The sequence below is a fragment of the Gossypium arboreum genome, chromosome 11 (assembly GCF_025698485.1).
Source record: "Gossypium arboreum isolate Shixiya-1 chromosome 11, ASM2569848v2, whole genome shotgun sequence".
Classification (NCBI taxonomy): domain Eukaryota; kingdom Viridiplantae; phylum Streptophyta; class Magnoliopsida; order Malvales; family Malvaceae; genus Gossypium; species Gossypium arboreum.
The window spans coordinates 6,925,140-7,041,603 of NC_069080.1; the positions used below are offsets into that span (position 1 = coordinate 6,925,140).

The window sequence follows — 116,464 nt, forward strand, 5'->3', positions numbered from 1 at the left end:
CAAACTTTTCAAAAAAATTAAGCCCTACTTTTATTAGAAATTAAAAAATTAAAATCAATAAAAACTATAAATATTATTAAATTTTAATAAAAATTCAAATATTAAAATTTATTAAAATTAGAAATAATATAAAATTTGTAAAATTTTATAAAATACATAGAAATATAAAATTTTGTAAAATTTTATAAATTTGTAAGAAAATTATACAAAATGTAAAGAAATATAAATTTCAGTAAAAAAATTATAAAAATTATTGTACCAAAAGAATCATTTTATAATTTTTCTATAACTCTATTGAATTTTAGTTTTATCATTTTTCATATATGTCACAATCGTGTTGCGACACATGATGACTTTAATTGAAAAAACTAGGGTCCTTAATTTTTTATGATTTTTATAAAATTTTACAATTTTTATTTTTTACAATTTTTTAAAAATATAATTTTTAATAAATTTAAATTTTTAATAAAATTTAATAATTTTTCTAAATTTTAATTTTTTCTAATTTTTAATAAGAGCAGTGGCTTAATTGGTTTTTTGAAAATTTTGAGGGTCTTTTTTATACATTTTAAAAGTTTAAGTACCCAGTGAGTGAGAAAAAAATAGGGGCTTACTTGCTTTTTTTTGAATAAATTTGAGGGCCTTTTTGATGCATTTTAAAAGTTCAAGTCCTTAATTAAGTGCAAAAAAAAAAAAGAGGAGGGGCTTAAATTTTTTTTATTTTTAAGTTTGACGAATTTTTACATTCTTACACCTTTATATTTTATACAATATTTAATTATAATAATTCAGAAAATGTAAAATAACTCGAGACGCGAAAAATGATTTTATTTTTTAGATAGGTGTGCAAAGATATGATATAACATAATTAAAATATTACGCAACACAAAATAACATAAATAATATGTAAAAATCGATATAAAATCATGCGAATAGTTATAGGCATAATGATTTTTTCTCCTCTATTTTATAATTTCATTTAATTTCTCGTCTCTTTTAGTCATTAAATTTGTATTGTTTGTCAAATTACTTCAAAATAGATGAAAAATTAATGTTTATCAACTTTGTTGATGTGACATACATGTGGAGTGTCACGCGTATGCTACGTTAGCAACTGGTTAATTTTTTAAAAATATTTTAAATCATTTTAAATTTTTAATTTTTAAAATTTTAATAACAAACATTAATTTTTTCAGTCATTTTAGAATAATTTGACAAACAAGACAAGTTTAAGGGAGAAAAAGAAAAAAATTAAATAGAGGGCTAGAATAATATTTTTGTAAAGTTGGAGGCCAAATATGGTATTATGCATAACTTATATGATGATCCTCTTAATAACTTTAAATTTTAGGCACTAATAAAAATATTAATTTATTATTTTTGAAGATATAAAATTATTATTATACATTTATTCATATTTAATACTCCTTTAAAATCAACTTAAATTTAATTAAATCAATTAAAATAAATAATTAAAAATTTGAAAAAGAATACAAAAAATGATTTTTTCTAGAATTTATTGAAAAATAAAATCATATATGTTGTGATGCTTTCCCATCTAATTAGATCATGTGCTTTTGTACTCTTTCGCTAAATTTACATTTCCCATCTAATTAAAGTTTCTTAATCCTGTCTCGGAGTTCGTACATTATATTTATTAAATTATGATTGATTATTGACATGTTTGTTTATACGTAAATAATGCATCAAATATTATGTGTAGGGTGAGAATTTGATTGAGTCGAGACGAATTGAATTAAAAAATTTCAAATTAGTCGAATTGACAAATCATATTTTAATAACTAAATTCAATTTAAATTTTTTTCGAATCGAGTAAAAAAATTTTGAGTCAAGTTAACGAATCCTATTATTTATACTGAATGTTGCGTTTACATGAACCGATTATTTAACTAGTAAATGAAGTATAATATTATTTAACTACATAAACAATATAATGATTTTGACTTTTTAACTTAATGGTTTTAACTTTTAACTTTAGAAAAGGTAAATATTTATCAAAATGGCGTAGTTTTGTCTTTTCTTATTCGGATTTTTAGATAACTCAAATTGTGTAATTCATATTCGAGTTAAACCAAAAAAATTAATTTTTTATTCGAGTTGATTCAAATAACTTGATTAACTCAAATAAGTCGAATTGTTTAATTCAAAATTTGAATATTTTATAGAATTTTTCTAATCGAATTGGATTTTGCTCACTCCTACTTATGCAGATGTATATAATGTTTATTTTGCACTATAAAATTAAAATATATTTATTATCATAACTAAGGAGAATTTAGATTGAAACTTGAATATAATATTATTGAAAAAATAATTACAAATCTAACCATTTATAAATTGTGAAACGGAAATGAATTATACATTGGTTCTTAAAAAAAAAAGGTTTTTCTCAATATTGTGCAAAGACCATCAACCTATTTCAATTCATTCATGTCATATATTCAATATACAACGTAATTTTGTTAAACAAAAAGCATATACATCATCAAATTGATGGGTTTTGCTTTTATAATATCCTTAAACTATGATTTATATTTTAAATTAATTTTAAATTTTAATTAAATTTTTCGTTATTAAAACTGTTAATTTAATTGTTAATTGACACATTTGATTTTTGTGATTTTGAAAAAAAAAGTAAAAAGAAGACCCTTGAAAATTCATAAAAGTTGATTTTAAATTTAGTTTTACTGCTCTTTTATAAAAGCGTTATTTATCTCATAATATTTAAAGATTAAATATGTTGAATTATATTAAAATTTGTACAAATTAATAAAATACATAAGTTATTATATATTTGTTATGTTTAATACTTATTTAATGTTTAATTATTTTAAATACAATTAATCAACTCAAACTAGTCTATTTATTAGTGGTGGAGGAAAATTGTAAGGAAAGCTCTGTAGAATGAGATTTTCATAAGCTTAAATGTTAGATAATACATTACAAAAGTTATAATTATTTCTATAATTTATTATATATAGAACATCATGAGGTTGGTAATAATTTATGGGGTAAAAGCGCATATACTCACTGATTTTCGTGAAAAAATTAATTAAGTCTTTTCATGAATATTAAGATTGACCTAATTAAGCAACGAATAAGAAAAATAACAGAATAATTTGAGAAATTGAACACACAAATTTAATGTGGAAAACCTCTCTAAAGAAGATAAAAAACTACGGGCAAAGATAATTTTACTATAATTGTAAAAAAACGAAAAGTACAAAAGATAAAAATAAAGACTAAACCCCGAAAATTATAAAACAAAGAACTCTCAAAACGTAAACACAAAATTCTCTAAATGTGTTATGAGTTCTAATATCTCATGGGTGTATTTTCTAAGGTTGTAAAAGAGCCTATTTATAGGCTAAATTCATATGTCAAATAATAATAAAATAATCTAAACTAATCAGTATTTGATTGAAACAAATAATCAGAGTTTAATAGAAATTTATTTCTCAAATTTGACTAAAATAGGAGTCATACTTAAGAGTGAAAAACACATTTAATTAATTTTAAATTTTAAATTATATCAATTAAGTTTTCGACCAATATCTTTCGTCTTTTCTTGTTACAATCTTGACATGATCATTAACATGCGTTGTCATTGTGCTCATGTTAAATTGTTGACGTGGTAGTTCAATAAAAATTCAATTTTTAAAAATTAAAAGAAATATATATATTTTTATTTTTTATTAGAATGAACTGGGTAAATGAATTTAGGTTTTTCCATTTCAAAACTTAATATTATTAAATTTTATGAAAATATTAAATAAATTCAAAAGTTCAAAAAATCAAAAATTATAATAAAAACATTTAGAAGTTAAAGCCTATGTACAGATTCAATGTGAAGCTAGAAAATATTATGTCGAAAATATTATGTGTAGTTGATTGAAGATGATTTTTCTAAATTATATAAAATTTTAAAAATATTTTAAAAGATATGTATTAATGTTCTAATTTATTTGGTATTTTTAGAATATATAAAAATATTTTAATAAATATATAAATAAATAAAATTAAAATTTATTGTAGGACATTAGAAAATTAACTTTATAAAGGCATTGGAAAATTTTTAAGGGACCTCTATATGGGTCCTGATGATAATAAGTATAACAAAGTTACAATATTAAACCATAAGGGAGTTAATATAAATCTAAGAGATACAAAGTTTAAATTATATTTTAGGAAACTAAAAATGAACTTAATTTTGACGGCTTTTGTTTTTGTTTTACTACTATTTCCTTAATTTTTGGATGAGCAAGATTTACCAAACTAGATTAAACTTGGGCATAGAATTTAACTTTTAAATTATTTTTAATTTTTTTATAATTTTATAAAATTTAAAAATTAATTTTTATAGATATATATTATTTTAATTTTTAAAAAATTAAGTTTTGAAATGAATGAATTCAAGGTTCATTTCAATAAAATTTAATTTTATTGACGTAATAATTGTAGTTGAAAAATATAAAATGATTTATTAAAATAATAACTTTTGTGAATTCAATCATTGTACACTTAAGTTAAAAAAACAATTTTTTTTTTCAAATCATACTTTAAATCATACTTTTTCAAAAAGCAATTTTGAAACTCACACTTTTTATTCTAAAACATGCCTCAACTGTACAAATTGGAGCTCCTAATTCCAAAGTCGAAGCCATTTCTAACTTCATTGTTAAGATGGATGAAAATCTACTTAGGGCCCTTTAAATAGCCGTTTACTTCTAATGCGATATGTTTAAAATTTTTATTTCATATTATAATATTATTATAGTATTTAATTTTATTATTATCGCTATTTTTATATTAATAATATGTAAACACATTATTCATCCAAAGAGACCTTTAGAAGAAAAAATTTATTAAAAGGTGTAATGGTAAGAAAATACAAATAAACCACTGGATCGAAAAAATTATCAGGTAAAAATGTAATGAGTGTATAGTTGCTAGTCATCAATAGTTCAACTGGGAACACTAATGTAGATCAACCTTGGACTTTCTGCACTACAAAGATTATCATCAAAATCTTAATAGCGGGAGGGGACATAAGGAAAGGGAAATGGATGCAAGAAGACTTTTTTTTAAGTGTATTTATGTGTATTTATCAAACTTATATTTATATATATCAATTTTTTTGATAAATTACCTCATTAATCAATTTAACATTATAACATTTTTATTTTCGTCACTATAAAAAAATTATCAATTTAATCACTAATATTAATAAATTTGAGCAATTTAGTTTCTCCTCCGTTTAAGTATGTAATTATTTTAAATAAATCCTTTACACAAAACGGTCGTGTTTCAATACTCAACTGCCATCGCACATCATGGTGAACATTTCTTCAAGCAATAGCAATGTCTCATCCCTCTGTCATTGACTATTAAGCGTTTTGTTTAGGGAGAATGTAAATCGATCTAGGGTGACGATGACATTGGCGAGAGATCGTCGTTTACAATATTCTCCTAAAATAACATTTGCCAATCTTTAAAAAAAAAAAAACCATTTTCCACTCTTTTCTCTATTTCCTTCATTTTTTTTCTGACGATTTTTTACTGAAATCATACTAGCGATGGCCTTCTAAGAGTGGATTTTCCTTGAAATGTTGAATTTGAATGAAACCCAACATTTTTCATCAGTTTAGTTCATCAAAATAATGAATCTCAAAATATTCGCACTTGTAAAAAAACTAAATATAAGAGGAAGAAGAAAGAAAAATAATATATAAAGTAAAAATAAAATATATAGAGAGAGAAAAATACATTTTTTACCAAATCACAATTTTATTTTGTTATCTTTATTTTTAAATAAATATAATAATTTAAATGATGATGGAATTAATAGCCGTATAGTTTAAATATCACTACAAAAAATGTTTTGATATCAAAATGAAGAAAATAACAATTTATTTTGGCAAAAAAAACATAGTTTAGGTTCTGGTTAGTTTGTTAAACATTTTTTAAAAATAAATTTAACGGCTTTACTAACAAATGAATTAAGAAAGGTATCAAATTTTTAAGTTTATATTGTAATGAAGTGTAAATTTTACAAAGATTCTGATATCGGTAGAATATTTACTTAAAGGAAAATATTAGTCGTTTGGCTAATATCACTTAGTAGTATATTATTATATTTGTTATCACATTATGGTTTTGTGTACTAAAACAAAAAGCAAAGGTATCAAACTTAAAGTAATTTAAGTATAAATTATAAAGGGAAAAGGATATACTTTTAAGTTAAATTTATAGGTTAAATCTTAACCATTTATTTTAATTTATCTTTTTTATTTCTTTTTTATTTAGGTGTAAGGACGGCAAGCTTCTTCATTACCACAAATCTGAAAGAACCTGCCAACTGCAACAGTACATATGCAAAAACCTGAAATCATGACCTAGAGTGGAGTGGAGATTTAATAAGTCTACGTTGAACTATTCTTCTAATAAAAGCAAAAAGAACCTGAGGTGATCTTCCATGTAGCCTACTATTTCTTTCTTGCCGTAGCATATAGAAATATATGCATAATGCATTCCATGATATTCCAACAAATTGCAGGCTTGCACACTGCAGTTCCATATAGTTGGTATCGTGTGTTTTTATTATATTTGTGAGTACATTATATACTAAATTATGATAAGTTTGAGCAAAAAATTATATAATTCCACTACTCCATGTTGTATCTATTTAAGTTCCCGGAGTGACCAAAAAAATCCAACGGAGAAGAGAAAGTTTCCGCCATGGGATCTTCATGTACTGTGAAAATCCTTGAGATTGCTCAAATCAAACCATCCCTTGAATTACCGAACTGTACCATTGAATTCTCTTTGCCGCTCACTTTCTTCGACAGTTTCTGGTTCACATTCCCACCAGTTGAGGGACTCCTTTTTTACAACCTTAACGACTTAACCCCTGCAGATTTCAGCTCAGAAATCCTCACCAAACTCAAGCAATCTCTTTCTCTAACGCTGCGTCATTACCTCCCCGTCGCTGGAAGCCTCAAGTGGCCATCAGATGCCCCCAGACCCTTCATTTTGTACGCTCCGGATGATGGAGTTTCAGTCATAGTTGCCGAGTCTGATGCAGACTTTCACCGTCTCTCCAGCAATGGAATCTATGAAGCTGTTGAGTTACATCCTTTAATACCCCACCTGAGATCCTCAGATGATTCTGCATCAATTCTAGCTATTCAAATAACATTTTTTCCTAGTCAAGGTTTTTCCATTGGAATCACAGCTCATCATACAGTTCTTGAAGGAAAAACTACATCCATGTTTATGAAATCCTGGGCTTACCTATGCAGGCTAGGGAATAAAGAAAACCCTGGGTTGCCACTAGAACTAATCCCATATTTTGATAGGGAAATTATCAAAGATCCTACAGGGCATGACCTTGATATTCTATACTTGAACCAACGTTTAATATGTTCTAATGGTAATAAAAGCTTGAAGGTTCCAACAAACAAAAGAGCAACTCCTAATCTAGTTCGAGCCACAGTTACGCTTAGTCAGGAAGATTTCAAGAAAATGAGGGAAAAGGTCTTGTCTAAATCACCTGATAGCTCAAAAATTCCGCCTTTATCAGATTTTGCGCTTACTCTGGGTTATGTAGCTAGTTGCATTGTCAAAGCAAGAGGTGGAGCAGGTGATAGAAGCGTTTGTCTTGGATTCACAGCTGATTGCAGGCACCGTTTAGACCCACCTGTTGTTTCAATAGGGTCGGAAGCGTGTAAATTATTGTACTAAAAAATCACACAAAGTTCAATTCCCAGGGAAGAGATGTGGATCACAAGGATCTCTTAAATACCAAGTCTTTCCTTAGTCAGAATATCCCTTTTATAGTAATTTAATAGCACAATTAAATACTACTATTATACCCTCAAATATTGAAAGAAAAATAGGACAAGAAAGAACACAAGAGTTTTAACGAGGTTCGGTAAATTATACCTACGTCCTCGGGCACTAACACCAGATGATAACTTTACTATCTCCAAAATATTACGAACAAATAGAATTCTTTAAGAATTCTCAAATGGGAGAAGAGAGAAAACTAAGAGAGAAAGATTGGTTGGGATGGTTGAAATGAAAAATGAAAAGGCCTATTTATAGTTGAAGTTCAGGGACTAACTTGCAAATGGCCTAAAAAATTAGGGACCAAAATTGCAATTATCCCATTCAACTTTTCAACATTCGGTGCAACTTGCTTCACCTTTTTAACAAGTTGCTTCCTACCTTTGTTGACTTTTCAACAATCTCCACCTTGAAGATTTGATTAGGATAATCGCATCTTCACACACTTCTTTCAACTCCCCAAATTCGATAAAGTTATCTTTTGTAGTGCCTCCAAATGCGCTCTCGAGCGCCATACACCTGAAGGTGCTCAAATTCTCAGGATATTAATCAAGTTCAAACAATGATTAAACTTGATTGTTGTTACCACTTTGGTCATCATATCTGCAGGATTATCTGCTGTCGGAATCTTCTGAAGTAGAATTTTTCCTTTTTCAAAGACTTCCCGCACAAAGTGATATCTTACGTCGATATGCTTGGTTCTTGAATGATAGACTTGATTTTTCGCTAAATGAATAGCGCTCTGACTGTCACAATATAGACTAATGTGACTTTGAACAACTCCCAAGTCTTTCAACAATCCATTAAGCCAAATAGCCTCCTTAACAGCTTCTGTAACTGCCATATATTCTGCCTCTGTAGTAGACACAGCTACTGTAGACTGCAAGGTAGACTTCCAACTCACTGGGGCTTTAGCAAGAGTAAACAGATACCCCGTAGTTGAACGACGTTTATCTAAATCACCAGCAAAGTCGGAATCAACATATCCAACTACAAACTGACCAAGTGTTTCATCCTGCTCAAAAACTAAACCAACATCTACGGTTTTTGAAGATACCGCAGAATCCATTTCACAGCTTGCCAATGTCCCTTTCCAGGATCATGCATATACCTGCTCACAACTCCAACAGCTTGTGAAATGTCAGGCCGCGTACACACCATCGCATACATCAAACTCCCAACTGCATTAGCATATGGGACTTTTGCCATATATTCTCTTTCTTCTTCAGTTTTCGGAGATAATTGAGCACTAAGTTTCAAATGAGAAGCTAGTGGGGTACTTACATGTTTAGTGTTTTCATTTACACCAAAACATTGTAATACCTTTTTCAGATATTGCTTCTGATTCAAACAAAGCTTGCCTCTCTGTCTATCTCTACTTATCTCCATGCCGAGAATCTTCTTGGCCTCACCTAGATCTTTCATCTCGAACTCTTGATTCAACTGAGCCTTCAGCTTATCTATCTCTTTTGGCTCTTGAGCGATTAACATATCATCAACATACAAGAGTAGATAAATGAAAGATCCGTCATCACAACTTCGCAAATACACACAATTGTCATATTTGCTTCTTGTGTATACGCTTTTCATAAAGCTATCAAATCGCTTGTACCATCGCCTCGGGGATTGCTTCAATCCATATAGCGATTTGTTCAACTTACAAACCCAATTTCTACCACCAGCATCATGTATCCTTTGAATTTGAGTCATATAGATCTCCTCTTCTAACTCACCATGCAGAAAGCCGTCTTAACATCAAGTTGAGCTAGCTCCAAATTCAACTGTGCTACCAAGGCCAACAAAATTCTAATGGAGGAATGCTTCACAACAGGGAAAATACATCATTGTAGTCAATTCCTCCTTACGGCGTAGCCTTTAGCTACCAACCTTGCCTTGTAGCGAACATCTTTCTTACTAGGAGATCCATCTTTCTTTGCGAATACCCACTTGCATCCGATTGCCCTTTTACCTTTCGGTAATTGCGCCAACTCCCAAGTATTGTTCTTCAGGAGAGATTGCATTTCTTCATCCATGGCGCTTTTCCATTTATCACTTTCTAAGCTTTGCATTGCTTCTTGATAAGTGATAGGAATATCATCATCAACAACGGGAAGGGCGTAGGCCACCATATCAGTAAATCGAGCAGGTTTACGAATTTCTCTCCTTGGCCTTGCAACTGCAACTGGTTCTGGTGTACTTAATGGTTCTTGGGTCAGAACCTCTTCAACCTCTAATTCCTCCATTGTGGCTGGAGAATTAGACTTATTAACTGGGCAAATCCCCATCTGCTCAAACTCCACCTGTTTTGGAGTACACTCCACCTGCTGTGGAGTATCGCTTGTCTGAATATCTTCATCTGCTACCTTTTTCAATGTGGCAGATTCATCAAAGGTAACATCTCTGCTACAGATCATTTTCTTTGTGTCTAAGCACTAAAGACGAAATCCCTTCACTCCAGAAGTGATTCCCATAAAGAGAGCTTTCTTTGCCCTCGGATCTAACTTTGACTCCTTCACATGGTAATATGCAGTGGATCCAAACATATGTAAGGAATCATAATCATGGCGGTTTTCAGACCATACCTCCATAGGAGTTTTTCTTTCTAATGCAGATGATGGCAAGCGATTAACAAGATGGCGGTATGTCACAGCCTCAGCCCAAAATTGCTTGCCCAACCCAGCATTGGACAACATACATCGAACTTTCTCCAGCAATGTTCGATTCATACGCTCTGCCACTCCATTCTGCTGTGGTGTATCCCTAACTGTGAAGTGTCGAACAATACCATACTCTTGGCACACATCGAAGAACGGATCACTTCTATATTCCCCTCCATTGTCCGTCCTAAGCCGCTTGATTTTCTTGCCGGTCGGTTTTCGATCATAGTTTTCCATTTAAGAAAAACTCCAAGCACTTCATCTTTAGTTTTCATGGTATACACCCAAACTCTTCGGAAAAGTCATCAACAAAAGTAACAAAGTAGTGTTTTCCTCCCAACGAAAGTGTTTTGGAAGGCCCCACACATTTGAGTGAACATATTCCAAAATACCTTTTGTATTATGGATAGCAGTCTTCAATTTCACTCTCTTTTGCTTTCCCGAACACAATGCTCGCAAAATTTTAATTTGCAAGCCTTTGCACCTTTCAACAATCCTTGCTTTGCGAATTTGCAAGGATTTTCACGGCATGTCCCAACTTCATATGCCACAACTGCATTGAGTCCAATTCTTTGTTACCGGAAGCTGCAGCGACTGCTCCAATAACTGTACTACCTTGGTAGTAATACAAGTTATTTTTCCTGATGCCCTTCAATATCACAAGTCGCCGGATGTCACTTTCAAAACCCCATCTCTCATAGTAACAACTGAACCATTGGATTCCAAGGCTCCCAATGAGATGAGATTTTTCTTCAAACTGGGCACGTACCGAACATCAGTTAGAACTCTGGTTGATCCATCTTGATTCTTTAATTGGATTGAACCTATCCCAGCAGCTTTTCTGAGCATTGTCATTGCCCATATAAACAACTCCTCCATTTAGTTCTACTAAATCGAGAACCACTCCGGTTAGGGGACATATGATAGGTACAACCCAAATCCAATATCCACTCATCCGAATGGAGCACGATGATGATGCAACCAGTGATAATTGAGTCATTGGTATCATGCTTTGCAACACAAGCATCTCTGACTTTTCCCTTATTCTTGACTTTGGACAATTTTTCTTCCAGTGGCCTTTCTCATGACAAAAGGCACATTCATCTTTCCGAGTCCGGACTTTGACTTTGATCTCCTTTTGAGTTTTCTTCCGAGTGTATGAACGACCTCGGACTACTAAAGCTTCGTATCTCGATTGAGTTTTTTGTTTGTCCTTCTTTCTCTGTTCATAAGCGTATAAGGCCGCATGAGACTTCGCTCGAGAGATATATCACTCTGCCATGAAGTAGAGTAGTTTCTAGGAACTCAAACTCCTCGGAAGTGACCCCAACAACATCAAAGCCAAATCTTCATCTTTGAATGTCTCATCCATATTTAGCAAATCGGTGACTAAGCGATTAAATTTGGTGATGTGATCATTAATTGTGGTACTTGGGGCGTAAGTGAAGCGAAAGCAGTCTTTTCTTCAAGTGGAGCTTATTTTGACTGTTTTTCTTCAAAATTTTTCTTCAAGTGCCACCCACAACTTATTTGCGAAGTCTCCTTTGAAAAAGCATACCTGCTCTCGAGAAAGGCATGATCGAATTGTGCCACATGCCAACCGATTGATCGCCTTCCAATCTTTCTCCTGTACATCATCTGGTTTCTCTTCATCAATGGCAATGTCTAGACCCTGCTGAAAAAAGGGCATCTAGAACCTCACTTTGCCACATACTAAAATGGCCCGTGCCATCAAAGATATCTACGGCCAATCTTGCATTTGCAATTGTCGGTCTTGTCCACATGGACGATGTTGAAGCTCCTACACCGACCGTTTTCTCCATAATCTTTCAATATACCTAAGGAAATCTTTTACGATGTGGAAGATCGGTTTAAAGCGCAACCACAGAGCATACTACGATTAACCTTGGCTCGATACCACTTGTTGTTTCAATAGGGTTGAAGCGTGTAAATTATTGTACTAAAAATCACACAAAGTTCAATTCCGGGAAGAGATGTGGATCACAAGGATCTCTTAAATACCAAGTCTTTCCTTAGTCGAATATCCCTTTTATAGTAATTTAATAGCACAATTAAATACTACTATTATACCTCAAATATTGAAAGAAAAATAGGACAAGAAAGAACACAAGAGTTTTAACGAGGTTCGGTAAATTATACCTACGTCCTCGGGCACTAACACCGATGATAACTTTACTATCTCCAAAATATTACGAACAAATAGAATTCTTTAAGAATTCTCAAATGGGAGAGAGAGAAAACTAAGAGAAAGATTGGTTGGGATGGTTGAAATGAAAAATGAAAAGGCCTATTTATAGTTGAAGTTCAGGGACTAACTTGCAAATGGCCTAAAAAATTAGGGACCAAAATTGCAATTATCCCATTCAACTTTTCAACATTCGGTGCAACTTGCTTCACCTTTTTAACAAGTTGCTTCCTACCTTTGTTGACTTTTCAACACCACCTGTCCCAGAAACCTATTTTGGAAACTGTAATGTTATTCTAGCAGATATATCAGAGGCCGGAGGTTACATGGACTTCGAAAACGGGATTGCATTTGGTGCAGTAAAAGTAAGCAATATGGTGAAGGGATTAAAAGAGAAAGGGGTTTTCGAAGGAGCAAAAGATAGGCTGGCACCCCTTTTCAAAATAGCTAAGGAGCCACCAGGATCCGTGCAAAAACTTATAGTTGCTGGATCGCCACGATTTGATCTTTACAAAACCGATTTTGGATGGGGAAGGCCGTGGAAAGTGGTGCTTGTTTCCATTGATAAGAATGAAGCTATTTCCATGGCTGAAAGTAGAGATGGGAATAGAGGAATAGAAGTTGGCTTGGCCTTGAAGAAGCCTGAAATGGAGCGGTTTCTCTCCATGTTTCTCAAAGATGTTTAACAAGATATTAAGAGGTTTTTCTCTATGTTTCTCAATATGTTTCTCAAATCCGTCCATCTATACTCGACCACCATTATGTATGAAAAATGTTAACTTATGATATTTTCTATCGTTCGGCCCCCTTGGCTCAAATAATATATTCAGTAAATTTGAGTATAATTTATGATTATAATAACATGTTTGGATCGTATCCAATCGTATTACGGATAAGTTATTGGATCATCAAGTAATTCAACATCCTAAAACGAGGGTGGAGGCTTAGCAGGGACAAACAAAAGTTCAAAGAATTCCAAGCTCTAGAAAGAGCTTAATTACAGGGAGATATTAAAGATCATTTGTTGAAGATGGAAGCCACAAGGCGAAATTTTGGCACGTGATTTGCTAAATTGGCTTTCACTTGGAGCTGTTATTGTTAGTTGGCTTCATGATAGTGCAGAAATTTTGTGCTATATAATGTGTACATTAGTATTCAAGTTTATGTAGTTCTCAAATTGACTGGCTCTTGGTTCGCTTTGAACTGTTACTTTAGTTTAATTTTTACAGGTGCTAAAAGTAATATCATTTTTAATGCATTTTAAGTGATTATTTGATGTTAATGGTGAATTTTATATTCTTAATCTTTAAATTCATATTTTTATAATTAAGAGAATATTTGGGAACAAGAGGAGAGAAAAATGAGCAAAAATTAGAGCAAGTTTCAGGAAGCCACGCAGGTTGGACCATTCCACATGGGCTGGAATGCGAACGTGTGAGCTACACAGTCTGCCACGCAACCATGTGACAAGTCATGTGGAAATCGCGAATCGCACTCTAAACTGGTGGGAAAATGTATTTTTTAGGTTTTTCAGGCATTTTAACACCTATATATGACAAAAATAAGAAGATGAGAATGAGTCGTCATAAAATATTTAAGAAAACGACTCGAAAAATATCATTAAAGTCGATTTTGAAGAAGATATTCATCAAGATGGAAGATTCCCTCTTAATTTATTTGGAGATTATTATGAGTTTCTTTATTTCTTATGATTATACTGTATTTTAGATGTTTTTATTTTCCAACATAAACTAATTTTCCAAATAACTAGGGAGATGAACCCTAGATGGATTTTGCTATTTGATTTTTATTTTTACGCAATAAATATTTGGATCTTGTTCTCAATTATGTGTGCTTAATTCTTGGTTTAATATTTCTAAACTATTAATCCATATTTGATATACTTAAATCAGATGAGGAGTAGATCCTGTTTAAGAGTAGATCTAGCGTAATTGAGTGAAGTTGCATACGATAATAGGGGTTTTAATTAAAAAGAAATTTCAATTAATCAACTTAGAGTCAATTGCTCTTATTCTTGAAGAGAGATATTAGTATAATTTAGAGATTTCTATGGATCAAGATACTAAGTTAAGAAATTGCGTAATTTAGATTAATAAAGACAGATAAAGTCTAGGTGAATTTTTTCTTGAGTATTGTTTCGCTTCTTGGTTCTTAATTGTTTATTTTCTTGATTTTTTAGTCGTCGCATTTGTAGTTAATTAATTTAATTAATTTTAGTTTTGATTAATTTCTCGAATTTATCAGTTAAATAATAGAAAGATGGTAATTACTAATACTTTAAGTCATCCTGAGAACGATATATTTAATCACTGTAGCTATACTATTAATTAATAGATGCACTTACCTTAATTAGATTTTTAGTTGGTTTACAATTGCATCAAACTTAAAAAGGCAGGCAATTCAAAAAATTCGTATTGTTTAATGTGTATATATTATGATTCGAGTTTCTATAGTTTTTAAATTGTTAAATGTATTGCAATCTTAGATTCTATACTATTCCAATCAAGCTCGAACATGTATTACCTATTGTGGATTAAAGTTTGTGGTTATTATGCACAAAGCATTATCATGGAGATTAAATGGACAGATCGAGTTGGGCTCAGATTTTAGCCATTTTATCAGTATTGAATTTGGACAAAATTTTAAACCTATTTTCTAGATTGAATTTGAGCTTCTTAAATGGATCTAAAATTTTATTAGGGCTTAACCTAAACCATAAATACCTAACCATAATACTCATAAAATTATAGTTTGTGCGATTAAATTTTTTTAAATATCTAACCTAAATAAAATATATAATTTGAGTACTTATTATTCTATTAAGGTCTTCTTTTTCTTTTTTCTTTTTTTCGAGTGCTTAGATTCTAACAGTTGTAAAATAACAGATGGCGTGGCATTGGCAGATAACATAGAACTTGATGATCCTTTGGATAAGTCACAAAAAATGGAATGGACTAAATTTTAGAAAGGTAAATGGAAGGGTTTTGTTGTTTTATCATGAAAAGGAAAAAAAGTGAACATCCCTCCACTTTTATATGACCAAATATCCCGGAAGAAAGGTCGTCCATCAGAAAGCAATGGATACTGTGAGAGAGAGGGGTGGGGTGTAGGTCGAGGCTTGGAAGGAAAAGAAGAAAAAAAGAGCAGATAATTTGATGAATTGCCTACCTAGCTCTGTTCTCAACTTGGTAAAGCAGCATCAATTGTTCTTTTCTAAATAAAAAAACATAGGAAGGATGGAAAAGATGGAGGCAGCAGAAAAGGCAACGTGTCGATCAGTGGACAATTTTAACCCTTTGATCACAACCATCTTTCAGGTCTCCTGCATTCTTGTCATTTCTCATATGTTTCACATTCTATTGAAACCCCTGGGACAACCTGGACCCTTTGCACAACTCCTTGTGAGCATTAATCATCATTTCTATATTATGCATGGTATATATGATGTTAATAATGAATGTTGTTGGAGCAATGTGGATGAATGTCTTCTTGTTGTTATTGTGTACAAAGCAGGCTGGTGTTGTGGTAGGCCCTACATTGTTGTCCCGCATACGCAGAGTTGAGGATTTCTTCATCCAGGCATCTTCTGCAGAGTACTATATGTTTTTCTCATTCTTATGTCGAATGCTATTCATGTTCTCTATTGGCTTGGAAACAGATATTCCATATTTAAAGCGCAACATTCGTGTTGTAAGTATAGTGGCAGGAGGGGGTATAATCCTGGCCTCCATCTGTGCTGCACCTCTCTTGTGGTTGCTTATCAAGGTTTTCACAGTGACTAAGAGCCGCTTTCCATTCTACCTTCTTATCTTTACAGTCTTAGCAAATTCAGCGTCTCCTGTAGTCATTCGGATGATTGCAGAATCCAAGTTTGACAATGCTGATTTAGGCCGCTTGGCAATTTATTCTTCCCTCATCAGTGAAATGTCTTGCGTTGCATTTGTCGCTACACTTACCGCCTGCTCCTCCACCATAAGACTCGTGGGTGCAATCATTGCTACTCTTGTCACCGTGCTCCTTATCTTTCTCAACAATTATCTACCTTTCTTTTTCAACAAAAGGAACCGCCACAATAGATTCCTCACTAACAGCGAACTTTTCCTCATCATATTTATTCTCTTGGCTATCTCACTGCTTGTGGAATCCGCTGGCTACACAGCTATAACCTGTTGTTTCCTGGCAGGCCTCATGTTCCCTAGGGAAGGCAAAACATGTCGGACATTGCTACATAAACTCACTTACGCTGTAAATACATTCGTTCTTCCCGTATACTTTGGCTACACCGGATTCCAGTTTAATATAAGTAAGATCTTTAATAAACTAACTCTTATTCTCACTGTCCTCATCATCCTGCTCAGTGCTGGCACTAAAATTGTGGCCACCCTTGCCGCTTGTTATTACCTCAAGATCCCAAGGAATGAATCTCTAATCCTTTCTTTCTTACTCAACATGAAAGGCAACTACGACCTTATAATCATTAATTCTCCTCCAGTACCCAAAGTATAGTTCCTTATTTCTCTACTACCTACCACCTTACTATAATCATTAATACAAGTGTTGTTCATGCTATGCATTTAGTGGCATTCATTCATTCTGTGGTTAATTGTTGCAGATGCTGTGGGAAAATGATATTCATGATTTGTTTTTGAGTGTAGTAGTTCTCAAGACATTGATCCTAGCATCAGTGGTTGCCATTTGGTTGAACAGAGGAGAGTTTTGTGCTCATTACCCTACAACACTGGAAATACTTAATCCAGAGAGTGAGCTTCGAATGCTGGCTTGTGCATACATCCCACGCCATGTTTCAGGCTATCTTAGCCTGATCTCAGCATTGAGTGGTTGTCCTAATGCAACTCTCAATCCTTACGTCGCACATCTAGTGGAGCTTCCCAAGAAAAAGAAAAGCAAATTGATGTACCATCAACTGGAAGATGGTGATCAGTACAGCGACGACGAAGAGTATGGTGGAAATGATGTGGTACAGATCACGAACGCTCTCGACTCCTTCATTTCAGAGACCAAAATTCCGGCCCATGAAGCTAAGATTGTATCATCATTTTTAACCATAAACCAAGATGTGTGCAATGGTGCTGTGGACTTGCGTGTGTCTATTATAGTCCTTCCTTTCCACAAGCACCAAAGAGTTGACGGGAAAATGGAAAATAGCATGGAGGGCATACGGACTATAAACCAAAAAGTTATTCGGCATGCCCCATGTTCGGTCGGTATATTTTTGGATCGTGGACAAACCGGGTTCCAGCAACCACATGGCTCTCTCTCTGTGCAAAATATAGCAACCTTTTTCTTTGGTGGCCCTGATGATCGTGAGGCTTTAGCATGTAGCAAGAGAATTTTGATGCATAGTCAAGTTAGTTTGACGGTCTTCCGCTTCATACAATCCAATTCAAGTATACAGAATTCGTGGATTAGCGATGCATCCCACAAGGATGAGGAGGTGGTCATGGCAATATCGAGTATCGGAACGGAGAACGAGATGGACAATGTCTTTGTAGACACCTTTTGTAACAGGTATGTGGCACAGGGTAAAGCCAGTTTGATTGAGAAGTACGTGAGTGATGGGGCAGAGACATTAGTGGCTCTGAGAGGGATATTGGACAACATGTATTCACTGGTGATAGTAGGGAAGGGAGGGAGAGCGAATAGCTCCTTGACAATTGGTATGAGTGATTGGGAGGAGTGTCCAGAGCTTGGGTTGGTTGGGGATCTCTTGGCATCTTCAGAAATGAACTTCAATGGTTCCCTCTTGGTCATCCAACAACACCGGCACTCCGAGGAAGATGAGGCCCTCATCCCTCCATAGACAATAGTTACTATTACCACTACAAATGCTGCTGCTACTGGCAATTCAGGTACATACAAACATACATATAACAATCATGTAAATTATTTCTAGATTAGTTGCCCTGCAGATAGAATAGTCATAGCTGAACTGTTAGATATCAGAATAAGATAATCAAAGGCACTGTTTAAGATATCAGAATGATCCAAGTTTTATTTTAAGATACTAGTTGGTGAATGGTGACTGCGTTAGTCATTATCTTTTCTTATGAATGGGAAACAAGATGATTATTCACTTTTAGAAATCAGCAAACCTAACATTATCAACCATATATAATGGCCAAATTCTTTACGTTACATAAGTTGGTTTAAGCTGATAAGAAAACAGAACCAAGACACAAAAAAACCAAGTCCTCTAGTCGCTAATTATTCAACAAACGGCAGCAGCAAACGATCGTAAATATAAACTAGAAATAACATTTTCATGGAGCATTAAAATGAAGTAACAATTAATTCAAATGCTTAAGAATCCTTTCTCCTTCAAGCTTTCAACAGTTTCCTGGAGACTCCTTTCCCAAGGAGTGAAGCTGAGACCCAAACTTTTTGCTTTCTCCTGGGACACCTGGTATATACGCTTAAGAGGGTCGTCATGTTCTTCACATCTGTCATTAATTAAAGGAAAACATGACTCTTATCACCAATTCCATCATCAATCAAGCAATTGTTGGTATTAAATAAGCAAGATAGCACAATTGCTTACTTTCTTTCGAGTCCCAAAGTAGGATAAAGCTCATTCAAGGTCTTCAGAATCTCCGGAAACTCTACAACTCTTTCCACTAAGCAATATCTGCCAGTAGCTGAAGGAATCTCAAATGCTTGAATATGTGCATATGCAACATCTTGAACATCAACAAGCCAATAGATTGAACTCGGAAAAATGTTTTCTCCTGTATCCAAAAGATTTTTACTGCAAAAATGGCACAGATGAACAACTCTATAAAGGGTAAAAACAGTACCTCTTGTGTGGGCTAGAACCACCTCTGAAGTGCAGTTTAGAGATGGCTGTAAAAGAGGACCAACCACAAATCCTGGATTAAGTACAACCAAGTCCATCCTGTTCTCTTCTGCAAACCTCCAAGCAGCTTCCTCTGCTAAAGTTTTGGAGGCCATATACCAAAGCTGGAAAAACCATGTAAATAATTACTCATTTGCAAGACATCGTAAAGGGATAGAACAAGTGTGGACATCAATACCTTATTTTTCTCACAAAAACGTGAATCTGAAAACCAAGTCTCATCGACCACCACATCAGGAGTCAAAGGTTTTCCATTGTATACAACTGAGACGATAGAAGCTGTTATGACAACTCTCTTGATGGAAGGAACTTTGGCACATGATTTAAGAACATTCAGTGTACCCTTGATTGCTGGATCAATTAGTTCTGCCTGAAAATGGGAAAAGTTGGAATTGTTTGCAGTAAATCCAGTGATAGTAAGCTAAACAAAGTGGCCATCATTCTACAGTTCATAAATTCATTTTCCTTCCCTAGCGCATAAGTTTACTGTTGTTGTGATGGAATCCAAAGTTCTAGCCTGCCACTAAAACGTGCATGCTTTCCCCTAAAATTGTATATTGTAAGTGTCATTTAGGTACATTTTTTGTCATATAAATTGTTTTCCAAAAAATATTTCTCAAAATTATGAAGATTTTTATCAGGTTTTTATTAAAATAAAAAAATTAATTACCAAAATGATTTAAATTCATTTTATATCTTTTATATATTTTCATAATTAATTTACATCTTATATTATTTTCGTAATTAAATTTTTTATATTATTTTAATAAAAACTCTTTTTTCTGTTTAGGTTAATATTAAATAAAAATATAAAGCTAAATTACCTTACACCTATATGGGTGACCAAATCCTATAAATAAAAGTTCCTAAAAATTATCCATATTCCACCTAACCCTTAAATAAGAAAATAAATGTACTTAAACACGTTCGAATCTATGTCCTACTTCACTGGCAACAATTTCAATGTCAATCGAGTTAAGACTCAATCGGTTGTTTTATATATTTATTTATTGGGAATAAAATATTATTATACACTCATTTATATCTAATATCTTTTCCAACTTAATTTAACTCTTTAAATCAATTACTTAAAATAATCAATTTTTAAATTATAAACAAACCTATTTTCTTTTTTTTACAAATTTTAATCTTTTTTTCATAAGTTAATATTTTTTATTTGGGAATAAATTATATTAGGATTATCCTAAAAAGTATAATTTGTAGGCACCGATAAAATAGTGTCACGACATTAAATTTTAAAGATAACAAAGTATTATTATACACTCACCTATATCTAATATATTCTCCAACTTAATTTAACTTTAATTAAATTACTTAAAATAATTATTTTTAAAATTATAAAAAATGAATTTTCTTTTTTTTTTACAAATTTTAATCATTTTTCTATGAGTTAATATTTTTAAATTTGCACAACTAATTTTAAAAAAAAATTAATAATTTTGTGCAAATTTTTCCATGTCATTGACATATAATTTTGGTAATTATTTTACCTTGAACCCTGAGGTTTAGGGTTTGGGTTTGGGTTCGGGTTTGAGTTTGAGTTTGGATTTTAGGTTTAGAGTTCAAGATTCAAGGTTTAGGTTTAAGTTCAAGGGTTAAGGATTTGGGTTTATGGTTTAATGTTCAAGGGTTCAAGGTACGAGTTTAGGATTAGGGATCGGGTTCAAGGTTCAAAAGTTTAGGATTATGGGCTCATGATTTGGGTTTAGGGTTTGAGATTCTAAATTCAAGGTTTTGGATTTGGGGTTCAGGATAAAAATTATCAAAACTATGTGTTAATGACATGAAAAAGTTGTTGAAATGTAATTAAATAATTGAGAAGGACCATGAATTATATGGTTTAAAGGATTCATAAAATAATTTCTCTATGGATGAGTATATAATAATAATTTTATATCTTTAAAATTTTAAAATTTGATGATGTGGCAAATTTAAATTATTATTTTAAGTAAAGATAATAAAATCGAAACATGAATTATCTTTTAAATTAAGTATAAGGGTGTAAAATAATATGTACTTTTTAATGATTAATTGATTAAAATCAAACTATCGGTCACAACTAATCTAATAATATTTTAAATTTACAAGTCCGAGATAAGTAAAATTAAATATATTATTTTATAAGTGTTGAATTTACATTAAAATTTATTTATTATATTAATTAAAAATAAGCTTAAAATATAATTTGTTAATTAAAATATTATTTGTCGACTATATCATTTTTTCCCTTTGTTACTTATATTTGTTTTTGCTCAAATTGGTACTTAAAGTTATATTTTATTAACCGGTTCAGCCCACAATTTTTAAAAAATCAATTGAAATGTTGTCCAATTAGAAAGTGTCACGTGGGATTCATATGTATTAAAAATAAAAAAATGTAAAAGTAATTCCAAAATAATTTATGAAGTAAAAATATAATTGCAAATTTTAGAAAGCTACCATTTGCTTTTAACCAATTGTTGAGAGTTTTATATTAGAAAATTATTTCATCGATCAAATCCAGTGATTTTAGAATTAGATCAGACCAATCAATTTGACCAAGAATTGGTCCTGAGATAAGAGTTGAGCCAGTTAATTCATAATTCAATACAATAATTGAACCAAGTTAAAAATTAATTGAACCAGTTAAAACGATTTTTCTATTTTTAATGATATTTAAAATATTTTACACATAAAAATAATAATTATATTTGAAATAATAATTTTTAATAATTACTTATTTATTATTTTATTTTATTTATATAAATAAAATATTTATTAATTAAAAAATAAATTAAAAATAAAAAATTAAAAACAATATATTTATTATTAAAACATTGATTAAAAGTACTTGAAATAATATGAAATAAAAAGTACAAATATAGTTAAAAGAGAAATCAATCTTGAGACTATTTAACTGTGTGACTAGAAGAGTTGGCGCGTAAAAAAAAATTGTTTTTTAAAAAGCACTCTTCGCATAAGGCGTAGTTCTCTCTCCAATAACGATTTATAATTTGGCTTTTTTGGCCAAAGAAGCTACATGCGTGTTTACGTAAAATTATTATTGGTGTTTTGTTTCCCTTATCTAGGTTCCCGCATCCAACTAAGAGCTGAAAAGACAGAAAATAAAAACGGAAGGATGATAGACCTGTGGGTCGGTAGCTGAAAATATGACGGGGGAGGCTGTATGGAAAAACACCATGGCATCCATCCACTATAGAGTCAAAGCATCCTTCCTCCAACAAGTCTGCTTTCAACAAATGAAGCCTTTCCTTAGCCCCCTCAAGGGCAAGCAAATGCTGTGTCTTTTTTGGATCATCTGTTGCATGTTGAAACATACCATTTTTGATGTCAAACTGAAACGGTGGGGCAAGGAAATTTCTTTTCTTGTTAAAGAAAAAGAGAAAATTACAGACTTGGGTCACGAACAGTGGCTTTAACTGTGTAGCCGCGTTGTAGTAAGAGCTTAACAAGCCATGAAGCTACGTAACCAGAGGCTCCGGTTACACATACCACCTTCTCTGCAGCATTCATCTCTAATCAGCAGTTGCGTCGGCGTTAGCTAGGATCTGAATGAGCCGTCTCCAAAGCAGACCAACACCCTTAATTAGTTACGTTGTAGAGAAGCCTTTTGAGATATATGGGTGTGTGTGTATATATAAGAAAATAATTCAAGGTTTTTCAAATTTAAATTTTATTTTCTAATATTGTTAAGTTTACACATTTCAGTCACTTAATTTCAAAAAGTTACAAAATGATCACTGAACTATTTGAAAATTTTTATTTAAGTCATTGATTTGTTAAGTTTCTTTATAAAAAGTTTGGCTAGAGTGCTCCAAGTGGCAATTGAACGGTCGATATGGTAGATCAATACCCGTCGATGATTAAAAGAACTTACCTTAAATTTAAGTCAATCTAATAGTTAATGCTGAAGATCGAAGAAAAAATGGCTTAAACTTTGATTCGTAGATTCATGACTTTTAATGTTATTTCATAAATAAATAAAAATTAAATTATAGAAAGAAATGGAAATGTGAGCTTTCAATTGATGCAAGTGGTATAAGTAGAGAATATCATACAACAATAATTTTAATAACTTAGTGATTTAAATGAAAACTTTCATATTTTTTAGTGACTGTTTTATAAATTTTAAAATTAATTGACTAAAACATAAATTTACTAATAATATAGTAACATTTAGTGTAGCTCACGCAAAAAAATTTAAGACAAAAGATGTACGTTTTTTTTTATAAATAAATACAAAAAATTAATTACAAAAATTAGATATGTTACAGATTAATTACAAAAAATAGGTGTTTTCTACTGTAAAATTAGGTGCTGCCAGTGCCACGCGGAGCCACCCTAAAATCTACCACATCATTGTGAAATCATTCACAAAATACCATAGGATAAGGAATATAATTATCTTTTTAACATGGTGGCATAAATTTATGAGGCCACATCGATTTTAACTTCTTCCTTTTTTTTCAAAATGACTGTTATAAAGAAAAAACAAAAACAGTTGATTCTCCAACAAGATCACCAAAAAAAAAAATCATGTCACATCAATAGAAATGTTGGTTGTTTAATTAACTAATAGTGGCCATACATTTTCCATCCAAATTTGACAAAAAATGGAAATTACAAAACTGGCATTATTTCATAAATAAATAAAAGACAAATTTTATCAATATGAATCACTTGTAGCTCGACCCCATATGATATAAATCACATATGATTGTTAAAAAATCACATCTTTTGAATTGATTCTCCAACTACCAATCATATTTTAGAAGAAATCATTCATATATAAGAACTTTGGAGCAAATTCGGTAACAATCACTTCTATGGCAGTTCTTATAATATAATTTTCCACCACAATTCATCATATGGTAAACTCAAATTTCATAATTAACGGGAAATGTTTGCCTTTATTCCAAATGAATAATATTAACCTTTCCGAATCCTCATTTAAAGGTGTTTTTCAACGGCAATTAATTATTTTATTTATATCTTTATTTGTACATACATAAGTGTGAACATTTATTCAAATCACGCAACCTATAAAACTGAAATGACGAATAATAAATAAATTATCATAATTATTTAATATTGCATTATATATATTGCAAAGCCTTATCGTTGTCGAAATTATTTTTTTGTTTTTTAGGGAAAAGGGGATTGACTTTAAAAACGGAAATGGAGTTGTTACCAATCTTTTTTGTTTAAGTGTAATTGGATCACCTAATAAAATATTTTATTCCATTTAAATCAATTTTGGCCTACGTAAATATTAGAAAACAGGTTCGGGATTTGACTACGTGTGGGGAAGGATTAGCACCCTCACTACGCCCAAAATTGGTACCAAATCGATTAAATACTATCCTTATGTCTAAGATTTAAAAATATTTTTAAAAGGTGGTTCATTTTATAAACATTTGAATAGCCCAAGTTGGTCATCAAAATTCTCTTGTTTCAGAGGAATACAACATCACATCCAACACGATAGGACACGATCCTTTATACCCTCGAAAACATGATAAATTTCGAGTTCCAAAAGTTTATATGTTGAAAATTACAAAAGGATGCCCAATTATTTAGTCCAACAAAAAAACTGAAACCCAGCACAGTAGGACACGATTCCTCGAATTTCTAGACATTGAACATTACCTTGTTTTAGAATTTAGAAGACATGAGTGAAATTCTAAAGGAATATTCGATTATTTTGAACAAACAGGAAATTGCAACCCAGCACGATAGGGCACGATTCCCCGAATTTTCAAATATCAAACATTACCTTCATTTTAAAGAATTTTTAAAACATGAGTGAGATTCCAAAGGAATATTCGATTATTTTGAACAAACGGGAAATTGCAACCCAGCACGATAGGGCACGATTAACCGAATTCCTAAACATTGAACATTGCCTTCGATTTAAAGAATTTTTAAACGAATAATTATAAAACCAACCTAAAACATATTAATTTGACTAGAAATAAAATGGAGGAATTAATCTTAAAGATTTGGATCTTATAAAACAACATCCCGTAAACCAAGTGGAAAACAATGATATGGGATAATAAACACATAAAATATAATACTTGATGAATGAGGATAATGTATCTTATTTTATCAGCTAACAAAATAAATAATTAAATATAACTAACCTAAAAATATAACCCAATTTCAATCATGTATAGAGAATAATTGATATGATAATACAAGGACGAAAAAATATGCTACAATAATATTCATAGCCCAATATAACATAATCAATACAAGATATACAAAATAAAATGAAAATTAGAAAACAATGTGGTATACAACTAGTTTGAAATAATGATAAACACGTAATGTATAATATATGAATTGATGGATTTAAAAAACTAGAGATATATGTAATCTTTTAAATGAGTGTTATAGAATAAATATCTTAAATCAAATAATATACAAGGTGTTAAAAACATTTTAAAAATACATGCAATAAAGGTGAATTTAATAATATATAAACATGAAAGGATAGCCAAAATGCATGATAAAATAGAATTTTAGAAAATATACTATATACATAATGGATTGAAAGCATACACATACATATATATATATATATATATATATATAAATTTAAAAGCAATCACATGTAAAAATAACATAGAAATGATAATACATATAAGATTAAATTAATTTGGTTATATGTGTACAAATATATAAAACATTTAAATGAGATACTACATAATATATTAAAATAATATAATATAAAGAAGAATCTCAAAATAAAAATTTTATAAACACAAAAAACAAAGTTCTCAAATAACTTTACACACATAATTAAATGAATTTTAAAAACAATAAGTATTTTTAAATAAAAAAACCCATTAAAATATGTACAAATATACCTGGAAAAATTTAGACGAAACATTATAAAAATGCTAAAAATAATATAATAAAACCAACTTCAAAAAACCATACAAATAAAAACAAAGCAAATTTATTTTAAAAAACACATATATAAGAACATTAAATGAATTTTAAAATAATAAGTATTTCAAATAGCAAGCTCAATATGAATATTTAAATAAAATTTCACACATAATGTAAAATAAAATAAAGATTTCAAAATAATGATTTATTTAAACAAAAATAAAAATTATTAAAAGTTTTGACACATAAAAAAATATTAAATGAATCTCCTCAAAATAATGAATCATATAAACAAAAACCTAATTGAAATAAAATTAAAATGAAAAGGGATAATTTATAAATTTTGAAGTTAAACGGAGGGCTAACGCACAGTACCCGTAAATGCCAAGGGACTAAAGCTGGAAATATACCAGCTTCCAAAGCGCTGCGTTTAAACGCAAGTTAAGTTGCAATAACGCCAAATCCCAGGGATAAATTGAAAAAAGTAGAGAAAATGTAACGCCCCTTACCCGAGACCGTTGCCGGAGTCGAGCACAAGGCACTACTAAACTTATTTGAGCACTTAACCAAATTTAGATAATTTATATCATACTTTTCAGACAAGCTGTCCAACTGCGTCATAGTTGCTAAATAATTCATATCTCGAGTTATAAAACTCGAAATCCAAATCCGTAAATTTTCCCCGAATTCATACTCATATATCTACTTACCAATTTTTTTCTAGAATTTTTGGTCAAGCCAATTAGTACAGTTTATTAGTTAAAATCTCCCCTATTTCAGGGTTTGACTACTCTGACCTTTGTGTATTAAGAATCATATATCTCTCTGTACAGAGCTTCAATGACTATGCCGTTTGTCTCTAATAAAACTAGACTCAATAAGGAATCTGTACATATAAAGTATGACTTCTAATTATCTTTGTAAAATTTATGGTGAATTCCCAAAGTCAGAACAGGGGATCCAGAAATTGCTCTGGCCCTGTTTCACAAAAATTTAAACATCTCATAAAATATAGCTCATATACCTGTTTTGCTTCTTCCATATGAAAATAGACTCATCAAGATTCGATTCCATAACTTATTCATTATTTAATTCCATTTCTACTATTTTTAGTGATTTTTCAAAGTCAAACTACTGCTACTTACCAAAAACTGTTTTAGTACAAATATTGTTAACTAGTTTATAACATATTTACTTCAATTCATTCAAACTCTATACATGCCATATAAATCTTTAAACATAAAAAAAACTACGGAATTGATCTGAATAGTGTGCCCTGTTGTGTTGATCCGATCTACCCACTTCACTTCAAGTCAATCTACATAAAAATATTAAACACACACAAGTAAGCTTATTGAAGCTTAGTAAGCTCATAGGCATAAAAACACAAATCATATCAAATATCGTACACAATCATATATCTATTAGTTTAACTATTTCATCCTCCAAATCACAATTTCATTAATAACTCATTGGAATAATTTCCATATGGCTACTCACAATTTAACTCCCTTAGGCCCATTTCTCATTTACTTCATTGTCAAATTAGGGAACAATAAGGGAATTGAGTGCTTCATTATCACATTGCCATAGTAAACTATGGACTTTCACATTATTACGCATCACACACGAAGCCATAGCCTTGCCATGGTCTTACACGGTTCACATATCATACCGAAGCCATATCCGGACATGGTCTTATACGGAATCACATTATCACATTATACCGATGTCATAGCCCACTATGGTCTTATCTGAGTCACATTATCACATTGCACCGATGCCATAGCCCAGCTATGGTCTTAAACGGGCGCACTTATCACATATTTTTCGTCAATTCATCAGGGTCACAGAATAGAAGCACTCAAATCCATTGTTCCTACTAATTTGTACTTTTAGTTACACATTATTTATTAGTTAATGCAAATTGATAGTATTCATCAACAATAAAATACTTTAACAATCATAAGATTTTCATAACAAAACATTGAACTTTGCCATATGAACTTACCTGGACTAATTTGCAAAAGTCGTAGAAATTCAGGGACTATTCTTGAATTTTCTCCTTTTCACGATTCAGTTCGTTTTCTTGATCTATAATTATAAAATCATTCCTTCATTAGCATCCATTTCAATTCTATTTCACTTCACAATTTATGCTGTTCAAATTTCGAAATTGCACTTTTACCCCAAAATTTACAGTTTTCACAATTTAGTCCCTGCTCAATTCACCCATCAATTGAACTAATTTTTCTCAATTAACACTTTGTTTTATCATTATAAACTATTTCAAAACCTTTTATATTCTTAATTTCAACAGAAACCTTCAATTCACAACTTTTTCACAATTAGGTCCTAAATATCATTTCCTATCAAAATCACTTAATAAAACCACCTTAATATGAAATTAGAACTTAAATTTCATAATAATTCATCATAAAATTCCTTATACATCCAGGGTAACTTCCAATTTCACCCATAAAATCAAAAACTAATGAATTCTACAAGTGGACCTAATTGTAAAAGTCATAAAAACATAAAAATTATCAAGAAAAGTAAGAATTAAACTCACATGATGTAAAAATATGAAAAAAACAGCTTTCTCCAGACCTTCTATGGCGTTTTGGCTGAGAAAATATGAAGAAATGTCTAGATTTTTCAATTACATCATTATTTAACTATTAACTTTTATGCTATTTCCAATTTTGCCCCTTGTTCACATTGTTTTATTGCTTATTTCATACCCAAACCGTCCAGCCATTAACCTTTGGGTCTAATTGCTCTTTAAATCCATCTTTTTAAATACTTAAGCTATTTACTCACAATTTAACAAATTTTGCACTATTTTCAATTTAGTCCTTTTTAATTAATTAGCCATCCAAACGTTAAAATTTTCTAACGAAACTTTAATACTAACTCAATGATACTCCATAAATATTTATAAAAATATTTATAGCTCGATTTTCAACTTTGAGGTCTCGATACCTTATTTTTGACCCGTTTGACCTAATAAATTCTTTTAATTCACTAATTTCACCATTTCACAAATTCTTCTAAATTCTTACTTGACTCATAAATATTAAATTACTATCTTGTTCAATCTTATTTGTCGAATTTAGTGATCTCAAATCACCATTTCGACACCACTTGAAAATTAGTAATTCTGAGAAAATGTGGGATGGGGCCTAATTGGATGATAGCGCGAAAAGGGAGGGCCTTACCTGCAATTACCCCTCTCTGCAGAAAAGCGCGGATCCTAGGGAGTAGAGGATCGGATCGGGTTGGGTTTAACCAATACGACATCGTTTTGGAGCCACTGAATCAGGCTCAAAACAGCGTCGTTCTTAGTCCCTTATAAAGGCCAAAACCAAGCCATTCGATCGAACCAAACCCTAGCCTCATTCCCTCTTCACCAGCAAACCCTAGACCCTTTCCCTCAAACGTCAAGCAGCTACCACAAACGGCGACCGGCATCCTTAGGCTACAAACAACTACTTTGTAGCCTCGAAATTCCCCTTAAATCTCCGGTTTCGACGAAGCAAAGGACAACCGATGGCCTAAACGCAATGTATTATCACCCTTTTCTTTTCTTTTTGAATGTAAATGATGAAAAATCGAAGGAAATAAATAACAGAATTTTGAAAACGGAGATAACCTTCTCAAGAAATTGCCCTTTTTTTTTTCAATATGTTTATATTGCGTGTGTCAAAAAAATACATTCCTTCTGTCTTGGGCTTTATAGCCGATGAAAAATCAAGAAAAATACAATTTTTTTCTATTTTTTGTATTTGCTGTTGCGTTTGTCTCTTCTTGCAGTACGGGGTATGCGTGGCGCGTGTACGGGGTTGTGTACTAGCGTACGGGGCTGTGTACTGGCTGTGGCGCCAGGAGGCCGTACGGCGCTAGAGGTAGGGGCTTGGCTGCGGCGCAAGAAGCAGAAACCCTAGGGTTTCGGTTTAAAATATTTTGGGCCGATGTAATTTTGGGGCTAGGTTTATTTTATTTGGGCTTGTATTAGGTTTGGGTTTAATTAATGGGCTGAACTGTTAATGGACTGTTTTAATATCTGGAATTTTTTGTTTATTTATTATTTTTATTGTGAATAGGGCCAGGACATAATTGGCCTATTACAACCGCAATCAACTCATTATATTAAAAAGTCTTTATAATGGTTGTGTACTTTTCCTATATTAATTCTTACTTTTTTATTTAACAGTGCGAATTTGCAACTCTTTTTAGGTTGCGTTTAGTAGTGTATTTTGTAGATTAAATTGGTCATATTGAGTGGTGGTTTTATTGATAATAATTCCTAGGGACTAAAAGATTATAAATTTGAAATAACATAGCCTAAATTGTTAATTTGGTGAAGTATAGGGACTGTTTTAGTGGATTATTCTGTGTTGGAAAAATTGGGACTTATTTACTAAGTTCATTAAGTATATATAGATTATTTTGTGATATGAAATTGATTAGCAGTGACTAGAAATTAGTTAAATGCTGTAAATAAATTTAGCAAAGTATGATTTTATTAAATTTAGGATTTTGGGGTTCATAAAGAAATTATGAACTTTGGATAAGGAATGAATCAACTAGACATGAATTGTGGAAAAACGAAAGAAATGGAGTAGCTAGCGACCTCATTATTTCGACTGTTTTGTTAAGGTAAGTTCGTAGACTTGAACTTAATTTTATTTCTAATTATTATTTAATTTAAGTAATGCCAAATTACTCATGACACAATTTGTATACATATTATAGAATAAATGTAAGGAAAATAAATGATAAAATTGTAGAAGTAAACAATTATTATCGTCGGTATATCCGACTAGCACTGGGTGCAAATATTTTTGGTTTATCCAACTAGAGCTGGGCTCACAATTATTATCGTCAGTATATCAGAGTAGCACTGGGTGCAAATATTGTTGGTTTATCCAACTAGAGTTGGGCTCACAATTATTATCGTCGGTATATCCGACTAGTACTGGGTGCAAATATTGTTGGGTTTGAGAAAAAATAAAATAAAATAAAATAAAAATAAAGAACACACAAATTTTACGTGGAAACCCTTTCGGGAAAAAACCACGGGCAGAGGAGAAGAAAATTCACTATGTCGAAAAATTGAATCAATACAAGAGGAATAGACTATGTCTATTTATAGGCTTGTAAAGCCATATTCTAGTAGGATTGAAACACCTTATCCTAATCAATATAAAATAGATGGAGTTTAATAAGGTTTAAAAAACCTTATTCTAAAATAAAATAAAAGAAGTCTAGTTCTATATGGATTTTACTTTTATTTTATTTTCCATCGTATTTTATTTAAATAAGAATTTGGGTCACTTAATTCTAACAGGGTTATCCAACTAGAACTGGGCTCACAATTATTATCGTTGGTATATCCGACTAGCACTGGGTGCAAATATTGTTAGTTTATCTAACTAGAGCTGGGCTCGCCTTCATTTCTGTCGGTTAATCCAGCTACCACTAGGCGCAACTTTCTTTGCGGTTTACCATTAGGCACCGGTTGCCACATCGTTAACCGATATCACGATAAAGTTACTTGAATTATCGAGAGAATCGAAATCTTATTTGGCTAAGTTAGAAATCCATATTAATGGAGATTGAAATTGTGTTTAGCTAATAAATGGAACCTATTAATGATAAATTGATTTACATGTTGCTGGTTAGATAAATAGTATAATTGGACTCGGTATCCTGCAGGAATCTCGTACTCGATATTGGTGATGTTTTCTTTTTGTGTTTTGGAATGTACCTAGGATGCATATTTAATTATAGTGTCCCTTTTGTTTAGTGAACTCTAGAGTATTAGTTTGGTAAGTGTATATGATTGTAAATACTTGGTTGATATATTATACCATATTGAAAGTGATGTTGCTTAAATGAATTGGATATGAATGATATATGTAGGATATGCATTTAGCAAATTCAATGGTTTTATGTAATAATGTTACATGTTTTAAGCTTGATGTTGTGTTAGTTTGAATGCCTATTATATCTTGGTTATATGCATAATGTTGAGTTTAGGTTGGTGTCTTTTTGGGTGAGAAATATGGCTTGAAAAATATCCTATTTATGTCCATGCGGGCAGAGACACAAGTGTGTCTCTTAGCCCTATGTGACACATGGCCATGCGTACAGGTGTGTGGATTAGCCGTGTGTTACCTGTATCCTTAAAAATTGAGAAACAAAATGCTTAGGTAGTTTCATACTGGCAAAGACATGAATGCGTACGGGTGTGTGGATTGGCCGTGTGACCTCTACACCAAATTGTGAAAACTTAATTGTTCACACGGCCTAGCACACAGGCGTATGGTTGGCCGTGTGACTCAATTCAGAGAGTTACAAGGGTATGGACACAAGCTGGGACATGGTCGTGTGCCTCACATCAAATGCCCACACGGCCTAGCCACACGGGCGTGTAACCGCTGCACCTAAGAAAAATTTTGTAATTTTGTGAAAAAATTCTTGAGTACTCAGTTTAGCCCCGAACTATTTTTAATGATTATTTTGAGCCTCGAGGGCTCGTATTAAGGATTATATGAATGTCTATAAATGGTTTTTTATTTGAATGAGAAATGTACATGAAATGTTGATTAATTGAGTTATAAGTCCAGTAATACTCCGTAACCCTGTCTCGACGATGGATACGGGTTTAAGGTATTACATTCCTAGAGCATTTATAGATAGGAGATTGTCTGTGTACAGTTTTGACATCGATCTCAACATTGGATGTTCAGACCAATACAGTGGTGGAGTCACATCAACATGGGTCGAAAATCCATACCATGTTCTTTTATAGATACATCCAGTTGTTATTGAAACCAATGTGCATGGTGAAGATAAACTCAATAATAATGGTCGTTCTGATCACGAATGTGAAGAGTTTAGTGACCACGACGTAGATGATATCCTGGATGATATCGACGATGAAAGTGCGGATGTAAATGATTCCCCTTTCGTTAAAAACCTGAGTTATGAAATCATCATACGTAATAATCTTGGGGCCCGCATGTTGATCGTCGATCCCGATACGGTGCATGCTTCCAAATTCCCTGAGTACCTGGACATAATACCTACTCACCTGATATTGGTGGATCTCGAATTGAAAGATTTATTAATGAGTCAAAGATTCACAAGCAAAGACGACTGCGTCGTTGCCATTAAGCGGTATAATATGAATGTGTCGATCGACTATAAAGTGGTTGACTCTAAACCGATAATATATGTTGAAGGTTGACAAATGGGTGCAAGTGGCGAGTATTAGCTACATTTATCCTAATGTCCCAATAGTGGGAGATACAGAAATATATTGGACCTTATATATGCACTTCTGCACGTATAACGCAGGACCACCGCAATCTTGATTTAAAAACTATTTGCAACTGCATCCTGCCCATAGTTAAAGACATGCCTACCATTCTTGTATCGGTGTTGATAGCTAAAATGCAAGAACGATTCCAATACAAAGTTTCATATTGGAAGGCATGGTTGGTTAAACAAATGGTCATGGATCATTTGTACGGAGATTGGGATGCATCGTATAACGAACTTCAGGGCTGGATAGCCGTAATGTGGGAATACGTTCCAGGGTGTAACGGCCTAATTTTCAGTGGTGTCGGAAATGGTGATTTGAGGTCACTAAATTCGACAAATAAGATTGAACAAGATAGTAATTTAATATTTATGAGTCAAGTAAGAATTTAGAAGAATTTGTGAAATGGTGAAATTAGTGAATTAAAAGAATTTATTAGGTCAAACGGGTCAAAAATGAGGTATCGAGACCTCAAAGTTGAAAATCGAGATATAAATATTTTTATAAATATTTATGGAGTGTCATTGAGTTAGTATTAAAGTTTCGTTAGAAAATTTTAACGTTTGGATGGCTAATTAATTGAAAAGGATTAAATTGAAAATAGCACAAAATTTGTTACATTGTGAGTAAATAGCTTAAGTATTTAAAAGATGGATTTAAAGAGCAATTAGACCCAAAGGTTAATGGCTGGACGGTTTGGGTATGAAATAAGCAAGAAAACAATGTGAACAAGGGCAAAATTGGAAATAGATAAAAGTTAATAGTTAAATAATGATGTAATTGAAAATCTAGACATTTTCTTCATAATTTCTCAGCCAAAACGCCATAGAAGGTCTGGAGAAAGCTGGTTTTCATATTTTTACATCATGTGAGTCTAATTCTTGCTTTTTCTTGATAATTTTATGTTTTTATGACTTTTACAATTAGGTCCACTTGTAGAATTCATTAGTTTTTGATTTTATGGGTGAAATTGGAAGTTAACCTGGATGGATAAGGGAATTTTATGATGAATTATTATGAAATTTAAGTTCTAATTTCATATTAAGGTGGTTTTATTAAGTGATTTTGATAGGAAATGATATTTAGGACCTAATTGTGAAAAAGTTGTGAATTGAAGGTTGCTGTTGAAATTCAGAATATAAAAGGTTTTGAAATAGTTTATAATGATAAAATAAAGTGTTAATTGATAAAAATTAGTTCAATTGATGGGTGAATTGAGTAGGGACTAAATTGTGAAAGCTGTAAATTTTGGGGTAAAAGTGCAATTTCGAAATTTGAACAGCATAAATTGTGAAGTGAAATAGAAATCAAATAAATGCTAATGAGTAGAAATATTTTATATTATAGATCAAGAATCCAAAGAAGAACGAGGAAAAGAAAAAGTTGCGGAATAGTCCCAAAATTTCAATATCTTCTACAAATTAGCCGGTAAGTTCATATGGTTGAATTTAGATGTTTATTTGTGAATGATTGAAGTTTATAATGTGTTATTATATACGAATTTGTTGTGGGATTGTGTAGATTTTGTTAATGAAAGAATAAATGTGGAAATGCAAATTAGGAAAAACGCAGGATTGAGTACGTTCGTATCGTGACGTGTGATGAATTAACGGATAAGACCATGGTTGTTCCATGGCAAAGTGTGAAATGTAGGTATGGTATTATCCATACTGAGCTGTGAAATGTAGGTATGGTATTATCAAATCCATCTTGAGTTAAGAAATGTAGGTATGGCATTTCCCATACCGAGTTGAAAAATGTAGGTATGGTATTTCAATGAGGAAAACCATCTTGAGTTGTGAATCGTGGCATTGAGCAACGACGTACTCAATTTCGTAAGTCGTTTCCTAATTTGATTATAAGAAATAAAAGAGAAGTGATCCAAATGAAATAGATTGAGTAGTTATTCTTGTTGAGCTCAACTATGTGAATTATTATAACAATGGTTGTGAATCGCAGAAACTTTAGTAAATGTTTTGGTATTGTTTGGAAATATTATGTTTGGTAAGCATTACTTTTAACCTATGAACTTACTAAGCTTCAATAAGCTTACTTGTGTGTGTTTAATATTTTTATGTAGATTGACTTGAAGTGAAGTGGGTAGATCGGATCAACACAACAAAGCACACTATCCGGATCAATTCGGTAGCTTTTGTTTTATGTTTGAAGATTTATATGGCATGTATAGAGTTTGAATGAATTGAAGTAAAGATGTTATAAACTAGTTAACAATATTTGTACTAAAATAGTTTTCGGTAAGTAGCAGTAGTTTGACTTTGAAAAATCACTAAAAATAGTAGAAATGGAATTAAATAATGAATAAATTATGGAATCGAATCTCGATGAGCCTATTTTCATATGGAAGAAGCAAAACAGGTATATGAGCTATATTTTATGAGATGTTTAAATTTTTGTGAAACAGGGCCAGAGCAATTTCTGGATCCCCTGTTCTGACTTTGGAAATTCACCATAAATTTTACAAAGATAATTAGAAGTCATACTTTATATGTACAGATTCCTTATTGAGTCTAGTTTTATTAGAGACAAACAGCATAGTCATTGAAGCTCTGTACAGAGAGATATCTGATTCGTAATACACAAAGGTCAGAGTAGTCAAACCCTGAAACAGGGGAGATTTTAAATAATAAACTGTACTAATTGGCTTGACCAAAAATTCTAGAAAAAAATTGGTAAGTAGATATATGAGTATAAATTCAGATAAAATTTACGGATTTGGATTTCGAGTTTTATAACTCGAGATATGAATTATTTAGTAACTATGACACAGTTGGACAGCTTGTCTGGAAAGTGTGATATAAATTGTTTGAATTTGTTTAAGTGCTCAAATAAGTTTAGTAATACCTCGTGCTCGACTCCGGCGACGGTCTCGAGTAAAGGGGGCGTTACATTTATTGGTATCAGAGCTTCGGTTTAGCCGATTCTCGGAATATGTATGATGTGAAAAGTATCTAGAATTACATGCCATATAAATATGTGATAGTGTGCTGTGTATGATCCGATCTAATCCTTGTTTTTATTATAGATTATCTTCGATTTGAAAAGATGTCGATAGACCGAACAAACTGAGCAAGAAGAAGTTAATAGCAGAGTACAAACCTCTGAACAAGGAACAAGTAGTGAAGCTCAATTTCATTGATGCGAGAACAAGAACTCAAAATATGATTTATGGATTCATGAATCGGTGGTATAATGAGAATGTGCGAGAAAGAAATCAGACTCGCAACCTCCTCCCCTATCTCAACATCTGTAGTACCCCGGTTGCTCCTCCACCTCCTCCGATAACTGAATCTAGCAAAGAACACCAATTGAAAAACTCGAAAGTTTGGAGTGAAGAATTTCGAGGAGATCGGACGATGATCCGTTAAAGCGAGTATTGGTTAAAGAGTTTGGAGAGAGTTTTAAGCAGATGATGTGTTCTCCGGAGGATTATTTGGGATGTGCGTTTCGCTATTGAAAGAAGAAGCGTATAATTGGTGGGAAACCATTGAGGCGGTGGTACTGCAGATAAACTTACAGGAATTCTTCCAAAATGAATTTAAGAAGAAGTATGTGGGAAAGAGATATTTAGATAAGAAGAAGAGAATTTCTTGATCTTCGACAAGGGAATAAAACAGTGGCGAATATGAAAGAGAATTTGTGTATCTCAAGAGATATGCTCGGGATGTTGTACCGACAGAGGAAGAAATGTGCATTAGATTTGAAGAAGGGCTTAATGATGAAATCGAATGATGATTGGAGGTACAGAGATTCGAATTTGTGATTCACTGATCGAGCTCAAAAGATGGAAGAAGTGTATAACGAGAAAGATGCAAAGAGAAAGAAGAGGTAAAGAGGTATACAAAAGAAGTTTCTCTAGACCAACTTCGACTTTTTCGGCCAAAAAGTTCAGAAATGATTCTGGTCGACCTGTTATAATCCCGGAACGATCGAATAACAGTAAAACGACTCAACAAGATGTCGGAGTAACTAAGAAACCAGCAGTTAGTGTTAGTAGTGTGCAAAATATTCCGAGACTTAGATGTAAAAATTGTGGTAGATTTCATATTGGTGAGTGTTGGGGAAGAGCCGGAGCTTGCTATAAATGTGGTGGAACTGATCATTTTATTCGGGACTGTCCTCAATTATTAAAAGAAGATAGAGAACAAGGGGAGAAGCAAGCAAATACTCCTCAGAAAGGTAAACGTTCAGGTCAAAGTAGTGCTACTGGGACTGTTCATTCGGGAACGAGAATCTGCACCCCGATCGAGACAAGAGTACTGCACGTACATATGCTATCCCGCAAGGGAAGAAGCTTCGCTCCGGATGTGATAGCTGGTAATTTCTATCTTTTGATGATTCTGTATGCTTTAATTGATCCCGGATCTACACATTAATATATTTGCTTTGCATTAGTGTCGAAAAGAAAATGACTATTGAGTCCATCGACCTTGAATTGCAAGTCACTAATCCACTAGGGCAAAGTGTGTTGGTTAATTTAATATGTCGGAATTGTCCTTTGAAAATACAAGGTCTGTGAATTCTCTCTGATTTAATGTTGTTACCTTCCGAGAATTTGATGTTATTCTTGGAATGGATTGGTTGATTGAACACGATGCCATAGTGAATTGTAGAGAAAACGGATTGATTTAAAATGTCGATGGGAAATAGTTTCATTGAGTTTGGGGATAAAAGAATGATGTCGATTATTTCACTTTTACATTTCGAAAATTGATTCGAAAGGTAATAAAGCATTTCTAGCTTATATTCTTGATACTCGGGGTTTTGAATTGAAGATGGAACAATTGTCGATTGTTAATGAGTTTCTTGATGTGTTTCTCGAGGAATTACCGGTTTACCCCGGATCGTGAGGTTGAATTCACAATTGATGTAATTCCGCATACACCCAATATCAATAACACCGTATAGAATGGCACCAATGAGTTAAAAGAGTTGAAGACACAGTTGCAAGAGTTATTGGATAAAGGGTTCATCGGATCGAGTACATCACCTTGGGGCTTTTGTCTTATTTGTGAAAAAGAAAGATGGTTCGTTGCGATTGTGTATTGATTACGAGCGGTTGAATAAGGTAACAATTAAAATAAATATCCATTACCTCGTATCGATGATTTGTTTGATCAACGGAAAGGTCTGCAGTGTTCTCAAAAATAGACCTTAGATCCGGGTATTATCATGAAGGTTAAAGAGTGTGATGTGCCAAAGACGCTTTCGAACTCGGTATGGTCACTACGAATTTTTGGTAATGCCTTTTGGTTTAACGAATGCCCCTACGCATTTATGGATTTAATGAATCGAATTTTTCAGTCTTATTTGGATAGATTTGTGGTGGTATTTATTGATGACATATTGGTCTATTCAAAGACAGAATCCAACATGCACAAAGACTTGAGAATTGTACTAGAGACTTTGAGAGAAAACAGTTATATGCGAAATTTAGTAAATGTGAGTTTTGGCTTCATGAGGTTGGATTTCGGGTCATATTATATCATTTGAAGGAATTCGTGTGGATCCAAGTAAAGTTTGGCGGTGGTGAATTGGAAAACACCGAAGAATGTAATCGAAGTGCGAAGTTTTCGGGATTAGCAGGATACTATCGCCGTTTTGTAAAGAATTTTTCCATGATTGCTTCACCAATGACTCGTTTATTACGAGAAGAATGTTGAGTTTATGTGGTCGATGAATGTCGCAGAGCTTTGATCGATTAAAGAAAATGTTAATGAAGCTCCGGTCTTAACTCAACCGAATCGTATACCGTATGTTGTGTCTGATGATGCATCTTTAAGTGGTTTGGGTTGTGTGTTAATGCGATCGGGAAAGGTAGTGGCTTATGCTTCACGGCAAATAAAACCACATGAAAAGAATTACCCTACACATGATCTTGAGTTAGCTGCAATTGTTTTTGCCTTAAAATTTGGAGACACTATTTATATGGTGAGAAGTGTTATATGTATACGGATCACAAAAGTTTGAAATACTTAATGACTCAGAAGGAACTGAACTTAAGACAGAGACGGTGGTTAGAGTTGCTGAAAGACTATGATTTGGTTATTGACTATCATCCAGGGAAAGCTAATGTAGTTGCTGATGCACTGAGTCGAAAGTCATTCTTGTTTGCACTTTGCAATGAATGCTCATTTGGCTCTTAATGAAGAAGGTGTTGTATTAGTAGAATTGAAGGTAAAACCAATGTTTCTTCAACAAATTGAAGCTGCAGAATGAAGATCCAAAATTGGTCTTGAAACGACAAATGGTTCGGGATAATTTAGATTGAGTTCAAGATTGATGATGAAGGTATATTGCGCTATCATAATAGGATTTGTGTTCCCAATAATTCGATTTAAAGAATGATATTCTTTGAAGCACATAATAGTATGTATTCTATTCATCCGGTAGTACAAAATGTATGGTGATCTGAAAAAGACATATTGGTGGCCGGTATGAAAAGAGAAATTTCGAATTTATTGCAAAATGTTTGATTTGCCGCAAGTTAAAGCGAGCATCAAGTGCCAACGGGTTTATTACAACCCATTATGATTCCTGAATGAAAGTGGGAGCATATTTCAATGGATTTTGTGTCGATTGCTGTGACTCAGAAAGAAAGATTCGATATGGGTGATTGTTGATAGATTGACAAAGTCAAGACACTTTATTCCAATCGAATAGATTTTTCACTTAATAAGTTAGCGAATTGTATGTGTCAGAGATTGTGAGACTACATGGAGTTCCAATATCTATCATTTGAGACCGGGATCCGAGGTTTACTTCAAGATTTTGGAATAAATTGCAAGAAGCCTTAGGCACCAGATTGAATTTTAGTCTGACATTTCATCCTCAAACAGATGGACAATCGAGCGAGTGATTCAAATTTTAGAAGATATGTTAAGATGTTGTATACTCGAGTTTGGTGACAGTTGGGAAAGGTATTTACCGTTGGTGAGTTTGCTTACAACAATAGCTATCGATCTAGTATAAAATGACACCATTTGAGGCTCTTTATGGTAGAAAATGCAAGACTCCATTGTGTTGGTCCGAATTGAGTGAATCAAAAATAGTTGGGGTTGATTTGATTCGAGAAACCAAGAGAAAGTCCGGATTATTCGAGATAGTCTAAAAGTCGCTTCAGATCGTCGAAGTCATATACGGATTTAAAACGAAGAGACATAGAATATGCAGATGGGTGATCGAGTATTTTAAAAGTTTCACCATGGAAAAGGGTGTTACGATTTGGTAAAAAGGGAAAATTAAGTCCGAGATTCATAGGGCCATATGAAATTGTGGAAAGGGTTGGTCCTGTGGCTTATCGTTTGGCTTTACCTCCGGAACTTGAGAAGATTCACAATGTGTTTCATGTGTCTATGCTAAGGCGGTATAGGTCGATCCTTCACACGTAATTCCCCATATCGAAATTGAGCTTCAACCGGATATGACTTATTCGGAAGAACCGGTGAAGATTTTGGCTCGTGAAGTTAAGGAATTGCATGAACAAAAGAGTACCATTGGTTAAAGTATTATGGCATCGACATGGTATGGAGGAGGCAACCTGGGAAACAGAGGAGTCAATAAGATCACAAGATATCAAATCTATTTTGGTAACAAATTTCGAGGACGAAATTTTTAAGGGGGAGAGTTATAACTACTAATTTTCAGTGGTGTCGGAAATGGTGATTTGAGATCACTAAATTCGACAAATAAGATTGAACAAGATAGTAATTTAATATTTATGAGTCAAGTAAGAATTTAGAAGAATTTGTGAAATGGTGAAATTAGTGAATTAAAAGAATTTATTAGGTCAACGGGTCAAAAATGAGGTATCGAGACCTCAAAGTTGAAAATCGAGCTATAAATATTTTTATAAATATTTATGGAGTGTCATTGAGTTAGTATTAAAGTTTCGTTAGAAAATTTTAACGCTTGGATGGCTAATTAATTGAAAAGGATTAAATTGAAAATAGAACAAAATTTGTTACATTGTGAGTAAATAGCTTAAGTATTTAAAAGATGGATTTAAAGAGCAATTAGACCCAAAGGTTAATGGCTGGACGGTTTGGGTATGAAATAAGCAAGAAAACAATGTGAACAAGGGCAAAATTGGAAATAGATAAAAGTTAATAGTTAAATAATGATGTAATTGAAAAATCTAGACATTTTCTTCATAATTTCTCAGCCAAAACGCCATAGAAGGTCTGGAGAAAGCTGGTTTTTCATATTTTTACATCATGTGAGTCTAATTCTTGCTTTTTCTTGATAATTTTTATGTTTTTATGACTTTTACAATTAGGTCCACTTGTAGAATTCATTAGTTTTTGATTTTATGGGTGAAATTGGAAGTTACCCTGGATGTATAAGGGAATTTTATGATGAATTATTATGAAATTTAAGTTCTAATTTCATATTAAGGTGGTTTTATTAAGTGATTTTGATAGGAAATGATATTTAGGACCTAATTGTGAAAAAGTTGTGAATTGAAGGTTGCTGTTGAAATTCAGAATATAAAAGGTTTTGAAATAGTTTATAATGATAAAATAAAGTGTTAATTGAGAAAAATTAGTTCAATTGATGGGTGAATTGAGTAGGGACTAAATTGTGAAAACTGTAAATTTTGGGGTAAAAGTGCAATTTCGAAATTTGAACAGCATAAATTGTGAAGTGAAATAGAAATCAAATAAATGCTAATGAGTAGAAATATTTTATATTATAGATCAAGAATCCAAAGAAGAACGAGGAAAAGAAAAAGTTGCGAATAGTCCCAAAATTTCAATATCTTCTACAAATTAGCCGGGTAAGTTCATATGGTTGAATTTAGATGTTTATTTGTGAATGATTGAAGTTTATAATGTGTTATTATATACGAATTTGTTGTGGGATTGTGTAGATTTTGTTAATGAAAGAATAAATGTGGAAATGCAAATTAGGAAAAACGCAGGATTGAGTACGTTCGTATCGTGACGTGTGATGAATTAACGGATAAGACCATGGTTGTTCCATGGCAAAGTGTGAAATGTAGGTATGGTATTATCCATACTGAAATGTGAAATGTAGGTATGGTATTATCTATCTTGAATGTGAAATGTAGGTATGGTATTATCAAATCCATACTTGAGTTAAGAAATGTAGGTATGGCATTCCCATACCGAGTTGGAAAAATGTAGGTATGGTATTTCAATGAGGAAAACCATACTGAGTTGTGAATCGTGGCATTGAGCAACGACGTACTCAATTTCGTAAGTCGTTTCCTAATTTGATTATAAGAAATAAAAGAGAAGTGATCCAAATGAAATAGATTGAGTAGTTGTTACTGTTGAGCTCAACTATGTGAATTATTATAACAATGGTTGTGAATCGCAGGAAACTTTAGTAAATGTTTTGGTATTGTTTGGAAATATTATGTTTGGTAAGCATTACTTTTAACCTATGAACTTACTAAGCTTCAATAAGCTTACTTGTGTGTGTTTAATATTTTATGTAGATTGACTTGAAGTGAAGTGGGTAGATCGGATCAACACAACAAAGCACACTATCCAGATCAATTCCGGTAGCTTTTGTTTTATGTTTGAAGATTTATATGGCATGTATAGAGTTTGAATGAATTGAAGTAAAGATGTTATAAACTAGTTAACAATATTTGTACTAAAATAGTTTTCGTAAGTAGCAGTAGTTTGACTTTGAAAAATCACTAAAAATAGTAGAAATGGAATTAAATAATGAATAAATTATGGAATCGAATCTCGATGAGCCTATTTTCATATGGAAGAAGCAAAACAGGTATATGAGCTATATTTTATGAGATGTTTAAATTTTTGTGAAACAGGGCCAGAGCAATTTCTGGATCCCCTGTTCTGACTTTGGGAATTCACCATAAATTTTACAAAGATAATTAGAAGTCATACTTTATATGTACAGATTCCTTATTGAGTCTAGTTTTATTAGAGACAAACGGCATAGTCATTGAAGCTCTGTACACAGAGATATCTGATTCGTAATACACAAAGGTCAGAGTAGTCAAACCCTGAAACAGGGAGATTTTAAATAATAAACTGTACTAATTGGCTTGACCAAAATTCTAGAAAAAATTGGTAAGTAGATATATGATTATAAATTCAGAGAAAATTTACGGATTTGGATTTGAGTTTTATAACTCGAGATATGAATTATTTAGCAACTATGACACAGTTGGACAGCTTGTCTGGAAAGTGTGATATAAATTGTTTGAATTTGTTTAAGTGCTCAAATAAGTTTAGTAATGCCTCGTGCTCGACTCCGGCGACGGTCTCGGGTAAAGGGGGCGTTACACAGGGACTGTCATTGAGTTGCAGACTTGACCTTATTACGATCGGGACGACCAACTACATTCGGGGAAAAGGATTTTCCATCGGATGTTTTAAACATTCAATCCATGCATTCGAGCCTTTCCCCACTATAAGCCACTTGTGTATGTAGATGAGACTTGACCGTATGGGAAATATACGTAGATCCTTTTCATTGCGGTGCTGCTCGACACCATTAAAAAATATTTTTACGTGAAACATTAAAAAAATATGGTGCATTTGGGGCTAATACATATTGGTGCCATCGATTGCTCAAGCAACACCAAAAAAAATTATATATTTTTTAAAAAACTAATGATCAGTGCAATGATCGATGGCAAGTGAGGTTGGTGCCGCCGATTGGTCAAGCGAGACTTTTTTTTACTAGTTAATTTGCCTATTTTGATAAATAATACTCATATTATCTCATTTTAGTAATTATTTATTTTTTAGCACACGAGAACTTCCTAGTCCTTGACAGTCTCCATGAGGAAATCCAAGGTATATTTATATTATTTAAATAAAAACCAAAAATGAATACAAATATAATATATTTTTTTACTAATTTAACAACACAATTATTGTTTAACATAAATATAAATTAATATATGTTTTATTATTTAATGTTTTTTATTATTCATTTTACATATACAAAAACTTAACATAATTTCTTTTTAATAGTCATTTTTATTTCCACTATATTGTTATAACTGTAATTTAATCCAAACATATATCACATTTTTTATTTCAATCTCACAGCTATATTAAATCATCTCACCGAAACTAACCACACCACCCATAAAAAATCATAAATTTATTCAGTCCAAACCATTTATTATAATTCATTTGACTTTTAAAATTACTTTTTTAAAACTCAAGTAACAAGTAAAAACTTTAGATCCACGAGGCTCAAGGCATTCAAAAGTTAAAACTTGTAAGTTGATCAGATGGATTCCGCCGAATGGTGAGTGGCATAAAATGAATATTGATGGTGCAATCTGTAAGGTGTTCAGGAATGTTGCTACAGGTGGTCTGATCCACGATTAACATGGGATGTGGATTTTTGGTTTCTTAAGAAATATTGGTTGTTGCTCAATTATCGATGCTAAACTCGGGGGAGTTCTAGAAGGTCTCCAATCCGCCTAGAACCTTGGGCTAAAATGAATAATTCTTGAACTAGACAACACTGAAGCTATTCAAGCTATTTAAGAAAATGTGTTGATAACATTACTCAACTATGACATGTACTATTAAAAACATGTTGCAATCTCCTTGAATAATTAAAGTTACCCATACATTCAAAGAAGGTAACAAAATAGTTGATGAATTAACAATAATGACGTTCTCAAGACCGATTAGTAAATACTTTTTTATGCCATTATCGAGTGAAATCTTACAATCAATATATCACAATTAATACTATTTTTAGCATTTTTCACACCACGTACGGTATATATTAAATGTTAACATAGGATAAATCAAATTTAATATTATCAAGAAAAACCTTTTATAACATGTTAATTTATAATTTTTTTAACCTAACCATGAAATTTCATTACTAATTTCTTTTAAACATTTTGTAAGTCATAAAAAATAACAAACCACGGATAATTTTACTCCCAACACCAAGACATCTTTTCCAACTTCAACATTACCCTCGTGCATCCTGCTCGCATGCTCAGTATTAAATCCAATAAATAAAACAAAAATAGTTGATTCACTGTAGTATTTTTGACAACTCAATGTTTCAATAATTCACCTTTTTAATTATTTACCCTCGTGCATACAATAAATAAAACAAAAATAGTTGATTCACTGTAGTATTTTTTACAACTCCAATGTTTCAATACCTCACCTTTTAATTCTCCAACAACCCCTTGATTTTGTAAGAGAAAAAATATAAATCTCAAAATTATATATAAATTTTAGTTTAATATATAATGATATATATAAATTTTAATTTAATATAATTATATACTTAAAATTTTAATTATTATTTAAATATATATTTAAAATTTTAATTTTAATTTAATCATACACATTTAAAGAAATAAATACATATAATTTTTATAATGCAATTTAACCCTATTATTTCGTGACAACCACTCGATTTTATGACCGATAAAAACTAAATCTCAAAATTATATATAAATTTTAATTTAATGTATAATTATATATATAAATTTTAATTTAGTGCAATTATATATGTAAAACTTTTATTATGATTCAAATATATATTTAAAATTTTAATTTAATTTAATCATAGATATTTTAAAAATAAATACATACAATTATTATAGTGTAATTTGGCACCTATTATTTCATGACAAATCATCATATATGGTAAACCATTTGAATATCAAAACTCAAATTTGGTAATTAATGGGATTGAATTTTATCACTGCATGCTAATTGGATTATTATCATCATGATCAACTAACGGAAGTTCTGAAATTGTATAATCAACACCCACAAGTCAACTTTTTTTTTCTTTATAACTGTCATTTTGAAAAGAAAAAAAAAGTTAAAATCGATGTGGCCTGATAAATTTATGCCACCTTATTAAAAAAATAATTATATTCCTTATCCTATGGTATTTGTTCTGTATTTAAAGAGAATTTTAATATTTTTAAAAAAATTAATAAAAATTGGATAGAAACTGACAACTCTTAAACCATTATTATTACAAAATTCGAAGGTTTATCAAACAATTGTAAATTTGTAGGTCTCTTGTCCACATACTTACCCATGCAGTCCGCTGCAACATTTTGAGTCCTCGAAACATGGTGAACTCGTACTTTCTAGTTACGCCCTAGCCATTGATATATTAATTGCAGCTCCGTCAACTTGTTGTTAGCCGCACCACCGACCAACAAGGACTCAACAAGAAGTGTGTTATCGCACTCTAGTTCTATTTATCAGAAGCCTTTTTCCCATGCTACACATAATCTAGTCTCAATCTTAAAAATTGTATCCCTACCGATTGTCATAAAGTAACCACATAACTAATTTGTATAATGGCCTCTGAAAACTCCACCAATAGACGTATTCGAGCCACTCATTGACATCGCCCTATCTATGTTAAGCTTAACCCATCCTCCATATCCGGAGGTGACCAAAACTTAGTAGTAGCTGACTAACTAGGTTGACATGGATTAGAAAATGACATTGCATAACTCCTATCCCACGTTACATCTGTATCCAACAGCTCCTGCTTATAACTATGGTTCTGAGAAAAAACATAAATATTCCTATTTTTCCATAATAACCAGCATACTATGGGAAATAAGGTCTCCCATTCCATATCTTGGCTGCCACAATTTCCTTTGTTTTGCATATTCCACAAGATCCAATCTTTAACAAGTTTCGAGAAGAAAACAGAATGGACAAAACTTGGCACCACAGCTATCCAGACTGATCCAGAAAAATCACAATCACGTATTGCATGAAGACCGGATTCAAACACATCACCATATCTAGGACAATCGCCCTCATTAGTCATATGTCTCCTACTCTCCCCATTAGTGAGAAACCTCTCCTGCCAGAAAAGCTATATGAAAACTCGAACTCTTTGCAGTACTTTAGCCTTTCATATTAGCTTCCACATATTGGAAGACTCCCAAAAATCTTTATGGTGAAGACTTCTATAAGTTTCTGCCATGGAGAAAACATCCATCGCCATCCATTTCCACGTTAAATGATCTGATCCTGCAGCAAGGGAAGTGTTAGAAATCAAACCAACTTTTCAAGGTCAAAATTTACAACTAAAGAAGTCATATCCAAATTGGGTTCTACCTCATACAAATTGGCTTTCGAATTGAATACAACTTTGTCAATTAGATAATGCTGAAACTTCAAGATGATGGCAGCATATAGAAAAGTTTTGCACGGTAAGAAAAAAATGGGCTGACTATGTCTATATATATGTATGTATAGCTCATGAGGGCTGGAAAAATTAGTGAGTTTGAGAGAAAAAAAAAAAGGTGTTTTGAGTATAAAAAAACTAGCAGCAGCTAGTATAGAGAAAAAAAAAATAAAAAAGAGTTTGTATTGTATTTTATTTGCATATAATAAAATTAGTATTTGAGCTATTTTTTTTTACGCTTCCAACTGGAAAGAGGTAAAATAGTTGTTATCTGTATAACAATATGATCAGGAAGTAAACTCCTCAACCGATGCCAGTCCCAATTGCCATTACCATCAATAAGATCACAAACATGCAAAGTATAATCCGACTGATCGAACCCTCTATAAAATCTTCTAAGGCAACCTACTTGTTTTAGCCACACATCATTCTAAAAATTCGTGAGCTGGCCATCGCCTATAGACCAAAAAACATTATCACTAACCTCAGTCCAAACTCCCATTAAAGATTTCTAGATGAATAAACAATTACTTCTTGCAATTGACAACGGTAAAACCCCTTGGATGTTATATTTATTTCGCAAAATCTGAACCCATAGAGTACCCGTATTCGTGAGTAACTGAAAACTCAACTTCAACAAAAATAATTTATTTGATCAGCAAGACTTCTCAAATCGAGACCCCCAACATCAATCGGCCTGCAACAGTCTCTCCATAAAAAAAAACGTCTGACTCCTTACTTTTGAATTACGAGCAATTTTCTCAATTTCATTACAAATTGAAACAAGGACGTGAATTGTGCTCATGAAATAATTTGGAACAGCAAGTAGTACCAATTTTACCAGTGTAATTCTGTCCGCCACTGATAGTCTCCTTGCATCCCATCTGTTAAGCTTACCTTGGATTTTATCTACCACGAAATCAAAGGTATTAGTTGTTACTTTTTTATGTAACAGCAGCATGCCTAGATAATCACCAAGGTCCTCCACTTGTACAACACCCACCTCATTACAAATTGAAATAACTAGATCATTCAGAATGTTGGAATTTTTTATATTATGCAAACTAAAACTTAAGATTTTATAAACAATAATTATAATTATAGTATCTTCAAAATAATATGATTTACATGAATATGGAGAATTACTTAATGTGGAGTTCAAGTCCATCATTAGATATTTAGATTTCACGAAGAAAAACAACACATTAAACCAAATTCTTCCTCTTGACATTTTTCTTTTTGTTACAAATATCCTAATGATGGACTTTCTATTAGTTTTTTTTTATGTGTAACTCTAATAAGTAGATGGAGAATCAATTTTTAATAATCAACATTTATTTCGGTACACCCATCAAGTAACCAAATTAACGAATAAAATTTAATTTTTACTAAAGTAAATAAATTAACCACTTTAAATTAGATCACTTGATTTGAAACTTCATTAGGCCATAAATTTGAGCTAAAATCTTACATTTTCTACTTGACCAAATGCGAAAAAATATAATCTTTAATAGCACAAATATAGAGCTCACGTAACAAAATATAATATTCATTATGGTAAATTACAAATACAAATTAAGTAACATATATATCACATTGTGATATGTCATTCTATATACTACAATGTTACAATCAATATAATAGTTCCTTAAGTAACATATATATCACATCACCATCACAAAATATCTTAAAAGATTTTTTGTTTTAAATAATTTCATATAAATTACACGAACGCAATAATAAAAATAGAAAATACGTTAATTTTATATTAAAACACGATAATTTAGCGCAAATATCACGTTACCATAAGATATCATCCATCAATAGAACAAAAACCCATTTTGTATACTTATTCTTTAAAAGTTTTGTTTTGTAAGTCTTTAGCCACCAGATCTACAATAAAGAGATCAATTCAAATGTGCTTTGTTGATATTATTTGCTTCTAAACTTCCTCCTTAACAACAAATTATGTTAATTTCATATGTTTTGCACTTTTATAGTATTTGTCATTCTCAGAGAAAATAATGTTGTGAAATCATTATAATAAATTTTCAGCAACTTGGTAACAATGTTGGACTAACCGAAATCCTAAAATAAGTTTTGTAACCATAATACATGAATTGTAGCCTCAAAATATGTCATAAATTCTACTTTTATCCAAGGTAGTCAGTATCATATTGATAAGTGTACTGTTTTAGTCTTGATATTAATACATACCAATACCTATGTGTTTTAATGTACCATTTCGGATTTATTGATATTTTTAATTTTTTTTACATATATATTTATTTACTAATTTTAATTTCTTACTAAATTATATATTAAATATAAATGTAAATATATCTCAATTGCATCCACATAAATATATTTATATGTAAATATAAGCTTTAAAATTATTAATTAGATTTAATAACTTAATCGATAATTATATTTTAAATTTTAAATGTAACTATAAAAAATTGATTAAGATTTAATAAAAACTAAAAAGTTAAGTTTAAAGTATCAAAAAAAATTTCACGTCATTCCTTAACCATGTGGTCAAGGGTTGGATCCCGCCTCATAGGAGTTGAACACATTTTATGGTTGACTTTTTTTCTTTTCGGAGAGCATCTGTGGTGAGGGATTAGTCACTGCTACAGGTGGTGGATACTTTGATTAAGACAAAAAAAAATCAAAATTTTGTACCAAATGTACAAGGCGTTATGCACTTGATATAAGCTAGAATTGGTCGAAACAGGTTAAAAACACACCGAAATAGCCAAAACATACCAAAGTCTTGCCCGTAACAAAACCTGAACTGCTTGGTATAAATTGATGATTGAAATTATTATTAACTAAGTCGGTTATACCACATACGTCCATATTGTTTCCATCATTATGAATATTTATGCAAGTGTATTAAATTATTTTTTCGAGAATTTTCAGTATGCTTCTAATTAAAATCTTTTTGGGGTTTTCATATAAATTTTACTATATAATGATTCATATAAAAACAATAATTAACAACTATTAAACAGATGTCAAATTTTTTATTAACTGCAAGATAATAAGATATTGAACATATTCACCATAAAAATATTATATATTTTCATAATTAAAATCACCATGATTTATGTCCCATAAAAGCTACTCATTTCTATTTTGTTGGTTTTACACTTTTAGATGCTTTGATTAATCGTCAAAAAAACTACACATCTTAGAAAATCATTTCTCTCTACATTTGATTTTTCTCAATCTTTTCAGAAAGAATGAGAAATAGAACCATCTGATTTGCGGGCGAATTTTCCATCTCCAAAGATAACCGCTTTGATCCCCTATCAGAAAAATTCCTCCATAGATTTAGGGACAAAGTCCTTTCCTTTTATCATTTTACTGTAAATGTTATCAAACAACTCTTTCATTTGATTCCACTTTTGTTTCTCCAAAGTCAGATAACTCATTCAGATCTCTCTATTCTTATTATTTTTATTTGCAGCAACCTGAAGCTGAGTTTTTATTTGGAGTATCTGTATTATTTATTATTTTTATATAATTAATCTACCATGCTTCAAGCAAATATTACTTTTATTATAACACGTGGTTATTTTCATAAGTTAATTAAAGCATTTAACAATTTGATTTGCCATATTAATAGTCAACATAATTAATTATTCACTTTAGACAGCAAACCTAACATTATCAACCAAGACCCAAATACTTGAAATACAGTCCTGGAGGCGGCAGTGGCAGATGGTCACAGGTACATACTGGAAATAATAACATGTTCCAACGAGATGGAACATTAAAACCAACACTTCTTCAGATGCTCAAGAAGCCTTTCTCCTTAAAGCTTTCAATAGTTTCCCTCAGACTCACCTCCCAAGGAATGAAGCTGAGACCCAAACTTTTTGACTTCTCCTGGGATATCTGGAAAACACGCTCAAGAGGCTTCTCATGATCTTCATACCTGTCGTTAATTAAACAAGACATCACAATTTTAGGTAGAGAAGTAAGATCTCAAGTCTCAATCATGCATGCAATGGGGCTTTTGAAACTTTACTTGCCGTGGAACGAGTGATCATAATCCTATCCAACTAAAAGTTTAAAAGAAAAAAGAAAAGAGCTGATTTACACTCTTAAAGAACTTTATTGCTAAACAACTTCCCAACAATATCAACTCTAATCCATATGAATACATGATGAGACTCCTTTTAGCCCTCTAACCTTCTAAAATGCAGGCAGCAGTTCATTCATGTAAATTTCACGCCATTGCTTTGCAATTGAGTACAATCTAAAAGTTCCCTATGACCTAGATTGAGTGGTTTTTGCATCAGAGCCAACTAACATAATCCAACTACCCCAGACTTTCTTACCATTCTACCAAGTGAGGGCAGTCGAGTGAAACAACGATGGAACACAAGAATCCAGTGAAAGAATAATAAGTTGCATTTGGCAACTTTGCAAAGAGTGATACTAAAAAGCAAGATAATCCAATTGCTTACTTTTCTTTAAGGCCCAAAGTAGGATAAAGTTCATTCAAGGTCTTCAGAATTTCCGGAAACTGTACATGTCTCTGGACTAGGCAATATCTGCCAGTAGCTGAAGGGATCTCAAATGCTTCAATATGTGCATATGCAACATCTCGAACATCAACAAACCTAAAACCAGGAGTAGCACATTCTCCTGAATTCAAAAGATTTAAAATGTTTTTGGAACAAAAATGAAACAGATGAAGAACTTTTCTTCCAAACAATTAAAATGAGAAAGAATATTTAGGTACATCATCCTCAATAGGTTAAAAAAAGTACCTTTCGTGAGGGCTAGAATAATCTCTGAAGTGCTATTTAGAGCTGGCTGTAAAAGAGGACCAATCACGAATCCTGGATTAAGTACAACCAAGTTGATCATATTGTCTTCTGCAAACCTCCAAGCAGCTTCCTCAGCTAAAGTTTTAGAGGCCATGTACCAAAGCTGGAAAAACCAAAGATCGAGAAGTAAGTACTTTGACATTATGTATACTTTCTTTTGTCATCTGAAAATGTTGATTTATCATAAACTAAACCTATTCCAGTAGAACATAAGGTTCAGAAAAGATAAAATATAGAACCCTTAAGATGAAAGGCGATAAAAGTCAGATTTGACATAATTTTGACAGCATAAGATTTACAAGGACTTTTGATCAAAGTGCAATTTAGTTAGAAACCTCACCTCCATTAACATTTTCTATACATAGATTAATTAAAGAAGAGGGTATAACCGAGATTACTGTTCACTCATGGAATTTCAAGAAGCATATATGCTACTATATTAGCTATGACACTATAAACAACAACAAAAAAAAAAAATCTCATTTCCAAGACATATTATAAAAAGTTACCTTATTCTCCTTGCAAAAACGTGAATCTGAAAACCAAGTCTCATCGACCACCACATCGGGAGTCAAAGGTTTTCCATTGTACAGAACCGAGGCGACAGAAGATGTTATGACAACTCTCTTGATGGACGGAACTTTTGCACATGATTTAAGAACATTAAGCGTACCCTTAATTGCTGGATCAATTACTTCAGCCTGAAAAGGGAAAAGATAAAACGGTTTGCATAAAATTCAATGACAATAAGTTAAACAGAGTGGCCTGGCCATTATCTTACGAGAGAGGGTCAAATCACATGTAGTGCAACCATACAGCTTACAATACAATAACTCATCATCATTAGAACATAAATCTATTGTAGTTGTGTTGGAGTCCAAAGTTCAATTAGCCTGCAATTGAAATGTGCATGCTTGCCCCCAAAATTGTATATATAAGTGAAATTTAGCTTCTATTTTTTAGCCTTTGATCCTTTCTCACAACAGTTTGAGAACAATCTTAGTGGTCTTTTGCCCCCTTAACTAGGTTCCCAGTCCCACATCCTAGTGGTTCAACTAAGTGCAATACAAAAGAAAGTCAAAGACATTACAAATGGAAGGATAGACCTGTGGATCGGTAGCTGACAAGATGACAGGGGAGGCTGTATGGAAAACACCATGGCATCCATCCACTATAGAGTCAAAGCATCCTTACTCCAACAATTCTGCTTTTAACAAATGAAGCCTTTCCTTAGCCCCATCAAGGGCAAGCAAGTGCTGTGTCTTTTTTGGATCATCTGTTGCATGTTCAAACATACCATTTTGATGTCAAACTGAAACGGAGGGGCAGGGAAATTTCTTTTCTTGTAAAAGAAAAAGAGAAAATTACAGACTTGGGTCACGAACAGTGGCTTTAACAGTGTAGCCGCGTTGTAATAAAAGCTTAACGAGCCACGAAGCTACGTAACCAGACGCTCCAGTTACGCACACAACCTTTTCTGCTCCACTCATCTCTAATCAGCACCCGACTCAAGAGCAGTATCGCTTTAAGTAGTTGTGGTTTTGGAAATTTCTGTATCTTCTAGTATGCTATTGCCAGAATCTGAATGAGGCGTCTCCAAGGAAGACGAAGACCTAGGGTTGACTACCTCACTTCACTAACTCAAACAAAACGCAGTTTTGCAGCTTCTTTTTCCTTTTAATGACAGGGAGTGATGGAGTTTATTTAGAGTCAAATCTGATTTTTTTTTTGGGCATAATGAAATATTTACCACTCCAAACTTGGGTTTAGTATCAATAAAGTTACATTTCTAAAATTATTTATGGAAATATGCCTATTTTTAAAAATAATAACAGGCATGGATAAAAATTCAAAATTGTGTTGACAGTGATGGATTTTTAGGGGATAATTTAGAAAAATGCTTCTAGCGCTTTTTTTATTGTATTAGGTAAAAGGGTGTTGAGGTGGATATATTTTTGACAATGTAATCTCTAGTGAGATATTTACCGATTAGGGTTTAGGTTTAAAATTTTAAGTTTAATTAGGATTTAATAAAATTTAAATTAGGGTATTAGGTTTTTAATTGTTTAGAATTTTAGGGTTTAATTTTTTAATTGTTAAGTATTATTCTGGAAAAATAATTTTGACAATATAAGTTTTGAAAAAATTTGTAACGAGTTGGATTTTGAAAATTTTTTTTGACGAGATGGATTTTATTTTTTTAACATAATAAAGGGAAATTTTTTATAATTAGACACATGATTTTTTATTTATTCAGGCACACAACCAAAAGCACTTGAAAATTTAGTTAATTATTTTTAAGCAATAATAAATTTATATTTTAATAAAATGCTTAAGATAACTTCATAAAAATGCGATAGTGAACAACAGCCATATCAATTTGGACTTACTAATAATATCATACCAAATTAAAAATTATATATTAAAATTTTAAAATTTGACATAATAAAAAGGGACTCAAACTATAGTTTAACTTAATTCCCTCTTTAAGTTGCAACTTGCATCTATTAAATTACTGTTTTCATGGTCATGACTCAATTCTTTTAAAGTTACAACATAAAATTACTGTCTAAAATATTGCGACGCTTACTCAATGATGTCAAAACAATACCTCTTGTTTTAATAGTTTTTTACATTTTAGCCTCTCAAATGTTACCAAAATATCACGAGAGCTTTCGTAAGCTTACTTATGACTCGGAGTTGAATAAATGATGTGTTTAGAAGTATTAAATGATGACTATCTTGTATGAACTGACTTATTGAATTTTGAAATGAAAGTGTAATTGTTTCAACAAAAAATGTAACATTTCATATCTTAAAGCCCATGTTTAGGTTGAGAGTAATGTATATACTATAAAAATAAAATATTACTACATAATATATATAGATATAAATGTAATGAATATTCAAAGTGAATTACAATATAACAATTATAGAAAAATAATTTTATACAATAATTCAATAAATAGATAATTTTATTATAGTAAATATAATATAAATTATTATTTAAAATAAAATCATGTTAAATGATTTAATTTTTTAACATACAGGTGGTTTTAATACTTTTAATCATTATTTAGTAAAAACATAAATTATTTTTAATATAAAATGATTTTAAATAATTATTTATTATATTATGAATTCATTTTCAACTAATGTGGTCAATAATTATTTATTATAATTAATAATTAAATATTATAAAAATATTATGATACTTATTATTTTATTACATAAAATTACAATTTAACATGTTTTAATAATTTCATAAAAATAAAATAATTTATCATTTTTATTATATATTATTCTTAATTTAATATCTTTAATAATTAATTTTATTCTTACCTCATTATTATAGTTGCTATTAAATTTAAATACATTTTAATTCTATTGTTATAGTATTTAATGCCATAACCGCTGTTTTTAATTTTAATGTAACTGATGTAACTAAAATTCACACCAAATCAATGACTAATTGGTAATAAGTTTATTTATATATACTTTTTAATATTAGTTGATATTTGCTATGTAACGTACTGAGAAATTGTCTCCTACTATCATCGGATTGGTCAATAATATCATGTCTGGACAAATTAGCAACAAGTATAAATGTTCAAGTTTTACCTTTTACTTTAAATTTTTATTTTCAACTGAGATCATTAAAAAAAAAAAAAAAAAAAGTCTTGCCCTCTCAGACTTTCGAGTGGATCGATTCCGTACAATGAAAACCCAAAATCTAGTCTCCCTCCCGCCTCCTAGTCTTACTCCTTGTCCTCGTCCTGCATCTCTCTGAATTCACAAAACATATCAAAACCTAATTCTCCGAGTTCTCTCCATCTTAATCCAAATCAGTTTTTTTCTTTGTAGTTATTACGCTCCAATCACTTACGCCCGAATAATTATTACCCATCTTTGTTTCTTTTTCACTGTATCGACAGATATACTGACGGGCATTTTTGGAGGATAAGAAACCGTAATTTTTGCATTTTAGTCATATGGCGTATATAAAATGGGTCAATAGATCGGCCTCAGTGGCACTGGCCCCGGACGCGCCGTACATGGCGGCGGGGACAATGGCTGGGGCGGTCGATCTTTCCTTCAGCTCATCGGCTAATCTCGAGATCTTCAAGCTTGATTTACAGAGTGAAGATCGGGAGCTTCCCGTGGTAGGTCAATGCCCCAGCTCAGAGCGTTTTAACCGCCTTGCTTGGGGGAAGAACGGATCCGGCTCCGACGAGTTTTCACTCGGGCTCATTGCTGGTGGCCTCGTTGATGGCAGCATCCATATTTGGAATCCGTTGACCTTGATCCGGTGAATTTAGTTTTTTATACATTGTGTTTTATTTATCTAATTCACTTTATTTTTCGGTTGAATTGCAAATAAGGAGAATTAGTAAGGCATTTTCTTAATCTGCAAGTTAAGTGGATATGTTGCGGCTTTTAAGTGTATTACGTTTGTGTAAATGGTGACTGTTTTCTAGCATCTTGTGATTATACTATATTGCTATCTACTTCGACACATTTCTGATGTCGGCTTTCTATTGTTTTTTATGTGTATTGAATTGCCTGGTTGTTTGGAGTGGATAACAAGTGACTTCTAGGCCGAACATGTTTTATTTGAGCCTAGAGTTTCTAGTGGTTGGATTGAATGATGTTTTGCCCAAAATTTGTGAGTTCTAGATTGCTTATTTTAACTGCATATGATATGTGGTTAGTTGAAATTTAAAATCTGGAAGAGATGTGTTGTCTTTTTTTTTTTTTCTCAAAAAGTAAAATATTTTGATATTTAACTCCCTTGTAAATTTTAACGCTTGTTTTTGTTTAGCTGGAGTCAGTTAGACAAAATTTACCGTAATTTTTTGTGCCCTATATTTGCATTGCCTTTGAGCATGCTGCATGCTTAATTTCATTTTGTCTGATGCATCGATGGTATTGTTTTATATTAGAAATTAAGAGTGAAAGTGAATAAAATTGGAGGTTCATAATTTAGAGAAAAATATGATGTTTGCATTTTTGTGGTGTTTTCTTCACTTGTTTGTTCAGTATTTGAATAAGTTGTGTTGATTCTTTTGTGCTGGGTAATGACTTAATGATTATAGAAAAACTTGTTTTCAAAGGGCGGGAAACTATTTTATTTTCCTTGTATTTGCCTGCTGGATACATTTCGGCCTTGCTGTATTTTGTTAGAGACAAAGAATCAGAAAAGAAAAGATGATCTTTATCTTTGGGGAGAAATTTCTTTTTACAAAATGGTTCATGACTTAGACCCTCTTTAGGGAAGTGGTAATGTTCTTTTATCTGTTCTTGTATAATTTTTGTTTCTAGCGATCGAATTGGGTGACTCTCTCACATTTCACTTTTGAGAAGTTTTTTGCTAACTATTACTAGATATAACAATCTGCCTCTGTTTTGGGATATTTATTTTTGCTAATATCATCGTTTTATTTTTGTTTGTAACAAAAGAAATGATGGTGAAGAAAAATTTAACTGATCTCCACCATAGATATTTTGCATATATGGTTAATGTGGCTGTAATTTACTTTTTCTTTATTTCCTTAGCTCTGAGGCAAGTGAACAAGCTCTGGTTGGACATCTTTCAAGGCACAAAGGGGCCGTGAGTTTTCTTTTTCTGTAATAAATGTGCAATCTTTCTTACATCTATGATATTTTTCGTCAAGCATTTGAAGATTGTGTGGTGTGTTTAGTTCTTTTCCTCTCCCCATATTTCAGGTTCGTGGTCTTGAGTTCAATGCCATTGCTCCAAATTTACTAGCATCTGGGGCAGATGATGGTGAAATCTGCATCTGGGATTTAGCAGCACCTGCACTACCCACCCATTTTCCACCTCTTAAGGTATGTACCAATTATCCATAACTTTTTGAATTGGAATCCTCGTGCGTCTATTATGTCGTTGATAATAATCTTGTAAGTTCTGTTATGCTGTTTGTGTTCTACTAAATGCCTTTAACTTCTGCGTATTTATTGCATCATTAATGTTGCAAGCATACCTTTTTTAAATATATTAATTAATGGTTTAGTTGGAAACTGGACTACAAGATTACCTGATCTACATAGTTTTTTTGGTAATGATGTAGGGTAGTGGTTCTGCCACTCAAGGTGAAATCTCATTTCTGTCTTGGAATAGCAAGGTTCAACATATATTGGCATCAACTTCATATAACGGAACTACTGGTGAGGAAATGAATGGATTTTATTGTCTTTTCATATATGTTTAGAAGGGAAGATAATATGTATGTTTTTTATTTTTTCAGTTGTTTGGGACTTGAAGAAGCAAAAACCAGTGATAAGGTAAATATATGTTTTCTACCAAGCGAAAATATATGTGACCTGTTACTTCATTTGACCTAATCTTTTATATAAGTAAATATATATTGACAGTTTTGCAGATTCAGTAAGAAGGCGATGTTCTGTTCTGCAGTGGCATCCTGATGTTGCCACTCAACTTGTTGTTGCATCCGATGATGATGGTTCACCTGCCCTTAGGGTAACAATCTTGTTGTTGATATTGCTTCTCTTGTGGATTACTATTTGTAGGGAATATGTTAATATCTTTAATTTTTGCAAGCAGCTTTGGGATATGCGGAACATAATGTCACCAGTGAAGGAGTTTCTAGGGCATACAAAAGGTAAGCTTGCTTGACAAGTTGATTCTTGTTCATAACTTGGTGATAACTACCTTCTTTGCTTTAGATATTTTCTTCCGCCCTCGATATGACCATTTTATGCAATTGAGTATTTGCTATGTCACTTTTTTCACTCTTTCTAAAATTAAAAATCAGCAGCCTGAATATTTTTATCAATAAGAATGGCAATGACAATGGAAGGTCCAAATAACTCTTTCAGTTTGACCTTTTACTAGATCATTTAATGTGAGATGCATAAATTTAATTCTTAAAGTTGGTGTGAGAAGAAATTTAAGACTGAGTTGGTTGCCCTTCTGTTGGAACCATTTGCTTTACGGCTCCATGATAAACTTAGGTCTTTGTCTCTTTCCTGGTATAGGTCATCTGTTATTTTTTCTGGTAGTTATCTGTCTTCCATTCTTGTAGTGGTTTTATATTTTTTTTTTCTGGTTCTTTTAGTTGTTGCAAGTTAAAGTGGAGTTGTGTTATTTTTGCTCTTATATTTGACTGCATACGCTGTTGCAGGTGTAATTACAATGGCATGGTGTCCCTCTGACAGCTCTTATTTGCTCACTTGTGCAAAAGATAATCATACTATTTGTTGGGATACGGTTACTGGAGAGGTGGGGGGGGGGGATGAGTTGATTATTTATATGCTTTAGCTTTCTTCTGCTGATTTTGCATGTCCCTTTTATCAAACAATTATATTCTCAATTTTGACTTTTTTCCCCTCTTTTGGGGCATAGATTGTCTGTGAATTGCCTGCTGGTAACAACTGGAACTTTGATGTGCACTGGTATCCGAAGATGCCTGGAATTATATCAGCATCTTCCTTTGATGGCAAAATTGGCATTTACAATATTGAGGTGCGACCTTGTCTAAATTATATTTTCTATTACAGTTAACCTATTTTTAAATTCATGACAGTTTGACTTTTATATCACAGATCAGTTGCAATCTGCCTGTGATTATTATACACATGTGGATGGGATTTATATTTGTTGCGAGAAACTGTTTCTTTTTTAATTTAATTGGCAAATGCTTGAAGCTTATTATTTTTGCTGGTTTGTCTATAAAAAAGATTACTTGTCTGATCTGCAAACAATTTTTGCCTCGGAATATTTTCTTGGAACCCTAGATTTAGCACTTCTTTCAGGTAACTGTTTACCTTTATTCTGCTGGGTTGCAGCCGATACAGTGTTAGGGAGCTTGATTTTGGTGCAGGTGATTCATCAAATATAACCGTATGTTTTACTGCATCAGTTGGTTTAGCAGTGATCAAATATGAATCATTGTAGACTGGGTTGGATAGGCTTAGGTTGAGCTTTAGCTTTTCCCAGTCTTTTCCCCCTCCAATTATAATTTGACCTTATTAGTATTAAGCTTTGGCAGTCAAGAAGAAACATAATGGTGACTGTCAAAAGTCGGGGAAGATAAGCAGATATGGGCGGCCAGATCTGTTTAAATAGTCTTCACTGTTTATCTCCTATAAACTCATTGTTTCTGAGACAATATATATTTATTGGTACTTCAGTTTCTCTAACTAGTTTTGATGTTTTCTTTATGCAGCGTCTTTGAGAGCTCCAAAATGGTATAAACGTCCTGTTGGAGCATCTTTTGGTTTTGGAGGAAAAGTTGTCTCTTTTCGCCCTTGTTTATCTGGTTTAGGTAGTTCTGCATCATCAGAGGTGAGTATGTTGGTGAGGTTTGTTTCGTTCTGTTTTATTTAAATGCCACCCGCATTCTTCTGTTACCTTATGGTCTTGTATATATTATTTTTCAGGTTTTCATGTATAACTTAGTTCCTGAAGAAAGTCTTGTCAGCCGTTCATCTGAATTTGAATCTGCAATACTGAATGGGGAGAGGTCTTCACTAAGGGTTTTATGTGAGAAGAAATCCTATGAGTCTGAGTATGTTGCCTGAATTAAGAAAGTGTAGTTATTTTCTTCTTCTTTTTTCTGTTGTCAAAAAATTTGGTTAAATCCACAAATTAATATTTTTGATGGTTCATTTTAAATAATTCTGTACAGATCTCAGGATGATCGAGAAACATGGGGCTTCTTAAAGGTGATGTTTGAAGATGACGGGACTGTGAGGACAAAGTTGCTCATGCATCTTGGTTTTAGTTTAACTGCAGAAGAAAAAGATACTGTACAAGATGACCGCTCTTGGAGTGTGAATGAGACTACACATGAGGATAAAGTGGAAGAAAAAAGGGGCTATGGGGGAGAGAAAGAAGCTACCCTCTTTGCAGCTGATAATGGGGAAGATTTCTTCAATAATCTTCCAAGTCCCAAAGCTGATACACCTGTTTCAACTTCCGAAAATAGTTTTGCTGTTGAGAGCACAGTTCCTGGTGCAGATCTAATACCTCAAGAATCAGACGGACTGGAGGAAAGTGCAGATGCATCATTTGATGATGCTGTTCAACGTGCTTTGGTGGTGGGTGACTACAAAGGGGCAGTCGAGCAGTGCATTGCTGCGAATAAAATCTCTGATGCTTTAGTTATTGCTCATGTTGGTGGTTCTTCCTTATGGGAGAGCACACGTGATCAATATCTTAAGATGAGCCGTTCACCATACCTCAAGGTAAATTAAATTTTTATTTTTGATTAGCACTGATTGATTTAATCATATTTCTTCATTATTTCTTTAGGTTGTCTCTGCAATGGTGAACAATAATCTCACAAGCCTTGTAAACTCTAGGCCTTTGAAATTTTGGAAAGAAACATTGGCACTCCTCTGTACGGTAAGTTTCCAATTTGGAAGTAGTTAATGTACTGGTGTAGCCACAAATTGTATAACTGAACTTGTTGTTGCCATTATCATGGGCTAATTTATCATATTTGATGAGCAGTTTGCCCAGGGAGAGAAATGGGCTGTACTCTGTGATATGCTTGCTACAAAACTAATGGTTGCGGGTAAAACTCTGGCAGCGACTCTCTGTTATATATGTGCAGGAAATATTGATAAAACCGTAGAGATTTGGTCAAGTTGCTTGACAACTGAAAATGATGGGAAATCTTATGTTGATCTTCTTCAGGTAAGTTGGCAATCTGTAGAACAACACATTTCTGATTGTCTGGTCCATCAATCTGACGATAGATGTTTGTTTTCTAGGATTTGATGGAAAAAACGATTGTTCTTGCTTTGGCAACTGGCCAGAAGCGATTTGGTGCATCTCTATGCAAGCTTGTTGAGAAATATGCTGAAATTTTGGCTAGTCAAGGACTCATAACGACAGCAATGGGGTATTTGAAACTCTTCGGGTCTGATGAGCTTTCACCTGAACTTGTGATCTTAAAAGATCGTATTGCATTTTCTACAGTACATGGTACATGGTTTAGGATATATCTCTGGTAACTGCTATAGTGCTGTTGCATTGGGTTTTGTATCTACCACTGCTAGTTTATATTTGTGCAAATAATTCACATGAAAAGGTCATGCTGGTAACTGAAAATGTCCACCAGTTGAACTTGGTAGGAAACACGATTGAGCTCTTCCAATTTGAATTGCTTAAACAGTGATGCTTTAGATTTAAACTAAAGAACTGTTAGCAACATTTTCTGGTCTCTCAATTTCTTTCAATTTATCTTACAGTTTTTTTTACTTGCATATAATAGCAATATTTATGTGGCCTAACATGAAATTAGGTTGCTGTTAGCTTTGTAGACTTGAAATGTGCTTATTGAGGATATTTACTTTTATTCTCTCAGAGAAAGAAACCAGTTCTTCTGTTTTTGGTAACTCTCATCCCGCAAGTGGACCAGAGTTTGAGCCTTCACAACAGGTATATCCAGTGGTGCTATGTCTTGCATTTTTGTTTTATAAGACTTGTTTTTGAGTGAAAGTTCCTTGAGAATCTGTTGTGATGCTGTGAGTAACCTTTTTTTTTTTCTACTTTTACTCATTGCTTAGGAGTTAGCTACATCGCAAATTCATGCAAGTGTTCCTGATAGTGCTTATGATGAAAATTATCAACACTCTTTTTCTTCATATGGAGGGTATGCACCTCCTGCCTTGTATCAACCTCAACCACTGCCTGCTAATACTTTTGTTCCTACCACAGCTCCTCAATTTTCCTCGGTATGTTGTATTGCTTTTCTTTTTGTGCATAGCATTCCATTTTGTTGATTTTGCTATTAATTTGTCATGCTATCTCAACACCTAGAACTATTTGGTTGAATTGGTAGTTGTAGTTGCTTTCTATGAATTACCATTCTATTGGATGTATCCATGGGAAAAGAAAATGAGAATGCTTGTTTAGAGTTTTTGGAGTGAAAGATTGCATTTAATTGACAGCGTGGAATTGGTATGTGTTTGGAAGTCTTGGCCTTGGGGGTTTTTTTTTAATCTGTGATTGATCTTCATTGACTTGACTGTTTTTCAATTCACAAACCGCCTTCCATTGCTTCTATCTAAAAATTGGTTGCGACTATTTTTTTCTTGGGATCCACTAGGGATAATAAAACTGTACAACTGAAAATCAGAACAAAACCAGCTTCATTTGTTTAATTGGAGTTGATTTTTTTATATACCTTGGTTTGATCGAACAACGTGAAGAAGATTAGATACTTGGTAGAAGGCTCTTAGATATCCTAGATGAGCACTCTGTTTTGACTTTCTAGTTCTTCCAGCCTTTTCAGTTTCTTATGTGCATGATGTTTTTTGCATTTTTATATCATTTTGATGCTTGACAAAATAGTTTCTTGACATTCCAGGCAAATTTTGCTCCTTCACCTGGCACCACTCAGCCTACTGTTAGACCCTTTGTTCCTTCAAATCCTCCTGTTCTAAGAAATGCTGATAAATATCAGCAGCCAACTACCCTGGGTTCTCAGTTATATCCTGTCTGTATTGCTACATTATTTTCATATTTGATGCCAAAGTTTCTGAGACTGGTATACTGAATTACTTTTGCATGCTTTCAGGGTGGTGCCTACCCTACGTATCCTTTACCCTGTGGGGCCGGGTCTCTTGCATCTGTCCCATCACCAATGGGATCTATTCCTGGCCCAAAAGTGTCCCAAGTTGTAGCTCCCACCTCAACGCCTAGGGGATTTATGCCAGTAACTAACCCACCTGTTGTTCAAAGACCAGGGATGGGCCCAATGCAACCACCCAGCCCTACACAATCGACACCAGTACAACCAGCTGCAGCACCTGCTGCCCCTCCACCAACTGTGCAGACTGTTGATACTTCAAATGTACCTGGTAATTGCTAGTTTCTTGGATGCTAATGTCATGCATGTTTATTGGATTATGGAGATATTCTGGTCATGTGGTATTTTCACGTCACTGTATAAGTTTATTCCAGTAGGGTTTACCATCCAAAAGAATTGAGCAAAGTTTATCTTGACATCATTATTCTTCATCTGAAGAACCTTTATGAAATATGATAAATCTCTGTTCTTAGATTTCTTCAACTTAAAGATGATATGGAATACTTTTGGTGATGGCTTCATCTTGTTTGTTTTTCAGCTCACCAGAAGCCTGTAATCACAACCTTAACTAGACTTTTTAACGAGACATCTCAAGCACTGGGTGCCTCACGTGCAAACCCAGCTAAGAAGCGTGAAATAGAGGACAATTCAAGGAAAATAGGTGCCTTATTTGCCAAACTCAACGGTGGAGACATTTCAAAAAATGCTTCTGATAAGCTCATTCAGCTTTGCCAGGCTTTGGACAATAATGATTTTGGCACAGCTCTGCAAGTCCAGGTATGGTGGGGGAAGAGTGTTTTTTATGGTGATTTCATCATGAATTTTGGCAACTGAAAGTAGTTTTCATAAGAAAAAAGTTGTTTTTCATTTTAACATATATTTCCTGGAACAGGTTCTTCTTACCACTAGCGAGTGGGATGAGTGCAACTTTTGGCTTGCAACTCTGAAGCGGATGATTGAGACAAGGCAGAATGTAAGATGAGGTAGATGGATGTGAAAGGGAGGGCATAAAATCTGCAATTATTGGAACCCCCCCCCCCCCGGGTCTGCTTTTATTTTTTCCTCAACATACTTGGGGGCAGGGTACTGATGAGCCCTTTGATGTACACAAGAAATGCGGCATCTCTTTGATTGCGGTGCAGAGGATATTCTTGGTTACTTCACTGCTATATATTGACGACTTTGCCTCTCATATACTAGTCCGTTGTCAAAGCAAGTTAGTGGGAATAGTTGCGGTGCAGAGGATTTTTTTGTTTATTACACATTTTGATATTAGTGGCATTTATAAGTAGAGTAGAGTTGGCTTATTTAGTTCGGTTGTCTTTCTTTTTTGTTTCTTTCGGGGAGGGCGGAGCGAATTGGATCTGACAAGCTTTTCCTGTGTTTGGTTTGTGCGTGGTAGTTAGATGTACAACCCTTTAGCTTTTTTGTTATCAAAACAGAAAATTACAAAAACAGATTTATTATTATTTCTAGATTCTGGTAGATGTGGGTAAAAACAAATTATGTCCCAAAATTACAAGAAAATTGATATAAAATTCAATTATGCTTTGGTCATGTTGTCCTGGGTTTGCGCTTGGCCTCATGTCTTCATAATGTTATAATAGGAATGACAGTCAACGGAATTTGGTTCTGGTTGGTTCGATCCAACTTTCAAGTGCGCGTTAATATCTGAAATGCTCAGCCCTGAGCTTAAAATAAGGCAAGCAGAAATGAAAGTTCTCTTTAAAAAAATTTTTTGAAAAGAAGCATCGCCATCTTTTGACATTTTGCACAATTTGGTAACCACCAAAAAAAAAAAAGGTGGCACTTGCCTTTTCCACCATAGATATTGATTGATAATTCCTTGATGCTTTCTTTCAGTTTTCTCTTCCTCACAAACTCACACTCGATAGTCTGGACGGAACTAAAAGCATCATTAAGAGTCTAACTTCAAAATTTTCATCTTTATTGTTTGCAATAACTGATGGAAGAAAAAAAAACTTCAATACTTGGATCCAGAAAATCAAACACAGCACAACCCATTTTAGTTTCCTCTTTTAAAATTCATCATCATTCTTCTCGGATTTTCGTATGTTTCTATTGCCCCAATAAAAGCAAAGAAAATGCAATAGTTGAGCAATAATGAGGGAGGTTGAGAGGGGGGGCACATTCACCAAGGAAAGGAGAAGCACATGAAACTGTAAGTACCTGAGCTGTAAAGCCTTGATATTTGGAAAAACTAAAAAACAAACAAGGAATACACATTTTCTTGCTTCCTGATAAACACCTAAAGACACATCTCCATTTGAAACTTTGGGTCTTCTTCATCTTCATCTTCTTGTCTTTATTATTAATCGACTTCCTTTTTTAAAAAAAATGAAAAAGACATGGTGAGGAATAATAAAGAAAGGGTTACCAAATGATCACTAACAGAATGGAGTGATGAAGTTGGGTTAGTTATTATCTTTGTTCAGTCCTTTTCTGAACAGCAAAATCTGACCTAATGCTCCAAATGCAGCGCCAACTCAAGTGTCCTGTTTTTTAACTTGAAGCACAGTGGGTGGGGAAGTGAAAGCAGATTCATATATTGTCCATTGCGTGCCTTCCAAATCACTCTTCCTCCACATCTTATCCTTCAACCAAACACAAGTATACTACCACCTCACTTGGCAAGACATGAAGATGAGATCCTACTTGATTTCATTCTTTTGGCTCTAACCACAATTGATCCTATCACCACAACCCCCAATATCTGGTTTTAAACACATCATTTGTGATTTTACTACCAGTCAAATTTTGGTTTTCATCCCTCTACTTTTGTAATATCATAGGTTGGCCCAAATAGTTAACTTCATTAACTATTTCAATTACATAAATTTTTTTATTGAAATGGTTATGATAATGATTATGTGAAATTAAATCCCAAAATTGAGTATAATTGGATCAAATCCACCTTTACTTTCCGCAAATCTTTCAAAGATTTTGGCTAAGCTGCGTAGTATTTAACATATTCAACCAATACATTCAAAATTATGAACAAGTGTTGACATTCAATGCTGTTATTGTAAAAATTATAAATTAATTATCTGTCCTTAAGGCATGGCCAGCAAAATCCATACTGCCAGAATTCTTTGTTCATTTGAGTTCTTATTTGGCAATAATAAGTAATGTGAATTGAACCAACATTGCAATTTGCAAGGCAGTAAAATATGAATATATCATTAAAATGAAGATGACAGAAAAAGGAGATGAATCATTAAAAGCTGTCCATTTTCACAGGGAAGTGATTTGATTATTCTGGAAAACGTTAGAAGAAAATTCACATTCCAATAAGAAATTTCCATACAAACAAACTAAAATTCAAGTTTGATGATTTAATTATTCCATTGACATGATGATGTGCCAAATACCAATAATACCTTTGGATTTCCAGAAATAAGATAAGACAATCTCTCTCTACCCTCTACCCTACAAAATATGACGAAGTAAAAGCAAAGCAAAGCAGACTCCTCTCATCTCAATTATTTATTGGAATTCCCTCTTAATTTGGCTCTATTTATGTATGTTTTGGACTTTGATCAAACTAAACTACTGTTGTTTAGCCTTTAAATTACATAAACCCGAACCTTGCGTGAGAATGAAACGAAGTAATACGTTATTCAGTTATTGCGAAAGCAGGTTCAAATTACAAAAAAAAAAAAAAAACATACATTTTGAATCACCTCATCATGCATGGATTCGTCAATTGTATGCTTTGCAGCAAAAACAAGATTAACAACCTATGAAATGGACATTAGCCATGTCCTCATCTTACATACAAAATGAGCACAACTTTAACAATTCAAAGAAGCATTGGATATGGTTGAAATCACCAAAAACAAGTTACCCACAAGTAAAATACACATGGATTTGGGGTGGGGTGCAAGCAACTGAAACTTGGAAGCCTCGACTTTGCTTCATTGCCAACCATTTCAATGTTCATGATATACTACTGAATGTCACCTACAGCCTGAGAATCGAGCATATACATCACCTTGAGAAGTTTCTCCGGCTGATCGGTTCCTCCTCAAACCGAAACCACCGTTCTTATCTTCACCATATCTTTTGCTGCTCCCTGATTTTGTTCCAATTCCAACAAGGTCATAGCCACACTCTCCCTCAACACCACTCATGCTCATGCCCATTAGTTCCATCAGGTTGCTTCTGAACCCCAAATCTGAATAGACTCTGCGCGAGTCCCTTAAGTTTTGCCTCCCAAATTTACCATCCATGGCATCCTCGGCGTTCCTACACTCAACAGGACGCCCCATTGTTTCCACCATCATACATGGATTGTTAAAACCATTCCATAGATGTAGAGGAACCAATTTGCTCAACCCTGTTAACCAACCAACCACCTCTTTCATTGCCGGCCGCCGCTCCCTGCAGGACCTCACACATTTAGCTGCTATGACAGCCAACTGCTTCCTAACAATAGGATCCGCAGGAGGTGTAATCCTTTGATCATATACTGCAACAATCTTCCCTTTCTTTATAAGAGGAATTGCCCAATCCACAATGGAAGGTGGTGAATGTGCAATGTCAATAGCTTTTCTACCACTAATAATCTCTAACAACAAGATCCCAAAGCTAAAAACATCAGTTTTTGTACTAAGATTATCAGGGGTCACATAACATGGATCAAGATACCCAATGGTTCCAGCTGGAGGGGTTGATCTAAGCCTATAATCATCAACACCACACCTGAGTGCCAACCCAAAATCACCCAACCTGGCATTGAAATTCCTATCGATTAACACATTTGCAGATTTAACATCTCTATGAATAATGGGGGGTTTTTGTGAGTGAAGTGTCTCTAAGGCTTTGGCAACTTGCAAGGCTAATCGAATTCTTCGACCCCAATTCAAAGGCCTTGAAGAAGAGGAAGAGGAAGAGTGAAGAACATCATATAAGGTGCCATTACTCATAAATTCCACCACCAATAAACGATCTTTAGCGTCATTACTAAAGCCAAGAAGATTCACCAACCCGGGACTTTGAATGTTGGACAAGATTTCGATCTCGTTATCAGCTTCCGGGTTGGTTTCTTGGTTTCTTAAAGATGGTTTCTTGATGGCAACGTGGCGTCCCCTGAGAACAGCCTTGTAGACGGAGCCGTGGCTACCTTTGCCTAGAAGCCTTTGGTCGGAGAACCCATTGGTGGCGGCTTCAAGGTCAGAGTAATCGAACTGTTGGATCTTGATGGGTTTTTCCTGCTTGTTGGTGACACCTTTGGTTGTGGAGGTGGAGATTATGGACACTGCTGAGTCTGCTTTGCAAGAAAGATAACCCATCAAAAACCAAACCACAAAAAGTTCCTTTCTTTCTTTCTGAGGCTTGTTTGTGAAATGGGAATTTTGACAGGCTACAGGAAATATGAATCAGGAGTGAACAATTATATCATTTCATTACTGGGCTGCAAATGCATCAAAGACTGAAGAGGAAAAATTGAAGTTTTTATTTTTTTTCTTTTCCTGTCTTTCTATCTTGGAAAGGAAAGGGGCTTTTGGAAAGATATGAAGTGGCAGTGTTTCTTTATTGTTTACTTTTTCATTTTCATGTTGGGTTGGAAAAGAGAGGTTACATTTAGGGATATGGCAATGGCATCAAGCCTAGGTCTACAGCTGATCATCGAAGAGAGAGGCCCACCCAATTGGAATCCCGAGGGGTTTTGAACACATCAATTGTGCCATGAAATGTGTAACTAAAAAGTATTCACCCTCCAACACCAACACATCAAAATCTTGCTACTCATTTTGCTAAAATCAACTAATCTCTACTAATTTGGATGATATATGATTGATGTGGTTTACGTTCACTCTCCTTTTGCGGTTTTACCTTTCAATATAAGTTTGCAAATGGACAACACACACAACAAAAAACATGTTTGCTTGATTGACACTGAAGGTTAGATAAGATGTGTATAACTTTTGAGCTAACTAAATAAATTATTCAATTTCTACCGTTCATTGTCTTTTTTTCTTCTTACTATTTCTGTTCTTACAAAAAAATTAGTTAACCCACTTACCATCCAAGCTCTATTATAAATAACCTGAGGTTGCTTTCCTTTGGCTGCTAAATCACTCCATGTTTAGACCAACACCAACCATATTTGAAAGGCGCAGCGCACCCAGCTCACTGTACTCTGCGGAGTTGACTTCATTTCATCAGTATGATGAACTGCCTTCAAGCTCTAAATTTTGGCATTACATCACATTGTACTAAATTTCATATCAGTGTTCCTTTTCATCTTTTGCGGTTAACAAACAAAACTGAAATTGAATTAGCAATTTAGAAGCAAGTGCGGGTTGCAAATGTGAAAATGCAGTGCATCCACCCAGCAATTGTAGGCCACTAGGAAAGGAAATAGCGTTTTCATGTTGCCCTAACATACACGAAACAACAGACTCCAACTCATTGCCTAATGGGGCATGGAGAAATAAATGATACAAACCTATCCTACCCACTGTTTAATTCTGTGCCCTTTTTTTAAATATATATATATATATATATATATTGTAGTATCTAAAGTACAGAGACATGTTGAAGAGGACAAAGTTGGGGAGTTGCTTCCTTCACATTAAAAGCTTGGTCGTAATTAATGTTTCAAATTTGTTTATTATTATTCATTTCTGAAACTTAAAGCAGGAATGATGGATGGAAGAATTCACGAGATTTCCTTTCCGAGAATTGTAGATGGCTATAACTGATTTGTATTGATTTTCAATGTCATGGATAGATCTAAAATCTCGACCATGAGACCGACACTGGCAGTATTGTGGGGGTTTATTTTAGGCAAACACTTCTTGTGCAGAGTACATCCAACTGTTGTTCTTTCTTGTTGAGTTGTGGTAAGGTGGAAACCTTGTCTGTTTGTTCTTGTATATGTACTCGTTGAAGGCAAATTCCGTTGGAGAAGTTAAATTTTGTTGTTATCGGCTATGAAGTTCCTAGTATTAGAATTTAAATTACATCTTGGCCTATATACTTAAAAAAAATTTAATAGTATAAAGGAATGAAATTTTTAAAAGAAAGGACCTATTTGCTCTTTAATCTAAGGTACAGGGATTAATTTACCATTTTTTGAATTGAGAGGCCAAAATACAATTTAACTTCTAATATAGGGGCTCCTATGATACTTTTACCATTGTTATTTGCTTTGCTTCTTTTCTTTTGTAATTTGGGCCAATCGCTGGATTGGCAGATAAAGTAGATTCAACATTTCATGGAATTTTGATATCTCTATCTGACAGATGTTGAACTTCTTACTGGACTATACCTTAAAAGACCCAATAGTTCCAATCAACTTCCTACTGGGCTACAACATAACTCCCTACTTCCCAAGTTGTTTGGAGTGGATGGATTCTAATGGCTGGCCGAGCCTGACCCACAAAACGAAAGCAAATTTAAGAGAGAACCCAACCCATCCTATTTATCTTCTCATCACAAGTCGGCTGTCTGATGATAATCAACAAACAGTACCCGAAACCCTGACTGACAGTAGTGGAACATTTGGAAAAGGTTGAATTAGTGGATATCAGATCGTACCCTCTACTTATATTACACAACGGAGATTAGCTGTTGATGCTTGCCCCGCCTCTAGTCCCCCCTCGGCCCTCTTTGCTTGCTTTTCCTCTGGTATATTTTATTTTTTATTCAAAAATAAATAAAAATTTAATCTTTATATGTTTAGATAAAAAAGTAAATTATTTATTCTGTAAAAATTCTATTCATTATTACTGTTAAGTGTTTACATAATTGATGGAGTAATCAGTGACACTTAACATTCTATATACTAATATGTAAGGATTAATTCAAGCAAAATGAATTAAATTTTTAGCAAAAAAATAGATGAAATTTTTAATAGACAATAAAATTGATGGAATTTTTACGTAGAGAGACTAATTCATGCTACCAGATAATAATATGTCATCCCTTAACAATTAAAATGGATAAAAATTTTAACAGAATAATTACCTTAATTTTTGATCGAATGTATTTAGACTAATTTACTCACTTTTTAAATAAAGAATATAAAATATAATTTATCTTCTAATATAAGTATCTCCATGATATTTTTACCTAATTATTTTTCAACTTACCACATTAATTGTGACTTTGCCTAAGTCAGACTGTTTTTTTTTTTTTTAAAAAGAAAGAGTAAAATGTAAGTTATATTTATAAAAAGCACTAATTCTTTTCTGGTGGTAGTTGGATCTTCTAAAGCAGCAATGAAGGATTGAGTAGCAGCATCCTAAAAAAGGAGGAAAAGTGCAGTGATTACATTGATTGAATTAGCTATCATCAAATAACCCTAAATTTTGTTATTACATCTGTTTTTCCTGAGAATTAGTAACATTGCATTTTGGATTATACAACTATAATTTCCCTTTTTCTGCTTTTATAGCATCGACATGCAACTAATATGCTGTAAATCTCAACAACAAAAAAATTTCTCTCCTCTCATTTCTTTGGAAACTGATAAATGGACGTCATGCCATGCCTGTCTTGCTGGATCTCTGACCTCATGAGACGACAGCTAAATTCCTCCCCTCCCAGTGATGTGGGCTTTGGACATGTGGATAATTAAATCCCTAACTTAGAAAAATTAACGGTTTAATAATTTATATATAATTAAATTAACAAGAATCAAGTTTTTAATTAAAGTAAAATAAAAGGATGAAATTTATTTCCACTTGAAGACAATGGGAACCGGAAAGAGGAATTCCAGATTCAAAATAAGGCTGAAAAGGCAAGTAATCGGGTAATCTAATGACCAAAATATTTGGATGAGCTAATGACAACACTCCACCTAATTGGCTATAAATGCTAATTAATAGCATTAGTGAAAAAGAAAAAAATGAGTTTGTTAAAAATAATTATTCAAATATTGAAGCAACAACAGATTATATGCCTGCAGTTTTAATGAGACAAAGCTTGTCTTGTTGTCGTCGTGTCCCTGATATATTTGGTAATAAGACTGTTACCCTAATATAAAATTACAAAGCTGCAAATGTCAGTAAATGAATGCCCTCCTCCTCCACCCTGTTGTTTTCTTGTTATACAGTGTGGCCTCGTTTTAAGCTTTGGCTCTCTTACTAAACGTAATGAATGAATATACGAAATGAGATAACCCAGTATATATTGTTGTCCTTAGGCCTCAATCCCCCAACAAAATCTTCTGTTTTCTTGCACAACAACGACTAGATGAGGTGCAAGAAACACCTTTCCGACCTGAGTAGCAGCGTCGGCGTTTGCGCCACGTGTCTCCGGGAGCGTCTTCTGGTTCTCGTCGCCGCCCAGGCTCAATCAGCCTCCTCCGCTGCCGCATCTGAGGATAGTCGCCCACCACCGCTGATTTTCCCTTGCTCTGTTTCTCCTTACATTAGTCGACGGAAATCTGACGACAACAGTGCAACGTCTATCCATCACAAGAGATTCTACACTCTTCCTCAGGTGGACCTCACCACAACCGCCGCCGAGTTTGGTACCGCCACATCTTTCAAAAAGAAACACAGGTTCTCTCTTTTTTCAAGTTTGTTCAGGGCGCGGTCCGATAAATTCAATTTGGATCCCAGGGTTCACCATCGTCGAGACTCGTGCGATGAGCTGTCTACGTCATCATCTTCCCCGTCCTGGTTCTCGGCAATCTTTACCGTCGGTCGAAAAAATCAGCAATCTTCGAGGACATCACATGTGGAATATTTTAGCCAATTCGGGCCTCGTGATCGGAGGTCATGCATAGAGCGGGGAATGTCGCCTGCGGTTGAAGCGAATCCAGGAGACGAGTGTGATTTATCGCTACCGGGAAGATCTGCAGAGGTTTCGCCGCGGTGGAAGAGGATACCGACGGAAGCTAGGAGAGCGAGAACCAGGTCGAAGAAGATGTCGAAAATAGCGTTGTGCTTGAGCCCGCTGGTGAGGGCGAGCCCGAACCGGCAGTGGAGCGGATTGCCGGCAGACATGTGGTTTGCAAGCGAAGGTAGGCCGCCGATGAAGCCCCACTTGGCTACTGCCTCGGGGTTTTGTGGGAATCGGTCCAAGAAGCTCGCTGATTTTGGTAGAGTGAATTACAAGCGGTGACATTTGATCCACAGTGATGATGAAGACGCTACATATTCGCCATTGCTTGTCTGCAGTTATTAGCTGTTTAGAGTAAAAATGAGAGGAAAAAATGGAAATGTTGCATGTTATACAGATGTTACTTAGTATTAGCATTACCATAAAAAGAAGATATTTGACTGTTTATCGGAAGTAAATTTCTACATTACAGGGTGAGATTTCAGAAAGGCATTTTGGCTCCCAAATTGCCTGTACTGTACAACCTCCACCATGCTATGCGTTCCTTAGATTTCCCTAGACATACGGTATTCAACATGTCCTTTTTACCTTAAAACGGTTTCATTTTATTTTTTTTTCTCGAGTAAACTTGCTTAAGGGCTTTGTGTAAAAAAAAAAAAAAAGCTGGTTTCTAATTTTATTTATAGAAATTGGCCACTAAAAACATTATTTATTAGAATGGTCTAAAAAATGTAAAACGCGTTTAAATAGGAGCATTTTTAGGGAAAATCGCAGAAAAGGGCACTGATGTTGGAGCGCTTTACCCCGTGTCAGCAAAAACGCGTTGACATAGGCACACTTTACCCCGTGTTTTTTCCCCAACAGTTGCCTTTAACTATTATTTAAAAATTTGAACATTGGGCCCAACGGTCATTGAAAAATTTGACCGTTCGGCCCAACGGTCAAGAAAAATATATATAAACCCCCCATTTTTTTCACACAAAATTTCTTCCAAATTATACTTTTTCCAAATTTATATCTAAATTTCTCAAAAAAAGCTCTCAAAGCTCTCTAAATTTTTAATTTTTGTCTAAATAAGTAACATTTTTTTTATAATTTCTAAGAAATTTGATTATATTAGCAATGGCCCGGCAATTAATTCATCTCGATGATAAACATATCTCCGTCGACCAAATGAAAATGGTAAGGGATAATTTCAATTTTTAATTTTATTTAATATTTTTATTTCATTTTTGTAATTTAACTCATTTTTTTATAATTTTTTATAATTGTTGGTAGATCGAGTGTTACAATGTTTTATTCGTAATATGTTTGGTCATTCATCACTGTTGATTGAAAATCACTTTAGGGAAGCTGGTTTTTGGCATGTGGCCAATATAGGCTGGGGATGCAAGTTGAACCCAAAACTCATTAGCATGTTCGTGGAGAGGTGGAGACCCGAGACTTACACATTCCATCTTCCATGTGGGGAGTGGACCATCACTTTGGAGGACGTGCAATTACAATTAGGGTTACCGGTGGATGGATCCGTACTCAACGAGTCTGCTCAATTTATTGATTAGGGAGTTATATGCTACAATCTTTTGGGTGCAATTCCAGATATTATTTACGGAGGTTGAATCCTTCAGATCTTTGGAGGTTATCTAATGCTGGACAAGTCACGAAATCTTGTACATCTAAGGTAGTTGTTAAAACTCATTGATTTTAAAGCAGTTGGCAAACTCAGTTAGGGGTTTGCCATGTTGTCGAACATTATACCGGGAGTCAAATTATACGGGGAAATGTGTCGAGAAACGCAACCAAATAAAATCAAAATCAGAGGTTGCCTCTCGCTGTTACAATCATGGGCTCGGTTTCATTTTCTATTTTTACGTCCTTCAGTGAACCACCCGTATACATTCCCACTCTTAACAATGTAAAATTTAATATAAATTTTACAATTTTTACATATATTTAAAATATAATTTTATGCTAAAATTTTATTTAAAAGGTGGAATCATTCGGCGAGTTACGGGGGAATACCTACTGCTCTTGAAGATATATGACTTCTATTAAACCAATGGTCGAAAGTGTATGTAAATATTTATTCTATTTTGAACTATATAAGTATTTATTCTATTTTGAACTATATATAAATAACATAGTCAATTTCAGTATTTAGTATTTAGTATTATGTATATAACTAATATTTTATCACTTTCATATAGTTTCAATGGACACCGTACGAGGATTCGATAATTCGGGCAGTAATTCTGGATGAATTCCTACAAAATCCTAACATGTGGCATGCTAAGGTATCATTGGTCAACTACGATACCGTTGAGATGCGCTAAACGGATAGAGTGTTGCAGGAATTTGGATTCCAACAACCGATTCCCATGGCATCTAAGGTGCTCGATGATGAGCACAAAATTGACTTACAATGACCGAATACGTATTGGCTGGTCTTCCACTTAGAATATATCGAAATGTGGAAAAATTGGTATGATAATATGTAATATCCTGATTTTGGGCCTAGTCGAAATAGTGGTTTCGTGACCACAAAATCCGAGATATAAATAATTATTTTATGATTATTTTAAGGTCTATGATATGATTGCATGATTGTGTGAAAATTTCGTGAAGAAATTTTATGCATAAAGTGCTTAATTTGAAATTTGGGACTAAATTGAATAAATTGCAAAACTTGTGTTCTAGAAGTATTTTGCATAAAATTGAATTAGATTATTAATTAGAGGTCCTTAAAGAGTAATTTTACCAATTTCTAAGTCTATGGACAAAAATTGGACATGGATGGAATTTTTGGAAAGTTTAGTAGTAAGGGCATTTTGGTCATTTAGGGGTAAAATGAATTAAAATACAAAATTAAAAGCCAATTTTGCTCATCTTCAACCCCATGGCCGAATATAGCAAGGAAAAACCATGGCTAGGGTTTTTCAAGCTTCCAAGCTCGATTGTAAGTCCGTTCTAGCCTCGTTTTTAATGATTTTTACGTTTTTGGAGTCTCGGTAGCTCGATTTAGCTTATGCTAGCAATAATTTAACCTAGGGTTTATATTTGGAAAAATACCCATAGGTTAAATTTGTGTAATTTGGTGTTTTATGATAGAATATGAGGTTTTAAATTATGTTAGACAACTTGTGCTACTCGGTTTTAAGTGAAAACGAGCAAAAGGGCTTAATCGGTAAAAATACCTAATAGTCATAAGTACATGTTAGAGTGAGAATTTGATGTTGCCATAGAAGGGAAAAATGATCAGCATGTCATAAAACATAAGAAAATAGGCTGAATTTTAATTTACGAGCTTTGGGGCAAAAGTGTAAATATGCAAAAGTTTAGGGGCAAAATTGTAATTTTTCCAAAATATGATTTTGGGTCAATTTGAATAATGTGAGTCCTAATTAGACTATATTTTAAATGATAGAGCAAGGAAAACTGAAATTCGGGCTAAAATGGGGAAAATACCAAGTTGTGGACGAAATGGTAAAAATAGCCATTTTCGCATACGAGGTAAGTTCATATGTAAATGTTGGTAACATAGTTATTATTTTAAATGTTTTAATGTTTTTTTTAAATGATATGATAATTATTATGAAATATTATACTTGTGATAATTGTTTGATAATATGTCAAATTATGTGATATACTTGGAAAATATGAAATACTACCGAGTATCGGTATCGGCATTCCGTAGAAGATGGTTGAGACACATGATTGGGAAAAAGGTCCCGTTGAACCTTAGGAATGGATTAGGATACAAGTGACATGTCACTGGGATATTTGGGCATCCGAACTCGTTGAGTTGAGTCCGAGTTCACTTATGGATGCGAGCGTCCGAACTCGTTGAGTTGAGTCCGAGTTCGTGAGATGTAACTAGGCATCCGAACTCGTTGAGTTGAGTCCGAGTTCACTTATGGATGCAAACGCCCGAGCTCGTTGAGTTGAGTCCGAGTTCACTTATGGGCGGGTTACATGGTAGCTTGGCTACATATGTGGCACTTATGTGCAAACTTTCCATGTATCCGAATTATATTCGATGTGTTCAACGGGTAAAGTTCTACTCAAATGGAGGAATACTCAAGATGAAAGGGACGTATTGGTAAGTGTTGTGAAATGGATACTTTGAACAGGTATGTACTTAACCCTCGGGTTGAAAACTCGATATAACAACAATATGGTAAGATGATAAATGAAAAGGTGATATGAATGTCTTGGTGATGATTATGCAAATGATGTTTTATGTTTGCTTATATGGTTATGTTACTTGCTATTTGCATGTGAGCTTACTAAGCATTTATGCTTACTCCTCCTTTTCATTCCTTGTAGTGTTGACAAGCCAGCTCGAAATCGGAAGCGGTCGGAGGCACGCCACACTATCCGTATACCATCTTGGCATAATGGCTTGTATATTTTGAGTATGGCATGTATAGCATTATAATCATTTTATATATATGGTCTTATGATATGGTTATTGAGTGGTATGGAAATAGAAATGCTTGGTAATGATTAGCCATTGGAATGGCTAATCATGATCATATTTGGTATTATGTATGTCAAATTGCTAGCTAATCCATGGAAACCATGAAATAGGTAAAATTTACCATAAAATAGATTCAGACAGCAGCAGTGACGTGAGTTTGAAAAATCACTAAAAATAGTAGAAATGGAATTAAATAATGAATAAGTTATGGAATTGAAGCTTGATGAGTCTATTTTCATATGGAATAAGCAAAACAGGTATATGAGCTATATTTTATGAGATGTTTAAATTTTTGTGAAACAGGGCCAGAGCGATTTCTGGATCCCTGTTCTGAATTTGGAAATTCACCATAAATTTTACAAAGATAATTAGAAGACATGCTTTATATGTACAGATTCCTTATTGAGTCTAGTTTTATTAGAGATAAACGGCATAGTCATTGAAGCTCTGTACAGGAGATATCTGATTCGTAATACACAGAGGTCAGAGTAGTTGAACCCTGAAACAGGGAGACTTTAACTAAGAAACTGTACTAATTGGCCCAACCAAAATTCTAGAAAAAATTAGTAGATATATATATGAGTCTAGTTTCAGGAAAAATTTACGGAATTGGATTTCGAGTTTCGTAACTCGAGATATGATTTTTAAAGCGACTGTGATGCAGTTAGCCAGCTTGTCTAGAAATTTTAAAATGAATTGTATGAGCTGTTTAATTAATGAATTAAGTCCGTTAACACCTCGTGTTCGACTCCGGCAAAGGTCTCGGGTACGGGGTGTTACATAATATACCTACTCGTGAACTGATTATCGTTCTATAGTTAGCGTGCGAGCCGAATTACATGCCATGGTTTAGGATCTATGTCAAGTCATATTTGCTTTCAGAAGAGCAGAGGCGTCGGTAATTTTGTGTCGAAAGTAAAGGACAGGGCCCTTTAAATCCAAGAACAAGGGCTGGCGGGGCGGACCCATCAATAACGCCAATACAATCACCAGCTCAAACAGAGCAAGCGACAACGTCCACACCACAACCCCTTCGAATTATGTCAGGTGCGTATCCTAACCCTTATATGGTTCCTTTTTCCACTTCTATGCAAGTTTGAAACACATGGTCTGATGCATCGCATTTTCCGATTACTCCAACTCAATCGACGATATATAAGCCATCATGGTAGGAGAGATCGCACGAGGCACTATTGGGGAGCTCATCTTATTTCCAATCTCCATCGACTTATGAGATTCAAACACCTTCACCGTGGATGATGCAAACAGCTCCGCAATCTTTGTTCTATCAAGATAGGTCATCCTCCCAACACCCACAACCAGAAGCTGATTTCGATCAACCACAATGTAACGACCTGAAATTCACGGGCACCGGAAAAGTGAGTTATAGGGCCTTCGTCTTAGTGAAATAAGTTCGAAAATAATTATTAAAAATATTTATGAGCCTAGTGGTGTGTCTAATTAGGATCTAATTAAGTGAATTTAGCTTAATTTAGAGTAAGTAATAAAAAGGATTAAATTGAATAAAGGGTAAAAGTTTAATAATAAAGCAATAGAAAATAAAAACGATTAAAGTGGCAATTAAGCCATTGACTACAAATGAGGTGGCATATTGGTGAAATAAAATCAAAGATTTTTTAGGTTTTATATATTATAATGATTATTATTATGGTTTTATATTAAATTGTTATGATTATTTAATTGATAATATATTATAAATAAATTAAATAGAAGACAATTGTATGGTAATAAAATATACATGTGTAAGAATTGTATTGGTACATTTGTAATTTAAATATTTAATTACTTATAATTTAAGTATAAAGATATTTTATAATTATTAATTGTATTAATTAAATCATGAGATTTTTATTTAATAAGCAAATTAGATAATGACATTTGTAATAATATAAATATGTACACTTGTTATATAATTATTAATTTACTTAATATTAAAGTAAAAGATATTTTAATATATTATATTAATATTATATTATGTTAATAAAATAATAAAGTATAAAAGAAATAAAGAAATAAAGAAACAAAAGGAATAGAAACAGAATTGAAAACGGGAAGCAGGAGAGAAAAAGAGAAAGAAAAAGGGAAAGAAAAATAAAAGAGAAAACTAAGGATTTGAAGCTTGGAGTTAATTTGGTAAGTCAATTAAGTCTTTTTTAGTTAATTTTGATGTTTTAGGAGCTTTGAAACAAGATTTTGATGAAATTAAGTTGAGAGTTCAAGAGTTCATATGTTTCCAAGTAGGGTTCATGTTGGAAAAATTATGGAATTAGGGATTTAATTGAATGAATTCTAAGTTAGGATTGATTAAGGGATTAAATTGTAAACTAGGCTATAAGTTTTATGTTGTAGGGACTAAATTGAAGAAATTTCAAAATTAGGGAAATATGCTGGAAATTTTATAGTTAAATATAAGTTTAGACAAAATTTGAATAGAAAAAGAGAGTGAATTGGATTAAGAAAATAATTAAATTTAGTTAGGATTAAATTGGGAATAAGGTAGGAGTTGTTTAGAAATTTAATTATTTATTATAATTAATGTTGTAAATAATAATGTAAATTACTATTATTTTCGTAGCCAACAAAGAACCTGAAGCATCAGCATTGAAAGGAAAGGAGAAAGTCATCGAGGACTAAAACGGGAGAATTACGGTGTGTATTACTATAATTCAAATTTTAATTATTATCGATTGCTGAAATTTTAATTGTTATGTATGGTAAATAAGACTTGAGGTAAGTGAATCAAATTGAATTGAATAAGTGAATTATGGAATATGCGATTATTTGAAAAGTGTATTGATTGAAAATAAATAAATTGTGACAAATGTATGGTGTTGATGGTATACACTTGTGTGAAAATTAATTTGTATATGAATTAAGATAATAGATATTTGAATTGAATGAGTATTGAAAGTTTTGTGTAAATGAAATTGAAATTAGAAAAGTAAAATAATACCCTATTAACTTGTCGGACTAGATTCGATACAAATGGCATGCCATTGGATTTGTGATGTGATGAAGAGATTGTAGTTCGCCGAGAAGATGTTTCGTTATTATATACTTGGTTTATCCTAATAGGCATTTAATGCCTTATTGGTGTGTTTGGGAGGATATATTATACCGGTGTGTTATGGAGGATTTACAATATTCCGGTGTGTTTGGGTTGGATATTCGGTGTGTTTGGATGGAATCGCGTATCATCATAGTCCGAGCTTTGTTAATAGGGTAAATAATTGAAATGAAATTTTAAAAATGAGATTATTTGTTTTAGCACTATTGAAAAGTACGAGAAAGAATGTATGAACTAAATTATGAATTGAGTTAGTATGAGAAAAATGAATTATGAATTTAAGATTTATGAAGTAAAATAATTATATATAAAAGTAGTTTAAATAATTATAAAATTTATGGTTGATGTTTGTAATTTATTAATGTTAAATAGTCTTGATTTATAGTAATACCACTGAGTATGAAATACTCAGCGTACGGTTGTTTCCGTGCGCAGGTTATTAGAGTTTCGGATCCGGTCTAGCATCCAAAACAAACCCGACTCCAACAAAAAGATTTTGGTGATGTATTTCTTCCTTTGGTTAAGTGGCATGTACTAGGTAGTTACATATAAATTATATGTATACATTAAGTTAAAAAAATCATGTTAATGATATAAATATTAGTTATATGAATGTGAAATATTGGTGTTGGTTGTTTTGGTTTGAATTTGCAAAGGGTTTTAGGTAAAAATAAGCAGAAATGCTGCCGAAATTTTTATAAAAAAAAAATTTGGAATACTCGAACAAGTCCCGTTCTACTTTTAATACGTGTTTGAACTTCGAGAGTTCAAGATAGGGACTTAATTATTATATTATACTATGAAAGTTATATTAATTGTAAATTATTCGTAAGTTGTCTGATATGTCTGGTAATGCCTCATAACCTCGTTTCGGTAACGGTTTGGGGTTAGGGGGTGTTACACACAACCTCGGCCAGAAGCTGAACTAAGAAGGAATTCAGCGCGTAACCGTCGACCACCCTCATGTGACACTGATTTTGAGTGGCACATGTATTAATGTTTTATAATATATTTTTACAAACTGTTTTTATATTGTTTCATTTAATAAAAGCAGATGTTGTTTTGAATATTTTTATACAAATTATTTTTATATTATTTCATTTAATAAAATAGAAGTTATTTTGAATATATTTGTACAAATTATTTTTATATTGTTTCGTTTAATGAAATATAAATTCTTTTGAATAAGAAAATACAAATTATTTTTTCATTGTTTCATTTAATAAATTAAGAGTTACTTCGATTTTGAAATGTTCGCATTGTTACTTCAATTTTGAAATGTTCGCATTATATGACCTAGGTTCCTATACCATTTGCACAACTTCTGTTGGTTTGTTCTTTCCCGGATATCCATCTTGTCACGTATTCTAATCGAACACGGTTGACCTTTTGGTTTGCGACACAATTCTCTATCTGGTAACAACTTAAATGGAGCAAGCGATACAGACGACCACTTACGTTCATTTGAGATTGGTGGGAATACGTGTCTTCACACGTTGTACATATATTCTAATTTGTACACTTCGTCGACATAGCTCATGGGATTCAAACGGAGATTCTGACAAGCTGCAATTACATGAGCGCATGGATAGTGAAGTGTGTCAAACCTCCCACAATCGTAAGTCTTATTTCTCATGTTTACATGATATTGTCTGCTGAGAATACATTGGTTCAATCTGTCGAACTCCAGCACACGAAACCATAGGTTGTCGTGATTGTGACACAGTATACGCATGAAGTTGGCCTGTGCCTTGTCCTTATTAATTTTTTGCACTACCTTTCGATACGATACATGGCCTCCCTGCATTTGGCACAACCGAGATTATCGACAAATGACGTGTTCCTTTTAGAACAGAATTGATGCATTTAGCTAGGTTTGAAGTCATCTGACCATATCGTAGGCAATCGTCGTATGATTGTGTCCGCTGATCGAAAGGTATGTTACAGAGATAGTTTGCTCTTTTATCATTAATTGATCGTAAAATCGCCAACATATTATGAAAACGGTCCTTATTGATCTCTTATAGAGGTGTTATGGGCCGAACCAGATTTAACTAAAAATTTAGGTCCATTGGCTGGGCCCGGGCCCAACCCAACTCGAAAAATAGGCCTAAAATTTTCCCAAGTCTGACCTAGATCAAAATACTAAAACCTGGGGCCGACTCGACCCACTTGTATTAATTTTTATATAATTTTTAAATATATATAATATATCAAAATTACAAAAAAAAATTCCAACAATTGAAAATAAATTTAAAAAATATGTATACTCAAATAAGAGTAAGGTAGATGTAACTTAACAAACAAACGGCTCTAAAATGATAACAAAATTAACAAATGCCTTTAAAATAATAACAAATTTAACAATAAAATAAGTTTTATACAATATTCAAACAATAACAACAAAATAGTAGCAACATAATAGTAAAATGGTAGAAAATAGGGAGAAAACAATAAGAAAATAACATTAAAAAATAAAAATAAAAAAGAGCAGATTTTTTTTTGTCCTTTAGTGAATTCGGGTCAAGCCCAGGCAAAAAATGTCTTACCTAAGGCCCGACCCTTTTTTTAAAAGGTTTTATTTTGTTTTCTAAGCCCATTTTTTGGGCCTATATTTTTGCCCAAACCCTCCCATATTTCAGGCGAGCTTTTGGGATTATGCATCATCTACTGATAGATCTGAAAACTTCAATGCATCATCAACCAATAGATCGACATTATGCATGTGTGTTAGAGGCGAGTACGCCATAAAACGCGAATCTTCTTCTTCTTCATTTGAACCCCCCTCATTGTCTTCAAGTTCGGTTGGAAAAGGCTCTGATTCAGAAAATAATGCAAGTTCTGCACCATCAAGACCAGGTTCTCGAGGTGGATCCACATCGGACTCATTATTTGATCCACAAACATCTACAACGTAAGAGGTCCTTTCGCTAGTGGACGTCGTAGGGAGTACATCATCCCTTTTTGTGTACGTTTCATAACGTCTCCAATCAGATGTGGATTGCCAACCATTAAAAGTTGATGTCATTCCTTAGTAAGTATTTCCAACATTGAACATCAACCCACCGAGGTGCATGTCCCATCCACTAACGGAGTGTCAGGCAGGGGTCGTGTATTCCTCTCGAACAGTAATAGATATTGAAGTCGCAAATGCTTTATTTAGCGATGGAAATTTCACATAGAACTCAAGATAGGGTGATCCACTAGCGAGGTGAGCCTGCACCATCGCCTCCAAGTCATGAGCACCTTTGGTATCAAATGAGTCATATGTCACGGGATCAGCTGAAGCACAAAATCAATATTTAATAGACAAAACTCTCATTGGCATCGTTTCGAAGATTTTGCGCCTAATTCTTTTACGAAGTTCTGTCAATATTATGTTCTGGTTAAAAATCAGTCGCGTTGTGTTCTACGATAAAAAAACGTCGTTCTTGATGTCACGAGCCTCATCATCGTAGTAAATAACAACATTAATACGTTCACACATTCTCAACCAAATTATCTGCCGAAAGAAATTCAAAACAAAAACCATTATGCAAAAATATAATGATTCGTATAAATATTAATACGATAAATCAACTTATACATTCTCAACTTCTTCAATTTCTATTCTTCTGAACTTCTTCAATTTATCTTGCTGTAAGTTATGCAACAAGAGAATGAAATTTGGCTCATTTATAGCATAAGGGATAGTGGGATGCACTGTCACTAGCACTACTGAAAAAAGAGTCCATGTGGAAGCTTTTTCAATACTTTTGCTGACAGTGCATCCTACTTGAAGCGTTTTTCAACCCCAACTATCATATTTCCCGTGAATCCCGGGATATTTTTTCAGAACCATCTTTTCAAAATCATTTTCTCAGAATTAGCTGTACAAAAAAAGAGGTCCAGCTAGGAGTTTTTTTCAGTGCTTTTGCTAACAGTGCATCCTACTTGAAGCGTTTTTCAACCACAACTTTTAGATTTCTTGAGAATCCTGGGATATTTTTTTAGAATTATCTTCTAAAATTATTTTTCATAATCAACTGTACAAAAAAATGTCCAGCTGGAAGCTTTTTCTATACAATTACTAACTGTACAAAAACAAAATAAATAAATAAATAAAATTCATCCCGTCAAAATAATTTTTTCAGAACACATCACGTCAAATTTATTTTTTCATATCCCATCTTGTCAAATTTATTTCTTTCGGAACAATACTTACCAATTAAATAAATTAAACCTTAAAACAATATACCCTAAACCTTAATTTATTTTTTTTAAAAAAATCCTAAACCCTAATTTATTTTTCCAAAAACCCTAATTAAACACGAGATAAAATACGCCCACATCAATGCGCTTTTACTGACATAGGGTAAAGCGCTCTTATGTTAGCACGTGTTTCTATAATTTCCCTTGAAAACTCTCTTATGTTGACACATTTTACATTTTTTAGACTATTCCCTTAGATAATATTTTTGGTGGCCCATTTTCATAAATAATGTTGGAGGTGAGCCCCTTGCTTAATACAAATGCCAACAGTTTTTTGAAATCTCACATTTGTCAGAATCCATTATTAATTTTAAAAAAAAAAAAGGTTTGGTCTCTTGAAATGCATGGTTGTAACGTCAACTTATGCCTAGGCTAGTCTGAACGTAATTTGTGTCATGCTTAGCTTGGCAATGCGAGTAGAAGCATCTCTTCCAGTCTGTTTTGAAGGCACTTTCCCTATGATTGATAGATCACATATTGGTTGACTATATATCAAAATCATCCACCCATTCACAACATTTTGTTCTTCATTGCACAGATCAGTCGCTCCTATTCTGATGTAACTTCTAAGTACCTCCTATGCATGTGCTGCTTATTCAATGCTTACATATATAATATGCTTTAATTAGTTCAATTTTAAATATCTTAGTACAAACTAATGCTATGCAATAGATAGATAATAAAACAATTCACAAATCTTATTCAAATCCTAAGTTGAAGATGGAATAGCTTTAAACTGCTAATCACATGAGGAATAATTCCCCAGTAAACAAGCTAGTCTGAATGTAAAGGAAAAACAGAGATTGACTTGACTTCACTATAGCAATTACAGTATTTTGTTTTTTATTTCCTATTCCAAGAAAAAAAAAGAAAAAGAAAAAAGGATAAAAGACTATCCAATCCATTTTCTATGAGAGTAAATTGAATGCATTGGCACCAAGTAAGTTAGCAAGAGGAAGAACTATACATGATGGCTCTCCTGAATAACATCATCAGTATGTGATTGTGATTCCGATTTCCTTGCCTTCGTATCATCTAGATAATTTTGATAAATATAAGAGCAAAAACCACAGAGTGCTAGAAGCATAGCAATTACCTTCACCCCATTCATCTCGTCATGAAAAACCAGCAGAGCAGCTAGAGGTGTAATAGCCAATGATAGAGTACTGATCACGTTGGAGAAGAGGGACGACACTGCAAAAATCAACCCTACCACCCCAACAGCACATACCTGCCAACTTACGGCCGCCCAAACCAACGTCAGCACATACGAAACTCTTCCGCTTTTGAAACCCTTCATCTCATCCTGCAATCCTTTCCATTCCCCACTCCCAAACAGACCCGCAGTCGAAACACATGTCGCCACAAGTGATGTATAAATTTGCATTTCCAAAACCACATTATATGTTTCCTTTCTCAACACTTTCTGAAACGAAAGTTGCATAAGGGAGAGTAAAAGAGAGTAAAGAGCAGAAGCCCCAAGGGTACAGATAAAGCCAACCAGATACTTCCCCTTGGAAACTCCTGACGGTCCATCTGAATCTTCATTCACTGCTATCAGAGCAGCGGACAACGAGAGGATAACCACGGAGTTGAGGATTAAAGCAGTCAACTTCTGTGAATTAAGCAAATACGAAAAAACTGCATTGAAAGCTAATTGGGTGGCACAAATGAGGGAATAAGTAGAGGCTGAGAGGTACAACAGTCCAACAGAGTACAACATATTGTCACCTGCAACGAGTAATCCGAGAACAAAATAGAGCAAAGCAACAATCTTGATGGAAGGATAGGTTGAAGAAGTTGACGTTTCCAGTTTCTGATATGGATGAAGAAAAATTAAAGGGATGCAAAGGATTGGGAAGCCAGCCGTTTGCACAAAAGTTGCCATCCATGTACTATTTCCACCCTGATCATAATAAAATCTCCCAAGAAGAACTGCAGCAGCTTGGCCTGCAATAAGGAACAAAATGTTGATTGCAACCAAAAGCCACCACTGCCATCGCCTGAGTTTAAGAAATGGCGACCGATCCGTTAAATTTTCGTCCTGGATCAACATCTGTTCTAGATTATCTGTAATTCAATGCAACTCAAATTGTAAGCAATACTTTTATCTAATCCCAATTCTCAAAACCTTCTCAAAACATAACTATTTTAAAAGTTACAATAATTTACTAATCCTCCTGGATTATATTACCAAACTTCAATAAGATACTGGAAAACACAAGCAAGCAAACATAAACTAAAACCCAATAATATGTTATTTCAAAAGAGTAATTGCTTATCTAATTTAGTCCTCAACCGACTACAATAAATGAGTACAAAAAGGAGATTAACTGATTTGCTAGGGGCAATATAAACCAGTATTTGGGTAAAATTAAGCGATGCTCAGAAAAGCAAGCTAAATCAGACAGTATTTCAACTTTGTTTTAGGTGCCATATTCCAAATTTTTACTAACCACAAAAAAAAAAAAAGAAAAAAAAAACAAACCTTGAGTGGTAAAGAATCATATCATCGCGAATCGACAGAAGAAAAAGAAAAAAAAGAGGACGGAGTCTACTCCCCCCAAAAGAAAGAAAATAAGAAAATGGGAATCTTATCAATTCAGAGTCATACAAAACAAATTCTAACCATTCAAATATGATTCTGAGGAGAACCCAATAAAGTAACTGGAGTAACAAAGTGGAAAAGATAGAAAGAAAGGGCTTACCATTCATGGAGCGTTGAAGAAGACGCAGCGGAACTCTATCAATAAACAAAAAGGAAGAATATCCTTTCCTTGAATTAATTCTCTTGGGGAAGTGGCTAATGCAACCGCCCCCTCCGACTAAGTAATGTATTCCTATTGGAAGGGAAGAGAAAGTTCAGTTTTATATGAGTTGCAGCTTTTGTCACAAATGAAGGACAAAAATAAATTTATTTGACACTGGTCTGGTTGAGTCGGTATCTGATTGGCCCTTTTTCCCCCAAAGAAATAAAAGAAAATATCACGTCCCTTTTTAATAAAAAAACATAGGATACGTCACTTCATTAATCCCAATTAGTATAAAATTTAGAGATTACACGAAAGATACCAAATCACATAATTTCATTCCATTAATATGCTCCAATTTCTTATAATTTTCATTCTTTATTTTATTTAATATTTTAAAATAAAAATACGATAGTACTATAACAAAAAAAAAAACAGATAATAAATTTAAATTTAATAAAAAATTTAATCATATTAACAATTAAATTTACAAATTATTAGGACTAAATTTTAAATATAAAAATGTATAATAACTTAAATATTTAACCTCTAAAATTTTAAAAAGCATTGGAATTCAGGATAATTGGTCTAAGAATGTTGGTTAAATTTGCTATTAGACCTGTACTTTGTGTGAGTTGTGAATTTAATATATGTACTTTAATTTGATTACTTTGAGTCCTGTATTTTTAGAATTTGAAAATGTTAGTCCTAACCAAATGATAATTATTAAATTCATTAAGTCTCGTTATTTTTAAAATTTGATGTATTAAATATATTATCACATGTGTAATGTTACGTCTCTTTTTTATTTCGCATATTACTCACAAAAAAACGGTTAATAGATTTAATAATTGTCGTTTGCATTAAGGCTAAAATTTTGAAATTCAAAAAATATAGCCATTTGAGAATGATTCAATTAGTGAGCTTAGACTAAATCTATAATTTTACACATAATACAGTACTAATGACATAATTTAAACAAATAGATTTAACTGTTACCATTGAGTTAGGACTAAAATTTTCAAATTCCAAAAGTACAGGGATTGAAAATGAGTAAATTAAATTACAGGTACTAAATCCACAACTCACAAAATTCAGGGGACTAATAGCAGAATTTGACCAATAATATTTTGTTTAGATTTTGCTTCCCTATACTGCACAACAAAAGGTTAAAAAGTTTGTTTGTTTTTACTTTTTTAAATAAAAACAAAAAGCAGTAAAAGCCAATAGTAGTTTCCTTCTAAAAACGGAGACTAGGGTGCATATGTTACATGCAAAATAAAAACAAAAAGTAGAAGCAAACGACGAATAGAACCTCCATTGACATTTGCTTTGTCCTAACCGTAATCAAAGAGAGGTCAAAATATCTAATCAGTCCCTGTAATCTTCCAAAATTTATAATTTAGTCCCTACTTTTTTATTTTCAAGAATTTAGTCCTACTTTAAAAATTCAAGTCCAACCATTAACACTATATATATATTTGTTAAATTCAAGTTTATTACAATGTCAACTTTTTAGTTGTATGGCTACCAAGTGAATATTTTTTTTGAAATGAATAAAATTTGAAATTTGACAAGTAGAGACTAAATTCCTGAAAATAAAAATTATAAGAATTAAATTCCAAATTTTCAAAAATTACAGAAACTACTGGCATATTTAAACCTAAAAGAGAAAGTCAACTAACAGAAAACTGAATAAAATACAAGGCCTACGAAAAATAAACAGGTTGATGTTGGTGTGGTGTCTGCAGAAGACTTCGATCACCATTCCCCACCACTCACATTCTCACTTATCTCCCTCTCGCTACCAGACTAGGGAATGGGAGTAATAATACCATGCTAATACATATGCTATTTTTCTGCTTCCAGTTTCAGTAACTCACTACATAAGATAAGAGAGCTGTAATGTAATGTAAAAAATAAATCAAATGCTAAGGACTAGTTGAAGAAATCTTGCCCATCAATCAATCTATCCTCAAGAAATCATCCCATGATGGTGATTCAGCCCAGTAACATACCACAAGAGAGAAGAAAACCCCCTTATGGAGAAATCTAAAAACGGTAAAAACTTAAAATAATTTTCTGAACTAAGAAAGGGAATCACTGCATCACTCAACAATTCAACACCCAGTTACAAAACACAATTCCCTAATCTGAAGCATTTTTCAATTCCCCATTTTCTTTAACAGTAGATGACTAACAGTACGTAAATTTGGCACTAATGTTTGTTTGATATATCACATTATATAGGGCAGGTTAGGACTAGCCTATAACTATCATAACACAACTAAACCCAAAAGCCCGATGCTTCAGATAAAGGGAAGGGCAATTTTTTTACAACACTTCTGTAGGATCACTGGAGCTTAAATGTAAACCTCTAAAACTAGAGTCAAGATTAATGATGCGCTAATCAGCAGGCACATCCTCCAGACTGTTGCTGTGATTGAGATGCATTTGCATTGGTAGACTTAAGATTGACATCAACCGTGTCTTCTTCTTGCTTTGTAGAAGAAAGTGTTTCCATTCCAGGTAAAGCAGCTGCAATCTTCCGAAATAGAGCCTTTAAACAGATCAGACAGAGAGTGAGAGCTCTAACAGATTGCTCAGTAATGCAGGAGGAAAAGGACACTCATGTGAAGGAGATAACATCAACCAATGCTGCATTAATCATCATGCAGGACTGAAGATGAAATTATACATTTTTTTATCAAATGTTGCGTCCATTAAATAGAAAGGAATTGATGCAGAAGTGACAAATAAACAACTGATCAGACTTTGTGTGATTAGATGATTAGTCTAGCTCCTTAATATTATGCCAACATAACATTGAGTTCACAATAATTTCATTGGAATCTAGCATACTGTCTATACTAATGCTTCTAGGAATGTTGATAATAGGGTACCAATGGTTTACCTTGATATTGAAGCCAGCCTTGGCACTAGTTTCAATAAACATAACATTCAAGTCACGAGCCTTGGCTTCTGCTTCCTCTATTGAGACTTGCCTTCAAATCAGCCACAATATGCACAAGGAATGAACAGAAATCAAACAGTGAATATTAACCGCAAGAATCTAGGAAAAACTTTGTATCCATAAGTGCCCTTCAATTTCACACCAACTTAATGACCACAGCCAAAACCCAAAGCAGTTGTAAACTAGATTATATCACTACCCCGCTCAGTTCGTACCTCTTCAATCCACTTTGAAGTATTTACGAAGGACTGCCTGCCTACACCATTAAAATTAAAGTAGGCAAACTTCAGCCAATTTTACACAGCAAGTGAACAATAATTAAAGTATGAGATGGTAACTTACTTGCAACATCATAGACAACGACAGCCACATAGGAATTCCTAATATAACTTGGAATAAGACTCCTGAATGTTTCCTGCCCTGCAATAAATATTAAGCATATAAAGATCAAAGATGCCACTCTTGTCAAATACTTCTGAAAATACATAACTTATGCTATTGAGGAATAAAAATAAAGCATACAAGAGAAAGAGTTTCATCATTATACCCTGTATTCAAGAGTTTCATCATTATACCCTGTATTCAATACTTGGTAAGGGTGCTATAATATTATCATATTCATTCTGACAGCCACAGGTATTACTGACACCAACAAATTCATCAGAAAGCTATAGAATCAACAAATGAAACCAAAATTTTCAATAAACATACAACATCAATATACCCCTAATGAGACCATCCAAAAATCAAGGAATACGAGCGATATGAACACCATGCTGAATATGAGGATAGCAAAATGAATTATCTACCAAGAAATCACACCAACTGAATAAGAAAGCAAGCGTAGGAAGAGAAGTAGATATACAAGGAAAAATAAGCAGAATCTGCATTGGAAACAAGTGAAATGACAACAACCTAAATCTGTAAGGAGAGAACCAATATTTAGTTTTTTGGTCATGAAAAACCAGTCAGTAGCATCTTGCAAGGAATGACCCAATAATTTTAGGGCAATATAGTGTTGTTTTTGGTACTTTTTTTCTACTAAAGAGAAAGGTATCCAAAGTGGGAAGAACAGCCAACTCAATCGAAGGACTGACGAGCCACCTTCCAATTTTAATTTATCATTCAATTCGTGGTGGGTGGGTCCCCCTTTATTCCTCTGCATCTACACACTAATCTAAACATTTTGAAATCAACGGTTACTGGGGCACTTGGGACCCACTCTTCCCATCTTTTCTCCTTAATCTCTGCGATTTCGGTGCACTTTATCCCCTTTCTTTCTTCACTTGTTTTTCTCCCGCAAATTTCTTTTCATTCCCGTTTTGTTTCTTTTCCACACTTAAAAGCTAAAAATTTCTTTTGTTATTGAAAACACCACCACCCTTTTTCAACTGGAACTACTAGGGTTTCCCTTTTTAATCTTTTAATCTTTGTGAAGAAAGGCATAAGCAAGTGCTGGTCTTAAAAGGGGATGATGAAGAAGAAGCTCTGTTTCCCTGACTGGATTCCACTCCTATTATTATGTCATCTACAGCTGCCAACCCTTGTTTGTTCCAAGCACCATGGTAACTTGTTTCTACATTTCTCTTTGCTCCCTTCTAATTATTACATCTTCTACTCTTTCATTTTTAAACTACACTTACTGTACATATCTAGCTGTTTTACTTAAAAACATTACCTTTCTTAACACTTAACATTAAACCTTTATCTGTACCTTTTCTTTTTAATCTGCAACTTCTGCTGGAAACTTGGAAAATATTTTGAAAGATGGTAGCCTGGTAGGACATTCAAAGTCATTATAAATTATAGTTCTTTCTCTATTTGGGGGATGGGTTTGCGAAAGTGAAGACATTGTTTTATTCAGCTGCAATTTCCTACTAAAAAATCCCCAAGAATAACAAAACCTTCACTCCATTGGGAGCCAATGTTTATGCTTTCACATTCCCTGGATTTCTAAGGAACCCGGTGTAGAGTGAAGGGGTACAAAAGTACGATTTTCTAAACAACTTGCCTTAGCAAATCACCACGCATTTCAGCTAAGACAGAGTGCTCATACCGATGCACTGGACCCCAACACGTACATTATGGAAACCATTTTAGCCGGAATGGAATTGTTATCGGTCCCGGTAATCTCTTCCATATATCATTGTCCATCTGTATAGATTCAATTACAACTTATGCCAAGCTTCACGACCAAACTCTGGGGTTATACAGTTAGTCTTGATTGTTTGGGTCTTGCTGGAACTTGCACATCTTTAAGCAGTTCACGGTGTACCTATCTTTTCTTAATGAGTTCTATTATCAGCAGATAAATCTCCGTTCTTTTCCACAATGTTCTCTTGTGGCAGTGTTAAAAATATCTTACATGCCTTACCAATGCTTGGGCCACTACACCTCAATGTAATGGTGTATATGTATTAGCTGAATTTGGCTACTTCCATGAAGATATTTTAAGCTTATCATTATGAAAGATTCAAAGAAACACAAGATAAGACCAAGAAAGAGTTAGGCTAAGAGGGGAAATGATCATGTAGGTCACTCATTTCTATAAGATTATTTATTTTGGTAACTTGTTTTAATCGTTTCTTCACCTTTGTTCACTGATACCTTGAATTCTTAGATGTATTCTCTATGAGTTTCGATCAATCTTACCAATCTATGTTCAAATTATTATTAGGCAATCTATCATCATTCATCAATTTTGCTCATGAATCTATTTCCAATGAGATACTAGAACAGCTAGCTATTTGGTTCCTAAACTTTTACTTGCAGCCTGCATCCATTGATTTGACTGCATTGAGCTAATAGAAAGGGTTCTTTTATCTAGTACCAAAGCATTAGTAGTTGGATTCGACAATCACGGTTCAGAGCCATCCTGTTAATAGGATTATAACCCTCTCTCTTACTCATGCTATAGATAAGAAATTCGAACCATGGGTGCTCTCCTCTTTGTTACATTTCATCTATCAACTCTTTGGCACGCAAGGCTGCATTCGATTTAAATGATTATGGTACATGTTAAATGATGAGACATTGGTTTAGTAGGGTGTTCTATCTCCCAAAACACGAAACATGCCCATTATGGTTGAATAATGAGACATGGTGTAAAGGGCATAATCCAATGTGTTTAGTTTGCAATTATATTCATTACCTACCGATGCAATATATTTGTCTTCTTCGGTATACTGAACTTCTATAAAACTGGCCTGTATTTGCTGCTTGTCCTCAGGAAACCCTGCAAATGATCTTGTTGAGATCATTAACCAGAATAGAACTGCTCAAAAACTTGAACGACTAAATGATAGTCCTGGTCTTGGGTGCATGGCCCTCCAATATGTCGAGTTATGCAAGGGGAACTGCAGTGGGAACAGCGCTGTAAACTGTAAACCACCCACGGATGACTTCACTGAAGTATTTGCTCCCAACTGTGGTGTAGAACTGCCTACAATTGGCACGATTACCGGCCACATTGTGGGTTGTCAATCGAAATATACAGAGCCATCACTAGCCTTTGCAAATGTTCTTGTTAAAGACAATAAGAGCTTAGCTGTTTTGAGAAATAAATCGCATAGTGAGGTGGGAGTTGGCTTGATTGGGTTCCACAAAGGTCCTTTCTTTTGGTGTGTTCTTTTTAGTAATGGTGGGACAAATTCTAGCTTCGTTCTTGAAGATCGCGGTGAAGGGATAAAGCAGAAGAAAGGGTGCTATAGTGGAAGTGCATTTCCTTGCAATGCTGGACACAAAAGTGCTATGTTGTTTAACTATATTATTACCTTTAGTTATTTATTCGTTTCGCTGTTGAACCAAATTTGATTGACATAATGAATTGCTCAAATGACTATGCTGGAGATTTTGTACCTAAACGAATATATTCCCACTTTTAACTCTACTAATTAACCATCGAGAGCCAGAGTATTGAGAGATAGTGTGTTAAGTATTTGTTCTTTCTATCATATCCTAAATGAAATACAAAAGAAAAAGGAACGCAAAGCAGCTGCACCTTAACCACTTAGCAGTTACAGTGGCAAGGGAACCACTTTTTTCTTTTTTGTTTAAAAGAAGAAAAATAAAGAATGCTCTGATGTTGTTTGTGTTTTGCTGCTAAATCTAACAAAGCCTCTCTCTTTCAGTCTTGGTTTATTACTCCTTTTTCTTTGTTGGTCTTCAAACTTGATTTGCTTGTGAGTTATGATATTGGATTGTTTTCATCAAGGAAGAGAATTAGAGAGGAGAGATCCACTTTTATAAAATAAAAAAAAATAAAAACAATGGATTTCTTATCCAAAATCAACCAAGAATTTTCTAGTCTATCATTCAACAACTCCACTCATCTAAAAGAGCACATGATCTTCTGCCTAAACCCATAATTATGAACAATTAAACCAAACCTTTCATTAGCTTTGGTTGGAACTTGGAAGGAGCAATTAAACCTAAACCAAAACATCGTTGAGTTGTTCATTCATGCCATTTCCCATTGTCATCAATAGAATAGAAGAATACAAGTTTTAATTCCAAGTATTTATTTTTTAAATTCTAAATATTAAACTTTAAAACACGTCTTTTTTTGTCATTTCACTTACAATTTATTATGTGAATATATGGGTTAAATTCTAAAAAGAACCCAACCCAACGAAATTAAAATAATGTGGGATACATGCTTCTCACTACCAAAGAGCAATAAAAATGATCCATTAATCACGAAAATTGGGGCAGCACCTTATTTCACCATATATAAAATGTGATAATTTAGCTTATATGTACAAAAGAAAATGTAAATATCAAACTTGACAATGTCTATAATTTATACGAATACGTGTAAAAAATTTACACAATACTGATATTAGTAATATAAAGAATGTATATGAAAATTACCGATCCCGCCGAGTAGTACCAATAAAAGAATTAGTATACTACTCCAGAGTAAAAGCCCGTAAGAAATTCAAGATGAAATGTGGAATCATATCAGAAACGCAATATTTCCCTGCCCTATTCTACAGCAGATCAAACGGTAAAAGAAGAAGTCGCTTCACTTCACCTTGATTCATATCTCTGAGAACCAACGAAACATTTCGCTGATCTCCTCGCCAATGCGATTGGCTTCCACATCGTAATCTCCGGGAACGGAGGAGATACTACCGCTTCTGCGACTGCTCCCCATTAAGTACCTTCCTGAGCTACGAAAGGACGACGAACGAGACGATAAATAAAACGACAGCCTATCGTATTCCTTGAGCCAACTCCTTCCAGTACTAACATCTGCCGGGAGACTCGCTTCCTTGTCGGTCACGTTTCGATGCGTTTGATCCCTATTCACCTCCGATTCTTCCTCGATGATATAATCGAAAGCGCCGATGGAATAAGACCTTCTCTGCTCCCCGGAGTCGGAGCCTGGATGACGGCGACTGATAGAGCCGATCTCGAGCCGGAAACTGTCGCTGCCGCCAATTCCAATCGCACTTGAAGTATTGGAAGACTGAAGCAAAACCTTCCTGAGATGGGAGTCGGAAGCTAAGGGCTGAGAGCGGCATAAAGGACAAGTTTGGTTGGAAGTGAGCCAAGTGTCGATACAATGAGCGTGGAACGCGTGGCAACAAAGAGGGAGAAGCCTGAGTTGATCCTGCGCTTCGAATTTCGACAAACAAACCGCGCAATCCCCGTTGTTGGAGCCGCGAGAAATAGAAGAGAATGTAAAAAGAGGAAGAGAATCGAGCAACGAAGTCATGGGTGATTGTTCGGGACTAATGCGGTGGCTGGAACCGACCGTAATAGTGGAGGTAGATGAAGGTGGGAGCTGCAGCAAGCAACGACGGCGGAGGAGGCGGCAAAGAGAGACGGAAACAAGCAGGGCTACGGAAAGGATCAAAAGTAGTATTATTAAACTTGGCTTGACATTGTCAATGGAGGAAGAAGGATGCGAGTGTTGCGTGGTGTCAAATTCGGCGGCGGTAACAGGTTCTCCCATCACGCCATATGAAAACGGTGGGGGTGAAGCCATTAATGAATTCCTTGTTTTTAGTTGTTTTATGAAAATATGTGTGTATATATAATGACGGACTGTATGAGTTAAGAAAGGAATGAAGAATGTATGTTGAAGTGGAGTAGGATGGGGTGCACGTAGGAATAGAGTTGTAGTCGTTAATCGTTATACGGACAATGACTGAGACCAAAAAATTGAGATTGGATTTGGTGATGGCTTTTTCACAGCAACTATGTTTTGTACGACCGACTGAAGTGAATTTTACACTAATTTCATAACAAAAAAAAATTAAAATGTTATTTATAGTAAATATTCAGATAGAATAATTACAATTTATAATTTTTTTTATAGGTAAGTAATTATTATATTTAGAATTTATAGTTATTTCTCTCAATAATGATATCTTAAAAATTTAAATTTATATTTTTACGAGATCTATTTTTATTGTATACTAAACCCACATGAACAAAATTAAATTAGAGTATATTAATGCTATCCTGTATAAGTTACAATGTTCTAAATAAATATATAAAGAGAAAATTCAGGAAAAAAATTAATTTATTATTTACTTATTAAGATAACGTGAAATCATAGTTTAATATGATATTTTTTCTATATAAAAATGCAGTAAAACGAGGGTTAGATAATCCAACTGGAAGTTAAGATGCGGTCAAAGTTATTAGGAAACAACATTGAGGTTTTCTTTATCTTTTTTTGGCCTACAGTTATGGGAATTATTTTTTTCCTTTTTAGGTGAAAAGAAAAGGTAAAGTAAATTCCAAAGCTTAAAAAAATATATTCTTGTAATTGACGAATCAGAAAGGTTTTGATGTTTATATTGTAATTGGTTGATTTGTATTTATGCCATTATTAGCAAAATTAAACAGGTACAATGGTGTTATGTAACATAATGTATTCCTTTAACAACATTAACGTTCCGTTTGTTTTATATATGTTTGTTTTATGTAAAATAAGATGATCAACGTAAAATTATTCTTTTATTTTCATAAAATATTTTATTAATTTTGTTCGATAAAATATTTTTCAAATTAATAAACCTTTATTTATCAAAATGTCTTCCAACAATTTTCAATCGGCGTTAACTACTGATTAATATAAAATATATAGCATTATCAATAATCAACCAATTCACATTCAATTATCAATTTATACATTTTTTGTAATTTATTCTCTAAAATCTGGATTAACAAAAATTTTGATTTAAAGCTTCAAATTGAATTCTGATTTCACTATTATATATTAAAGATCTCCTATTTCTTATTTTTACAATCAATTTTACATTTTATTCAGTTTAATTCTTAATGTACAAAACTATCAATTAAGCTTTACAATTTAGTCATTTCTCACATCTAAGCTTAAAATCTATCAATTTAACACATAAAACTTTAAGAAATCAACAATGACAACTTTTTAAAACTTTAACAATTTTACATATTGGTACAAAGACTAGCTAAATCAAACTCCCATGACTTCAGATCTATAAAAAAAATACAATAAAATAGTCAAGTACTTACTTAAATTTTAAAGTTAAAAGCCTAAGCTCTAAGAATGGAGTCTCCCTAATTATGTTCATGTTTTATGATTTTATCATGGATCTGAGCCCTTTATTCTACTGTTTTTAAGCTAATTTATTATTATTCAAACAAATATTGTAGTCATCATGTGATGTATTATTAATCATGCACTTAAATGATATTATTAATTTACTGTTATTGGTACTAATTGTGGTTTGGAAGCTAAGTTATTATTATTTAATCTTTAATTTTTTGTTTTTTTGTAACACAATCAAGAATCATCTATTAGTTTTGGTTGTCTTCAATTTATGATTGTTAATATTCTAACTTAATAAATGAATAATATTATATATTTAATTTAACGTATTTATTTATAAATAAATCATTACAATATATGCAAAAATAATGTAAAATATAAAATTATAGATATAAAATAAACTTAATTAAACAATGAAAAGATAAAAATCTCAAATGTATGTTTATTTCATTGAAAATAATTTTTATGAAATATTTCTAAAAAATTTGCTAAACAATAAAAATATTTTACACAAATCTATTTAAACACTAAAACAATAAATTATTTTCTAAAACTATTTTCAGACAAACGGGGAAGTGGTGTTGTACCAATATATCTACAATTCATAAAACTTTTTTTGATCTATCTTCCCGTGCACTCTTGGAATGTCCCCTTGGAGTCCTGGATGTTTGGTCCTTTTTCTATTCATTTTACAGCTAGCTATATTACTCTCTTCGTTTTCTGCTAATTTTATGGACCAGTCAATGAAGTAAACACATGAATGAAAAGGGGCCGAGGCCTATGAGGATAATTTTGCTCTTTTTTTTTTTTTTTTGTATTGTATGCTTCAAAGTTATATGGACATGAACAGGAAAGAATAATCTTGATTATTTGTATTTTTATTTAGGACTAAAATCCAATCAATTTTCTGGCTGTCCTAGTCCTCCAGTATTTATATAAAAGTAAAGGTTCCTTTTTTCTTAATACTATAACCTTTTATTCATTTATGGATAATTACCTAAAATTACTTACATTCATGTCTCCTACTCTCCTCGTCATTTTGTAATAAATTCATACACAGTTGTTCTTGAATTTTACTCTTTAAAAAACCCTATGCCTTAGTGGAAGTGAAATTAAGTTTGGACCCAAAAATAACAAGTCCAGAACCTAACAAGTTGTAGAGGTAGACACAAACAAAGCCTACCAACAGGACTGTTACGAGAACAGAGCGACTGCCCCTCCTACAATGGTGGTATTTACTGATCTTCCAGCGGATGCCAGGTTCATGGAGCCCAACATGGAGCTTCCTGACATTCCTCTCTCTTTCATGCACCCTCACACTCCTCCTCCATCCCTCCCAAGCTCATTCTCAATATTCGGGTTTTTTTTTTCCTTTCTTTTTCCTATTTACTATTTAGGACATTTCCAAATTGCTGTCAACGCTGTTAAACGGGATTAGTAATGTTGTTAATGAATATTCTATAATGTGGAGCCCAAACCTTTATTTTTGCTAGTAATTCATTTAAAGAGGTAAAAGTATTGTAGATTTTGTCCCAATTATTAAAAAAATGGACAAATTAATTTCTACAAGTTAAATCAATGAGTAAACTATAAATTTTATTTGTTTCTTCTATTAAAATTTTACATTATTGATTAAATAACCAGACAATTATATATGATATACTACTGTATTTTATGTTGATTTACAAAGACTAATTTTAACAGTAAAATATATGAAACTTTTAACTGAACGACCAATTTACTCTTTAATTTAATATATAAAATTAATTTACTCATTTTTAGTAAAATAAACAAAAATAATTTAACTACTAATATAAAGACTTTCATGATAATTTTACATTGGAGTGATTACAATGCCTCTTATATGTGTCTGCACTTTATAGTTTGTAATGGTGAAAATACGAATTGGCCTAATTGCTAGGTTACTGCTAATTTTTAATATTCGCACTATAAAACTCCAATAGCTACATTTCAACGATGATCAAACCATCAATCTAATGCTTCTTTGCATTTTTTTGTTACTGATTATAGACCTTAATAAAACGGTTACATTTACTGCTATATAATTATCATGTCGGGATTTTAAACATTACCTTAAGTAAGTAATATCACATCTTTAACAATGTCAAGATTCTAGATTGTAAAAGATAATCTTAATATCGTGTCTTAATTAGATAATTTTACATTAATGTCACATTTTTAATTATTTGAGGGTATTTAATTCTTTTCATTTAACATAAATGAATTAAAATATGTAAATATTGAGATTTGAATATTCACTCATTGGATTTGTAATATGCACAATTGGATTAATAAACCATTAAACTTATCATTCAACCAAGATGCACTTCATAATTTTTATTGTAATATGCACAATTTATTATCTCTATCAGTTATATATCTATATTATTTATTAAATCTTTTATTGAGTTGTTGTTATCTATCAATTTCATGTTTCAACTCAGTTAGGGAATTACCCAAACACCATTTTATTTGCAAAGTAAGTTATATGATTATGTGAGTGTTTTTATTTTTTTATATTTTTATAACTCAATAAAAAAATCCATAATGAGATATGAACCAAAGACACCATGCATATAAAACTTTTTCATTTGTCATATAAATTAAAGCAACTTTTAGTTTTTATTTGAAACTTTAATAAAAATATTTGAGTTCTAAGTTTTTTATATTAGCGTATGTTGTCGATTGAACTAGTGTCACAAAAATACGAAATGAAATCAAAACTGATGACAAAATAATGATAAACAATTGTATTCATCCAAGATTCTTAATCGATGTTTTTTGTGTTTAAATTTCGTTTTACTCGTAAATTAATCTAATTTTTACTTTAATATTTTACATATTTCAGGTGTTATTATTAATTAATTTCAAATCATACTTTTCATTATTCATTGTATGTTATTTTTAAATTATATTTGTTTTCTAAATATGTGATTTCACACGCATACATTTGATAAGATTTCTTATTAATAGTATTGTTGATTGAGTTAGTGCCACAAATTAAATCGACACAAACACAATATTGATGATAACACCATGATAAATAATTGTATTTATTTAATATTTCAGGTGTTATTATTAATTAATTCCATTCGTTTCATTATTTATTATATATTATTTTAAACACACATTTGTATTCTAAACCATACGTATATTATTTTTAAACACATATCTATATTTTTAATTTTTAATTTTATACACATGTGATAAGATTTCTAGTTACTTTAATTCATTTTATATAAACTAAAGCATTAGAATAATAAATTTTTTAAGTTTTTTAAAATATATTATTAAAGTAATATTTTAACTATATATATTTATTATAATAAATTGAGTAAATTTAGCATTTAGTTTATTATATTATTTTTGCCAATTATATTTTGCTCGAAATATTAAGTGCATAATAAACCATTATAAATAAATACATAAAACGTACTTTTTCCTCTCTTTTTTTCCTTCCCTTGTCACTTGAACTTGAATTACAGTTTTTTTATTTTTGTTACAAAAAGAAAGCAAAGTAGAAACAAAGCTATGGCTGAAGTAGGAGTCTGCAAATTACTCCCTATCTACCTCAAGGCATCCATATACAAAGAACAGATCGATTGAGGTGGGGTAAGAAATATTTGCTGTCGTTGAGAGTCATCCAAAGTCACCTTGGCCAATCCATCAGCCACCCTGTTGCCCTCTCTTGAAATGTCAGAAATGTACTTGCCAATTTCGTCTGACTGGTGAATGAATCATTTGCATTTCTGTAATTGTATTGTCAACAGCGTACCCTCTGCGAAGGAACTCGCATTATCACTATTCACCTCAACACAGCGAAAGCCTCTATTCCATGTAAGCTTAAGCCCCTCATATATCGCTCGGGCTTTAACTTGGAATATATCCGACCCTGCAACCTTCATGGAAAAACCAAGTAGCCATTCACCAGTAGAATCGTGAATGACGCCCCCTATAGATGCTCGAGAAAGGTGATAAGCAAATGATCCATGAACACTCAAATTGATCCAACCTGCTGCCGCTTGCTGCCAACCAATACCATGAGAACTCGAACAAGCAAGGTTAGTCTTCAAGTGAGCATTTGTAAAACTCCTATCCCAGGCCACACCAGTTCCAATTATCTCACTGCTGCTGCTGCTCATAAAATTAAACACAAAATCATTCCCAATCTTCCACAGCAGCCAGCATATAATTGAAAACAAGGTTGCCCAGTCTCCTTCCGAATCAATGTGTCCAGAATTTTGTATGTTCCAACGCAGCCAATCTTGTAGCGGAAAAGCAAAGAACTCCCAAAAATCACTTGGAATAATAGATTTCCAGACCCCACTAGGAAAGATGCACTCCCTCACCGCATGTAGAGTAGTCTCAATCGCTCCCTCGCATCTGCCACAGTGATTATCATCACTCATACCTGTGCGGCATCTAGCTTTATTTGTTAGGAGACTTGAACGACTGAATAACCATAAAAAATTCCTGACACGTTGTGGAGCTTCAACCTTCCACATATTAGTATCTAAACGACCAGAAGCTCCACTTCTACGCGCAACCAAATGATTATAAGTGGCAACTGTTGAGAACCGGCCAGCTGACATCCATTTCCAAACAAGTTGATCGGGACCACCATCAATTGCTAGAGGAATCAATCCTGAAATTTTATCAACGATGGAAAGCGGCAACAAAGACTTTAGGTTCTGCCAAACCCAAGATCCCTGACTAGTTACCATATTAGCTAAAAGGCGAGTTTCATCCAATTGCTCATCACGACAGTAAATATATCTAAGAGGACGTATGTCAGTAAACCATTCATTGTTCCACAAGTTTATTAAGCCACCATCCCCTATTGCCCATGTAATGCCACTCTTCACTTCACTCCTTAGAGAGCGATCCCCAAACATGGAGCAGTTGCTACGTTCAACAGATTGTGATATCATCTCATGGATATTATATTTATTCCACAAGATGCGAACCCATAACGCATTTGTATCGGTCAACAGCTTAAAGCCCATCTTAAGAAGAAAATTCTTATTTTGACCAACAACACAGCGGACTCCGAGGCCCCCAAGTCAACTAGCTTACAGCAGTCATTCCAACTCACAAGTCACAAGTGCAGGCTTCCTAGCTGTAGTATGCGACCCCCATAAGAAATTACAGGCAATTTTCTCAATGTTCTTATACACCATAAGTGGAATACGGTCTGTACTCATAAAGTAATTCTGGATCGTGAGAAGAACTGACCTCACAAGAGTAGTCGACCAGCCATAGAAAGGCGACGAGCATCCCGACCATTAAGATTAGAACGCACCTTATCCACCACAAATTGGAAAGTGTTTAAGAGTCACTCTTTTATGGAAGATGGGCATCCTGAGATACTACGGAAATCATAATTTCAGATGCATTGCTCGAAAAAAAGGATTTGAGTTTTCTGTCTATTAATTTTATGACCAGAAACACTACGGAAAATAGACAGCACTTTATTAATCCAAAGCGCCTGTTGAGTTTCAGCACGACAAGGTAAAATCAAGTCATCAACAAAGAAAAGACGAGGTCGAGAAAGCATTAACGGCTCCCATTTTCTCACCTCAATGTACTGACCAATCAAGTGATCAAGACGCTCCATCCCTAATACAAAGAGATACGAAGATAAGGGGTTTCATTAAACTTCAACCTTCAGTTTATTTGTTTGAAAAAAGATATATGAAATTAATTTATTAGAGAAATGCTTCAAACAAAATATTATAAGCTTCAACATTCAGGTACTAAACGCCCCCATTAAACTGTGTCTTCTTTATCCCAAAAAAAAGTTATTTTTAGATGATTATTACTTGTTGTTATTAGCTTTTTTCCTTTGTTTTGATAATATGAAAACTATGATCAAAGAAAGGGGGTTACAATCAACCAAAGACTAAACTTACATACATGGCAAAAGAATCACAAAACCCAGGCCAGACAAATCAGAAACTAACTCAATTAACAATCAGGAGCTAAGGTCATACGTATTTAGTAGTGTAGTGATCTGGATAATGAGAGTGGTAAGGCCCTTTTTGAGAAGACAAAAGGAGGGGAGTTGTGTTTTTATTAGCATTTCTTTGTTGTTTCCCTCATTTATCCACCAGATTTGTGGGTGGAGAGCTGGATTTACTGTAATCCAATTGCGGTATGTATTTGAAAGACAGTAGTAACAAATAGGATAAAATTACCAGGAAACCTTTTTACGATGATTCAAATTATTTTTACCTTTTTATTAGATTTAAGAATAAATTATTCTTGTTAAAACTTTATTTAGTTCTAATGTTAAAAGTTATTCTCTATACCTCAACATGAAGTACATGTAATTAGTTGTTTTATCAATTATATTAATTTTCAACCATAAAATAAATGGAATTTTAATAAAATAATTAATTTAATATATATTTTAAATAAAAACAAAATATAATAAGATATTTAAAGGCTTCCTTAATATATTAACCTAACAAAATCGATCTAGTTTGGTTATAGAAAAGATAGGAAAATTAGATATTTAAATTGAAGATTTAATTTGACGATGGAATATTGGTGGTGTAGCAAGTAGCAATGTTATTCCACACATGCGGCCTATCTGTGGTCCAGTCCAGTGCGATTGCCACTGATCCTGCAACGCAAGTGGGTTAAAGACTTAAAAGCACGAAACCCTATTTCCCTACCTTCTGCGTTTATAATTAGCAATTCATATTATAATTGGTAGTATAAAGTTTACAAAAAGTAGCTGTATGTTGCCTCGTACAAATCACAATCAACATGTAAACCTACTTTTCAATTCCACTACACAAAGTACGTCATTTAACCACATTTATATTAGTGTAAAAACTTGGAATTAAATGATTAACAAGATCCAACCTAAAATCTCCCGAGGAGGTGGAACCTATTTCCCTTTTTCCCCTATAATAAATGTTGAATAATTATAATTATTATTAAATATTAATATGTTATTCATATGATAATCCACATATATATATCAATAAAGCTAATAAATATTAATTTTTATTTATTTTAAAATAATTTAATAAAAATATAAATTCAATAATTAAAAAATTAAAAAAAGTACCAAAATGACTTGTTTTATTATTTATGAAATTGCTGAGCAAAGAAAGTGGTTATGCCAATAATATCAAATAAAACATTATTATTTTCACTCATGCAATCGAAGTAGTAAAACGAAAGTGGCCCACTCGCAGGCATTTTAAAACACTGACGACTTCACTTGACAAGCTCGTGCTCCAACGTGGGGAGGTTGGGACAAGAATCGCGTGCAAGTGAACCCCACTCCCCCATCGTGATGGGTCCAGCGTGGAACGAGATCCGCCGTTTACCACAAGAAATCGTGACCGTTCCTAGAACTCCGAATCATTCTTCCACGCAGTTGCCACGTAGCACGTGCATATGAATTCTATGGTGCTGCGCTGGTGATCCCCCAATTCCCATGGAGGTGCACGTGTCCCGGGCAATTAAAAAGGAGGCCGTTGGGAGAAGCTGACCGGAGTACACGGGCAGCATCCATGGGCCCTGGAGACAAGGACCTAGGAAAAAGGGCAAGCTGGATCATGCGTCATGCGGGCCCCACTATTCGATGCTTTGGTTGGGATGGTGGGGCCAACATCTACTCAGCTCCGAGTTCGGTTTCATAGGTTCTATTCCTTTTTTATTTTTTTCCACAAGTTGTGGACCTTCATAATAATACTTAGGGTAAATTCACTAGTTGGGTCACCCAACTTTTAAGGAACATTCATTTTGGTTACTCAACTTTTAAAATACTTTTATTTTAGTCACTCAAAGCGTTAAAAATTCTGATCTTTTTTAATATTGAAATTTTAAATTTCAAAACTTCAAAATAAATTATTAAAAATATTTTATCCGTTGATAATGTCAATCAATTTATTATTACAATATTAAAATTAATTCTAATTTCCTTTTAAAATTTAAAATTTTATTTTATGTTTCCAAATATTTCCTAATAAAATCAACTCTAATAACTCATATTTAATAACTATCTAAGAAAATAAAATTCTTATATAATCTTGAATATTCCATGTTAAGCTAAAAGTAAAAAATGCTTTCAATTAATTAAATTAATTGTTTATTCTTCGTTTGGATAAAGAAGGCATGCATAAATTATAAGTTTTGTTTGGAAAGAAATATAAAATTAATTAATTTAATTAATTGTAAGGATTTTTTTCTTTTTAGCTTAGCATAGAAGATTAATATATGTATTCAAAAGAAATTTAGGTTTCAGAGACAACTATTAAAGATAATCATTTCCATTAATAATCTTTTCACTTTAATCTTTTGATTTTCTTAACCCCAATTACTTAAAAATATATTTTTGGGTGACAAAATGAAAATGCAAATATGATGTGGAGTGTACAATTAACTAAAATGAAAACATATTGAAAGTTGGGTGACCAAATTACAAGAAATCTATTTTAAATGACCAAAATGAAAAGACCCTAAATATTAGATGACCAACTAGTTAGTTTACCCTAATAACTTATTACTCATTACTTATCCCCTTGTTGGACGTAAAGCAAAGAAAGGGTCCCAAAACAAGTGGTCCACTCCTCCAGAAGATTCATGAAAGCGCCCACAATTTTTTTTCCCATCAATATATTATGAAATTTCAAATTATTGAGGTTCCCATATTGTTCCCATCCTCCTCCATAATTGCTAAACAACCCCTCTCAATCATTTATATAATTTCCCATCAAATTTCAAACAATTGCATCACCATTTATGATTGGTTTATTCTTAATTTTATGGACACTCATGATTTTCTTTAAATATGCATATAATTCAACAAATTGGTAATTAAAATATAATTACGTTTATTTTATGAAAACTGGTGAGTAGAATAAAATAAATTATAAAGGGTTCACTATCAATCAAATCATTTGCAAAACAAAGGAATGGTAGCTGATTTGTATGAGAAATGCGATACAGTACATGGACCATCATTCATGAATACTACCAATGGCAGTAAATGACAAGTTAAAGGCAATATCCGCTACTTGAAACAAATGTCTAACACTTCACTAATATGCAAGCAACGTATGTATCATCTGGATTACGGCAGAGATGAGTTCATTGAACCATAATAAATGCTAGCATTGGTGAGTTTAATTACTAAGGGAAATTCATTAGCCACTTAAGCACCAATTATTTATTAAACTTGGGACAGCAAGCAATTAATGAAAAAGAGCATCTCAAGGCCAAACGATTATGGCCGTTGTTGGAAACTAATATACCGCTAGCTAAAATGAACCATGCATACTTTTTTTTTTTTTTTCATTGCCAAATGTCTAAGAGAAGAGAATCCGAAGTAACATCCAAACACCTTAAATAATAAGAAAATTCATGGGTGTATGAGAAATACCCAACACAAGAGGGACTCAACTGAAAAATATGCAAAAAAGAGAGAGAGAGAGAGAGAGAGAGAGAATATAGCATTTTAATTATTCTTATTCATAAATTATTATCATTAAAGAAAACGGAAAAATAGTAACAGAAAAGCACCACTTTCATAAAATAAACTTTTAGGGCAAGGGAGGATAGCCTACTTATAATCTAGCATTTGTATAATACAGAAGCGCATCCTAAACCACTTATGTTTGCACGAGCCCAATGAAATTCTAACACCTGCCACCAAGTGATGGGATTTAGCGTTTATATAATAGAGCGGGTAGTACTTGATTTCCCCAAGTCAAAGCTTTCCCTTTTTAAAAGTCTCGAAGCTCCGTGTACTTTAAATATAGCAACCAAGCTTCAATTGTTCTCCCCCTCTCCCTTCACAGGCATAGCCACTCTTCCTTGTTTTTCCTTTGTGTTGATAGCAGCGAGTCATGTCGGGTTATTATTATTACGCTGGTCAGGCGGATCAGTACGAGGCGCACTATCTCGATGCCTGCTCTCTTTGTCGCAAATCGCTTCGCGATTCCGATATTTTCATGTACAGGTTAGTCCTTTATTATTCGTTTGTTTTTAAATTCATTAATTTGTGTTTAACTGTGAAAACGTTAATACTAGTTATTTAGTAAAGATGGGAAATTTTCATTGATTTGAGTGGTTGTGATTGATGGGTATATTTGTTTGGAAATATTGCAGAGGGAATACGCCGTTTTGCAGCAAAGAGTGTAGACAAGAACAGATGGAGATGGATGAAGCAAGAGAAAAGAACTGGAAATCGGGTAGATCTCTTAGAAAATCAGATGCCCAGAACTCCACTCCTAACAAAGCTGTACGGACCGGCACGGTTGCTGTGGCCTAATCCCATCATCTTGCTTTTTTTAGCAGACTGATGTATCAATTTTGAGTTAGACAAAAAGAAGAAGAAAACTTCGACGGAATTTTGTATTTTCAGTTTTACTTTTTCTTTTTCTGGGGTTGATGGTTGAGGCCTGGATGTTTATAAAGGAGATGGGTTATCGGATTGTGCAGTTTAATGGAAAAAAAAAATGGGTGTTAAAAGATTTATCATTTGTGTTAATGCTGAAGTTTTGATGGAGTGAAGTTTCCAAGGCACTTCTTTCGGTACCCGTGCCTGATTTCTAAGATCAAATAGAGGGAAAGGGCAAAGTAGAACGATTGATTATAGTGTGGAACTAATACATAACAATATATGCTAAACCTAAGCAGGCTGAATGTGAACATGTATGAACGATATATTCAGTGTTGAGCTGTGCCTGCTTTATTTTATTTAAGTCATTATTAGTCTTGTATCCCCATAGCAGGGTAGGGACTAAGGTTAGAAGATGAAAGCACTTAATGTGTGGGATTAAATAGTGCAGACCCATCATATTCATCAAATGCTTCCTTCATCAACAATCACAGATTTTCGATGGAGGCGTCATTTTGATTAATTTGATAAATAAATATTATCATTCTACAAAAAAGAAGAAGAGAGATTGATATTATATAGTGATGATCATTGGCGTTTTAAACTAAAGAAACCATCATATTCATATTCAGTTTGTCCTGCTCACTATCACGCCACTCTCCACCCACTAATCAAATGTTTCCTTAATTAACAATCACTGCCGCTATGGCTAACATCCACTAGTCGCCCACTACTGACTACACTAATGGAGGACAGGCACTCTGGCCCTTTGCAACATCATCAATCTCCTCCTACTTGCACCTTCCACATGCTCCCCCAATTTCGCAAGGTGTGCCATCCGCCTCTTCCATGTTTCCGACACTCTCTCTTGATGATCTGTTTCTGTTTCACCTGCTGCTGCTTTTATTTCAGATTCAGATGCCTCGGGATGACTCTCCATTTCTTCGGCGCTTCCTTCCCCTGAAACTTGGATTATCCGCTTCAATCTCTCCACCACCTCACTCATCTTGGGCCGCTGCTTTGGACTTTTTAATAAACAAGTATCTGCTAACTTCGCAATTTCTCGAGCAGCACTAATTGAATACTGGTTCTCAAGTCGAGGATCCATTACTAAGCTGAACTTTTTACTGTCGGGGGGGAATTGTTTCACCCAATCCAAGAGTTTCTGCTCTGCTTTTGGGCGGCCTCTTTCTAATGACCGCCTGCCTGAAAGCATCTCATATAATACCACACCGAAACTCCATACATCGCTCTTATCGGTTAGATGTCCTGTCTCAATGTAATCAGGAGCAGCATAACCGTATGTCCCAACTACCTGATCACATGTAATATTAAAACCTTGTTACAACCATGCATAAGATATATCATATTACTCAAAGCAAACAAAATGGAATACTAACGGCTGTTGAAACATGCGTACGCCCAGCCATTGGCCCCTCCCTTGCCAGTCCAAAGTCTGAAAGCTTCGGATTCAACTTCTCATCCAATAACACATTGGAGGCTTTGAAGTCTCGGTATATGATCTTTGCATTGCATTATTATCAAACCATAGATTTAGATAACCAGAAAAACGAACATGCAGCTCTTAATCATCCGCAAAACAGAAAGAGTAAATGTTGTGGTTTCTATTATATGAATGTAATATTAAAAAGAAATGCATATATAGTTTGTGTTTTAGAAAGGAACCTGAACTTCTAATCCCTCGTGCAGGTATGCTAATCCTTGAGCAGCTCCCAGTATTATTTGTAATCTTGTTTTCCAAGGAAGAGGTGAGAACGCCCGTCGGAAAAGATGATCTTCTAAGCTCTTATTTTGCATAAACTCATACACCAGTAGACGTTGGATCCCTCTTTCTCCATCCACAGCACAGTATCCGATGAGTTTGACAAGATTGGGGTGCTCAACAACACCCAGAAATTGAACTTCCGCCACCCATTGCTTATGCCCCTATATGGATCAAAGACAAGTATGAAATGACACAACAGTCATTGCCATTTAAGAATGGTTGGGTGGTATATATCAACATGTTTCTCGTTAACAGGAGACAAGAACCTTGCAGGTAAGAATAACTGGCATAATTGCTGTAACATGAATGACTTGCTTAGTAAGATGGATTGATTATGTACTAAAATATACAGATTAGTGTCAACCATTCTTACTGGACCTTTACCAACTCCCACAAGTAAACATGAACCTAAAAAGAGACCAAGTAATCCCCAGCCTCCATTAAGATTAAAATAATGGGAAATTTAGAATAATCAAAAGAGGCAAACCCAAGATAAATTGCGGTCTGATAAGAACTAAAGGAAAAGGAGAAAACTTTAATTGGAGTCTATTGCTAGCCTACCTACTTAAGGAAGAGCATAAACAGCATCATGAAATAAACAAGAGACCTTTTTAAGTTTTATAGTGTCATCAGAAATTCCTATTGGAACCAAATAGTCCAAGCCCACAATACTCCATGAAAACTAAAATAATGGGAAATTTAGTATAATCAGAACAGGAATCCCTATTGCAAACGTGGGCCAGAACGCGAAAAATGCATTTTTCAACAGGTTACCAGACAGAGCAAAAGGACATACCTGCAAACCATTCTTGTTAAGCTTTTTAATAGCAACCTCGAAAGGCTCACCCTTTCCATCAGCAGGCTTGATTGTACCTTTATAGACGCTTCCGAAGCCGCCTTCGCCAATCTTATGTAGCAAATTGAAATCACGAGTGGCTTGCTTAAGCTCTGAGAAAGAGAAGACTCTCAAATTGTGAGCTTTTGCTTCGTACAACTCCGGTATGCTACGCGGAGAAGCCACAGAGGTAGAGCATGAGGACTTTGTGATCCGGTCAGGCCCAGAATATCCCTCTGATTTTCTTTCTTGTTTCAACTCTGGAGCTGATCTTTGCCCCTTGCTTCTAGACTTGTCCTTGAAATAGTGAAAACACTTCATTGCAAGATATTTAAAAGAGCTATAAAAATAGAAGATCTTCTACCGCTACAAAAATCTGCAAAATAACAGTATGATAATCAATATCTTAGTCGACACAAACCAAGGAAAAGTTGAAGGATCAAAGAAAGGTGATTAACAATAAGAATTCGTCCAAAATGGCAGGAACGGGAAAAAGGCAAAGAACACACCGTCAACTGTAAAGAGGAAAAAAAAAAGGTCAATGTAACGCAAGAAGGGTGAAGATTAAAGGAAAACCCGATTAAGGAAACAAGACGTGTATGTCAACGATGGAGAAGCAAATGAAAAAAACAAGGTTCTAGAAAAATACAGCACAAGTAAATATAGGTAATTGAAGTTGATAGGAGATAGATACGTAAAGTAAAATTAAGCAAAGCTAAGGGCTTACCTCATTCGTTACTTGACGAATATTTCAAGTACAAGAGGGTTTGGTTTGGGAGATTTCCATGAAAGTCGTGGTTTCGTTTCTTGCAGAGCTTTGCTTCGTGGGTTATCCTTTGAAAATCAGCTGGTTTGGTTGGGATATTGGACAAGCGTGGACTGTTTTCGTAACTCAAGCTTTGTGTACCACTATTTTTGTGATTGTTGAATTCAACGAATTGAAACCGAGCCGAGTCGGTTTTAGCTGACAGCCTAAATTCAAAACAATAAATAAATGAAAACAAATGTCTTTCGACTAGCCTACTAGAGTCATTGAGTTTGACCTTTTACTTACCCCCTCCCCCCTGTTCATTTCTTCTCCTGCCTTTCGTCAAAGGGTAACTCCTTATCTCAACTTTCATTATAACAGCCTGCCATTTAAAAGTTTCACTTTTCGCCCCATGTGATTTTTCCGCCTTGAAAAGAACAAAATAGGATCCTATCTATCAAAATCTCCATTGATGCATGATTGTTAAGTTCATAATCCCCAAATTCTCTTTTTAAGCACCCCAGGAGTTGCTTTGTGAACTTGAAAAAGCAATAAAATGTATCGGATTACACAGTTTCTAAGACGCCAGCATTGCATTACAGGGACAAAAAATTGCTTTTGTTTAGGGACATAAATCCCTTTCGCCATAAAAGGGGGAAAACCCATTCATCGACATCGAAAGAACTGAGGAAGTAACGTGACATGTCTTAACAAGACACACTAGTGGTCAACACGAGGAAGATGGTGTGGGGCCCCGCTTGAGATTTTGACAACTTACAACTAGGTTTAATTATAAAATCTTAAAAAACACATTGCACTAATACCACTAATTTGTAAGCACTAATACAACATGGTTTGGGTTGAATTTATTTCACTCTAAAATGTTTTGCCTGCCATTTTAACTCACGCTTGATTTGCAAATTACAATTGTAATGTTAAGATATTCAAGGTAACTGAGTTTGTCCTTGAAGCTGAATTTATTAAAATATGAATTTTTGCTAAGGTTTTTATAATCATCATCTACCATTTCCGATGCGTTGATTCGTTGAACCAGTATCCCCCTTCTTTTCCTTTTCCTGCTTCTTTGGAACCCTACACTGCACCCTCATCTATTATTCTTTTCTCTTGTGTTTTCTCTGAAAAGCTTGGGTTACCCCTCCCAGGATATCACCCTCAGGTTTAAATTTAATTCTTCCACCATATTTTTTGCCATATTTATAGCAAATTAGTACTTCAATTATAATTTCTTTTTTATTTTGGTATCTAAAATATGTTTTTGTTACAGATAATACATAAATTATGTTTTTCTTAAATTGGTACTTTTAGTAGTTTAACCGTTCTGCTTAAAAAAAAAAAAAAGAGACTTATCTCATAAATAAATATCTAAACTATTTCGTTTTTCTATTTTGATTCCTAAGCATTTTTCTTTTACCATGAATAATACCCAAATTAACTTTTTTACCTTTGTTAGCTTTAGTTAAATCATTAATTTTTTTTTTTTAAAATAACCAGTTAAAAACTGCTTCATAAACCAAGACAAAAAAGCAATATTTTCTCTTCGTATACTTTTCTTTATATCTTCTTCCTCACATCTTGGGCTTCTTAAACAAATGTGAGCATTTTGATCAAAATATTTAGAATCAATCTAATAGTTAAACTGGTCAAGTCACTTGTTTCCAGTTTGATTAATTTCGATTAAATAAATTATTAAAAAATTTATAAAAATAAAATGCATATATTTAAAATGGAAAAAATCAATTCAACTGGGTTTTTTAGCTTAACTCAATCAGTTTGTATTGGTTCGTAGGTCAATTCGTTCAACCCCTATCTTTAGACCTGTATTCTGATTAGATCTCGGTACAACTAGTCTGATTTTGAGAACATTAGTTTTGATAGATAAAATAACTTTTTTTTATCTTATTAAGTCGAGGTAGTGAAGTACGAAAAAAAAAATACTTGCCAATGTCTCGGCTTTGGGAGGGTGGATTTCGAGCATTTTTGACATTACTAGACATTACAAATTAAGAAATAAAGAAAATAAATAGTAAAATAGGAAGACAAAAAGAGAGAGAAATAATCTAAAAGAAAGAAATAAAAGAATTAATTTTTAAAAGTTTATGTGACGTGACAATCTACTGTTGGTTAATTTTTTTAAACGGATATAACATTTTAGTATAAAATGAGTAATTTTTTTAAATGCAAACTTAGGAAAAAAGACATAACTTAAGTATCGATTTATAGGTTAATTTTTTTTAAAAATAAACTTACTGATTTGATTAATTGATGGATTAATTATGATACCAATTTAGAAAAAATTAGTTTAGGTTCCTCGTGACTAAAAAATTTAGATATCAATGTGAGGAAATGGTATAATTTATATACCAATTTATAGGTTAAAGACTTTTTAAAAGATGATGAAAGCTAACAAAGTTCCATTAATATTAAACTTTTCATAAGTGTTTTGGGTTAAATCATTTTAAAATCCATTATCAATACAAAAAATTAATTTTGAAGCCTTAAAAAAATTTATAGTTTTCACATTTTAGGTTTAAAAAATACTTTTGGAATCAAATCACATTTTGAACATTTAATAATACTTATATTGGATGTAAAATTATTTTCATATTTAAATTAAATTCAAATATATAATATTTTATAATTGAATTTGTAATGTTTGTATTTTAATATTTAAATTATAATTTATATAATTAAAATTAAATTTTACAAATGATTATTATATTTTAATATTCAAGTTTTGAGGAAAAAACAAATTTTATGCCAATAATAATTTTGTGAAACATGCTTTTTTTGTAATTTTAAAATTCCTTAACTACCAAACAAAATCTTAAATTAATCAAATAGGGTGATGAAATATATCCAATAATATGCTAAATTATTTTATATTTCAATAAATTTATTTCAAATAATCTTATATTTTATAAATTAAATATCTCGTAAGTGGTTAGTTTAGAGTTTCACTATGTGTAAATTCCATGAGTAAATTCCTTTCAAATCTATTTTAAGTTTAAGTTTTATCATTGGTATAAAAAGAAGAAGAAAATATTAGTAAAATTAGTGGATGATAAATGGTGAAATACAATCTTTAGCAGGTGAAAATGAAACATTATGAAAATTTTGTGGATCATTGATGATTATGACATCGATCTTGTTTTGATAATTCGATCAAAAATTAAATAAACTGAAAATTAATATTTTCAGTAATTTAATTTTCTAAGTATGTAATAATTCAAATTAAAAAACAAATGATAAAATTTTTGAATGAAAAAGGTTAAAAAT

At 33.2% G+C, this 116,464-nt stretch overlaps 10 protein-coding genes, 2 long non-coding RNA genes and 2 pseudogenes across 16 annotated transcripts; 6 read left to right on the top strand and 8 right to left on the bottom strand.

The window, feature by feature from the left end:
* Window positions 1-6,759: 6,759 nt before the first annotated feature.
* Window positions 6,760-13,418, top strand: LOC108451409 (malonyl-CoA:anthocyanidin 5-O-glucoside-6''-O-malonyltransferase-like). The gene is made up of 2 exons (XM_053020908.1): window positions 6,760-7,663; window positions 13,000-13,418. Exons 1-2 carry the CDS (start codon window positions 6,760-6,762, stop codon window positions 13,416-13,418), a joined length of 1,323 nt encoding a protein of 440 aa, XP_052876868.1.
* Window positions 13,419-15,753: 2,335 nt separating this feature from the next.
* Window positions 15,754-18,574, top strand: LOC108465744 (cation/H(+) antiporter 2-like). The gene is made up of 3 exons (XM_017766127.2): window positions 15,754-16,154; window positions 16,267-17,253; window positions 17,366-18,574. Exons 1-3 carry the CDS (start codon window positions 15,990-15,992, stop codon window positions 18,572-18,574), a joined length of 2,361 nt encoding a protein of 786 aa, XP_017621616.2. The 5' UTR covers window positions 15,754-15,989.
* Window positions 18,575-18,840: 266 nt separating this feature from the next.
* LOC108465743 (phenylacetaldehyde reductase-like) lies at window positions 18,841-23,284 on the bottom strand (annotated as a pseudogene).
* A 28,346-nt stretch (window positions 23,285-51,630) lies between these two features.
* Window positions 51,631-54,637, bottom strand: LOC108457854 (phenylacetaldehyde reductase-like; annotated as a pseudogene).
* Window positions 54,638-56,461: 1,824 nt separating this feature from the next.
* Window positions 56,462-65,955, top strand: LOC108460630 (protein transport protein SEC31 homolog B). The gene is made up of 22 exons (XM_017760197.2): window positions 56,462-57,224; window positions 58,472-58,526; window positions 58,643-58,765; window positions 59,008-59,104; window positions 59,185-59,221; window positions 59,312-59,417; window positions 59,502-59,559; window positions 60,082-60,179; window positions 60,303-60,421; window positions 60,737-60,780; window positions 61,126-61,244; window positions 61,340-61,467; window positions 61,588-62,146; window positions 62,214-62,306; window positions 62,415-62,600; window positions 62,678-62,891; window positions 63,274-63,347; window positions 63,476-63,643; window positions 64,279-64,407; window positions 64,489-64,771; window positions 65,039-65,277; window positions 65,393-65,955. The coding sequence occupies exons 1-22, from the start codon at window positions 56,908-56,910 to the stop codon at window positions 65,480-65,482; spliced, it is 3,336 nt and encodes a 1,111-aa protein (XP_017615686.1). The 5' UTR covers window positions 56,462-56,907; the 3' UTR covers window positions 65,483-65,955.
* Window positions 65,838-67,226, bottom strand: LOC128284121 (uncharacterized). The gene is made up of 2 exons (XR_008274438.1): window positions 66,983-67,226; window positions 65,838-66,844 (listed from the first exon to the last, which is right to left on the bottom strand). It is a non-coding gene; the product is annotated as an uncharacterized LOC128284121 (long non-coding RNA).
* A 900-nt stretch (window positions 67,227-68,126) lies between these two features.
* On the bottom strand, window positions 68,127-70,440 carry LOC108457981 (serine/threonine-protein kinase-like protein At3g51990). Its single transcript, XM_017757206.2, has one exon. It carries the CDS (start codon window positions 69,813-69,815, stop codon window positions 68,481-68,483), a length of 1,335 nt encoding a protein of 444 aa, XP_017612695.1. The 5' UTR covers window positions 69,816-70,440; the 3' UTR covers window positions 68,127-68,480.
* Window positions 70,441-73,728: 3,288 nt separating this feature from the next.
* On the top strand, window positions 73,729-74,604 carry LOC108459094 (uncharacterized). The gene has a single exon (XM_017758458.1). The coding sequence runs from the start codon at window positions 73,729-73,731 to the stop codon at window positions 74,602-74,604; it is 876 nt and encodes a 291-aa protein (XP_017613947.1).
* Window positions 74,605-86,818: 12,214 nt separating this feature from the next.
* Window positions 86,819-89,132, bottom strand: LOC108458323 (probable purine permease 11). 3 transcript variants are annotated; one of them, XM_017757676.2, is made up of 2 exons: window positions 88,850-89,132; window positions 86,819-88,211 (listed from the first exon to the last, which is right to left on the bottom strand). In XM_017757676.2, the coding sequence occupies exons 1-2, from the start codon at window positions 88,854-88,856 to the stop codon at window positions 87,103-87,105; spliced, it is 1,116 nt and encodes a 371-aa protein (XP_017613165.1). In that variant the 5' UTR covers window positions 88,857-89,132; the 3' UTR covers window positions 86,819-87,102. The 3 variants fall into 3 exon arrangements, with proteins under 3 accessions (XP_017613165.1, XP_052878346.1, XP_052878345.1); XM_053022386.1 differs by lacking the exon at window positions 88,850-89,132 and adding an exon at window positions 88,630-88,769; XM_053022385.1 differs by lacking the exon at window positions 88,850-89,132 and adding an exon at window positions 88,476-88,583.
* A 1,837-nt stretch (window positions 89,133-90,969) lies between these two features.
* Window positions 90,970-92,981, bottom strand: LOC108459319 (uncharacterized). Its single transcript, XR_001867340.2, has 5 exons — window positions 92,781-92,981; window positions 92,208-92,285; window positions 92,081-92,121; window positions 91,806-91,896; window positions 90,970-91,451 (listed from the first exon to the last, which is right to left on the bottom strand). It is a non-coding gene; the product is annotated as an uncharacterized LOC108459319 (long non-coding RNA).
* A 124-nt stretch (window positions 92,982-93,105) lies between these two features.
* LOC108459310 (uncharacterized) lies at window positions 93,106-95,788 on the top strand. The gene is made up of 2 exons (XM_017758666.2): window positions 93,106-93,430; window positions 95,095-95,788. Exons 1-2 carry the CDS (start codon window positions 93,337-93,339, stop codon window positions 95,676-95,678), a joined length of 678 nt encoding a protein of 225 aa, XP_017614155.1. The 5' UTR covers window positions 93,106-93,336; the 3' UTR covers window positions 95,679-95,788.
* Window positions 95,789-96,523: 735 nt separating this feature from the next.
* Window positions 96,524-97,917, bottom strand: LOC108459093 (E3 ubiquitin-protein ligase ATL4-like). The gene has a single exon (XM_017758457.2). It carries the CDS (start codon window positions 97,858-97,860, stop codon window positions 96,907-96,909), a length of 954 nt encoding a protein of 317 aa, XP_017613946.1. The 5' UTR covers window positions 97,861-97,917; the 3' UTR covers window positions 96,524-96,906.
* Window positions 97,918-109,187: 11,270 nt separating this feature from the next.
* On the top strand, window positions 109,188-109,935 carry LOC108459317 (FCS-Like Zinc finger 3-like). The gene is made up of 2 exons (XM_017758674.2): window positions 109,188-109,417; window positions 109,567-109,935. The coding sequence occupies exons 1-2, from the start codon at window positions 109,305-109,307 to the stop codon at window positions 109,727-109,729; spliced, it is 276 nt and encodes a 91-aa protein (XP_017614163.1). The 5' UTR covers window positions 109,188-109,304; the 3' UTR covers window positions 109,730-109,935.
* A 376-nt stretch (window positions 109,936-110,311) lies between these two features.
* Window positions 110,312-113,844, bottom strand: LOC108459306 (probable serine/threonine-protein kinase PBL19). 3 transcript variants are annotated; one of them, XM_017758661.2, is made up of 7 exons: window positions 113,474-113,821; window positions 113,147-113,391; window positions 112,878-112,934; window positions 112,381-112,795; window positions 111,485-111,745; window positions 111,199-111,321; window positions 110,312-111,113 (listed from the first exon to the last, which is right to left on the bottom strand). In XM_017758661.2, exons 4-7 carry the CDS (start codon window positions 112,738-112,740, stop codon window positions 110,541-110,543), a joined length of 1,317 nt encoding a protein of 438 aa, XP_017614150.1. In that variant the 5' UTR covers window positions 112,741-112,795; window positions 112,878-112,934; window positions 113,147-113,391; window positions 113,474-113,821; the 3' UTR covers window positions 110,312-110,540. The 3 variants fall into 3 exon arrangements, with proteins under 3 accessions (XP_017614150.1, XP_017614148.1, XP_017614149.1); XM_017758659.2 differs by lacking the exon at window positions 112,878-112,934 and having other exon boundaries at window positions 113,474-113,844; XM_017758660.2 differs by lacking the exons at window positions 113,147-113,391; window positions 113,474-113,821 and having other exon boundaries at window positions 112,929-113,105.
* Window positions 113,845-116,464: the final 2,620 nt, after the last annotated feature.

What these genes read in the sequence shown, in the direction of transcription:
- LOC108451409 (XM_053020908.1), top strand. Translation starts at nt 6,760, where the DNA reads ATGGGATCTTCATGTACTGTGAAAATCCTTGAGATTGCTCAAATCAAA. An exon ending in CAAAGCAAGAGGTGGAGCAG is followed by an intron (nt 7,664 to 12,999) that starts GTGATAGAAGCG and finishes CACCTGTCCCAG; the next exon opens with AAACCTATTTTGGAAACTGT.
- LOC108465744 (XM_017766127.2), top strand. Translation starts at nt 15,990, where the DNA reads ATGGAAAAGATGGAGGCAGCAGAAAAGGCAACGTGTCGATCAGTGGAC. An exon ending in GACCCTTTGCACAACTCCTT is followed by an intron (nt 16,155 to 16,266) that starts GTGAGCATTAAT and finishes TGTACAAAGCAG; the next exon opens with GCTGGTGTTGTGGTAGGCCC. An exon ending in ATTCTCCTCCAGTACCCAAA is followed by an intron (nt 17,254 to 17,365) that starts GTATAGTTCCTT and finishes TAATTGTTGCAG; the next exon opens with ATGCTGTGGGAAAATGATAT.
- LOC108460630 (XM_017760197.2), top strand. Translation starts at nt 56,908, where the DNA reads ATGGCGTATATAAAATGGGTCAATAGATCGGCCTCAGTGGCACTGGCC. An exon ending in TTTCAAGGCACAAAGGGGCC is followed by an intron (nt 58,527 to 58,642) that starts GTGAGTTTTCTT and finishes CCCATATTTCAG; the next exon opens with GTTCGTGGTCTTGAGTTCAA. An exon ending in TGGGTTCTCAGTTATATCCT is followed by an intron (nt 64,408 to 64,488) that starts GTCTGTATTGCT and finishes GCATGCTTTCAG; the next exon opens with GGTGGTGCCTACCCTACGTA.
- LOC108457981 (XM_017757206.2), bottom strand. Translation starts at nt 69,815, where the DNA reads ATGGGTTATCTTTCTTGCAAAGCAGACTCAGCAGTGTCCATAATCTCC.
- LOC108459094 (XM_017758458.1), top strand. Translation starts at nt 73,729, where the DNA reads ATGAGGTGCAAGAAACACCTTTCCGACCTGAGTAGCAGCGTCGGCGTT.
- LOC108459310 (XM_017758666.2), top strand. Translation starts at nt 93,337, where the DNA reads ATGATGAAGAAGAAGCTCTGTTTCCCTGACTGGATTCCACTCCTATTA. An exon ending in TGTTTGTTCCAAGCACCATG is followed by an intron (nt 93,431 to 95,094) that starts GTAACTTGTTTC and finishes GCTTGTCCTCAG; the next exon opens with GAAACCCTGCAAATGATCTT.
- LOC108459093 (XM_017758457.2), bottom strand. Translation starts at nt 97,860, where the DNA reads ATGGCTTCACCCCCACCGTTTTCATATGGCGTGATGGGAGAACCTGTT.
- LOC108459317 (XM_017758674.2), top strand. Translation starts at nt 109,305, where the DNA reads ATGTCGGGTTATTATTATTACGCTGGTCAGGCGGATCAGTACGAGGCG. An exon ending in TCCGATATTTTCATGTACAG is followed by an intron (nt 109,418 to 109,566) that starts GTTAGTCCTTTA and finishes GAAATATTGCAG; the next exon opens with AGGGAATACGCCGTTTTGCA.
- LOC108459306 (XM_017758659.2), bottom strand. Translation starts at nt 112,740, where the DNA reads ATGAAGTGTTTTCACTATTTCAAGGACAAGTCTAGAAGCAAGGGGCAA. An exon ending in TTAACAAGAATGGTTTGCAG is followed by an intron (nt 111,746 to 112,380) that starts GTATGTCCTTTT and finishes TGATCCATATAG; the next exon opens with GGGCATAAGCAATGGGTGGC. An exon ending in ACGAGGGATTAGAAGTTCAG is followed by an intron (nt 111,322 to 111,484) that starts GTTCCTTTCTAA and finishes TGCAATGCAAAG; the next exon opens with ATCATATACCGAGACTTCAA.